The sequence below is a fragment of the Bubalus bubalis genome, chromosome 9, assembly GCF_019923935.1.
Source record: "Bubalus bubalis isolate 160015118507 breed Murrah chromosome 9, NDDB_SH_1, whole genome shotgun sequence".
NCBI classification, from domain to species: domain Eukaryota; kingdom Metazoa; phylum Chordata; class Mammalia; order Artiodactyla; family Bovidae; genus Bubalus; species Bubalus bubalis.
The window spans coordinates 65,662,702-65,784,597 of record NC_059165.1 but is presented as its reverse complement, the minus strand read 5'-3'; the positions used below and the strand labels follow the sequence as shown (position 1 = coordinate 65,784,597).

The 121,896-nt window shown below is 44.2% G+C and overlaps 1 protein-coding gene across 4 annotated transcripts; it reads right to left on the bottom strand.

Annotated features, from left to right (window-relative positions):
• Window positions 1–4,698: 4,698 nt before the first annotated feature.
• LOC123335084 lies at window positions 4,699–94,902 on the bottom strand. 4 transcript variants are annotated; one of them, XR_006553393.2, is made up of 5 exons: window positions 94,622–94,899; window positions 76,600–76,725; window positions 65,248–65,465; window positions 37,701–37,891; window positions 4,699–4,920 (listed from the first exon to the last, which is right to left on the bottom strand). XR_006553393.2 is itself a non-coding variant. In XM_044947661.2 (4 exons), exons 1-4 carry the CDS (start codon window positions 94,666–94,668, stop codon window positions 4,811–4,813), a joined length of 501 nt encoding a protein of 166 aa, XP_044803596.2. In that variant the 5' UTR covers window positions 94,669–94,902; the 3' UTR covers window positions 4,699–4,810. The 4 variants fall into 4 exon arrangements, 2 of the variants coding, with proteins under 2 accessions (XP_044803596.2, XP_044803595.2); XR_006553392.2 differs by lacking the exon at window positions 4,699–4,920 and adding an exon at window positions 35,623–35,771 and having other exon boundaries at window positions 94,622–94,898; XM_044947661.2 differs by lacking the exon at window positions 37,701–37,891 and having other exon boundaries at window positions 94,622–94,902.
• Between the last annotated feature and the right edge of the window lie 26,994 nt (window positions 94,903–121,896).

Sequence of the window (121,896 nt, the reverse complement as noted above, 5' to 3'; positions counted from 1 at the left end):
GTGGCAATAGATCCATCAACATTTGTTGAGTGGATGATTAAATACATATATAGGGATCCTGAGTGTCAGAGAGGGGAGGGTCTATGACCAGTCATCAGGTTTTTCCCAGCCCTAAGTCAACAGAGAAGGTATGTGGGGCTCGTAGGGTGACCCTGGAAAGCGGAGAGATTTCCCAGGCAGATTCCCAACAGCCTCAGCTCCTTCCCCAAGAAAGGCCCTCATCCTGTCCTCAGAGTTTCCTCTGCTTCCAAAGCAGACCCAGAGCTCCAAGTCAAGTCAGGGAGTTCCAAGTAGGGCCAAATCCCTGGAGGAGGAAGGGGCGAGCTCCTCTTCCTGGGGCCATCTGAGGAAGAGGCAGGGAGGGCAGAGAAGAGCAGTGGGCGGCACGGAGCCTGCATGGACCAGAGCCTCCAGCCCTAGCCTGTACTGCATTATCTCTGACCACCCAGGTTCAGAGGGTCCCACAAACTTCCATCTACAACCTCATGTGCTCCTAGTCCAGGGATGAGCCTGGGGAAGAGTCAAAGGTGGCCACCCTACCCACAGTGATCTTTCCCACAGGCACATTCTCCACCCCCAACTTCTTTGCCCAGACTCTTGATGAGCCAGGAGAAAAAGAGTCAGAACTGACTTTTTAGATGGAGAAGGCAATGGCACCCCACTCCAGTACTCTCGCCTGGAAAATCCCACAGATGGAGGAACCTGGTAGGCTATAGTCCATGGGGTTGCAAAGAGTTGGACATGACTGAGCGACTTCACTTTTTCACTTTTTTTGACTTTTTAGAACAGGAAGAAAGAATCTGCACTGGTTCTGATTAACATTAAAAGGCAGGCCCCATTCACATCCACCACAGGTATGTTAAACAAACACAAAAGTGACAACAGGCACAGTGCCGTGACAGAGGAACCTGCGGTTATCACAGTGACGGGGTGCGCCCAGCCCACGTGCCATTCATTAAGGCTTCTCCCTCTGCTGGTGCATGAAATTATCCACCCGGATGGAGCTGCACCTACATTTGTGCCAACTAGCAACATGGCGTCCTCTCATTATCCCCTTGGTCACAGATCCACCTGGAGGGGTGTGATTAATGACAGTCTCATAAAGCCTGGGGGAAGGGGCCATCCCCAGTGCCCTGTAAGAGTGAAATTGCCACTCACAGTCACATAAATCACCACGTGTCAATCCCAGCTTCCTGGCTGTCACACCCTAGTGAGCCACCCCACAGCCTCGAAGATGTGACAGGTTTTCTAGGACAGCAGAATCTGCCGCTCTCAGGGACACCTTGTACCCAACTCCAAAGCAAGGTCAGAGTTTAGCTCTAATTATCCCAGCCCACTCCTGGCTCTGAGACCTCCTAACAGGGTGAAGAAAGAAGCAAGGTGTTTATATCAGGGGAAATACTAAATGTGGAGCGATGGCCTGATTCATTTCACAGCTGTAGTCTTTTTTTATTTGTTCATAATTTTCTACACTACTGCTTCCAATTTGATACTGTCTGGGCCTAGGATGACAATAAGAATGGGGTAACAGATGATGAGCTCAAAACACTGAACACAGTCAGAGTCACCCTGCATGTATGTACAATCAATATGTCACTTGGAAGAAGAAGCCATTGGCCACTGGGCAGAGTAGGGAATGTGAAATGTCACAGAATTCAAGATGCATTTCTAGGTACTTAGAAACTGTCACCATAGCTGCCTCATTGCCCAGGAAAGGAAACGGGCTTAATGTTTCATTATCAGTTGCCTTAGACAAATGAATTCAAAGTCCAAAAGAAATATGGAAAGATTTCCAAGTGACTCCTTTTGCTTTGGTTGGCAGGGGTGCTGGGTACTGTTGTGCTGGTTATCTACTGCACAACTCCAGGGTGCGCATGGGGGTCACAACTTCCATAGACTACATTGTGAAACAGCACCTCCTAAAGTCAGTAAGTCATTTCTGTACAACCATATGTAGCAGCCCTATGGGTGATTGAGCAACCTGGAGTTAACGCTCATCACGAGGACCCAGCTTCAGAGTGCCCATGATAATAGCCTGAAAAATCCATGTACAGACCCACAGATAACTAGTACAGTGAACATTCTGTTATCAGGCTCAGTAGGGCAAGGGTCTATTCCATTTATTCTAGATACTCTGGTTAATAAAGCTGTCCTGTATATACATGTATTGTTAATGATTCATTTTTAATTATTTGAATATTATCAAAACTCTCTAAATTTGATAATGCCTTTAAACATGACCTATCTTTGTTGAGAGGCACTTCAACAAGATTTTATGAAGACAATGTCACGATACATTTCAAATTCTAAGATTTTAAATATCCTGTGACCAGCACTTCTACTCTGAAGAGTTAATCCTACAAAAATAAGTTAGAGTATACAAATATATTTGCATGTTAGTATATACCTGTGGAAAATTCTTCAAGAGATGGGAATACCAGACCACCTGACCTGCCTCTTGAGAAATTTGTATGCAGGTCAGGAAGCAACAGTTAGAACTGGACATGGAACAACAGACTGGTTCCAAATAGGAAAAGGAGTACGTCAAGGCTGTATATTGTCATCCTGCTTATTTAACTTCTATGCAGAGTACATCATGAGAAACGCTGGGCTGGAAGAAACACAAGCTGGAATCAAGATTTCCAGGAGAAATATCAATAACCTCAGATATGCAGATGACACCACCCTTATGGCAGAAAGTGAAGAGGAACTCAAAAGCCTCTTGATGAAAGTGAAAGTGGAGAGTGAAAAAGTTGGCTTAAAGCTCAACATTCAGAAAACGAAGATCATGGCATCCGGTCCTACCACTTCATGGGAAATAGATGGGGAAACAGTGGAAACAGTGTCAGACTTTATTTTTCTGGGCTCCAAAATCACTGCAGATGGTGACTGCAGCCATGAAATTAAAAGACGCTTACTCCTTGGAAGGAAAGTTATGTCCAACCTAGATAGCATATTCAAAAGCAGAGACATTACTTTGCCAACAAAGGTCCGGCTAGTCAAGGCTATGGTTTTTCCTGTGGTCATTTATGGATGTGAGAGTTGGACTGTGAAGAAGGCTGAGCGCTGAAGAATTGATGCTTTTGAACTGCGGTGTTGGAGAAGACTCTTGAGAGTCCCTTGGACTGCAAGGAGATCCAACCAGTCCATTCTGAAGGAGATCAGCCCTGGGATTTCTTTGGAAGGAATGATGCTAAAGCTGAAACTCCAGTACTTTGGCCACCTCATGCGAAGAGTTGACTCATTGGAAAAGACTCTGATGCTGGGAGGGATTGGGGGCAGGAGAAGGGGACAACAGAGGATGAGATGGCTGGATGGCATCACTGACTCGATGGACGTGAGTCTGAGTGAACTCCGGGAGTTGGTGATGGACAGGGAGACCTGGCGTGCTGCGATTCATGGGGTCGCAAAGAGTCAGACACGACTGAGCGACTGATCTGATCTACCTATGTGTATACACACACATATGCAAATATGATTTTTAACAGCAAAAACAAAGGAAATCATTTGAATATATACTAGTAAAGTATTTGCTAGATGCATTATATGCATAAAGTGCAATATTACACAGACTTTAAAATAATCTACTATAGCTTTTGGTTGGGCTTCCCTGGTGGCCCAGACAGTAAAGAATCTTCCTGCAATGCGGGAGACCCAGGTTCAATTCCTGGGTAGGGAAGATCCCCTGGAAAAGGAAATGGCAACCCACTCCAGTATTCTTGTCTGGGAAATCCCATAGACAGAAAAGTCTGGTGGACTACAATCCAATGAGGTTGCAAAGAGTCAGACACGACTGAGTGAATAACATAGCTATTTGTACTTGTACAGTTCTTATCCTTCTTCTCTCCTTCTTCCTCTTTTCTGTAGTCCCAGCAAATTTGAACATTCTTTTCATGTTTGGGGAATCAGCTGTCTTGTAACATTGGGTTGGCCAAAAAGTTCATTTGGGTCTTTCCGTTAAGATCAGAAAACCCAGAATTAACTCTTTGGCCGAGCCAATACCTTTTCCCCATGGCAGAAGCCAGAAATCCCACTTCCCAGAGTGCTCTGCAGCTAGGACACAGGGTTGCAGTCTGGTTCCACCAGAGGGACACACCACACAGGTCTACGCAAGGAAAATGAGGAGACCGGCTCAGAGAGGGCTAATGTTTTGCTGGTGAGGAGATTGCCTGAGATGGCTTGCTTTAGGACTTGCAAGAATCTGACACAGAGCCCTGTCAGCGCTAGTGGCAAGGGTACTTTCAGCACTAATTCCCAGTGAGTTCCTAGCTATGTGCTGTGAGTTCCTAGTGCAGCATTTGTAGCCCCGAGGGTTTCCTGGCAACATTTTCTTATCAGAGCAGCTCTGTATCATGACCTTGGCCATTGCTCCGCAAAGCAGAGTTCTGGACCTAGTGCTCTGGCCCCCAACACCTTTCTGAGCAGCCCATCTTTTTCAGTAAGTTTGTGTTCTTCCTACAGAGCTAGGTCAGCTTCCACTGCCTGCAAAGATATTCACAATACAGGTATCCTTGACTTCATAATTTCAACTTTGGAATCACCCACACTTATGTACAACACATGTGGAGACTCTCTAAGCCACTACTCAAGTACCAGCTTCAGACCTTCAGAACTCACCAGAAGGATGCATATTTGAGATCTGCAGGGTGGCGCTGTCTGCCAGCCCCCAATCCAGGTTAAGGAGCATGGCCAGGCAGGTTTGTACAATTATCCTTAAATATTTTTATTGCATCATGCCCTCTTGTTTCATTAAAATGAATAATAAGAAGAGAAATTAAAATGTTGATATTAACAACAAGAAGACAAGGTCTCATATGCCTAATAAAATTGAAACAAAGAAATTACTGGGGCACTGCAAGGAGAAAGTCTTCAGTCTTGATTTGCTGCTCATGGACTTAAGCTTGTGGACTTTGTGTTCAACTGCAAAGTATAAGAACAAATTCGAAGAATGAGATGCCAGAATAATTTATATTTCTGAGATTGCAATTACCTTAGAAAATGTATGTCGATTATTTACTTTTGCAAATTTAGCTTCTGAACATCTTTTCAGAAATGCATTATGTGTGGAAAGTAGGACTGCCCATACCTTCTGAAGTATCAATAAAATAGGATAAAGCAAGCAAAGGTTTGACCCCAGCTTTAAAACAATGATATGAATATTAAAAAATCTGGAACTATACCCTGCAAGCTCTCAAAACTTGTTAATTCTGTAGGCTGAATTAACAGGCTACAGAAAGGTAGGAAATTTCACTGGCTTTTGGAAGATCACACAGCCTTGAAATGTTTGAAATGATGCTATGAGCAAGTTTTACTTACTAGTAGAATCTATGGGGTTGCACAGAGTTGGACACAACTGAAGTGACTTAGCAGCAGCAGCAGCAGCAGAATCATCAAAACCCCAAAAGGAATTTCCATTGTGAAAAAACAATATGATGGCTTAACAGAGCTTCCTAAGACCTGGGGCTCTTATGAACAGATGAGTCCCAGACCCTGGGCTTTGGGAGACTTCTGTCCTCTCCCGGGCCCTTCTGCAGCCTGATGTGTGGCTCATTTCTATCATGCCACCTCCTCTGGGCCTTACATCTTGATTCCTAAAATTAGGGGGTAGGCACACACTCCCATGGTGGCCCTCTGGAGTTTTTCACAATGAACAGAGGGTTTACCACCACTGAAGGCAAAGCAGGTCCCCCACCAGACAGGTAACCCTCCCATACAACTGTCAATAGACACAAGAACTAAGCCTTTTCTTAAGAGAAACTGCCCAACAATGTTGTTCAGGGTGAATACAGCTAATTGATTGTTCTGTTTAATAAAGTGAGATCCTGCCCCCAAGGCAGCATGGGCCAATAGAGCTCACAAGGATCAGATAGAAAACAGTGAAGCCGGCATCCCCCTGCTTACAAGGAGGGGAAGGAGAGCCTGGCAGCAGCTCAGAAAGAGATACAACAGCAATGCAGAGAAGACCCAAGGACAGAGCGGAGCTATTCTTGTCTGACTGCTTCCCAGGAAGGCAGCTTATCCTTCTACCATTTCTAATACTTCCATTATTCTTTCAGTAAATAATATGGGGGAAAAAAGACCTAAATTCAAGCAGCTATCAAAATAAAACGGTGAGAAAAAGGTAAAGGTGTTGGGCTTGGTAAATGTGTCCTTCCCAGGGCCACAGGAGTGTGCTTTGCTAGGGAAAGAGAGGATTCGCCCAGGTTGGATGTCCAGGTGTCCAGCAGAGATGTGGAATCTGCCGTCAGCTGGACCAGCCCTTCTGGTCACTGGAGTTCAACTTGTAGCTGTGCTGAGAAAGACCAGTCCAGTTCTCATACTTTCCTTGGCTCCAGCCTGCAAGTCAGAGGTTAAAGTTCCCTTTTTTTTTTCTAGGCCTGTGGCAGGACAGGGCAGGGACTGATCTGTGAACCCCATGGGAGAATTAAAGATTCTGCTAAGATCCTCTCCCTGCCTGCTCTCAAGTCTTGCTGGGCTTCAGCCCCTGCTCTCCACAAGCATCTTCACCCTCCAGTTGTTTGGTTGCTCAGTGTCTGACTCTTTGTGACCCCACTGACTGCAGCACACCAGGCTTCCCTGTCCTTCACCATCTCCTGGAGTGTGCTCAAACTCACGTCCATTGAGTCACTGATGCCATCTAACCATCTCGTCCTTTGTCATCCCCATCTCCTTCTGCCTTCAATCTTCCCCAGCATCAGAGTCTTTTCTAATGAGTCAGCTCTTCACATCAGGTGGCCAAATATTGGTGCTTCAGCTTCACCATCAGTCGTTCCAGTGAATATTCAGCTTGATTTCCTTTAGGACAGACTATTTTAATCTCCTTGCAGTCCAAGGGACTCTCAAGAGTCTTCTCCAGCATCACGGTGAAAAAGCATCAATTCTTTGGCACTCAACTTTCTTTATGGTCCAATTCTCACATCTCTACTTGACTACTGGAAAAATCATAGCCTTGACTAGATGGACCTTTGTTGGCAAAGTAATGTCTCTGCTTTTTAATACACGGTCTGGGTCTGTCATAACCTTTCTTCCAAGGAGCAAGTGTCTTTTAATTTCATGGCTGCACTCACCATCTGCAGTGATTTTGGAGCCCAAGAAAATAAAGTCTGTCAATGTTGCCATTGTTTCCCCATCTGTTTGCCATGAAGTGATGTGACTGGATGCCATGATCTTAGTGTTTTGAATGTTGAAATTTAACACCTTCCAGAGCCTTTGGCAAAGGCGGTTCTGTGGCTGGGCTCTTCCTGTCCCAGCCTTCAGGGGGACAACAGTGTCACAAGTGTTGGAACAACTGAGGTAGTCTCCCTGCCTCCGTGGAGGGTAGAGATAGCAGGGAGGATGGCGGGGGAGCAAGGGAAGTTTCTTACTTGTTGTTCCCTTATTTAGACCAAGAGACCACTTCCTTCTGCCTCCTGCCTCTCTGACCCTTCAAATGAAGTCATTGCTTGCAATCTTCCCTGCTGGTCATTTTCCCTTTGCGTCTCCTCCAGACCTACGCCCTGTCTTCTTCCTGGCTCTGTACCCCAAGGGATGACCACTATGGACTATGGGCAGCACCTAGAAGTCCCCTTTCCTCTGGTTCCTATTCAGTTCTGCCCATTGAGAACACCAGCAGTCAGAAAATGGAGAGAGACATGTTGTATATTTCTCTCCCTGCTCCCTCCTTATGACTATAGCTCCTGCCAGGAAGCTCCATAGCTTAGCTCTCATAGGACTCTGTTGGCATTATTTCCCCGCTCCCCCATCCCTTTGGTCCTCAGGGTGGTAAGACCTTGCCCTGAGGACCTCATTATCCTTTGTTTGTTTCTTTTCCCATTCCCACACTAATTTAAGTAGTCTTCTCATTAAACCTCTTCAATTGACCTATCTGGGTAGATACTGTTTCAAGATCTTAAATGATACATATGCCATCCTTTTGTCCTTGAGAGTCTGCTTTTTCATCCCTCCTGGGTGATGTAGATGGTTCCTGAACAAAAGGAAGCCCTGAGAGATAGCCATGGTGGATGATGGTACAGGTACCTACCTCAGGTACAGGTAAGCGCTAATGCGGCCAGCCCAGCAGTCACTTGGAAAAGATACCTGAAGGTAAACATTTCTAATCAAGGATGAGGGTCAGTGAGACAAGCTGGCTAGTTTTTCTGATCACAGCATCTCTTGTTGTTATGATTCATTCATCCACTCAACACATGTTTTTGAGCACCTACTGGCTACCAGGAACTTCGTTAGGTATAGTGGGCTGACGAGTGGCCCCTGAAATATGTCCATGTCCTGATCCCCAGGACCCATGGATATGACCTTATATGGGAAAAGTTGTGACCAAGGATTTTGAGAGGAGTTTATCCTGAATGATCTGGTTGGGCCCTAAATCCAATGATAACTGCCCTTACAAGAGTGAAGGACAAGGAAATGTGACAGAAGAGGAGGAGGCAGAGTGACCATGGAGGAAGAGACTGAAGCAATGCAGCCACAAGCCAAGGGGCATCAGAAACCACCAGAAACTTGGAGAGCCAGAGGAGCACCCTCTACTAGAGGCTTTGGAGGGAGCGCAGCCCTGCCAGCATCTTGATTTGCGACTTCTGATCTCTAGAACTCTGAGAATAAATTTCTCTTGTTTTAAGCCACCCAGTTTGTGATACTTTATAACTGCAACCCCAGGAAACTAATACACTAGTTTCTGAGAATAGAATACTGATCAAAACATACACGGTCCCTACCCTCTTAGAATATACAGTCTAGGGGAGCAAACAGACAATGAATGAGTGATCAAAGGTAAGTGATTACCGACTATGACGAAACAACAATATACTTGGATAGAGAAGAGTGCAGAGGAGTGCTTTATTTATTGGATTTATTGGAGTTTAGGGTCAGCATCTTTGAGGAGGTGATCTTTGAGCTAAGTTTTGAAAGGTGAGAAAGAACCAGCCATAGGAAGCTCTCAGGAAAGAGCTCTCCAGGCAGAGGAGACAACAAGCGGAAGACTTTGTGATTGGAAACAGATTCTAGAAACATGAAGTAGTCCAGTATAGGTAGAATGACGTCAGAGAGGTGGGGAGGGCTAGGACACACAAGGCTCATGGGCCATGATAAGCTCTTGGTATTTCATTGGTATAAAGGCATCTGATGGTTGAGCGCTGGATACCGTGGGGCTACTTCTAGGTTTTATGTCAATTCCTCTGGTTATTGTGGGAAATAGCTTTGGACGGGGGATCAGGGAGAGTGTGGAGACCAGTTAGTAGACTCTTAAAGTCTTCTATTTGAGCTCTGAAGATGGACTATGTGATCCCTTAGAGATGGAGAAAAGGAGGTGAATTGAAGACATATTTTGGAGCTAGAACTGTCAAGAATTGATGGATACTGGGAAGGCAAGAAAGACATGAGTTAAGGGTGAAAACAAGATTTTAGCTTTGAGCAACTGGGTATATTTTGGTGCCATTTATTCAGATGAGACAATGAGGAGCACAGTGGGAAAGGAATGAAACCAGGAAATATGCTCCCACTCCCATCACAGTGTCAATAAAGTCTTCTGAGATAAAGAAAGTTAGCCCAGTTTCTGTTGTTTTAGGGACCCAGCGAAAAGTGTCCTGGCTCCTGCAAAAGGGGCACTATGACCATTGGCCACCTAGATCTAAGCCCCTAATACCATTCACCACAACACAGAGAGAAAACCAGGAGTAGGGTCTTCCAGAGAGATACCTGTCCTGTCTCCCATGCGGCATCCACAGTCTGCTCTAATTAAGGGTTCCAATGATCAGGATCTAATTTAATAAACCCTCGCCCCATCCAATTGACTCTACTAATCATTCACCATGTTTCTGACCCTGTTGGAGGCACCATGAGATGATCTGGGAGAAACAATGATTGAAAGATATCTGCTGAATACCTGAACACACCACTACTTACCAAACACTCCACTAAAACATTTTATGTTCTAGGTCAATGTCACCTCAGTTTCTTGAATTCTAAAAATTGACTACCCTTCCCCAATCTTCCCTACAAACATATATTTTAAGAAATTTACTCTATAAAAAGATAACATGTCCACAAGGTCTAAACCTGCCTTCAAGGCAACAGAGACAAGGACTATGATGATGATGGAGCCTGCTCAGGGTCTGCCGGACAGCTGAAATCTTGTGTTAAAATATTAGATGATGCTCTTTCTGGAGAAGGTGTCTGAAGAATCACCCCCAAATCCATTATGTGGGTCATTTTTCTTCATTCCTCTCTAACATACACCATACTTCTCAGATCCAGGAAGAAGGCAAAATACACATATGGCCTCATGCCATTTGCCAAAAGTTTATGCATATTTCTTATCAGAAATCCATTCACTCTAGCTTCACTCTGCCCTCCTTAGCATTTATTTAATCTCTTATTTTAAGGCCATGTCTGATACTAACATTCTTGATCATTTGATTTCCTACTCACAAGAAACTAAAAACAGTAACTATGACTGGCTAGCTAAAAGCTTGAGAAGAAAGGAGGAGACAGACATTAAAAAGCAGAAATAAGAATAGGAAAAGTTTGGGGCCAGATAGTACCAGGGCAAACAATCCCACTCAATTCAGTAACCCTAGGGGGCAGCACTGCATGGTTTAATCCCTGGTAGTTCAGTTGGTAAAGAATCTGCCTGCAATTCAGGAGACCCCAGTTCAATTCCTGGGTCTGGAAGATTCCCCTGGAGAAGGGATAGACTACCCATTCCAGTATTCTTGGGCTTCCCTGGTGGCTCAGACAATAAAGAATCTGCCCGCAATATAGGAGACCTGGGTTCGATCCCTGGGTTGGGAAGATCCCTGAAGAAGGGAACAGCTACCTACTCCAGTATTCTGGCCTGGAGAATTCCATGGATAAAGAAGCCTGGCAGTCTAAGGGGTTGCAAAGAGTCGAACACAACTGAGCGACTTTCACTTACTAATTAGTGGTGCCAGGACAGCTACTGGGCAAAGACGAGTCTCCTCTGACTAAGGTTGTCAGGACCAATCTTTTCCAAGATGAACTCTCTAGGCTGACCTCCAGAAAGAGCAGTCAATATCAACTCAATGCAGTAGGCATGTGTCATGTACCTATAGCATACTCAGCACAGTTCCAAGCCTGGAAGCAGCCAATCACAGCTGCATGCTGAGTCATGGGGCATTCCTCAGCCTCAGTTCTCCTGGCCTCAAGGCGTCTGCTGGGCACTGATGCTACAGGCATAGAAAGGAACTCAGCGCTGACATTTTAAAATTAAAAACAAAGATCTGTACTTACTTTGATGAACATTGATATCCAGACAATATTCCAATAGCTGTATTAAGTAAACATAAATGTGAGAATGGCTAGTTAGGAGAAGCATCCATGGTCATTGTGGTGCCAGTGGGCACCTTGCTCACATCCCATCAATTAGATGTTTCACTTTGATTATAAAATGATCCACTGTGCCAGGAGTGAGTTCATATACCCACAAATTACCACGTACGTAATGCTCATTCCCTGTGAGTGTTGTGTAATGCTGCTTTAGGCCTCAGACAAAACAAGTCATATATCACTCACACATGTTCATAGCCCAGAACACACATGTGCTGAGTCGAGATGTAAGTTGTTTGTGCAAGAAGGGCCTTTAGGGATGAAATGGCTCAGTCTCTTCCTTCTGTGAGTGGGAAACTCAGGTGAAGAGAAAAGGAGGAATCCTAAAATCCCCTCCAGGCCAAACACCATCAACTCAACTCACAGGCCTTTGTGGTTCACACAGCATTTTGTCCCTGAGGCCTTGAATCCTCAGCAGACAAACGTACTGATGTAAAGCGCACCCCACTAGGCACCCATGTCGAGTAGCTGGAGGCCTCTACAGAACCCCAAACTCTTTGAGTCACAAGGAGGCAGCCTGGAAATCTCTTCCTCAGGAGAGTATCCCCTCCCTGCTCCATCGCAAGCTCCTGTCTAGAATCTTCTCTCCTGCTGAGGATTAACTATGCTGCATCTTGGGCAGGAAATGAGTTCTTTGCTGTTTATTGTGGTCAAATCCTAAAATGAAGTCAATCTAGCAGTGAAGGCTGGATAAACTGATGTCTCTTTATTAATTCATGAGGCACTTTGCAGTCCACCACTTTCCATGCTGAGATTGATGGAAACCGAAAAAGAAGTGCACGTGAAATTACGTCTTTGATAACTTCTGCTTAACTGGCCTGTCAGAGGCCGAGAAGATTAAACATGTGTGATTTATTCCTGTGTTAACACACACATGTACGCACGCTCACACCACACACATACACAGGTCATCTAATTAGACATCGCACCAGACTGCATCTCAAACGAGAGTCCAGCGATTCGCAGTATGAAATCAGAGAAAGGTCAGCGCTGAAAGGCCGTAACAGAAGGCTCATTATTCCTTTATTTATTCCTTTATCCCTCCATTCTTTCATTTATTTGTTCATTCAACCTTTCCTCATCCGCTCTGGACTTTCTAAAAAGGTCTTGCAGTAAGCAGGAAGAAGATTCCCGGGGGGCTAAATTTTCCTTATTTCTAGGCTAACAGTCTGGATATAATTAATCTGAGTGTGTATTTGTAGCAAGTTCTAACATTTCCAGCTCTGCCTCTCACAGGTCAAGTGGCCTCATGTAAACCTGTTCTCTTTCTCTAGCCTGGTGTGCTTGGAATCATAGCAGCCCCCATGTACTAAGACTTGCTATGTACCAGGTACTTAGACTGGGTCCATTGCGTGAATTCCCTGATTTAGTCCTCACCACAACCCTCTGAAGTGAATACAATTCATGTGCCCTTTCATGTAGTAGAAGTCTGAGACTCAGAGAAGTTACAGAACCTGCCCAAGCTGCAAAATAGGGATGCAGAGCCTGGACAGTCAGACTTCAGAGCCCGTGTTCGTCCTCACTCCCCAAACCCTGGGGACAGCCTTTACTTCACAGACTGCACTGGGTCACAGGCGGTCACTGCCTGCATTCCCCACCATTGGTTTGCTAGTGCCTCTGGGTAAAGTCTTCTTTTTGTCTTTCCTCCTGCTGATGGTACCCGTCATGTGGAAGGGATTTCTCTCAACCTGGACTCAGTCTTCCCAGGGCTGGGTGCAGAACCACAGATGCCAGGCAAGGGAGAGCAAGGAGGGGAAGAAAGGCCAACATCCTTGATGGAGAGCTGCTGGTACACATGCCAAAGGGATCCATAGCGAGGCAGGGGTCCATGCCCTTCCCAGTGGGAAAACGATCCCCAGGGCTGCCCTGGCCCATCCAGATCTTCAGAGCCCTCTGGGACTGCTTGGGATTCTCTTTGGACAGCAGTTGGCGACCATATTCCCTTCTATAACTCCAACCTTCGCCATGAAACAATAAAGCCACAAATTTTTGTCATCAAGCCTTACCTTGGTCCTCAATGCAGAACATTATATCTAACTGGGCACCACCAATTGTCCACACCAGGAGACCTCTATTTTTCAAACGCGACACAGTTCAAACTAGATTCATCATCTTTTACCCACGCCCATTTCCTCCTGTTTCTTTTCTCTCTTTCACTCTCTGTAGTCAGTCTAGAACCAGGCTCCAGGCATCAGACTCTGCCTTCTGCCCTCCCTCACCTGCCAGGCCCTCCTCTTCTTCCCCACAATTGCTCCTGTATCCAGGATCTCATCTCCTCACCTCACATCTGCCTTAGGCTAAGCCAGAGCCTCTCACAGGACCCCCATCTCCAGCCTGGAGCTACCATGGTCCATCCTCATCTACTGCCAGAGTGAGCTTCTGGAAGCTCACCACTGAATCAGGTTTCTCCCCTGCTTCAAACCCAGCAAGGCCCTCTCCCTCCCCCAACACACACAGCGCTTCCAGTGGCAGTTGTCAAACTGTGCTATCTTGTTGTCCAGTGGGAGGTACACAGCGGGGAAATTTTTCAAGGGCTTTACAAGATAAGTGTTGACTAAGAGTCATTTACTAAAACAAATGTGCCTGTGAGCCAGGTCACATGCCAGGAGCTTGGTGTGCAGTGGGGAGCTACACAGTGGGTCCTTGTGCTCAGGGACCAAGGATCCTACTGAGGGAGACAGAAAGCAAGAATGAGCAAACAGGATGGACTCTAATATCAGACAGTGATATGTTGCCATGGGGACTAAATGCATTAATAAATATGGTGCACTTGGAACACAGCCTGGTGTGTAGTAAGCATTCAATAAATGTTACCTTGTGATCCCTGAATACCTCAGCGAAAATTGCTCTTGGCCTCATTACTGTTTTTGCTTCTCATCTTACAGATGAGGAAATTAAGCACAAAAGCCCAAGTCCACAAACTGAGCAGTGGGGCCAAGCTTCCCCCCAGCAACCTGACCTCAGAATCCACTCTCCTAACCACTGTGCTCCACCACTTCTCCAGAGGGTGGTACTTCAGTTGAAATGGTTGGGATCGGCAGTCTCTTATTCTGAATTCTTTCAGGAGCAGAACTGAGACAAAGATTCACAGGATTGCAGTTATTTAAGAGGTGACCCAAGGAAGCCCTGGTAGAGGAAAAGTAAAAGAGAGAATGGGCAGCAGCTTCTAAAGGGTATGTCATCAAGACAGTTACCAATGTGGGCAGTTGGAGCCTAGTCCTACAGGAGGAACTCTGGGATCCAGTGTAAAGCCCATGCCTCTAAATCTCCTTCCCACCCAAGGGCTGTGGGAGCTGGGGTATTGATCCACTAATTCCCATCTCATAGGTAGAGTGCTGCTTTCAGGGGCAAGACTTCTCTAGCCCTTCTGACTGGCCATTTGCAGAGGCAGAGAGGGTTCTCACCAGAGAGAGTACCCAGAAGAGGAGGAGCAGCTGCTGGCAGGTAGAATTCTAGCTGTGTGCACAGAGATGTGGGGGCCCAAAAGGATATAGCATTCCATACTCCATGGAATAGTCATGGAGTATGAAAGAGTCATTTGTTGAGATGGAGATGTTAGGGGGAGACACCAATTCAGAGCAGTGGATGGGGAAATCCTGAAGTGTTTTGGACATTTAATCAGTTTGAAATGTCTGTTATCAGACTGTTGAATACATGAGGCTGGAGCTTGAGGAAGAATTTGATTAAATTTGCTCTGCTATGCTGTGACCATACCCACCTCCCCTTGCCTCTCCATTGCTCTAAACTTTCTGGAGAGCCCTCCAGAGGCAGTACCTAGCCTGGGGTGCAGAGTGCTCACACAGCTTGGAAGAGGGACGGTGGACTCAGAAACACAGTGGAGAGCTGGAATGCAGCAAGACTGGTAGCCCTGAGCCTGAGAAAGCCAGGAGAAAAGTTAGCCCCAGGAGACAGTGGGGCTTATCCAAGCTACCTCATTACTCAAGATAGGTGAGAGCTTTTCAGCTGAGTGGCTCATGTTGCTCAGTTCAATGCAAAGTCTTCCCTGGTTCACACAGGGTTTGTCTCTGGCTTTGTATTTTATTATTTCCCCTAATCCTCTGTTTGCTTATCTCTTCTTCCCTGCCCATAGGTACTCTCTCTAACATATTTGTCAATGCCACTAGATATCTAGGTATTCATGAAAAACATGTATTGTTTTATATATGTTTGATTTTACAACTCAAAAATTATAAATTTCATTATTTTTAATAAATCCTATATTAATATCTATTTGCATTACTATATGTAAACCTAGTTTATTTTGATCAGTTACTGTGTCGTGGTTTTGGAGGGTTTTGTTTTCTTAGAAAACAGATGTATAGGCTACATTTTCTTATCCATTCTCTTAAAGGAGGGCACTTGGTCTTCCTCAAACTCCTCCTTTATAAATGATACTATAAGAAAGCACATTTTAAAAAATAAACTTTTTTGCCAATCATGTATCTGTGAAAGGACTTGTATCCAGAATACCTAAACAGTTCTTACAACTAATAAAAAGGTAACCAATGGAAAAAAAAATAAAAAAAATAAAAATAAAAAATAAACTTTTAGTAGATAAACTTTGTTAAAATTGGAAATTTTTCTTTTATTCTGGTTTTCTCAGATTATTTTTTTAATGATGAATATATGATCACCTTTATTGACTGCTTCATTTGCATATACCAAAACAATCATGGGGGCTTCCCTTGTACCTCAAATGGTAAAGACTCTGCCTGCAATGCAAGAGACCTGGGTTCCATCCCTGGGTTTGGAAGATCCCCTGGAGAAGGGAATGGCAACTCACTCCAATATTCTTGCCTGCAGAAAAGCCTGACAGGCTACAGTCCATGGGGTTGCAAAGAGTCAGACACAACTGAGTGACTAACACACAAAAGCAATCATGAGATTTTCCCCCTTTATTCTATTACTATATTGAATCACAATGATAGACGTTTTTAAGTGTTTAAACTTTCTTCAATTCCTTGGATAAATTCAATTTGATTGCATGTATTTTGAAAAAAACCATTAGATTTGATAAACTAATATCATATTTAGAATTTTCACATCTATGTTCATAGAGAAATTGGGCTCTAATTTTTTTTCCTGACTTGTTTTCATCTAGTTTTGGAATCAAGCTTATACTAACCTGATTAAAAAAAATGTGAACAATTTTCTCTCTATTTCTATTTTTCTATAACAACTTTACAAGGTTGGAATTATCTCTTCCTTGAAAGTATTATAGAACACAGCTATAAAACTCTCTGGACCTGAGGCTTTTTTTGAAAGGGTGATGATGATTCCATTTCAGTTTCTTTAAGGGTTATAGTTTTACAATCTTGTAAAAATGTAGCATTTTTACATTTTTTTTTCAGAACTTTACCTAGTTTATCTAAATATCCAGTTTATTAGTATATAGTTACGTTACCTCACTCATATTTTTATTTACATTTCCTCCCTCCTTTCCCTCTCCCATGATTCTTGCGAGAGGCTCATGTATTTTGTTAGTCTTTCTAAAGACCATTATCAGTTTTGTTAATTTTCTCTTTGATTTTGTTACCTACCTTCATTAATTTCTGCCCATATTCTTATTTATGTCCTTCCTTCTTTTTTATTTGGGTTTACTCTATTTGTCTCTTTCAAACTTTATAAGTGGAAAGCTTAACTCTCTTGTTTGCATTCTTCTTAATTTCTTCTATATTTAAAGCTGTAAGTTTACCTCTGAGTACTGCTTTGAATGTGATCCACAAATTTTGACCTGTACTTTGATTGCCATTCACCTGGAAGTATTTAATAATTTATCTTTGATTTCTTTTATAGCCAAATGATACATGGTAGTATTTTTTAAATTTCTAGACATAGGATTTTAAATTTAGTTCAACTGCATCATAGACAGTAACATTGTGCTGTATGCTGCTGCTGCTACTAAGTCGCTTCAGTCATGTCCGACTCTGTGCGACCCCATAGACGGCAGCCCACCAGGCTCCCCGTCCCTGGGATTCTCCAGGCAAGAACACTGGAGTGGGTTGCCATTTCCTTCTCCAATGCATGAAAGTGAAAAGTGAAAGTGAAGTCGCACAGTCGTGTCCGACTCTTAGCGACCCCATGGACTGCAGCCCACCAGGCTCCTCCATCCATATATGATGCTTAAATTTACTAAAGTTTCTTCTGTGGCCTAGCACATTTTTTGTGTATACAAAAAGAAAATATTCGGTTTTTGGTGAAATATAGGGACTGTTATATCAGTATAGTTTTTTATATCTTTGCTTATTTTTATATGCTCCAACTACTAGTTTTTAAGAGGGTATCTTAAAGTCGTCAACCATGATTTTTGATTTATTATTTCTATCCTAGATCTATCAGATGTTGCTTTATGTATTTTGACATCATATTGTCAGCTGCATACATGTTAATGATTATTATATTTCTTGATGCTTTGTTTTACTAATATATGATATCTTTGTTTTCCTCTTTTAATATTTTATGCCTTAAATTAGGGGAACAAGATAGCAGAGGAGTAGGACGTGGAGTACATCTCTCTCCACGGATACATCAGGAATAAACCTTCAGACACAGAAGTGCATGCAGAACAGCAGCTCAGAGTGGACAGGAGTACCTGACCAGCGGAAAAGAATACATAGAACCACACAAAACTTGGTAGGATGAAGGAACTAGGGGAAAAACAGGAGTGTTAGCAGGACTGGACCTGCCCTCGGTGGGTGGGGGAACTGAAGCAGGGGTCCCATCCCCACATCAGGGCAACTGTCTGAGTCAGAGGAGAAACATTTAAGAGAGTGAAACAGCTGATTTGTGGCAGCCTAAATGGAATGAGAATCAGACAGTCCTTGCTGCAGCCATACAAACCCTGGACAGGAATGCTGGTCCCCTGGAAGGTGCAGTGGTGGGGAGCTGGAGTTTAGCGATTGTGGGGCAATCCCAGGGTGAGGGCTGCTGTTGACTGTGGAGAGATGGATCAGGGGATGTGAGGGAGGAGACTGTGGTGGGAAATGCTGGTGGAGGAAAGCCAGGCAGCCATGGAAGCAAGGTGATACTGCTGAGTCACGCTTAGGGGGTGGAGCCATCACCATAGCCTCTCTTTCCCCACACACCAGCATCAGCAGCTGAGCAATAGAGAGGATGGCCCATCAAACACCTGACCTACTGAACTACAGAGTAGAACCCCACCTAGGGTGCCCCTTTAAGTGCCTGACGCACTGATCTACAGAGTAGGACCCCAGCCAGGGGGCCCCACTATGTGCCTGACGCGCTGAACAACAGGCAAGGGAGCCCTCTAAGTGCCTGAATGGGTGGAGCTATGGAGAAAGACTGGCCAAAGAGGCCTTCTGATCACCAGCTAAAAGAGGCTTGAAAAAGGACTGATGAGGCCATAACTCCTGTAGTGGAAGCAGTCCCTGTCCGTGCACACTAGGCGCCGCCAGGGTCCCCAGAAGCCAAGCAGGCGTGCCACCTTCACGCTCAACTCTCACTGGAGCAGAGCTGCCACAGGCAAAAAAAAGTCTTGCATCTATGCATGCAGGGTCGCTTTGGTCTTGCAACCCTGTACACTATGGCCTGCCAGGCTTCTCTGTCAGGGAGGGGGATGGGGGTCTCCTGGCAAGAATACTGGAGGCTTTTGGCCAATACTGGTTATCGTACCCTTCTAGAGCATATTGCCTGCTGCCCTAGCCACCAACTCCCCTGAGTATCTGGTGCTGTCAGAACCCCTGCGACCCAAACAGCTGCACCACCTCCATACCTGGCCCTCACTGGGGCAAACCCAAGTCCTCCAGGGCAGCCTCGGGAGCAAACCCCAGTGGACGACCCACATGCAGAGGTGGAAATAAAACCACAATTGAAACCAAGGGGCAGTGTGGCTAAGGAAGAAGACCCAAAACCTTCCACCAGCTGTACAAGATGCAGATTAAATCCACATGATCAACTAGGCAGACTCTGTGTCTATGGAATATATAAAAGGTCATTGAGAGCTCCCACAAAAGAAAACGCACTAGTTCTGATAGCTGTGGACATTGGAGGCAAGAACACACAGGAGTAGGATCAGATTAGAATCTGAGATGGCCCTACAACAGGTCCAGAGATCAGCACACAGTTGGAGGGCATCCTAGGGAGGTAAGGTGGACTGTGACTCCCACGAGGGAAAGGACTCTGACAGCAGTGAGTCAAGAAAAATGTTTTGACTTGTTCTGTAGATTCTTTTGGACTTTTTTTCTTCCTTTTTCCCCCCTCTGTTGTAGTTGTTGATTTTATTGGCACTATGAAATACAATTAAGCTTTTGAGCTTTTTTTTTTCTCAGTCACACTTTTTATTGTTGTTATAAACCTCTGCCTCTATGTTGGGTTTTTGCAGTTCTGTGGAGTTTTCCTTTTTTTTTTTCCCTCTCTCTTTTTTTAAGTTTTAATTTTTTAAACCTATTATTTTTTCTACATTTATTCCTTTGTTTGCTTTACCTACTGTTCTTTTCCGCTTGCAGTTAACCTTTAATGTATATAAATATTCTTTATCTACCTGTATTTAACTTTGCATGTCTGTTCTTTCTTTCTTTTCTTTCCTTTTAACATATCTGTTAGTTTTATTTTCATTGCTTTATTCCCCACTTGGCACTTTGCTTTAGTTTTGTTTTCCAGTTTGTGCTTTAGTTAGTTTTGTTCTGGTAGGTATAGTTTTTGGTTTCCTTTGTTTGCCAGGTCAATCTATTGTACTTTATTTTTGCTGGATTGTTTTGATTTTGCTTGTGGGTGTATATGTATATATGTATATTCAGTCACACTTTTTATTGTTGTTATAAACCTCTGCCTCTACATTGGGCTTTTCCAATTCTGTGGAGTTTTGTTTTTTCTTTTTTTCTTTCTTCTTCCACTTTTTCTTTTCTCTTTTTTATAATTTTAATTTTTAACTTTAAACCTATTATATTTTTTCTACATTTACTCCTTTGTTTGCCTTTCCTACTGTTCTTTTTCCCTTGCAGTTAATCTTTAATGTATATAAATCTTCTTCATCTACCTCTATTTAACTTTGCATATCTATTCTTTCTTACTTTTCTTTCTTTCCTTTCCTCTCAACATATTTGTTAGTTTTGTTTTCATTGCTTTATTCCCCATTTGGCACCTTGCTTTAGTTTTGTTTTCCAGTTTGTGCTTTAATTAGTTTTGTTCTTAACTGGTAAATATAATTTTTTATTTCCTTCATTTGCCGGGTCAGTCTACTGTACTCTATTTTTGTTGGACTGTTTTTACTTTGCTCATGGGTGTATATGAATATTCCATGATTTTAGTTATTATTTGCCTGATTTTGTAATTTCCATTTGTTTGGGGTTCATCATTGGTTTCTCGTTTCAGATATTTGTTTTAATCTCACTTAATGCCACAACAAACCACTTGTGGAATTTTCGTTCCTGGCCAGAGATCAAGCCCTGAGCCTTTGGAGTGGGAGCACTGACTCCAAGACCCTAGACTACCAGAGAACTAACCCTGCTGCTGCTGCTAAGTCGCTTCAGTCGTGTCCGACTCTGTGCGACCCCAGAGACGGAAGCCCACCAGGCTCCCCCATCCTTGGGATTCTCCAGGCAAGAACACTGGAGTGGGTTGCCATTTCCTTCTCCAAGGCATGAAAGTGAAAAGTGAAAGTGAAGTCGCTCAGTCGTGTCCGACTCTTAGCGACCCCATGGACTGCAGCCTACCAGGCTCCTCCATCCATGGGATTTTCCAGGCAAGAGTACTGGAGTGGGGTGCCATTGTCTTCTCCGAGAACTAACTCTAGGGAGTATCAAATAGTGAGAACTCACATAAACGAAACCACTTGAATACAAGACTCAGCATCAACCAACCACCAGTAGCACCCTGTGCAGGATGCCTCATCTAAATAATAAATAAAACAAAAATACAAACCCAATCATCAGCAGACAGGATTACCACCTCAGTCAGACTTGCCCATCAGAGGAAAAACAAACAAATAAAAATTCAACATGAATCTCACCCTATGTGAAGCTTACACAAACCACTGGACCAATCTTAGGAGGGCAGAAACCAAAAGAAAGAAAGAATTCAACCTTCTTCAAGGAAAGAATTCAACTTTCCTTGAAGCCTGGGAAAAGGAGACCTCAAACATAATAAGTTAAAATAGAAATAATGAAAAGGCAGAGAAATACTACACAAATGAAGGAACAAACTAGAAACACATAAGTCCAAATAAATGAAGAGGAAATAGGCAAATTACCCAAAAAAGAATTCAGAATAATGATAGTAAAGATGATCAAAATCCTTTAAAACAGAATGGAGAAATGCAAGAACCAATTAACAAAGACCTAGAAAAATTAAAGAATAAACATACAGAGACAAACAACACAATTACTGAAATTAAAAATACTCTAGAAGGAATCAATAGCAGAATATCTGAAGCAGGAGAATGAATCGGTAAGCTGGAAGATAAAATGGTGGAAATAACTTCTGAAGATCAGAATAAAGTAAAAAGAATGAGAAGAACTGAGGATAGTCTCAGAGACCTCAATAATTCAAATGCATCAACATTTGAGGTCCTAGAAGAAGAGAAAAAGAAAGGGTATGAGAAATTTTTTGAAGAGATTATAGTTGAAAATTTCTCCAACATGGGAAAGGAAATAGTCAATCAAGTCCAAGAGGTGCAGAGAGCCCCATACAGGATAAATCCAAGGAGAAACACGCCAAGACTCACACTAATCAAACTAACAAAGACTAAACACAAAGAAAGAATATTAAAAAGCAGCAGGAAGAAGCAACAAGTAACATATAAAGGAAACTCCATTTGCTTAACAGCTGATCTTTCAGCAAAAACTCTGCAGGCCAGAAGGGAATGGCAAGATATATTTAAAGTACTGAGAGGGAAAAATGTACAACCAAGATTACAGTACCTGGCAAGGATCTCCAAAGTTGATGGAGAAATAAAAAGCTTTTCAGACAAGGAAAAGTTTAGAGAATTCAGTACCACCAAACCAGCTTTACAACAAATGTTAAAGGGACTTATATAGTCAAGAAATGTAAGAGAAGAAAAAACATCTACAGAATCAACCCCAAACAATTAATAAAATGGCAATAGGAACATAATATCAATAATTACTTTAAATGTAAATGGATTAAATGTTCCAACCAAGAGGCACAGACTGGCTGAATGATACAAAAACAAGACCCATAAATAAGCTGTCTACAAGAAGCCCATTTCAGACCTAAAGACATATATAGACTGAAAATGAGAGGATGGAAAAATATATTCCATGCAAATGGCAAGCTAAAGAAAGTTGGAGTAGCAATCCTCATATCAGACAAAACAGACCTTAAAATAAAGATTACAAGAGATAAGGAAGGACACTACATAATGATCAAGGGATCAATTCAAGAGGAAGACATAACAATTATAAATATCTAGGCACCCAAGATAGGAGCACCTCAATACATAAGACAAACACTAACAGGTATAAAAGGAGAAATTGACAGTAACACAATAATAGTAGGAGACTTTAACTCCTCACTCACACCAATGGACCGTCATAAAAACAGAAAATTAACAAGAAAACACAAGTCTTAAATGATACTTTAGATGAGATGGATCTCATTGATATCTTCAGGACATTCCATCCAAATGCAGAATACACCTTCTTCTCAAGTGCACATGGAACATTCTCCAGGATAGACCACATTTTGGGTCACAAGCCAAGCCTCAGTAAATTTAAGAAAATTGAAATCATATCAAGCATCTTCTCTGACCATAATGCTATGAGACGAGGTATCAATTACAGTGTAAAAAAAAAAAACTGTAAGAAACACAAACACATGGAGATTAAACACATTTCTAAATAACCAACAGGTTACTGAAGAAATCAAAATGGAAATAAAAAATTTCTAGAAACAAATGACAATGAAAACATGACAACTCAAAACCTATGGGATGCAGCAAAAGCAGGTCTAAGAGGGAAGTTTAGAGCAATACAATCCTACCTCAAGAAACAAAATAAATATCAAATAGACAACTTAACTTTACACCTAAAACAACTGGAAAAAGAAGAACAAAAAGCCCTCAAAATTAGTAGAAGGAAAGAAATCATAAAGATCTGAGCAGAAACAAATGAAAAAGAAATGAAAGAACAATAGTAAAGATTAATAAAACTAAAAGCTGGTTCTTTGAGAAGCTAAACAAAATGGACAAACCTTTAGCCAGACTTATCAAGGAAAAAAGAGAAAAGTATCACATCAACAAAATTAGAAATAAAAAAGGAGAGGTTACAACAGATAATGCAGAAATACAAAGGATTATAAGAGACTATTATGAACAACTATATGGCAATAAAATAGATAACCTGGATGAAATGGACAGATTTTTTAGAAAAGTTCAATCTTCCAAGACTGAATCAGGAAGAAATAGAAACTATGAACAACCCAATCACAAGCACTGAAATTGAAGCTGTGATCAAAAATCTCCCAAAAAACAAAAGCCCAGGATCAGATAGCTTCACAGGAGAATTCTATCAAACATTTAGAGAAGAGCTAATGCCTATCCTTCTAAAACTCTTTCAAAAAACTGCACAGGAAGGAACACTTCCAAACTCATTCTATGAGGCCACCAACACCCTGATACCAAAACCAGACAAAGACAACACAAAAAAAGAAAACTACAGGCCAATATCATTGATGAAGATAGATGCAAAAATCCTCAACAAAATTTTAGCAAACAGAATTCAGCAACACATCAAAAGCTCATACACCATGATCAAGTTGGGTTTATTCCAGGAATGCAAGGATTCTTCAATATATGCAAATTAATCAATGTGATACACCATATTAACAAATTGAAAGATAAAAACCATAAGATAATCTCAATAGATGCAGAAAAAGCCTTTGACAAAATTCAGCACACATTTATGATAAAAACTCTTCCAAAAATGGGCATAGAAGGAACCTACCTCAACATAGTAAAGGCCATAAATGATAAGCCTACAGCAAACATTATTCTCAATGGTGAAAAACTGAAAGCATTCCCCTTAAGATCAGGAACAACACCAGGGTGTCCACTTTCACCACTATTACTCCACATAGTTCTCAAAGTCCTAGCTACAGCAATCAGAGAAGGAAAAGAAATAAAAGGAATCCAAATCAGAAAAGAAGAAGTAAAGCTCTCACTGTTTGCAGATGACATGATCCTGTACATAGAAAACCCTAAAGATAGTATCAGAATATTACTAGAGCTAATCAGTGAATTTAGCAAAGTTTCAGGATACAAAATCAATACACAGAAATCACTTGCATTTCTGTATACTAACAATGAAAAATCAGAAAGAGAAATTAAGGAATCAATCCCATTCACCATTGCAACAAAAAGAATATCTAGGAATAAACCTATGTATGGATACAAAAGAACTATACACAGAAAAATTATAAGACACTGATGAAAGAAATCAAAGATGACATAAACAGATGGAGAGATATTCCATGTTCCTGGGTAGGAAGAATCAATATTGTGAAAATGACTATACTACCAAATGCAATCTACAGATTCAATGCAATCCTGTCAAATTACCAATGGCATCTTTCACAGAACTAGAACAAAAAATTTCACAATTCATATGGAAACACAAAAGACCCCAAAGAGCCAAAGCAGTCTTAAGAAAGAAGAATGGAGCTGGAAGAATCAACCTTCCTGACTTCAGATCATATTACAAAGCTACAGTCATCAAGACAGTATGGTACTGGCACAAAAACAGAAATATAGATCAATGGAACAAGATAGAAAGCCCAGAAATAAACCCATGCACCTTTGGGTACTTTATTTTTGACAAAGGAGGCAAGAATATATAATGGGGCAAAGACAGCCTCTTCAATAAATAGTGCTGGGAAAAGTGGACAGCTACATGCAAAAGAATGAAATTAGAACACTTCCTAACACCACACACAAAGATAAACTCAAAATGGATTAAAGACCTACATGTAAGACCAAAAACTGTAAAACTCTTAGAGGAAACATAGGCAGAACACTTGATGATATAAATCAAAGCAAGATCCTCTATGACCCACCTCCTACAGTAACAGAAATAAAAACAAAAGTAAACAAGTGGGACCTGATTAAATTTAAAAGCTTTTGCACAGCAAAGGAAACTATAAGCAAGGTGAAAAGACAGCCCTCAGAATGGGAGAAAATAATAGCAAATGAAACAACTGACAAATAATTTCCAAAATATACAAGCAGCTCATACAATTCAATACCAGAAAAACAGACAACCCAATCAAAAAATGGGAAAAAGACCTAAATAGAATTTCTCCAAAGAAGACATACAGATGGCTAACAAACACATGAAAAGATGCTCAACATCGCTCATTATTAGAGAAATGCAAATCAAAACTACAATAAGATATCACCTCACACCAGTCAGAATGGCCATCATCAAAAAGTCTACAAACAATAAGTGCTGGAGAGGGTGTGAAGAGAAGGGAATGCTCTTGCACTGTTGGTGGGAATGTAAATCGATACAGCCACTATGGAAGATGGTATGAAGATTCCTTAAAAAATCAGGAATAAAACCACTATATGACCCAGCAATCCCACTCCTAGGCTTATACCCTGAGGAAACAAAAATTGAAAAAGATACATATATCCCATTGTTCATTGCAGCACTATTTACAATAACGAGAACATGGAAGCAACCTAGATGTCCATCGACAGATGAATGGATAAAGAAATTGCGATACATACATACAATGGAATATTACTCAGCCATTTGAGTCAGTTCTAATGAAGTGGATGAATGAACCTAGAACCTATTATACAAAGTGAAGTAAGTCAGAAAGAGAAAGATAAATATTGCATTCTAATGCATATATACAGAATCTAGAAAAATGGTACTGGAGAATTTATTTACAGGGCAACAATGGAGAAACAGACATAGAGAGTAGACTTACGGACATGGGGAGAGGGGAAAAGAGGAAGCTGTATGGAAAAAGTAACATGGAAACATATTAGCATATGAAAAATAGATAGCCAATGGGAATTTGCTGTAGGGCTCAGGAAACTCAAACAGGGGCTCTGTATCAACCTAGAGGGGTGGGATGGGAGGGAGATGGGAGGGAGGTTCAAAAGGGAGGGGATATATGCATACCTATGGCTGATTCATGTTGAAGTTTGACAGAAAACAACAAAATTCTGTAAAGCAATTATCCTTCAATAAAAAATAAATTAATTTTAAATATATATATTTTATGCCTTAAATTAATATTTCTTCATATTACAATTTCTAACCTGGCTTATTTTGATAAACCTTTTCCTATCTTTTACATACCTTTTTGTTTTTAATAGGTATCTTATAGGCAATATATAGCTTGATTTTATATTTAATTCTATTAGAGAGTCTTTACACTTTGAAGAGTTTTAACTATTTACATTTATCATAATTTCTCATATCAATATTTATTTCTGGCTTTCTTATGTTTCAAATTGTCCATGCCTTATTTTTAACCCTTTTCTTCTTTTCCTATTCTGTTGAGTAAATGGGATTTTCTTCTCCTGGTGTAAAAGTTATGCAGTCTATTTTTATTTTTCAAGTAACTGTCCCTAAGTTATTAAGAACACTACTTTTTCCCCCTATTACTGTCTTAAGCTATCAGTATGTAATTTTTTCCTTCAGAAAAAGAATTTTGGAGAAATAGACAAAACCAAGCAAAGTAACACAGAAAAGGTAAAACAAAGAAAGTAAATTAGGGAGCAAAAGGTCAACAAAGAAGAGAGAAAAAGGGAAAAAAAACCATAAATCAACAAAAAGAGTTGGAGTATGAGGGAATACAGCAAGGAGCCTTGCACATCCAGCATGATCAAAATTCCAAGAGTGAGAAAAAATCTAGGCTTCATTCATCCCTGTCATGTAATATCTTCAGATCATTTCTTTCTTCCCTTTCTTGGAAAAGCATTACAAAATATTTCATAAATATTTACTAAGTAGCCGCTGTGTTCCAGGTCCTCCGTCCAGCCTGGGGACAAAGCAGTGAACTAGTAGACCCTCTCCTTGCCTTCCCAGGACTCATAGTCAAAGTAAATCATTTTTAAAAACAATTACAGGAAGAATTACTATTGTTAAAATGACCATACTACCCAAACAATATACAGATTTAATGCAATCCCTATCAAATTACCCATGACATTTTTTATAGAGCTAGAATAATCCTAAAATTTATATGAAACAATAAAAGACACAGAATTGCCAAAGCTACCCTGAAGAAAGACATCAAAGCAGGAAGCATAGCCCTCTCAGACTTCAGACAATACTACAAATCTACAGTAATCAAAACAGCCTGGTATTGGTATAAAAACAGACATATGAATCAGTTAAACAGAATAAAGGGCCTAGAAATAAGCCCATACACCTATGGTCAATTAATCTTCGACAAAGGAGATGAGAATATACAATGGTGAAAAGACAGTCTCTTCAGCAAGTAGTGTTGTGACAACCAGATACAAATCAGTGAAGTTAGAACCTACCCTGTCACCACCATGAAAATAAACTCAAAATGGCTTCAAGACTTAAATATAAGACATGACACTGTAAAACTCCTAGAGGAGAACAGAAGCAAAATATTCTCTGATATAAATTGTACTAATGTTTTCTTAGGTAAGTCTCCCAAGGCAATAGACATTTAAACAAAAATAAACAAATGGATCAAACTTATACGCTTTTGTATAGCAAAGAAAACCATACACAAAACAAAAGACAACCTACAGACTGGGAGAAAATATTTGCAAATGATGTGACCAACAAAAGCTTCATTTTCAAACTATACAAACAGTTTATACAACTCAATAAAAAGAAAACAAACAACCAATCCAAAAACGAGCAGAAGACCTAAATAGACATTTCTCCAAAGAAGAAATACAGATAGCCAAGAGGCACAATGAAAAGATGCTCTTCACAACTATCAGAGAAATATAAATCAAAACTACAAGGAGGTACCGTCTCACACTAGTCACAAACGCTACGCTAAGTCATTTCAGTCGTGTCCGACTCTGTGCGACCCCATAGACAGCAGCTCACCAGGCTCCCCCGTCCCTGGGATTCTCCAGGCAAGAACACTGGAGTGGGTTGCCATTTCCTTCTCCAATGCATGGAAGTGAAAAGTGAAAGTGAAGTCGCTCAGTCGTGTCCGACTCTTAGCGACCCGATGGACTGCAGCCTACCAGGCTCCTCCGTCCATGGGATTTTCCAGGCAAGAGTACTGGAGTGGGGTGCCATTGCCTTCTCCCTGGTCACAAAAGACATCATTAAAAAGTCTATAAATAGCAAACACTGAAGAGAGTGTGAGGAAAAGGGAACCCTCTTACATTGTTGATGGGAATGTAAATTAATGCAGCCACTATGGAAAACAGTGTGGAGATTCCTCAAAAAACTAGAGTTGCCTCATTATCCAGTAATGCCATTCCTGGGCATATACCCAGACAGAACTATAATTCAAAAAGATACATGAACCGCAATGGTCACAACAGCACTATTCACAATAGCCAAGACAAGGAAAGAACCGAAATGTCCATTGACAGATGAATGGATGAAGAAGATGGGATATATACTTATATATATATATATATATATATATGCACACACACACATGTATAGGCATGAACTTGGGCAAACCCCAGGAGATGGTGAGGGACAGGGAGGCCTGGCGTTCTGTAGTCCATGGGGTCACAAAGAGTTGGACACAACTGGGTGACTGAAAAACAACATCAATATTATACAATGGAATTATTACTCAGCCATTAAAAAAGAATGAAATAATGCCATTGGCAGCAATATGGGTGGACCTGGAGATTATCATACTAAGAGAAGCAAGTCAAAAACAGATAAATACCCTTTGATATCACTTGTATGTGAAATCTAAAAATGACACAAATGAGCATATCTATAAAACAGTAACAGACTCACAGATACAGAGAAGAGACTTGGAAATGCCAAGGTGGGGAGGAGGGGGATGGGGAGGGGAAGGACTGGAAGTCTGAGATTATTAGATACAAGTTATTATATGTAAGTTGGACAAACAATAAGGTCCTACTGTATAGCACAGGGAACTATATTCAGTATCTTGTAACGAACCATAATGGAAATAATATGTAAACTAATATGTATAACTGAATTACTTTATTATACAGCAGAAATTAACACACTGTAAATTAACTGTCCTTCAAAAATTTTTTTTCTAAAAGCAGTTGCATCAGAATAGGAGGAGTACAGTCACCTTGGAAGTATCCAGCAAGGGAAAACCAGCCTGGTCTGTGGGGATCAGGAAAACCCCCCCATATGCAGTGACACCTGTAAAGCTGGAGGCCATCACTCCCCCACCAGTGGCCATCAAAAGCAGAGCTGGCCTGAACTGCCGCCCTGCTGCTGGCCACTGCTCTTCTGCATCCCATGCGACTGTGAGGAGGACACATCCATGTGGCCAAGGCTATGGTACTTACACTTGCCATGAAGCCATGTGTCTATAAACAGCCCAGGTCCTCTCAATACATATGCTCAGAATTCACAAGGCCCCTACCCTGTCCCATTTCCTCAGGGGGTGTCAGTATGTAAGTAGAAACTGGTGTCAACGTGACCACTGGTTCCTGAGACCAAACCCTTCTCTGTGTAGCTTACCTGCATATCTGCTCCATGCCTTAATTTTCTTTTATGCACAATCAGACTCATTTAGATGGATCAAGGAAGGAGTCTGAGTTAGGAAATATTTGAAGGAAAAGAGCAACTTTTATTGCTTCTAAGGAGCTAAAATGAATTCAGTGAGGCCCATTTCAAATGCCATCCACATTGGCCTTCATGAATAGAAAGAGAAAAGAGCATGGAAAAGAGCAGAAGAGATTATGAGCTCCCACTTTGGGAACAATTACCTAGGTTCAAACCCTGATTTTACCACTATTGCCACTGTGACCTTGGAAATAAGGCTGAAGTGCTCTGAGTCTCAGATTACTTATTTGCAAAGAGACTAGTTATAGCTTCATACGGTGGTGAAGATTTTTTTTTTCCCTGATTTTATTTTTTATTTTTTTTTAATTTTATTTTATTTTTAAACTTTACATAATTGTATTAGTTTTGCCAAATGAAGATTAATCAGGACCTGCTTGTGACTTAGCCCTGAGCCTGGTACTTAAGAAGAGCTCAAAAATGGAGTTGCTTACTACTGCTGTTATCATCAGCATTCAGATCAGATCAGATCAGATCAGTCGCTCAGTCGTGTCTGACTCTCTGCGACCCCATGAATTGCAGCACGCCAGGCCTCCCTGTCCATCACCAACTCCCGGAGTTCACCCAGACTCACGTCCATCGAGTCAGTGATGCCATCCAGCCATCTCATCCTCTGTCGTCCCCTTCTCCTCCTGCCCCCAATCCCTCCCAGAGTCTTTTCCAATGAGTCAACTCTTCGCATGAGGTGGCCAAAGTACTGGAGTTTCAGCTTTAGCATCATTCCTTCCAAAGAAATCCCAGGGCTGATCTCCTTCAGAATGGACTGGTTGGATCTCCTTGCAGTCCAAGGGACTCTCAAGAGTCTTCTCCAACACCACAGTTCAAAAGCATCAATTCTTCGGTGCTCAGCCTTCTTCACAGCCCAACTCTCACATCCATACATGACCACTGGAAAAACCATAGCCTTGACTAGACGAACCTTTGTTGGCAAAGTAATGTCTCTGCTTTTGAATATGCTATCTAGGTTGGTCATAACTTTCCTTCCAAGGAGTAAGCGTCTTTTAATTTCATGGCTGCAGTCACCATCTGCAGTGATTTTGGAGCCCAGAAAAATCAAGTCTGACACTGTTTCCCCATCTATTTCCCATGAAGTGGTGGGACCGGATGCCATGATCTTCATTTTCTGAATGTTGAGCTTTAAGCCAACTTTTTCACTCTCCTCTTTCACTTTCATCAAGAGGCTCTTTAGTTCCTCTTCACTTTCTGCCATAAGGGTGGTGTCATCTGCATATCTGAGGTTATTGATATTTCTGCTGGCAATCTTGATTCCAGCTTGAGCTTCTTCCAGTCCAGCATTTCTCATGATGTACTCTGCATATAAGTTAAATAAGCAGGATGACAATATACAGCCTTGACGTACTCCTTTTCCTATTTGGAACCAGTCTGTTGTTCCATGTCCAGTTCTAACTGTTGCTTCCTGACCTGCATACAAGTTTCTCAAGAGGCAGATCAGGGGGTCTGGTATTCCCATCTCTTTCAGAATTTCCCACAGTTTATTGTGATCCACACAGTCAAAGGCTTTGGCATAGTCAATAAAGCAGAAATAGATGTTTTTCTGGAACTCTCTTGCTTTTTCCATGATCCAGCGGATGTTGGCAATTTGATCTCTGGTTCCTCTGCCTTTTCTAAAATCAGCTTGAACATCTGGAAGTTCACCATTCACATATTGCTGAAGACTGGCTTGGAGAATTTTGAGCATTACTTTACTAGCGTGTGAGATGAGTGCAATTGTGCGGTAGTTTGAGCATTCTTTGGCATTGCCTTTCTTTGGGATTGGAATGAAAACTGACCTTTTCCAGTCCTGTGATCACTGCTGAGTTTTCCAAATTTGCTGGCATATTGAGTGCAGCACTTTCACAGCATCATCTTTCAGGATTTGGAATAGCTCAACTGGAATTCCATCACCTCCACTAGCTTTGTTTGTAGTGATGCTTTCTAAGGCCCACTGGACTTCACATTCCAGGATGTCTGGCTCTAGGTCAGTGATCACACCATCGTGATTATCTGGGTCGTGAAGATCTTTTTTGTACAGTTCTTCTGTGTATTCTTGTCATCTCTTCTTAATATCTTCTGCTTTTGTTAGGTCTATACCATTTCTGTCCTTTATCGAGCCCATCTTTGCATGAAATGTTCCTTTGGTATCTCTGATTTTCTTGAAGAGATCCCTAGTCTTTCCCATTCTGTTGTTTTCCTCTATTTCTTTGCATTGATCGCTGAGGAAGGCTTTCTTATCTCTTCTTGCTATTCTTTGGAACTCTGCATTCAGATGTTTATATCTTTCCTTTTCTCCTTTGCTTTTCGCTTCTCTTCTTTTCACAGCTATTTGTAAGGCCTCCCCAGACAGCCATTTTGCTTTTTTGCATTTCTTTTCTATGGGAATGGTCTTGATCCCTGTCTCCTGTACAATGTCACGAACCTCATTCCATAGTTCATCAGGCACTCTATCTATCAGATCTAGGCCCTTAAATCTATTTCTCACTTCCACTGTATAATCATAAGGGATTTGATTTAGGTCATAGCTGAATGGTCTAGTGGTTTTCACTACTTTCTTCAATTTAAGTCTGAATTTGGCAATAAGGAGTTCATGGTCTGAGCCACAGTCAGCTCCTGGTCTTGTTTTTGCTGACTGTATAGAGCTTCTCCATCTTTGGCTGCAAAGAATATAATCAATCTGATTTCGGTGTTGACCATCTGGTGATGTCCATGTATAGAGTCTTCTCTTGTGTTGTTGGAAGAGGGTGTTTGTTATGACCAGTGCATTCTCTTGGCAAAACTCTATTAGTCTTTGCCCTGCTTCATTCCATATTCCAAGGCCAAATTAGCCTGTTACTCCAGGTGTTTCTTAACTTCCTACTTTTGCATTCCAGTCCCCTATAATGAAAAGGACATCTTTTTTGGGTGTTAGTTCTAAAATGTCTCGTAGGTCTTCATAGAACCGTTCAACTTCAGCTTCTTCAGCGTTACTGGTTGGGGCATAGACTTGGATTACTGTGATATTGAATGGTTTGCCTTGGAAACGAATAGAGATCATTCTGTCGTTTTTGAGATTGCATCCAAGTACTGCATTTTGGACTCTTTTGTTGACCATGATGGCCACTCCATTTCTTCTGAGGGATTCCTGCCCGCAGTAGTAGATACAATGGTCATCTGAGTTAAATTCACCCATTCGAGTCCGTTTCAGTTCTCTGCTTCCTAGAATGTCGACATTCACTCTTGCCATCTCTTGTTTGACCACTTCCCATTTGCCTTGATTCATGGACCTGATTCCAGGTTCCTATGCAATATTGCTCTTTACAGCATTGGACCTTGCTTCTATCACCAGTCACATCCACAGCAGGGTATTCTTTTTGCTTTGGCTCCATCCCTTCATTCTTTCTGGAGTTATTCCTCCACTGATCTCCAGTAGCATCTGGAGATCAGTGGAGATCTGATCTCCTACTGACCTGGGGAGTTTCTCTTTCAGTATCCTATCATTTTGCCTTTTCATACTGTTCATTAGCATGAGAATTACTACATTACAGCCTGAACTGGGAGAATTATTGAAGGACATAGTATCATTATTTTTTATGGCAAGAAAATATGGAAAGTGGTTTCAAATTGGTTTAAGCAAAATACAAAGCTCTAGTTCATAAAAATAACTTGATAATTAAGCAAAGGGATTCAAATATTTTCCTTATGAACTTCTGTCCTGAAGTTTGCATTATTTGCTCATTTAAGGATTCAGGGTATCTGGTCACACCCTTATTAAATTGTCCTTGTTCATTCATTTATCATTTAGTCAACAAATATTTGTTGGATGCCTATTGGAGAGGCATTTACACAAAGTAGGCACCAGCCAATGTCTGTTGAATTAAAAAAAAAGAAATGTATTACCAGCATCCAACCATACACATGAACACTTGCACACGCATGCACACATGTGCACACACACACACACACACACACTCTGCATGTTTAATTACATTCATCAAATTCTTGAGTTTTACTTTGCTTGACCTCTGAAACAAATTATCTAATCTAAATCAAATAATTTTTTACTTCTTGAGAATGCTTTAGAAATTTTTCATTCCGTTAAACCTCCCAGATTTCTCAAAGGTGGGGAAAAAAACCCAAATTTCTTGTTTAGTACAATGCTATACATACATAAGCTCACTAAATAATCATTTTCATTCCTAAAACATGAGCAACTCTCTTTTCCATCTAATCCTCAATTTTTATTCACTTTACTTTTTCATTTACAGTTGACATACTCAGCAACAGTATTACTATTTGCCAAATCACTGTGGATATTTTCACTCTTTGCCTGATCACTTTCAAATTTAACAAAGTCAGATTGGAATCTGAATTCGTACAACCTTCCTCCAGATCAGACAATCATAGAGTACACATACCCTTTGAAGGCATATACCATGAAGGGAGTTAATAATATGAGAGCCATCAGTTCAGTTCAGTTGCTCAGTCATGTCCGACTCTTTGCGACCCCAGTGAACCACAGCACGCCAGGCCTCCCTGTCCATCACCAACTCCCAGAGACCACCCAAACCCATGTCCTTCGAGTCAGTGATGCCATCCAACCATCTCATCCTCTGTCGTCCCCTTCTCCTCCTGCCCTCAATCTTTCCCAGCATCAGGGTCTTTTCAAATGAGTCAGCTCTTCGCATCAGGTGGCCAAAGTATTGGAGTTTCAGCTTCAACATCAGTCCTTCCAAAGAACACCCAGGACTGATCTCCTTTAGAATGGACTGGTTGGATCTCCTTGCAGTCCAAGGGACTCTCAAGAGTCTTATCCAACACCATAGTTCAAAGGCATCAATTCTTCGGTGCTCAGCTTTCTTTATAGTCCAACTCTCACGTCCATACATGACCACAGGAAAAACCATAGCCTTGACTAGATGGACCTTTGTTGGCAAAGTAATGTCTCTGCTTTTGAATATGCTATCTAGGTTGGTCATAACTTTCCTTCCAAGGAGTAAGCGTCTTTTGATTTCATGGCTGCAATCACCATCTGCAGTGATTTTGGAGCCCAGAAAAATAAAGTCAGCCATTGTTTCCACTGTTTCCCCATCTATTTGCCATGAAGTGATAGGACTGGATGTCATGATCTTAGGTTTTCTGAATGTTGAGCTTTAAGCCAAATTTTTCACTCTCTTTCACTTTCATCAAGAAGCTCTTTAGTTCCTCTGCACTTTCTGCCATAAGGGTGGTGTCATCTGCATATCTGAGGTTATTGATATTTCTCCCAGCAATCTTGATTCCAGCTTGTGCTTCCTCCAGCCCAGTGTTTCTCATGATGTATTCTGCATATAAGTTAAATAAGCAGGGATGACAATATACAGCCTTGACGTACTCCTTTTCCTATTTGGAACCAGTCTGTTGTTCCATGTCCAGTTCTAACTGTTGCTTCCTGACCTGCATACAGGTTTCTCAAGAGGCAGGTCAGGTGGTCTGGTATTCCCATCTCTTTCAGAATTTCCCACAGTTTATTGTGATCCACACAGTCAAAGGCTTTGGCATAGTCAATAAAGCAGAAATAGATGCTTTTCTGGAACTCTCTTGCTTTTTCATGATCCAGCGGATGTTGGCAATTTGATCTCTGGTTCCTCTGCCTTTTCTAAAATCAGCTTGAACATCTGGAAGTTCACCATTCACATATTGCTGAAGCCTGGCTTGGAGAATGTTAAGCATAGTCCCTGCTAAAATGCTTCCCTGAGAAAAAAAAAAACAACTAAAGGTTGACAAGTTTCATCACTCTTGATTTTTAGCCCATTATTTGAAAGTGCTGAAATCTTTAGGCAATGAAAAATGTTGGTGTTTCACAGCACAAAGATAGAAGAGGAAGGCAAAAACTCGAAGGTATCACATCCAAAGTTCCAGAGCCCCAGGGAACTCTGCAAAGATGTGTTGCACCAGCAGAGCCTTCTGGGGTCACCCAGCTCATACAGCCAATGCTCCATGTACCGCCATGGCAGCATGAGCCACTGTACACATTGAGGAGACCTTGTCGCATTGTCCAGAATAAAAATATAAAACCACATAATGATTTAGGACCATAAACACGTGTAGGGGCTTCTCAGGTGACGCAGTGGTAAAGAATCTGCCTGCCGGAAGATTCCCCGGAGTAGGAAATGGCAACCCACTCCACAATATTCTTGCCTGGAAAGTCCCATGGACAGACTGGTGGGCTACAGTCCAGGGGATTGCAAAGAATCAGACACAACTGAGCACAGGTGCACAAACATATATAAACACACACACACACACACAGTACATGTAAGCAGAAGATATCCATGGGAATTATGCAGAGTGGAAAAAGCCAATGCCAAAGATTTACATACTGTGCAATTCCATTGATACAGTATTCTCAGAGTGACAAAACCTTAGTGATAGAAAGCAGATCAGAGGTTGCCAAGGTTGGAGGAAGGAAGTGACTTAGAGGGAATATTAGAGAGTCACACCCTGAGGCATCTCAGCAGCCAGGGCCAACACAGACAGTCAGGCTCTCACTAGGGTGTTTAACTGAAGCAAGCCAGGGAGGCCATCTAGGAGAGTCTGGAAGCCACACTGTACTTCTGAATCAAGCTGGATGCTCAGGCGGATGAGAGGTGTGAGCCTTGTCTATATGTGGGGAGGTACAGCCTGGCTGCTGTAAGCAAATATCTACAGGGCTGTTGTGTGGGAGATAGATTAGATCTGCCCTATATTAACTCTGAGGGCAGGTCTTATATCTGCAGGGAGAAGCTAGATGAAAGCAGGTTTCAATTCAATATAAAGAACTTTCCAAGAGACCTTCTTTGACAGGTAATAAGTTCCCAGACACTGGAAATATTTGAACATAGATCAAATGACCACCTGCCGAGCATGATATAAGGGGTCCCCATGAAGGGCCTCTATCCCATTCTAAGGAGATGACACCAACAATAAAGACACTGGAGGTAGGGCACTCTGATCTGAAGGTAAGATTCAGTGCCACTCTTCCCTTTTAATTTTGCAAACTCCATTAGTATGAGTCCTAAATCCATTAACCCCTTGGTGGTTCATCCTGTCCCAAAATTAATCTTACCTCCCCATCCGATCTCCAGGCCTCCTGATAAGAGGGACACTGCCTGCCCTGCCCCTGCCTCCCCCACTGAGCCTGGCACAAGGTGGGCAGAAGAGAAGCTCCGTAAATGTGTGAAGCCAGGTGAATGATAGCTTGGGCATGTCCAAGGCAAGAAGCCAGCCGGGCTCCAGCTGAAGTCCTCACGCACTGAGAGTCCATATATTTTATGACCTCAGAGTGCTTCCTGGCACAGACTCCCTCCAATGGTGATTCATTTCTCTGTTGCAGCTTTGTCAGTATCAGGGTTTTCTACTTAGTTCTCAATGAACTAGCTATCATAGTTATAGCTCCCTAGGAAATGCCATACAGTAACTCTGTCAGGGTTTTTATTTGCTTGGACAAATCGTTTTATTTCAGCAAGGTGTTTTATTAGCTTAGAGAGTCATAAATCACTTCAAAGGTAGATGAAAGATGACCCAAGACACACAATTTTATATGAGATGTTGTTCTTTCTGCTGAAGATCATGTCTCCTTGATTATGATTGAGATCAATTTAGTTTCACGCAAATTATGAAAAGCGAATAACATCAACATACCTGTTTAGTCACCTGGCCAGAGCTAAGAAGCTGATTCCAACACCCATCTGGTTACCATCACTCAGGAAATCTGTCATCAACATGCAGGGTTATAACAGTCCCAAAAAAGGCAGTTTGAAGTTCCTTCTCCAAAACATAAGTCCTCCTGGGCCCAAATCACACCAACGATGAAGACACTGGTGTGAGAATAGCTATGAGAAAGGAGTTGTATTAGCCAGCATAGGCTCTGCTATGATGCAGTAACACCTAAACCCTTAAATCTCCATTACTTAACCCAACATACGGTTATTTCTCATTCTCACCAGGTTTCCAATAAGATTTGGTCACACCGTACCGCAGGGTGACTCAGCAACTGATCCTGTCCTCTTTCATCTTGTTGCAGCAGGAAGAGGAGAGGGAGTAAAAAACTCCACCCACTTCCTTCCCTTCCCTTCCTTCCTTCCCTCCTTCCTTTCTTTCATGTTAAGATTTTTTTTTTTTTTTAAGAAGTTTCAGGTTCACAGGAAAATTGGAAGGTGCAGAGATTTCCCATATACTTCCCCCATATACATGCATAATCTCCCCCTTATTAACATTGCCCACCATCTGTCTGTATTAGTCACTTCAGTCATGTCTGTCTCTCTGTGACCCCGTGGACTCTAGCCCTCCAGGCTCCTCTGTCCATGGTATTTTCCAGGCAAGAATACTGGAGTGGGTTGCCATTTCCTCCTCTGGGGGATCTTCCTGACCCAGGGACTGAACCCCGGTCTCCTGCATTGTAGGCAGATTCTTTACTATCTGAGCCACCAAGGAAGACCACCAGAGTGGTATCTTTGATACAACTGATGAATCTATATTGATACATCATAATTACTCAAAGTCTATAGTTAACATTCTCTCAATATTGACTATCCTGTGGGTTTGGACCATTGTATATTGATATGTATCCACTGTTATAGTATCATACATGGTATTTTCACTGCCCTAAAAATCCTATGTACTCTACCTATTCATTTCTCCTCCCCAATCCCTGGCAAACACTGGTATTATTTTTTCTCCATGGTTTTGCCATTTCCAGAATGTCATATAGCTGAGACCATATAATATGTACCCTTTTCAGATTTTAGTACTATGCATTTAAAGTTCCTCCTGATCTTTTCATGCATCGTTTGACACCTCACTTCTTTTTAGCACTGATTAATATTCTATTGTCTGGATGTACCACCGTTCAGTTATCCTTTCACCTACTGAAGGACATCTTGGTTTCTTCCAACTTTTGGCAATTATGGATAAACTTTCTATGAACACATGCATGCAGATTTCTGTGTAGACACAGGTTTTCAAATCCTTTGGGTAAGTACCAAGGAGTGTGATTGCTGGATTGTATGGTATGAGTACGTATGTTTATTCTTGTAAGAAACTGCCAAACTATCTTCCAAAGTGGCTGTACCATTTTGCGTTCCTACAAGCAGTGAAAGAGAACTCAGCATTTGGTGTTGTCAGTGTTCTAAATTTTGGCCATTCTAACAGGTATGGAGGTATCTCACTGCATATAGTCTTAATTTCCTGATGACATTTGCCCACTTTTAAATGCCTGGGCCTGGAGTGACACTCACTGCTTTTAACTCACAGCCCACTGGCCAGAACTAGACATAGCCCGGAACCTGACAGCAGGTCTGAGAAACACTAGGGAGTGCCTGGGTGCTGAGGAATAACAAAGGTCTCTGCTACAGGGCTTAAACGCCTGGGAATGGTTTTCTTAGCAACTGTATCCCAACTTTATCTCTTGCCATGGATCCAGGTTTATTCTGGTGTGCAAGTTGGACTGGAAAAGCAGTCTCGCTTCTGTGATTGAGAAAGAACTGGGACTTGGAGCCCAGAAACCTCTTTGGAAGCAAAGTCAGGAGTTAGATATGCTAGACCACCAGGAACATCTGGCTGACTTGGGGCACACATCGGAGGACACTGCAAGAATTTCTCCCTCCTCCTCTATATTCAGATCTGAAAGCACCCAACCATCAAGGAAATGCAGAGCAAGTGAGCACAGCCATGCTTCTGCACAGCTCTTTGTTTCCAGTGCCCAGGGAGGCAGCTCTACTTAAAGCCAGCAGTCAGACTGCCGCAGAATCCAAGGGCACTGCACAAGTGGCGACTTGGGACCGTGGCTGCTCAGGTGTGGTGTTCTCTCTAGACCCTGACGTCACTGGCTTTACACTGGCCAAAGTCCCCCATAGAAAAGTTGGGCATCGGAGTATCCTAAATATCATATCTCTTGTGCCAATTAAAAAAAAAATAAAGATAATCACTCAAGAAATAGCTTGTAAGTTGTAGCAGCATCTTATCTGAAAGTGAACCAGCCATGCTGTTCAGATATTATATTATACTATTATGAAATTCACTTTGTAGTCTCTTCAATGTAAAGAATCATTTTAGTGAACAAAGTATCTTTTTTTCTTCCAATTCCTGTTTTAATTAGAAAAGTGATGGAAAATCTAGAAGTACCTCCCTATAGCTAGTTTTAAAAAATCTATTTGGAAACCTTGAAAATATTGGTAAATTATAAAAGAAATTGAACTCTGATACTTTTCTCTTATTTTATTGTTCCCTATTCTCTGAAAAGCCTTCAACATTGTATTTCTATCTCAGAATAAGGATGCATTTTCCTCTCAGAACCTGAAGGTATTCTAATTATATGTAAATCAGCTCACAGAAATAAATATCCATGGTTAAAGGACATTTAAAATGTTAAAAGGTTTTTCTCAACCGTTCACTGTTTAAAATAAAAAAGTCTATTTCCAGAACCCTGGTAGCTCTAACCCCCTTTCACGACTGCACAGAAGCACATGCAAAGCCATTTTTCCTGGGCTCTTCTCTTCCCTGAAAGACCTCAAGTGGGGAATCACAGTTTGATTCTGATTTTGAGGCAATTCTATGTTAATCAACTTTTTTTTAACAGTGAAAACTTTTTTCCCTTTTATTCAGAATCAAAACAGACAATTGGACAGAGAAACTAAATAGAAATCAAGAAAGTTGCTATCATATTGGAAAGGGTATCCTAAGTATTATCCTTCAAGTCCTGAAAACACTGCCACATATGTATGTTTAAAGTATCATGATTGCCTTGATGCCTATATTTTGCTCTAATTCCCTGGCCATAAACACCAACAAAATGCTGATGATTCCTCTCTCTGTCTCCACCCCTGAATCCTCAGCTCACAGAGCTGAATGCCTATTTAATATCTGCACTTGGTTATCTCACAGGTATTTTAAGCTGAGCATGTTCAAAACGTAATCCTTGATCTGCAAATCTACCCACCCCCCCACTTTCTCCCTCTAAACAACAGGCAGTGCTGTGCTTCAGGTCTCTCAGGACAAAAGCACAGCAGTTATCCTTCATTCTGCTTTTTCTCTCAGTCCACTTTCAACCCATCAGCTAAGTTCTATTGGCCCCATCCTCAAAATTTGTCCAGAATGTGACTATGTGTTATCAACTCCATGATCATTACTCTGGTCCAAGCCACTATCATGGTTTGCCTACATTTTTTGTACTGGTCTTCTCCCTAATTGTGACCTAGCCCTCCTAGAGGCTACTTTGAGCACCATAGTTAGCTAGAATGATCTTTCGAAAACATAGAGAGAGTCATGTTACTTCAGTGCTCTAAACTCTCCATGACCTCCCAGTGTCAAAGCAAAGTCCTGTTCATGCAGATGGCCATCAGGAACAAGAAAATATGCTCAACATCACTAATTATTAGAGAAATGCAAATCAAAACTACAGTGAGGTACCACTTCACACCAGTCAGAATGGCCATGAGGGAGACTTTCCTGTGTCCAAAGGTTAAGACTTTAGCTTGCAGTGCAAAGGGTGCAGGTTCAATCCCTGGTCAGGGAACTAAAATCCTACATGCCTCGAGGCCAAAATACATCAAATAGAAGCAATATTGTAACAAATTCAACAAAGTCTTTAAAAATGGTCCACATCAGAAAAAAAATTTAAAAACTGGCCATAATTAAAAATCTACAAATAATAAATGTTGGAGAGGGTTTGGAGAAAAAGGAAACTTCCTACACTGTTGGTGGGAATGTTAATTAGTGCAGCCACTATGGAGAACAGTATGCAGGTTCCTCAAAACACTAAAAACAGAGGTGCCATATGATCCAACAATTTCACTCCTGGGCATACACCCAGACAAAACTGTAATTCAGAAAGATTCATAGGATAATTATTCACAGCAGCCAAGACATGGAAACAACTTAAAGGCACATCAATGGATGAAGGCATAAAGAAGATGAGGTACGTATATACAATGGAATACTCCTCGGCCATAAAAAAGAATGAAATGCCTTTTGCAGCAACATGGATGGACCTAGAGATGATCATACTGAGTAGAGTAAGTCAGAAGGATAAAGACAAATGCTATATGATATCACTTATATGTGACTCTAAAATATGACATGAATGAATTTATCTACAAAAGAGACTCACGGATAGAACAAAGTTGTGGTTACCAAGGGGGAAGTGGCTGGGGGTGGAATGGACTGGGAGTTTGGGATCAGCAAATGCGAACTGGCATATATAGAATGGATAGACTACAAGGTCCTACTGTATAGCATGGGGAACTATAGTTAATATCCTGTGGCAAACCATAATGGAAAAAATATGAAAAGAATGTATATGTGGATATGTATAACTGAATCACTTTGCTGTGAATAAATACTTGAATAAACTAGAAAAAATTTTAAAAACAACATGCTATTAAAATGGCCCATAAAACTCCCTTTGATCTCATTTCCTACATTTCTCTTCTGATTCACTCAGTTCAAGTTCAGGACATTTGTTTCTCAAACTCACCGGATGTGTTTCCACCACAGGACCTTTGCACTGACGGTTCCTTTGCCAAGGATGCTTTTCCCCAGACATTTGCAAGATTCTTGCTCCTTCATCAAACTGATGACCACAGATGTAGCATCCTCACTGCTATCCTGCCCTCCCTTCCCTACTGCATCTTCCTTCATACTTATCATCTAACGTACTTTATACTATACTTTATCATTTCCTTCTTCTAGTATATAAACTCCACAAGCACAGAGATTTTTATGTTTTGTTCACAGCTGTGTCTATTCACTTAGGAATGATACCTGGCACACAGTAGACACTTAACAAATAATGTTGAATAAATAAGATTCAATGCATTTGGACAAATTAGGGACTGATTCCCACCTTTCATGCCTTCTAACACTTCTCACTTGCATATTTGTGATACCTGAACCTATGACAGACCAAGGGGCTCCTTGTTGCCGGATCATCAGGGGCTAAGCTTATAATCAAACCTTGAGGATGTGATGTGCAACATCTGAAGGTACCCATAGGCTGCACACTGGATCTTATGTCTGAGCTGGACTGGCTGCACCAGGTCAGTCACTGCAGATACCTTTATGGAATGAGGTGAGGTTGTGTACAAATCTGCCACACCAGGGACTGTGATACCCCCAGATCACTCATCTTACAAGACAGAGTTGCAGGGGTCAGAGGGCAGGAGTGATTCTGAAGATAGCTATATGGATATGGGTGAATCAGGCTGCTTCTAACCCCTTTCTGGTCAGGAGAGGGTTGTAAGTAAAAATTTGGATTTCACCAAGTGCTAGTAGACCTGTGGACAGGTGTTCAAACAATTGAGAAGCAACTTCCGTCCTCTACCACAGACACTACCCAGCTCTGTCTCCTCCAAGCTCAGTGAGCTACAGGCATGAACTAGGCTGTGAGCCAAGAGATACTCCCAGAGTCCTTCCAAAACATTCAGCAAGGACTGAGGGCTCAAGCGGCTGGGGGCACCGAAGACCTTCTGACATTTGGATTATGCTGCTAACAGGACTTCATCAGTAGCCAAGGACTGGCTGGACCTGGGGAAACTTGGGCGCCACTTGGGTGACATCACCAGCTGTGCCAAGTCCTGGATGCTCTGCCTTGTAGTCTCATCAAGCCAGAGGTGATACTTAGGGATAGGATCAGTTGTCACTGATATAAATGAGCTGGGTCCACTGGGTGAGCTGCTTTTAACATATCCTGAAAAATTCTAAGATGTGATGAGATCTAAACATGTCACAAGCAGAAAGGGCAAGAAATGTTTCCAAGTCTCATTTGCTCTTATGAAGTGACATCTAGAAAGAAAATGAATTTGATGAAGAGGAAAAGGCGAATTATGATATTAAAAATTCATTTCCATTTAGCAAATTTGCTATTAGCATCACAATTCAGGATACTTTAATAATTAGAGCCTCACATAGGTGGCATAATTGGCTGCCTCACTGATAGGATTTAAGGAACATCAGAAAAATCCCTTTTCCTAAATCACTTCTTCAACAGCCTGAGTCACCCACCAGGGCTGGACACAGCTGACCCTTCCTGGGTTCCTCTTCTAAATACACAGTCTCAGGGTGGGAAGTGACAGCCACTCAGGCCTAGCCCTCCCCGCAAGTGGGTGGAGCAGATGAGAGCCCCGAAGGAAAGACTGAGCATGGGAAGGGAGGCTCCTGGAGACCACTGTGCACCCCAGGAGGCTTCTCCTCCTTGAATCGTCTTCACAGTGACCCATTCCTGCTGAAGACCTTTTGTCTTCAGGAGAGCACTTTTTGCTCAAGAGGTAAATGTTTTCTGCAAAGTCACAGGAGAAATGGCAGGAACTGTGTAGTGGGACATCCTTCAGACAGGGAAGAGTTCTGCCATGGTCTGGGGTCAGCACGAATAGGGGTGCGCCCTGCACTCAGAGCAGCTCCAACTGACAGTACCAGCCGGGGCACCTCTGAGGACCCACTAGGTCCCGTGCCTGCCTTCAGCCAGGTTCCTGCTGAGCCTCTGGAACAAGTAAAGGATCCTGTTGTGACATGAGCATAGATACCCACGCTCATGCTTTGAAAACAAGGCAAGTCCAGAGCAGACAGGCCCCAGATCAAACAATCATGCTGAGGCTCCCAGTGCCTCTGCCTCTGCTTTCAACAGTGACCCCTCACGGAAAGTGAGTTTCTTCCCTGGACTTCGGCCCTACCCGCTCCCAAGTCCACGCTCATTTCCCCCAAGCAACTAGAGGGGCTTCTGAAGTGCTAGGCTGAACTGCTGTTTTCTCAGTTTAAAAGTCATCAAAAACTTCCCAGTAACCCTGTGTTCGCAAGGTCCCCTGGAGGAGGGCATGGCAACCCATTCCAGTAATCTTGCCTGGAGAATTCCCATGGACAAAGGAGCCTGATGGGCTACAGTCCATAGGGTCGCAAAGAATCAGACACGACTGAGTGACTAAGCATATACACACAGCCTCAAGAAAAAGGCCCACACCCTGGCCCAGTATTAGTGGTAAAGAATCCACCTGCCAATGCAAGAGACATAAGAGACCCAGGTTCGATCCCTGGGTTAGGAAGATCCCCTGGAGAAGGAAATGGTAACCCACTCCAGTATTCTTGCCTGTAGAATTCATGGACAGAGGAACCTGGCAGGCTACAGTCCATAGGGTCACACAGAGTTGGACACAACTGAAGTGACTTAGCATGCATGCACTGGCCCAGTATATCTAGTTGCACAAGATCTGGGTGCTGTCCATTCTCAGGCCTCCTCCCACCACCTTCCCGCATGACCCCTGCATTCAGCTACAAGCACAGCTCCCAAGATGCCCATACACTGAGGCCTGGTGTGCTCGCCTCTGCCAACCAAGGCCTGCTCCAACTCATGCTCCCGAGGGTCAGCCTTGGTCCTGCTCTGGAAAGATGGGATGGTAAAAGAGGGCAAGATAGAGTAAGTTAGAATGCAAGAAAATCTGATTTTTACTGAGATTCAGTTGTTTTTCTTAACAAGCACTCCTCATATTGTTGCGAGCCTCTGGTTAATCTCCAAAGTTCTGCAAAAGTTAATCTTGATAGTTTGTGTGTGTTTGTGTGTTTACCAGTATTGTCATGGCTTTTTATGAAGGAGTAGGCTTCCAGAGAAGGCAATGGCAACCCACTCCAGTACTCTTGCCTGGGAAATCCCATGGACGGAGGAGCCTGGTAGGCTACAGTCCATGGGGTCGCGAAGAGTCGGACTTGACTGAGCGACTTCACTTTCACTTTTCACTTTCATGCACTGGAGAAGAAAATGGCAACACACTCCAGTATTGTTGCCTGGAGAATCCCAGGGACGGGAGCCTGGTGGGCTGCCATCTATGGGGTCGCACAGAGTCCAACACGACTGACGTGACTTAGCAGCAGCAGCAGGCTTCCAGAGGTCCTTACTCTGCCAGTCCAGAAGTATTCTTGCCAGTGGACTGATTTTTTACAAAGGTGTGAAGGCAATTCACTGGGTAAAGGACAGTCTTTCTACAAATGGGCTGAAACAATTAAATATTTATATGCAATCAATTAATACATAAAAATGAAAGGAACTTTGATCCACACCATGCACCATACAAGAAAATAAGCCAAAAGGTTCAAAGACCCTAAAGTAAAACCTAAAGCTACAAAATTTCTAGAAGAAAACCTAACAGAAAATCTCCATGGCTTTAGATAGGCAAAGATCCTAGATAGAATGTTAAATGTATGATCCTTAAAAGAAAAAAATGACCCTGTGAATTTAAGCAATTTCCCTAAAACGACTGAAACTTAGTTCTATTTTGAAGGTCGGAAGAAAGACTTTCTCTCAGTACACTATTTCTCCCCATCCTCTCTCTGTGATTTTTTAAAAAGTAATGAATGGCTGCTATCAAAAAGTCTACAAACAATAAATGCTGGAGAGGGTGCGGAAAAAAGGAACCCTCTTACACTGTTGGTGGGAATGCAAACTAGTACAGCCACTATGGAGAACAGTGTGGAGATTCCTTAAAAAACTGGAAATAGAACTGCCATAGGACCCAGCAATCCCACTGCTGGGCATACACACCGAGGAAACCAGAATTGAAAGAGACACGTATACCCCAATGTTCATCACAACACTGTTTACAATAGCCAGGACATGGAAGCAACCTAGATGTCCATTGGCAGATGAATGGATAAGAAAGCCATGGTACATATACACAATGGAATATTACTCAGCTGTTAAAAAGAATGCATTTGAATCAGTTCTAATGAGGTGGATGAAACTGGAGCCTATTATACAGAGCGAGGTAAGTCAGAAAGAAAAACACCAATAGAGTATATTAATGCATATATATATGGAATTTAGAAAGATGGTAACGATGACCCTATATGCGACACAGAAAAAGAGACACAGATGTAAAGAACAGACTTTTGGACTCTGTGGGAGAAGGCAAGGGTGGGATGATTTGAGAGAATAGCATTGAAAACATGTATATCATGTGTGAAATAGATGGCCAGTCCAGGTTCGATGCATGAGACAGGGTGCTCAGGGCTGGTGCACTGGGATGACACTGAGGGATGGGATGTGGAAGGAGGTGGGAGGGAGAGTCAGGATGGGGAACACATGTACACCCATGGCTGATTCATGTGAATGTATGGCAAAAACCACAACACTGTAAAGTAATTAGCCTCCAATTAAAATAAATTAAAAAAAAGAAAAATAAATAAAAGTAACGACACATCAGTGCTATACTATAAGAGGTTATTAGTATAGTACTCTCTGTTTGTTTCCAAGGCAAACCATTCAATATCACAGTAATCCAAGCCTATGCCCCAACCAGTAACGCTGAAGAAGCTGAAGTTGAACAGTTCTATGAAGACCTACAAGACATTTTAGAACTAGCACCCAAAAAGATGTCCTTTTCATTATAGGGGACTGGAATGCAAAAGTAGGAAGTCAAGAAACACCTGGAGTAACAGGCTAATTTGGCCTTGGAATACGGAATGAAGCAGGGCAAAGGCTAATAGAGTTTTCCCAAGAGAATGCACTGGTCATAACAAACACCCTCTTCTGACAACACAAGAGAAGACTCTACACATGGACATCACCAGATGGTCAACACCGAAATCAGATTGATTATATTATTTGCAGCCAAAGATGGAGAAGCTCTATACAGTCAGCAAAAGCAAGACCGGGAGCTGACTGTGGGTCAGATCATGAACTCCTTATTGCCAAATTCAGACTTAAATTGAAGAAAGTAGGAGAAACCACTAGACCATTCAGCTATGACCTAAATCAAATCCCTTATGATTATACAGTGGAAGTGAGAAATATATTTAAAGGACTAGATCTGATAGACAGAGTACCTGATGAACTATGGACGGAGGTTTGTGACATTGTACAGGAGACAGGAAACAAGACCATCCCCAAGAAAAAGAAATGCAAAAAAGCAAAATGGCTGTCTGGGGAGGCCTTACAAATAGCTGTGAAAAGAAGATAAGTGAAAAGCATAGAAGAAAAGGAAAGATATAAGCATATGAATGCAGAGTTCCAAAGAATAGCAAAGAGAGATAAGAAAGCCTTCCTCAGCGATCAATGCAAAGAAATAGACGAAAACAATAGAATGGGAAAGACTAGAGATCTCTTCAAGAATATTAAAGATACAAAAGGAACATTTCATCCAAAGATGGGCTCGATGAAGGACAGAAATGGTATAGACCTAACAGAAGCAGAAGATATTAAGAAGAGGTGGCAAAAATACACAGAAGAACGGTACAAAAAAGATCTTCATGACCCAGATAATCACAATGGTGTGATCACTCACCAAGAGCCAGACATCCTGGAATGTGAAGTCCAGTGGGCCTTAGAAAGCATCACTACAAACAAAGCTAGTGGAGGTGATGGAATTTCAGTTGAGCTATTTCAAATCCTGAAAGATGATGCTGTGAAAGTGCTATTTGGAAAACTCAGCAGTGGCCACAGGACTGGAAAAAGTCAGTTTTCATTCCAATCCCAAAGAAAGGCAATGCCAAAGAATGCTCAAACTACCACACAATTGCACTCATCTCACACGCTAGTAAAGTAATGCTCAAAATTCTTCAAGCCAGGCTTCAACAATATGTGAATCGTGAACTTCCTGATGTTCAAGCTGGTTTTAGAAAAGGCAGAGGAACCAGAGATCAAATTGCCAACATCTGCTGGATCATCGAAAAAGCAAGAGAGTTCCAGAAAAACATCTATTTTGCTTTATTGACTATGCCAAAGCCTTTGACTGTGTGGACTACAATAAACTGTGGAAAATTCTGAAAGAGATGGGAATACCAGACCACCTGACCTGCCTCTTGAGAAACCTATATGCAGGTCAGGAAGCAACAGTTAGAACTGGACATGGAACAACAGACTGGTTCCAAATAGGAAAAGGAGTACGTCAAGGCTGTATATTGTCACCCTGCTTATTGAACTTCTATGCAGAGTACATCATGAGAAATGCTGGACTAGAAGAAGCACAAGCTGGAATCGAGATTGCTGGGTGAAATATCAATAACCTTAGATATGCAGATGACACCACCCTTATGGCAGAAAGTGAAGAGGAACTAAAGAGCCTCTTGATGAAAGTGAAAGACGAGAGTGAAAAAGTTGGCTTAAAGCTCAACATTCAGAAAACGAAGATCATGGCATCCAGTCCTATCACTTCATGGCAAATAGATGGGGAAACAGTGGCTGACTTTATTTTTGGGGGCTCCAAAATCACTGCAGATGGTGATTACAGCCATGAAATTAAAAGATACTTACTCCTCGGAAGGAAAGTTTTGACCAACCTAGATAGCATATTAAAAAGCAGAGACATTACTTTGCCAACAAAGGTCCATCTAGTCAAGGCTATGGTTTTTCCAGTGGTCATGTATGGATGTGAGAGTTGGACTGTGAAGAAAGCTGAGCACCGAAGAATTGATGCTTTTGAACTGTGGTATTGGAGAAGACCTTGAGAGTCCCTTGGACTGCAAGGAGATCCAACCAGTCCATTCTAAAGGAGATCAGTCCTGGGTGTTCATTGGAAGGACTGATGCTAAAGCTGAAACTCCAATACTTTGGCCACCTCATGTGAAGAGTTGACTCATTGGAAAAGACCCTGATGCTGGGAGGGATTGGGGACAGGAGGAGAAGGGGACGACAGAGGATGAGAGGGCTGGATGGCATCACCGACTTAATGGACATGAGTTTGAGTGAACTCTGGGAGTTGGTGATGGACAGGGAGACCTGGCGTGCTGTGATTCATGGGGTTGCAAAGAGTCGGACATGACTGAGCAACTGAACTGACTGAGAGAGTTTCATTCATATTGTTGGTGATCCAGTTTAAAGAAGTGAGAGGATCCAGGTTAAAACTGACCAGGCATCCTGAAATCAGGTGGTAGTGGTAAGATGTTTAGGGATCCTGGGGAATAAAATCTTAAATACAATGGTGAATATATGATCTTTAAAAGGAAAAAGTGAATTTCATCAAAATTAAGAAACTTCTGTTCTTCTAAATCATTGTTAAAGGAATAGAAAGACAAGCCACAGACTAGGAGAAAATATTTGGAAATCATGTATCTGATAGAAGACTTGTATCCACAATATAGAAAGTATTCTTAATACAAGCTCTCAAACAAACAACTCAATCTTAAAATGGTCAAAATATTTGACCAGACATATGTGAAACAAGAAACATGGATGATAATTAAGCACTTGAAAAAGTATTCAAGATCTTTAGTTATTGGGGAAATACAAATCAAAATCACAATGAGATACCACGTCACAGTCATAAAATGGCTAAATTTAAAGAGACTCTTTTATACCAAATGTGAGTGAAGATGCAGAGCCACTGAAACTCTTAACCACTGGTTTTAGCTGTTGTTCAGTCGCTAAGTCATGTCTGACTCTTTGCAACCCTGTGGGCTATAAAATTATACAACTATTTTGGGAAACCATGTGGCAATTTCTTAAAAAATATATACCAATATACTCCTATCATATGCCCCAGTCACTCCACTCCTAGGTATTTAACCAGGAGAAATGAAAGCATGTGTCTACTTATAGACTTGAACTTCGATAGTCATTGCAGCTTTACATGTAAGAGCCAGAATCTAGAACCAACAAAATATTTATCAAGAGATGAAGGGGTAAACAAATTTTACCACAGTCATATAATGAAATACTGTTCACCAAAAACGAGGAATGAAGTATTGATAAATCAGCCATGTGGATGATTTCAAAATAAATACGCTAAGCAAAATATAAATAAATCTAAACAAAATATGCTAATCAAAAATAGATCTAAACAAAAAAATTATACATACTATGCCATTCTCATTTATCTCAAGTTCTAGGAAATGTGACCATATTCCATTTGTTCAATACAAACTAACACACAGAGGCAGAGAGCAGAAAGCGTTTGCAGTGATGGGGAGGGGCTAGCCTAGGTGGGAGGGAAGGAATACAAAGGCTCCCAAAAAGTTTCTGGACAGATGGATATGTGATGGTGTCACCAGTATACACATATGTCAAAACTTGGATTTAAGACATGTGCATTTTATTGTATGTCAATTATTCCCATAATGCTGTTAAAAATAATAAAACCCAGGACCATCAATCAAATCAGTGTGTGGCTGTAAGATATTTTGTTAAGACATGTAAAAAAATTAACCCAGGGACTTCCTGGTGGTCTAGGGCTAAGCAACTCTGTGCTCCCAACGCATGGGGCCCAGGTTTGATCCCTGTTTGGGGAGCTAGATCCCACATGCTGTAACTAACAGCTTGCATGCTGCGACTAAAGATCCTAGTATACATGATGCAACCAAAGATCACTCCTACTACAACTAAGGCCTGGCACTTTTTAAAAAGAATTAACCAAGTAGAACTTCCCAGATATACAAATGGGCTTTAGGAACTTAAAGGCAAGATCCCACAGTCTTCAGAAACGATGAGTACATTTTGCATGGGGAAAGAAAGTGGATCATTCTGACAGAGGACACACTGAAGAAGATCTATGAAAGGAAAATCAAAATTAAGTTGGTATTGCTAAGAGAGCTCTCTAAAATGGAACCAGCAACATTGGTAATTATTAGAGAAATTCAAATTAAAATTGCAATGACGTTCCACCTACACCAGTCAGAATGACCATCATTAAAACATGTACCAATGCTAGAGAGAGTGTGGAGAGAAAGGAACTCTCCTACACTGTTGATGGAAATGTAAATTGGTGCATCCACTATAGAAAAGAGTATGGAGGTTTCTCAAAAAAACTAAAAATAGAACTATTGTATAATCCTGCAACCCCACTCCTGGGCATATATCTGGGGGAAAAAAACCATAACTCAAAGAGATACTTGCATCTCAATGTTCGTAGCAACACTATTTACAATAGCCAAGACATAGAAGCAACGTACATGTCCACTGACAGATGAATAGATAAAGAAGATGCAGTACATATATAGAATGGAATATTACTCAGCCATAAAACGAATGAAATAATGCCATTTGCAGCAACATGGATGGACCTAGAGATTATCAAACTAAGTGAAGTAAGTCAGAAAGAAACAAGAGATATACCCTCAGATATCACTTATACGTGGAATCTAAAATATGACACAAATGACCTCATCTATGAAACAGAAACAGGTTCACAGACATAGATAAGAGACTTGAGGTTGATGGGAAGGTGGCAGGGGGAGGTTCAGAGTTTGGGATTAGCAGATGCAAACTATTATATACAGTATGGATAAACAACAGAGGGAACTGTATTCAATATCCTGTAATAAACCATACGGAAAAGAATAGGAAAAGAATGTGCATATATACATACAAATATATATGGATACACACACACACATATATAAATGAATCACTTTACTGTACAGCAGAAATTAACACAACATTGTAAATCAACTATACATCAACAAAATAAATTAAAAAATAATAATAATAAAATAGAGCCAGGAGGCCATTAAGGAAGTGTGACTTATGCACATCTCAGCCTGGATGGAATCTGACCTACTGACCTGCCAGAAACTCAAGATACTTATTGGACCTCTGCCCTAAAACAATTTGTGATTCCTTAAGGACAAATGTTTTCTGACTCGTGTCAAAGTCCATCACAATTCTCACCAGGTAACTTTTAACAACCTTGTACCTTTTTGTCTTTACAAGTTCCTAATGCTTTCTCTTCCTTGGAACACTCTTTTGGGGTTACCTGAATCTGTATCTCCCAAATTGCAGTTCCTAAGACCTCAAATAAATTCTTTTCTATTTTCAGTCTCCTGCAATGTCTATTTTGAGTTAACAGATCAATTTTACAAATGGCCCAATTCTGTGTCCACAGCCTCTCCAATATAGCTTGGCATCTCTCTAGCCATCAAGATGTGGAATCTCTCTTCAGACCCTCTGACTTTGGGCTGACTTGAGAACATTCTTTAGCTGATAGGATGCAGAGAAATTGATGGTGTGTTAGTTCCAAGCCCAGGCTTCAAGGCTCCTTCTATTCTCCAGCTCTCTTCCTTGGTTGCCTGCCTGCATTCTGAGAATAAGCCTGGGTTAGCCTGCTGCAGGATGAAGGAACTCATGAAAGTCAGCTGATGACCAGACTGCCTCCAGAAGCAGAGCCTCCTGGATGACTTATAGCTGATCACATATCATGATGGAGCCCAGCTAAGACCAGAAAAACTGTCCAGATGAGCCCCACGTAAATTGCCAAACTGCACACTGTGAGCTTGCTGTTTAAGCCACTGAAGTTTGTTACACAGCAGTAGATAACTGATACACATGCATCATCTCTTATAATTCACACAACAGCCAGAGAGACAGGACACATTATCCCTATTTTAGGCAGACCTAAGGCTCAGAGCAAGTCTCACAACTGTCTAGGGTCATACAGCTAGCAAGTGGCTTTGTAGTCATCAGAGCCATGTACCAATATTCTGGCTCTCCTCCCAGGCACTTGGTGAGGCTGATGTGGAGCAGAGTATCAGGACTTGTTTTGGACAAAAGCTTAAGTGAAAGCGATGTGTGTCACTTCCAGGAGAAGGACTCTAAAAGAAACGCATGATTTGCCACCTTCCCTTCCTCTTGCTGCCACACACAGAGATGCACCATGTGGTGACCGTCCCTTCTGTCCACGTCTCTGAATGTGATCTGGAGGACAGCCCCCAGCCAACCCATGATGGACATCACACATGATAGTGAAATAAACCCTTTTTAGTGTAAGTCTTTGAGAGTAGAGATTATCACTGCAGCCCAGCCTAGCCCATCCTAATTGATACAGCAGCTGGGCCAGGATTAACCTTCATATCTGTGTCATTCCAAAACCCACACTTTCACTCACAAATGAATGGGTAAATAAATGATTTCTATCCAAAGGACAAGCAAGACCAACAGCATTAACTGAAATGAGAGAAAAAAGATGAAAGACAACAAATGAATGCAATCGAGACAGCAGAGGTCAGAGGAACACATTTTCCATCCAGAGGTCAAAGAGAAGGCAAAGCAAGCATCTAGGGAGCATAGGAATGAGGTCCCTCCTGCCACAGCCCTTCAGAGCTGTGCACAGGGCTGAAGAGAGAGCCAGCTACTGCTTTTCATCAGAAAGTCTCTGAAGAATAGACGCAAAGCAGGCACAATAGGGCAGCCACGAGCATGGGTGGCGACTCCAGTCCTTCTCTCTCTGTGTTCAGTTCAGTCACTCAGTCGTGTCCGACTCTTTGTGACCCCATGGACTGCAGCACACCAGGCCTCCCTCTCCATCATCAACTCCCAGAGTTTACCCAAACTCATGTCCATTGAGTCGGTAATGCCGTCCAACCATCTCATCCTCTGTCGTCCTCTTCTCCTCCTGCCTTCAATTTTTCCCAGCATCATCTTATAAGTGATCCTGCCTCAGGGAACCCCAGACTGAGACATCCAGGGTCCCTCCTGTGGTTGGGGTGTCTCCTCCTGGCTTGACCATCCTGGTTGCTGCTCACTGCTGGATTTTCTTCCCCTCAAATTAGGATGGCTTCTCAGCATCCTCTTACCCAAACCTCTTCAAAAAAACTAACCAAGATCTTCTGATTAATCAACTCACGTCCTGAATCTGACATCTCCTGTTGCCCACCAGCAACTGTGGATTCAAATTCAACTCATCTGCTTCCACTTTGAACTCTCCAATTTAGGTGACTTTTCCAATACCAAACTTTAATTCTATGCAAATAAACAAATGCTTATCTGTAGGCTATTGTATGCACAGAGCTACGGCCAGGAAATAAATAAAACATCCTCTTTCCCTGGAGGGCTCACAGTCCAGTAAGGGAGACAGATGTCAGTAAAGAGGGCCTTAATTCAAGGCCACGTTTGAGAAGGGCTGCATTAGAGGGCCGAAGACAACCAGAAAACAGGGTGAGTCAGTGCGATTCAAGCCCTCCAAGTTCCCCTCAGGGCCTGGACTTACTTGTCTGTGTGTTTTTATCATAATTTGCTACAAGGCAATTTTATTGATTTTGCCTCAATAATGAGCAGTCTTGGGAATATGATTAAATATTTGCAATCAATGTAACGGGCTTCCCTGGTGGCTCAGTGGCAAAGAATCCGCCTGTCAATGCAGGAGACGCAGGTTCAATCCCTGGGTCGGGAAAATCCCCCGGAGAAGGAAATGGCAACCCACTCCAGTATTCTTGCCTGGGAAATCCCATGGACAGAGAAGCCTGGCGGGCTACAGCCCTGGGGTTGCAAAGAATAGGACACAATTGAGCAGCTAGACAGCAACAACAATCACTAACAATAATTATAGTGTAAGGCAGGGATGCAGTAACAACAGAGGTCCACACTGTAGGAAGGGTGGTGGCCTCCAGAGGCTCCAGGTGGCTCTGTCATCTGAGGGGACCGCTGTCTCCCTCTGTGAGCAAAGCACTCACACACTGATGTCTGTGAATCGCAGTTCCTATTCTGCTCACTTCTGCCACACACAAGTTGTGGGGTTGTTTTGCCTTTCCACTAAGTAAAATGCATCAGCTAGATGACAATAACACACCCCTCCACGAGGTATTTTCCCTTACCCACTTCAGAGCTTTCAGCTGTCTTCTTAATGGTGGAGGTCACTGCAATTCTGACCTCCAGGTACTGGGCGGCTGGAGTGTTATTGTTGATAATACTACTTGTCACCCATCCTTTGAACAAAGTAACCAGAAGATGAAAAAGTTATATGCCTACTATAATAATAATAAAAAAAAGGAAGCCAAGCTTATTGATTCAGATTGCATTAAGACAAGAAACCTCGACAAATCATAGAGAATGAAGCAGGAAAGACCAAAGAGGCTTCTGACCATGTGTGGATGTAAGTTAATAGAAGCCAGATATGAATTAGCAGAGACTTTTCCTGTTCTGCTACTGGAAGATCACAGATGGTGAGCCTTAGAACGCCATGCCTGGCACACAGTAGGTACTCAGTAAATACAATAGAGCAATCTCATGAGCTGTGTGGGTAGAGAAAAGAGAAACTGTTCATAGGTATCAGGGTCAAAAATTAAATATTCTTCTCAACATAAGCTGGCAGATTTCTCATTATAATCACATATTCATTATTTGGCCAAGAAATCTATTTACTACACATTTACTGAATTCATGCTATGTTTCAGGCGCTCGTCGAGGTATTGGGCTCACTGCAGGGAACAAGTCCCCCCTCTGGTGACTGCAGTCTAGTGATGATGCAGACAGTGAAGCTGCAAACTGAAAAATCAGGCTGTGATTTGTCCTATGGAGAAAATCAAACAGTGATATGATAGTGCCTGGCCGGCATGGGCGGGTGGGGCCAAGAAGGCCTCTCAGAGGAATGACATTTAAGCAGAAACCTGAAAAATCACTAGTTTCTTTCTGTGACTTCTAAAGGAAAAGCATGGGTACAGAAGGAACAGCTTGCATAAGAAACCTAATGTGCGAAAGAGCTTGGAATGGAAATGGGAACATGGGATAATTTAAAATGTGGGAATGATGTTTTAAAATTGACACTTAAAAAAATAGTAGTACTTGTTGCCAATGATATTTGTCTACCAATCTTAACATGATGGCGTGAACAGACACCACTAATTCTGAAACCACTCCATTCATGGCAACCCTAGGTGGTGGTGGAAAGGTATGGGATAGTCAGGCATCCTGCTCACCGTGAACCTCAGGCAAGCCACTCACCACTCAGGCCCGTTTCCAACTGAAAAAGGCCAAGGCCACTGACCCACAGTAGTGTTTCTGAGAATCAGATGAGACCATTTGCTATATTTACACCAGGGCTTGTTGTCAATGCCTCACACTGTGCAGTCTGTTGGCAGAAAGGAGAGGGTTGCAAACACCTACTGGAATGGCCCGAGCAAAGGTCCTTGGCGAGGTCTGTCCTCAGCACCTGTGATTTGACCCTTAGGGGCTGGTTTGTAAAGTAAGCCCATCACTGGCACCCTCAACTGGCTGGGGCTGAGAATACACAAAAATGAGGAATCAACAAAAATTCAGGGAGTCAGTGAGCACAGCTCCCTTACCTCACCAGTGTGGATCTTTGGGAACATCACAGTGAGGGGCAGGAGGAGCCGCCCTCACTCCTGACCGCCTCGGCTGTGCGGAACCCTGTTGTCTGACCTCCAGGCCCGGACTGTCTCCAAGATTGCAGTCAGCCCTGGGGAACAGGCTCGGGGACCAGAGGGATGCTCCTGAGCTCTGCCCTTGGTAAGTTCCCCACCAGGACAACCTCTTTTCACTCCAGTCTCCTTGGCCAGGTGCCAGGGGACTGGGGGACCCTTGAATGTATAAATAGATTAAAAAGAATGTTTAATTTATACTGGGCTAGAGGATACAGTGGAGAAGGCAATGGCACCCCACTCCAGTACTCTTGCCTGGAAAATCCCATGGATAGAGGAGCCTGGTAGGCTGTAGTCCATGGGGTCGCTAAGAGTTGGACACGACTGAGTGACTTCCCTTTCACTTTTCACTTTCATGCACTGGAGAAGGAAATGGCAACCCACTCCAGTGTTCTTGCCTGGAGAATCCCAGGGACGGGGGAGCCTGGTGGGCTGCCGTCTATGGGGTCGCACAGAGTTGGACACGACTGAAGTGACTTACCAGCAGCAGAGGATACAGAGGCGTTATAGAGACGACAGCAAAATAGAACAGTTGGTGAGGGGACTGGTATCTGCTCATCGTATTCGTTTTCTAAGAAATATCTTATCCCAAAGATTTCTCTTAAAAAAAAAATTGTAACACTAACAGTAGTTTGAAGAAATGAGGTTTACTTTGGGGAGGGAGGCTATCTTGTAACCCCATGGACTAACACTATTCCTGGGATTTTTCTTGTTGCTCTTCAACTACTTTCAGACAGAAAAAAAAAAAAACAAAAAAAAAAACTTGTAACAATACCTTTTGTTAAGAACACTTTACATTCCATGTATTCTTAGCTCTCTGAAAGTAATTCTGCTTTTAACTAGACTTTTCATTAATTAGTTTCTTCTTTCAAGATTCCAATTCTTCAGAAATGCTTTGACATATAGCTGTTCTTCATGCATTTTCTTTGGCTTAGAAAAGCCTTTTCCTCGGGCTTAGAAAGAGCTGGGTAATAACCAGTTTGGAGCTAAACAGCAAAACACATTAGTGTTAATACTGCCAATTTTCTATCACATGAAGATGTATGAACACCACGAGGTTTTGATTTTGACTAAATCTACAGGCTCAGATGTTTAAAAGATAGATTATTCTTCTGGGCTTCTAAGGATAAAATTGAGTCAAGTTTGTGTCAGCCTGAAAATTAAATTGTGAATATTGTCATAATGGAAATTTCTTACATTTGCAAGCCAGTCCCTTATCAGAAAGTGGAAGGGAGAAAAGTGTGTATCCCCTATACTTCTCTCGTCTAATTCTGTATTCTGTTTAGTCCTTTGATGTTAATAGTTTAAATTACTCTGAGTACTTTTCCACCACGAGGGCTTTAGCTCTGCTTTCAAACATCTATAGATATAATAATGTGCCTCCCCAAATGCCATGAGAAGTTTTATGAACTCTTTTAGAACCCTTCCCCAGAGAAGGTGCATTTAATAGAGGAAAATGTCATGTTTCATTAGTATATTCGTGCTCACACAAATTTAGTCTTCAGAAAAGATAGTGCTTGTAAAACTGAAACCAAAACTGACAAATTGTGCCTCTGTTTAAAAGCTGAAATCCTCAAATAGAGAATCATTCTCACATACATCAGCATAAATCTATAAAACATTTACTTTCCCCTCGAATAAAAATTCTTCTAAGATTCTGTTCCTAGCATGCGAATCTAGAGACCCATGTTCTGAGTCCTGGAGGTCATTTAGCAGAATTCCATGGAATCTGGGCAGCTTTATCTATGATTTGTCCGCTGCATGAGCATAGATGGGTTTGAAATCAGGAATACCTTTTAGCCTCACTTCCCAAAGACTGTACAATAATGACATCTGGGGTCTCTACTGCATTATGACTTCAGAGGGAGGGGACCGCGTAGAAACCAGAAATTCTAGAGTGGAGAGATTCAATTAAGACACAGAGTGGATCACATCCACTAGAGACAATGACCGAAGGCTTGGGAATAAAGTAGTTTCATAAATAGAGATTTAGATCTTTCATTTCTGATCCTAGGAAAATATTCTCTTCAGGGCTGAGCAGCCTAGGAGGTAGACACAAATATGGGAGAGTCTAGCAGAGTGTTGGATGTGTAACTTTGGACTCGAAAGAGAATTCAAATCCCAAATCTCCTACTTAATAGCTTCATGACTTCAGTCAAGTTACTTAATTGCTCTGAGTTTTAATGTCTTCAAACAAAGGGTTATTGTGAGGATTAAACAAGTTGTTGTGTTTACTGATGTATTTCTTCAACAAATAACCACCAAAACCAAGCGCCTATTCTAAATGCTGAGACAGAATTGAACAAACCAATAAATTTGTGACTCTCATGAGGCTTATATTTTAACACAAGGAGACAGATAAAATAAACAAATGAACAAAGATTCTGTTGAGTTGTGACATCATTGCTATGAAGATACTTTTTAAAAGGATCACCCTGGCTATCGTGTTGAAAACACACTCAAGGCAGGCAAAGTTAGAAGATGTGTTAACAAATAATCCAAACAGAGCCCTAATAAGCAAAATTATAAATGAAAGAGAAACACCACAGAAATAGAATCATAAGGCAATGCTATAAACACATATGCCATCTAATTTGACAACTTAGAAGAAATGGATAAATTCCTAGAAACATAGAATCTTTCAAGACTGAATCAGGAAGAAACAGAAAACATGAGCAGACAAATGACTAGGATTGAAACTGAATTAGCAATCAAAAAAACTCCCAATGAACAGAAGTCTAGGACTGAATGACGTACAGGGGAATTCTACCAAACATTTAAAGAGGAGTTAATACCTATTCTCAAACTATTCCAAAAATTTGAAGAGAATGGAATACTTCCAAACTCATTCTATGAGGCCAATATTAGACAAAGGCACTCCAAAAAAAGAAAATTACAGGCTAATATTCTCAATGAATGTAGTCACAAAAATGAAAGACTTGTACTCTGAAAACTATAAGACACTGAAGAAGGAAACTGAAGATGACACATATAAAAGGAAAGATATCCCGTGTTTATAGACTGGAATAATTAATGTTGTTAACATGTCCACACCACTCAAAGCAATCTATATATTTATTGCAATCCCTATCAAAATACCCATGATTTAAGAACTAGAACAAATCTTAAAATTTGTATAGAGCTAAAAAAAGACCCTAAATAGCCTAATTAATTTGGGGGAAGGAACAAAGCTGGGGATGTCACACTCCCTGACTTTAGACTATACTACAAAGTCACAGTAATCAAAATAGTATGGTACTGGCACAGAAACAGACACAAAGCTCAATAGAAAAGAATCGAGTGCTCAGAAATAAACCCATGTATATGGTTAATTATTCTATGACAAATGAGGGAAGATACAATGGAAAAAAGACAGTCTCTTCAATAAGTGGTGTTGGGAAAACTGAGCAAGTATATATAAAATAATTAAATCAAAACATTTTCTCATACCATATGCAAAAATAAAGTCAAAATGGATTAAAGTCATAAATTTAAGACCTAAAGCCATAAAACTCATTAAAAAAAAAAAAAGGCAATATGCTGTTTGGCATTGGTCTTAGCAATACTTTTTTGGATCTGTCTTCTCAGGGAAGGAATACAAAAGCAAAACTAAACTAATTGGACCAAATTAAACTAAAAAGCTTACGCACAGTGAAGGAAACTATCGATGAAATGAAAAGACAGCCTACTGAATGGAGGAAGATATTTGCAAATCACATGACCAATAAGGTGTTAATATCCAAAATATAGAAAGCACTGTTACAACTCAATGTAAGAGAACAGTAGGGAGGTTTCTCAAAAAATTAAAAATAGAGCTATCATATGATTAGCAATTCCACTCCTAAGTATATATCCAAAGAAAATGAGGACACTTCTTTGAAAAGATATAGCACCCCAATATTCATAGCAGCATTATTTACAATGGCCAAGATATGGAAGCAAATTATATGTACAATGACAGATGAATGGATAAAGAAGATGCGATAAATAAAGAAGATGTGTGTGTGATCTATTCCACACATACAATGGAATATTACTCAGCCAAAAAAGGAATAAATTTTTGCCCTTTGCAGTATCATGGATGGACCTTGAGGGTATTAGGCTAAGTGAAATAGTACACAGAGAAAGACAAATATTGTATGATATCACTTATATGTGGAATCTAAAACAAATTTTTAAATGAATATAACCAAACAGATTCAGAGATACATAGGACACACTGGTGGGAGAGGGGTGTGGGAGGGGCAAAACAGGTGAGGGAGATTAAGAGATAGAGACCACTAGGTATGAAATAGTTAGATAAGTTACAAGGATGTCGTGTATACCACAGGGATACAGTTAGTTATTTTATAGTAACTTTATATGGGGTATAATCTATAAATATATCAAATTACTATGCTGTACACCTGAAACTAGTATAAAGTTGTAAGTCAACCAGACTTCATTTTAAAAAGAAGAAAACCAATCAATCAAAGATAATGACAGCTTTGAGGGCTGGCAGTAGATCAAGAACTAGTCATATTTTAGATTTATTTTGAAAGTGAAGATGATAGCCTTTGCTGAGGGTTTGGAGATGGAGTATAACAAAACAAAGAAAGCAAAGAGAATCCCAATATCATAGATCTGATCAGCAACCACATAAGTGTCAAGACAAGTAACTGGCATGGGGAAGCCTGGGGAAGGGGTAGATCTGTGTATGAGTATGTGGCAGGCCAGTGTGTGTGTCCAGAAGAGGAAATCGAGAGTTCAGTTTTGGACATGTTCATTTCAAGATGCCTATTTGGTATACAATTGGAGCTATCGAGCAGATGGTTGCAGGAGGTAAGACCAGACAGGCACAATGCCTGGGATGCTTTCTGTTTTTGTAATCCCTGTAGCATCTGAGTGCTAGATGCTGGTCTTGAGGTGTTTCTCAGCAACCTGGGTACCCAAACTCTTGTAAAGTCCCAGAAGATGAAACTATCACTTGGGCAGCCAAGAGGTGACCTGCTGGACACAGGTTCAGAGAGCTAGAAAGCTGGACGGATTAATTCCAGGCCTCACTTCCTGAAAGTAAACTCCCTGACAGCGCCCACAAAAAAGTACATCAGTCACTCATCAACAGAGCAGATGTTGCTCTGGTCCTCAGTGGATGGTAGCTGCCCTTCTTTGCAGGGTCTCTCTGTTCACAGCCCCCAACCTGCCCCTTAGTTTCACTAAAACCCATAGGCCCCAGCCCACCCAGATCTTAGCTCTCACTTCTCTGGACTATGGCGACAGCCTGGGCACTAGCCTCCCTCTCCCTCCAGCCAGGCAGTTTCCTGTCTTCACCCTCCGAAGCAGTCTGCCCTAGGGTGATCCCAGTAGTTAAGATACCTGCAAAATCAGGGGTAAGGCTCTAATAGAACTCGGCAAAGTCAAGATGATGAGATGAGCTGGGATGTCAGAGTGGCAGGTAGCTGCCTTCTTTGATTTGGATTCATAAATCATAAGTCTGATCATTTCCAAAAACCTTTGCTGGTGCCCTAAAGCCTATATAATAAATCCCAAATTGCATTCCACAAAATGGCACAATTTTTCATGCCTTCTCATTCATTCGCTCACTCACTCACATTCATTTCTTCATTACTGAGACCTGCTATGAGGCCTTGTGCTGGACTCTGGAGATACACAAGCAGCACACCGTCCTCTCCTCACCCCACCTTACCCCAAGAACCGTGCAGCTGAGGGAAGAGGCAACCTGTGAAATGAAGCTTTCCACCAGATGTGCAACACCTTTGCTTGGGGGTCATAAGTATATCTCCAAACACAGGATCCTCCTTAAAGAGGTGGCCCTCTCCCTTTCAGCCACACCTCATGCCACCTCCTCCAGGCAGACTTCTGTGGGCTCCTCTCAACCTAAAGCAAAACTCCTCGTTCAGCGTTCCCATAGCACGGGGCTCACTTCTTAGAGGACTACCAAATTTCGCCCTCTAGTGTTCTCTTCTCCTCCAGGATGTCACTAAGGACAAGAAACAACCCATGATTACCGGTAAGCTTGACAACCAGCAAGTCCTCAGCACACAGCCGTCCAATGACAACCTGTCACCAGCCCACAGGAGAAAGCCCCTCTTTACAGGCACCCCATCACAAATCTGCCTGCAATGCAGGAAAACCCGGTTAGATTCCTGGGTCGGGAAGATCCCCCGGAGAAGGGAAAGGATACCCACTCCAGTATTCTGGCCTGGAGAACTCCACGGACTGTATAGTCCATGGGTTCGCGTAGAGTTGGACATGACTGAGCAACTCACTTCACATCCCACCTTCTGGCGGAGAATAAGCTTGGACACAAAGTGATGTGGTAATCTGGTTATAGCAGACTAAATACTGATACCCCAACAGCCAGCATTTGCAAAGATTTACAGCGTTCTGGGTTCTGTGCTGATAAAATCACATGCATGAGCTCCTCTCACTCTCACATAGATACTATTCATCACCGCCCTTTTACAGATGAGGACACTGAAGCTCAACGGGGCAATGACTAACTTGAGGTAATACAGCCGGTCACCAGCAGAGTCAGGACTGAACCCAGATCTTTGAGAGTCTAGAGCCAGAGTCCTTCCCACTGGGTGCTGTGGCTTCTCTATGGAGGACTGAATGTCTGAACGAAGCAGGGGTAGTGGTGCAGGCAGAGGAGAATGTGACACGGCATGCCCAAGTGGGAGTGATGGGCTCTGTCCTTCAAGTAATTCTCCTGTCCCGCTTTTGCTGCTACAGCACCAGCCACTCGGAGGGGGCGCTAATGTGGGAGGAGAGACAGCAGGTGGGGGGGCTGGCACCATCCCAACCTTGGCCTCCCTCTGGCTTTGTTTCCAGCTGTGTGACTGTGCAAACAGACCATGGCAAGTGGTCACCCCACTGTCTGCTTTCCTGAGCAGCTGCAAAACGATGTGAGGTTTGTGCCAGGAGTAGTAAGTGAAGCAGGGCAAACCTCCACCCCACAGGCATATGTTCTCCAACCTCAGGGAAATAAAAGGTGATTGTTATGGCCCTTCCTGATTCCAACAGCCCTGGGTCAGACGCTTCCCATAAACAGCTACCAGAAGAACTCAGCTGTGGCCCCATCAAGTCGGTGATCCCTTCCTGGAAATGTTAAGATATTCTGAAGCCAAATGTAAGAGTGATGTACTCTTTGAAAGGGGAGACTCTCTGATCATCCTGTTACTGACGGAAAAGAAAAAGACCTTGACATGACTATTGTCATTGATGATGTGATATACTTGACTAGCATGTTCCTAGAGCTGATTATTACAAATTGTGATTTTTAGAAATGCTGCTAATCAGATGAAGGGATGGGGAGGGGCAAGGCCAGAGGAAATTCCAGCTGCTGGAAGCTCCTGTTTCACCCCTAGCAGGGTGGGCCCACTCTCTGAAAGATACAGCATTCCCGACTCAGCCTCCTATAGAAATGGTTGGGAGTGGCCCCTTGGCCCCAGCAGAGGCCACTGAAAAGACTGCCCTTGCACCTGCCCTGTAATCAGACCCAGAGGACGAAACCAGCAAGCCGTGCTCAGGAAATGAACTCCAAGCATGGAGAATGTGCCCTCTTGCTAACAGGTTCATGGTGGCATGAGCCAATGGAAGAAAGGCTTTAGCCCTGCTTTCAGGGAGGATACAGACTCAGACTCTCTGCATCTTGTGGTACAGCAAAAGGACCTCACCCATAAGCGGCATAGTTCCTTCTGACCAGTCGTCATCCTTACACCAAGACAGCTCTGCCCAGGGATCTGGGCACATCAGTCCCTATAGAGACCTGACAACCATCAGAGTGAAACTAAAGGACTCTTGAGGCAGTGAAAACTCCTCAGAGGCAGAAGTGTAAGTTCAGCCACCCAGTCAGCCAGCAGCCTCCCAAGTAGAGGCAGGAGTCCTCCCAGTTCTCACTCTCAACTCCCTTGGTCTGGCCCTAACCATGGCACCCAATACACTGCATCATCACTGCCTAATTTGCTCCCTCAGGGTCAGGACTGATTCAGACTAATGGCTAAAAATGGTTTAAACCTCATGTACTACCCACTCGGTACAAAGTACTTACACATTAACACCAGTGCTGGCAATGAGTATACCCAAAGAAGGCCTTTATAGTAAATTTGCTGTCTGTTCTACATACCTTGGTGATAACAAACAGCATCTGACTGCCCTGGGGTAGAGCTCCTGAGTACAGCACACTTGGAGCCCCATTTTGTCACTGCAGCTGTGTGACTGAAGCCCTGAGTCGTGTACATCCTCAGAAGTAGTGTGTCTTCATGGGCCATGACCACCCTGCAGCCTGCAGTCCTCAACACATGCAGTCCAGCTGAAGAAAGGTGGGCTCTTGGGGGTGACCTCCTGCAGAGAAAGAATGGGGGATGCAAAGTCCTAAGTGTAACCAGAGGTCCTGGTGCTCGGGTAAGAGACTAGGCAGCCTCCCCACTTTGATCCAGGTATTGATGTTGAAGGCACCAACTCCTCCACCCAAGTGGCTAACGTCAAGATATCCTTTGAAGAAATGTTTGTTGAGCCTTTTAGATATGGTTGAAGCCTTTGCACATCATAGAGAAGCAGAGAAAAGAGATTTGACACGGTCCATATTTTTCCAAGTATTTTCTAGGCAAGTCTGCAGAGGGTGGTTAGAAGCACAAGGTACAGAAAGATAGCCCAGGCTTGCATGTCTTGAGACCAGGCACAGGAAAAACTTAATGAGAAAAGATGAATGTTATGTTTGTTATGCAGGAGGGCACCAGCGGACAGTTACATCTGCCATTCCCTAAATTAGAGCTATTTGTTCTCATAGAATTAATTGCAGAAATAAATAAAATTTATCTTCAATATTTGGCATGTGATCTTAGAAATTAGAATTCATGAGCTCACATTTTCGATAACTCACATATAAATATAGACAAACGGATGTTTTAATGCAAATTTAATATACAGTAGTTAAATTAATGATTTTTCTCAGTTTGTTTTTAATTGGGGGGAAAAAACCTCCCAGCCACACTGTATAAATCAAACTCGCCCAGCGTGTTTGCATGATAGAGAAGTCAGCACGTTCATGGCCATGTATCAAGATCTGATTTGCTTAAAATAAATGACTCCTGCTTCCAGCTCCAAACGCAGCATCATGTTAATGCATATTCATAACTGGCCACTTCTTTCCTTTTTTCCTCCTTTGTGTTTTATATATTCTGTATTGAAAACATAACCAAGGACATTTGTTCCCAGGGGCCAGCTGGGTCAGGAATGCTATAGTCAATTGGATTAAAGATGTGATGAAGCATCTTTTACTGCTCTGAAAGCAGACAGGAAAGGAAAAGCCCCTTCTGCAGAACTGGACTTTGGCTGCAGGACTGCAGGGTGGGTGGGTGGGTGGGAGCCCTCCCTGCTGGGGCTGAGGCGGTGGGTGCCCACACAAGGAGATGGTGAAGGACGAGACCCGGAATGTGGGCTCCGCTAATTGCTCCTGCGCATAGCTCATCTCGCCTCATCCGCAGTGATTGCCTCTTGATTTCATGCTAGATGGCTATACTGCTACCAGGAGCCTCTTGGTGAGTTTGTGGACCATACGAAAAAGGCATTTTTATCACCGGTTTAATGCCCCATGGCTGACAGGGAACAGGCGCGCGAGAGAAGCGATGCTATGGCTTGGGCATTAAAAGGATCATTAAGCTCCGCGTTAAGGAAAGGTCTTGTTTTCAGTTACATGCCAAGTGCAGAGCCAAAAGTGACGGGTAAGCAAAAGGCAGAGGGGTATGCTCACCTTGCCTGGCCAGTCGCTGCCCTGCGTCTCCACCTCCTCTATCCTCCCCACCCACCCTCCTGGTCAGCTCTGGATGGTTACAGAAGGAGAGCATCGACCAGAAGCAGAGGGTTGCACCCCAACTCTACTCACTGGTTGTGCTCCTCTGAGAGATGGTGTGACCCACCACCATGCCCTCACTTGTTTCTCAGCCCCCTTGAGCTTCCCCAGGGGAAGCCGAGGTCCCCTTAAAGAGGCAACCACTGGCATTGACCCTCTCCTTCACCCCAGGCAACTGCTGTTTCCCAAGTACCCTTGAAGCCTTCCTTTAATGCCCAGCAGAGAGAGGCTCGCTCTCTCTCTATCAAGCCTAATCCCAGGTCTTTCTGCCTCCAAGTATCCAGGGACTACATCACTGAGACACAGAGTTTGTGAAACATGAGCATTCACCCAGGGGACTCGAAGCATTTCAAGAAATGGGAAACTGCCCTCCTGGTACAATTAGCTGGTGCATGGATCTCACCCACGCTGATGGCGGTCTGGAGAGACGGCCCAGTGGAAAGAAGAAATCAAGTGGAGCTGAGGGCTGCATAATTTACAGATGACCTGGGGCAGCTGTAAATAATGAACATCCCCAAATTATGATTCATTGTTTTATCAGGCATCTTGCTTCTTCCCAAAGAGAAGCTCCAGGGATGGAGATATATTTGTGACAAGATTTATATGGCAGTCACGTTGCTTTAGTCTATACCCAGAGGACATGTTCCTAAGTTCCTGTGAATTCTTCTCTAACAAATTGTTAAATGGCAGCACTGAACTCTTGACCAAGTGCCTAGGGTCAGTCCAGCCCTAGCAAGGTCAACCAACCAGTAGTGACAGAAACACACAGTCCTAATCTTCAAAGGGCCAGGGCAACAGCTCTCCTGATGTCAATAACCTGTCCCCAAGACTCAGCAACTCTTCTGAGATTGGGCCGTCACTCTCCAGGATACTATACTGTTTCTTCTGCTAGAAATCCAGTTTGAAGGTGACAAGCCCTATCTCCTCTCCATTCAATTCAAAGTTTGTGGGTTTTCAATATGGCACCTCAGACAGAACACAGTTACACTGGGGCAAGGTCCTTGGGTGGCTGAGTTGGATAGAGGAAGCTGAAATGGCCCCGAAAATAAAATTTCTGACAATAGTCACCCAAGGTCCAGTATACGCTCTGTCTACACAAAGAAAGGGCTTCCCTGGTGGCTTAGACAGTAAAGAATCTGCCTGCAATGAGGGATACCTGGGTTTGATCCCTGGGTTGGGAAGATCCCCTGGAGAAGGGCATGGCAACCCACTCCAGTATTCTTGCCTGGAGAATCCACATGGACAGAGGAGCCTGGCGGGCTACAGTCCATGGGATCGCAGAGTCGGACACTACTGAGTGGCTAAGCACAGCACACAAAGGGGGAAAAAAAACCCCAAAGTACAGAATGTGACAGATTAAACAAGGGACACACGTGTATTCAGAAATGGTGAGATGCTGTGTTAGTATCAGGGACAGTTACTCCTTGCAGCTGCATCTGTGACAAAGTTGTAACGCTCGTGTTGCTTTCTGGTGCTGCCACAAGCCCTGCCTAAGATGGAACTACCTCTGCCCTCTTTCACCCGCAGATGATTCCATGGGATTATCTGAGTCCTATTAGGCAGCTACTCTGTGCCAGTCATAACAGTAATGAAAGTCTGGAACCACTAGCCAGGTATGAGCCAGAGGATGTGGGCTCAGCACCAGCGCGGGCAAGAGGCAGGCTGGCCACGATCCCCCAGTGACAGATGGATGTGAAACCCAGCCCAATGGCTCTGCCAGCCACTGCTTTTAAAAAGCCCGACCTTGCTGTGTTTTAGTCGTGTCCCTGAGGCTTATCAGCTCTGACATACTCCCGACTCATTTGTTTTTCTTATTGTCCCCACAACCACTTCTAGAGGGGCATCATTTCCCTGGCAAATGGTGCAGTTGTCAGATCACCTGATTAAGAGGTCTGCATGTATTGCTGTGAAATCACGGGCCTGTGTCTGAACAGAGCCCACCAGACAGACTCTTTGTGGGGGTGGAGTCTATTTTCTCCTCTGATGCCAAATAAAAATCACAATTATGACCACCCTACACATTTGGCATAACAGACTTACCATCTTAGGCAGGGCTCATGGCAGTACCAGGAAGCAGCAGGAGTGTTACAACTCTGTCACATAGACACAGCAACAAGGAGTAACTGTCCCTGATATTAACACAGCATTTCACTGTTTCTGAGTACATGCACATCCCTTGTTTAATCTGTCACATTCTGTACTTTGGGTTTTGTGTTTTGTGTTTTTTTTTTGTTTGTTTTTTTTTTCCTTTGTGAATACATAGCATATATTGGATTCCTGGTGACCACTGTCAGAAGTTTTATTCTTTGGGCCATTTCAGCTTCCCCTTCCCAACTCATCCAACCCATCTGGCCCTTGCTGGCTTTGGAAAGCTGGTCAGTGCTAAGGTGGACAGACTGGACTGCAGAGCCTGACTGCTTGCCTTCAGACCTCAGTTCCTCCACTCACCACCTCTGCCCTCGAGCAGTGTTTTCAACTGTTTCTCAGTTCCCATCTGTGAAATGGGGATGAGAGAGCTACTCATTTCAGGGAGTGGCAGCTGGGATTAAATGTGATGATGCTGTATAACCAGTGTCTGGCACAGAGTAAGTGCTTTGTAAGTATTTGTACAAATAAGTGAGCCCCATCCTCTGGGCAGTTCTGCTGGTTCAGTGTCAGAGTTGGCCAATTTGCTGGATGTGGCTCAAAAGCCATTCCAACATCATGCGTTGGAGGACTGATGTGTACATCCATGCCAGGCAGAGGTAGCCATTCCCTTCTCCAGGGGTCTTCCCAATCCAGTGATCGAACTCAGGTCTCCTGCATTCCAGGCAGGTTCTTTACTGTCTGAGCTAAGCCCCACCTCTCTATGCATATTGCCTCAATACTTAAAAAGGCCAGATGAGATGGGCAGAAGGACTGTTATTACTCCTGTTTTACACACAAAGGGACTGAGGCCAGAAGGATAAGAGAAATGACTTATTGGGGGTTATAAGGACAGGGCAAATCAGAGTCGCTTAATTCATTTATTACTTTCAGATATCTACTCTGATCTGGCGGCCAGGAACTAAGCTGGAAGTAACCTGGGCTCTGCCTTCAGGAAGCCATGGTGACAGATGGGCAAACTCCAGAGAACTGACATCAATGGAAGAACATTTTGCAGGGGAAGTGTGACTGTGTCATAGGGCAGCAGGGTGGGAAAGCCCAGCTCTGCAGGACAATGGTAGGAAGAGGCCGACCAGTATGGGCTGGGTCTTAGAGAATGAGAAGCTTACCGGGTGAAGGACTGGGAATGACATTGCAAGTAGAGGTGGCAAAACCAGCATGGCATGGATGCAGGCAACGGCACCTTGACCTGGGAGCTGGAAGATGTACCAAGGACTGAGCCTGTGGCCCAGGGGCACATGTAGGAGAAACTGGGACCCTGTGTGTTGTAATTCAAGGAGTATAGATGCTATCCTGCAGGGATCTGATGGCAGGCTGGGGCGAGGGGTGAACTGAGTGGTAAGATGGGTGTGGTAGCAGGACTTCCCTGGCGGTCCAGTGGCTGAGACTCAGTGCTCCCAATGCAGGGGCCCGGTTTCAATCACGAGTCAGGGAACTAGATCCCACAGGCTGCAGTTAGTATACTGTATTGTTGTTTTTCTTTCTGGCTTGCTTCACTCTGTATAGTAGGCTCCAGTTTCATCCACCTCATTAGAACTGATTCAAATGTATTCTTTTTAATGGCTGAGTAATACTTATATAATATATATATATATATATATATACACAACTCCAATTATATATTGCAAGTTAGGTATATATGTGTATATATATCTAGTATATATCTATATTTATGTCTATTCACTCATTTACATGGACATATACATATATATCCAAAAAAAAAAATAAAATAAAAGCCTCCCACAACATGGCGCAACTGAAGATCCCATGTGCTGCAACCAAGACCCAGTGTAAATGAATATAAATATTCGGGTTTTTTTAAAAGAAGATGTGTATGTTAGCCAGAGAAGGCAATGGCACCCCGCTCCAGTACTCTTGCCTGGAAAATCCCATGGATGGAGAAGCCTGGAAGGCTGCAGTCCATGGGGTCGCTGAGGGTCGGACACGACTGAGCGACTTCACTTTCACTTTTCACTTTCATGCATTGGAGAAGGAAATGGCAACCCACTCCAGTGTTCTTGCCTGGAGAATCCCAGGGACGGGGGAGCCTGGTGGGCTGCCGTCTATGGGATTGCACAGAGTTGGACACAACTGAAGAAGCGACTTAGCAGCAGCAGCAGCAGCCGCAGTATATGTTAGCAACATTAAGAAAATGATTGTGTAGACTACCCTAGGGTAAGGGAGCCGTGAGCCCAGAAGCCAGGAGAGTTTGAGTTCTACATATACTAATCCAGCCAGCAAGGATGGAGCATCTATTATCTTCAAGGTACATTTTGTGGTGTTAGGATAAGCAGTGAATCAAAAATCTCTGTTCTCCTGGAGTTTACATTTCAATATAGTATGAGATGATGAACTTCGCAGCCAGGGTGGTGATAATTGGAATGAGACTGGAGAATAACCAAAGGAGCTTCCCAGGATGGTAAATTTTCAAAGTTCATTGCCAACTGGTACGTCTTTTGGAATGCCCCAAGACAGCAGAGCCAAACACTTTTTGAGTTGCCAAAACCTTAAAGGGGTTTGTTTATACATATTCCTTATTTTCCAACTGTATGCATTCAACTTTCAAGTGAAAAAATTATAAATAAGGATCTAGATGGAACTGCTATGAAGAGAGATGCAAAAGAACAGTGGCTCAATACAGGAGACACCAATTTCTCTCAGGCATGATGATTTGAGCATCATCAGTCCAGGCTGGCGTGGACCCCACAGTGCCTAGGGTCCAGACCCTTTCTATCTGATCACTCCATCCACCCCAGGAGTGGAGCTCACCTCACTGTGTCTGCATCTAGACAAAATGGGAAGGGAAAAAAGAGGAAAAGCAAGGCACACAGTTTCAGGGCACATCTGGGAAGTGGCTCACACTGCTGCGCTCACCTCCCACAGGCCAGCACTTAGGAAGCAGCCAGAGCGAGCGGGCAAGTGCCGCCATGGGCCAACCGAAAAGTGATGGTTCTAGAGAAGACAGAATGGATGTTGGGAGCCAACTTGTCTCTCTACAAGAAAAAAATAAAGAGATTTCCGTGCTTTGTCAGTAGCTTGAAAATGCTTTCTGACAGCCTCCAAACCGCCGCTGCTCTCCACTGTTCTTGTCCCAGTCAATTCTTGGGACAGAACAGAGACTCTGTAGATACTGCTCACACAAGAGCCAGACACCTGGATTTAACCTTCAAGGGGGATAAATGGGCCTGACTTGGGATTCGGTTTTTTCTGAATTCAATCACTCAGACTTCTTCGGTAAATATGTAACTTTGATAGAAAACATTAAGGGCCCACGGTTTTGACAGTCTGCAGGGTAGAAGTCAGGTGCTTAGCTGCTGACTTCCCTTGGCTTTCTGTTTTGTCCCCCAAGAGGCTTCTCAAGCCATCAGCTGTACCCCCAAGCAAGGGGTACCCCAGCACTCTTCTGAGGTGGCTGCTGCTAAGTCGCTTCAGTCATGTCTGACTCTGTGCAACCCCATAGACGGCAGCCCACCAGGGTTCCCTGTCCCTGGGATTCTCCAGGCAAGAACACTGGAGTGGGTTGCCATTTCTTTCTCCAATGCATGAAAGTGAAAAGTGAAAATGAAGTCGCTCAGTCGTGTCCGACTCTAGCGACCCCATGGACTATAGCCCACCAGGCTCTTCTGTCCATGGGATTTTCCAGGCAAAAGTACTGGAGTGGGGTGCCATTGCCTTCTCCATCTGAGGTGGCTGGGGGGAATCAAATTTCACAGCCTAGAAAACAAAACCCTGTAGGCCCCTCTTACTTCTTGGTCCCCTAGCTCCTGGGGTGGGTAGCAGCTGCTGACTCAGGGTGATAGGGGTCCTAACCAGAGGTGACACCACTCGGGAATAGAAGCAACGCTAGTGTCCTTGCCCGCCCCTCTGAGCAGGGCACTGCACCAGCACCCTTGCTGCTTGCCCCTCCCCACGGTCCTCAGGGTTTTCCCCTGCTCTACACCCCATTTCCAAGCCCCTTGCACCCCATTCTCTCCCTAGCATCCCCACTCTCTCCCTAGCATCCCCACTGGCCAACTGGTCTCCTCTCTCTGACCTCTCCAATCTGCCCTTGACTCAGCTCCAGAACCATCTCCTCAGAATCCGCCTTGGACCAGCACCCTCTCTGTCCAAACCAGCTGGGGCAGTGGCATCTTGTCTCTTAGGCAGGAGGTTCCGAACAGCAAGATGAACTTCTAAACCTGAGAGTAGTTATCTAAGTTCAGAAAACATTACTCCAGACAACTATAGCGCCAAGCAGTTGCTTCAAATTCAGCCAATCTTTTCAATAAAATCGCATTCTTCTCATACCAGCCTCAATGTAATAAAATACAGTTGCAGGAACCCTTGTAAGAATAGTTGTTTATTCCTTCTACAGACAGTGCTGTGCTGGGCTCACTGGAAACCTCAGCCCCTGAGTAAAGAGAAAACTCTTCCCTCAGAGTTCAGGGCCCTGGCCAACTGGTCCCCACACACACACTCACCTAGTCAAGCTTAATGTTGCTTGTTCCCCCAAACCCACAGTCTCAAGCAAGTGAGTGGTCTCAGTGCTCTAACTACCCATCCACACTCCCCTTCCTCCATCAACTCATCCTCCCCTTCACTCATCTGCCCTGCTGTGAACATGCCCATCTTCTTTCCCTAACATAAAGGGGCTTCCCTGGTGTCTCAGACAGAAAAAAATCTGCCTGCAGTGCAGGAGACCTGGGTTTGACCCCTGGGTTGGGAAGATCCCATGAAGAAGGAAAGAGCTACCCACTCCAGTATTCGTGCCTGGAGAATTCCATGGACAGTCCATGGGGTCACAAAGAGTCGGACATGACTGAGCAACTAACATACAACATAAAGGGACCCTCCTCCCACTCGTTATCTTAAATTCCATGCATAAGGTCAGAATGGATCTAGTCCTCCTCCTCCAAGAAGCCTTCCTGGCTGCCCAACCTTCTCTGGTTCCTATCATACACGCAGGAAGCGCGTCATGGTTAGAACAAAAGAGAGAATCAAGGGTGACATGTGCCATGTTTGTTGATTCTTTCTCTCAAACAAGATGCCACTTTCCTTACATGAAGGATATGACATGTGTCTCCTACCCTGCATCTGCCTAGTATAAGAGATCAATAAATATCTGATCATTGATTACAGTTATTAAAAACCTGACAGCTGATTATAGTTATCACAGAAAGAACACATCACGTTCAATTCCTGCTCATGTGTGTACAGCTGGCCCCATGCAAGGAATATCAAGCATGAGGGTGGGTAACAAATTCCAATGATAACCCAGATTTTCCAAATATAAAGACACAGGGCAAACATTGACCCTGAATTTTTTATTTTTTATATGAACTGAATTTTTAACTTTTCATACAAATGTTTTGGAGCCAGGCATGGACAGCTTAAAATCCTTTTTGCAAAGCTTTGCCCACAGAGAAAGTAATTTGCACGTTCTCTTCTCCAGCAGTTTCCAAACTCTACACCTCATATCTGTTCCTTCTAATAATTTTCCTCTGAACACCTGCCTGCTGCTCCATTACCGTGGGATGACTAAAGAACAAGCCATCCTTCGCTATCACGTTTCTTCTACCTGACAGGGCCATCTCAGGATTTATGCCACCTCCCAGAGAGTTCTGTGTAAGACAAGCTGACTAGCTAGGAGTGCACTGGGAATCAGAGAAGCCCTGAGCCCAGATATCCTGAGCTCACCAATAATAGCCATGCTGTGCTTAGGATCAAAGACCTCTGCTTTAGACCTTTCTTCCTCTTCACCACATTGGTTTTCACAATTTCTCTGAAAAAATCAATTTGGAAAAGGCATTTTGGGGGAAAAGCAAATAAAATTTTGTTACTGAATTTTATTTAGAGGAAAAATGTAGTACTTTCCATAAAAAGGCAATTTGATTATATTACAATTTCATTCCTAATCTGTATTTCCTATGTCAAAGCATTCTTTAATGGATCAGAAATAGATAATTGCAGGCCATATACTGTGTTGCAGCCTCCGGAAACAATGTGTCTCTAATGTCTTCTCCCAGAGGCCCGCATTGCTAGCAACACAGGGCCAACTCCTGCCAGACGGATGGCCCGCCCAGCTGGCGTGTCTTGCCACCGAGATATCTGGCTGTGATCATGGAGGTGGCTCTGATTGAGCTGCCCAGAGCTGAACACTTGAGGGAATGGACTCCCCACATCATTTCCCTACAGATTCCTGAATTCCTCACTTTTGCCCCAGAAAAGGTTTGACACAGAGCTCCCACTGAACTCCCTGTAGGTCCAATTTTCCCACTGACACCTGCTCACATCCATCCCCGAGTGGTTGAACTCTCAAGGCTGGGGCAAATACAGGAAAGGCTGTCTGTCCCCTAGACAGACTCCCTCCACAAGCTGAGAAATGGCACCCAGGGTCACTCCACAATCGACATCAACAGGAAGCCAGAGCCCGTGAAGGGATAAGGGGCTGCGGTGCAGATCCCAGTGGGAGGGCAGAGGAAGGACACAGCCACCGAGCTGCAACCTCAGCGCTCATTCACTTGCTGACTGTGCACACTGCGTGTCTGTACTGTAGAGACCCTGAAGACACGCGACGCTGTGAATCAGACAGACGTGTGCCCGGTGTCAGGAAATGTACCTTCCAGAAGGGGAACACCAATACTAAACAAGCATCTGGAGAAAAGTGGGGTGGAAGACTAGATCCAGGAGCTGGAATGGGCCTGCAGCAGGAGTCATGGGAGGCCTCCCAGAAGAGGTGACTTTTAAGCTCAGAAGAGAAGGAAGGGAAGGAATTTGTCAAATAGATAAGGGTAAACGAGTACTTAAAAGCAGAGACATCACCTTGCAACAAAGGTCCACACAGCCAAAGCTATGGCTTTTCCAGGAGTCATGTATGGATATGAGAGTGGGAGAAGACACTTAAGAGTCCCTTGGAGGGCAAGGAGATCAAACCAGTCAATCCTATAGGACATCAGCCCTGAATATTCATTGGAAGGACTGATGCTGAAGCTCCAACACTTCGGCCATCTGATGTGAAGAGCCAACTCATTGGAAAAGTCCCTTATGGGGGAAAAGACTGAGGGCAAATGAGAAGGGAACGACACAGGATGAGACGGTTGGATGACATCACTGACTCAGTGGATGTGAGTTTGACCAAACTCTGGGAGATAGTGAAGGACACAGGAACCTGGTGTGCTGCAGTCCATGGGGTCACAAAGAGTCGAACACAACTTAGTGATTGAACAACAGCAGGGTCAGGTTGGGGCTGGAAGATTAAATGGCACATGCGAAGACACTAGGAGAGACTCCCCTGATGGTTCAGTGGTTAAGACCGCACTCCCAACGCAGTGGGGGCCTGAGTTCAAGCCCTGGACAGTGAACTAAGATCCCACACGCCACAGCGAAGACCCTGCATGCCCCAAGAAAGATCTCGTGTCGCAACTAAGATCTGGTGCAGCCACATAAATACATAAATATTAGAAAACAAAGATGTTGAAGACAGGGAGAGCCAGGTACACTCACCAGCCTGAGACAAGTTGAGTGTCTGGAGTGTGCAGACCAGAGTTTGAGTGTAGATTCTGTCCACTGATGGTAGGACTTCGCTGAAGGGTTTGAGCAGGCTGTGATGTGGTCAGCTCTGTCCTCTGGCTGTGAGGGGTGATGAGGAGGCTGTTGTCAAGCCAGGTGGGCTGCGGTAAGGGATGGCGGTGGCCTGCACTTGTGAAGCACAGCTGGATTCTGGCCCCAGAGCTGTGACTGTGTGCCAAGTAGACACGCTTGCCGAAAAGAAACCCTCCTGGAGGACGTTGATGAGAGAGGCTGACTCCCATTGATGGGAAGAGGCTCTGGCCTCTCCAGCAGGGACATGAGCTCCAGGTGGTCCAGGATGAGATCTTTACTGCTCTGGCCACAGGAGGGGGGTGGGAAGAGCTGGTGTCCCTTCCAGTGTGAGAACAGATCAGACTCCCTCCCACCTAAGGCTGCTTCCTTAGTTTGGAGTGTTCCCCTCACCCTTTATCCAGGTAACCCCCACTTGTCCTTCATGTCCTAACTCAAAAGTCACTTCCTCGGGGGCCTCTGTGGCCTCTCTGATTCGGTCAGGCCCACCATCGTCTGCTGTGGCTGCCCTGGGCACCTCATATCACAGCTCATGTCACAGCCGCAGTGTCACGTTCTTTAGAGTGATTGTTTGACTCATGTCTCTCCCACCTATATGTGGGTAGACCCTACATAACGGTAGACCTACAACAGTGCCTGGCATACAGTAGGTGCTCAGTTAGTGTTTGTTTAATGGATGTGGCAGAAAGTCAACCACATACTTTGTTAAAGGTAGCTAAATGTTAAAGGTGATAACATTTCCGGCAGACATGGAAAGATCTCCATTTGCAAGAAAAGTCTCTCCTTCCTGGTCATCCTCCTGGAAGATGAGGCCAAGGACTGGACAGAGCCATTGTCTCTGTTCTGTTCAGGAGATTTAGACCCACTGAAAAGCATATAGCCAACACTGACTCTCATTTAAAAAAAAAAAATTAAAAATAAAACTTTTTAAAGTTGGACCCTTCTGGAGCCCAGGAAACATCCTTTCATAATTAGAAGATTAGGGAGCCTGTTATGAGAACAGAGATATCATTATCACACTTTATTACCAAAAAATTATATACAAATTACACAATTACAAAAAATAGGTTGCATCTTCCCAAATTGCAATACCCTACGTATCTCTGGAGGAAAATTTCACTTCTATTTGCACCTAGAAGGAAGGAGGAGTTCTGATTTGAGAGCTTGAGGGGGATCTGACAGGTCAGTGTCAGCAACCTGTTTTATTGATAAATTGATTGACTCGGTTGCCCTTGCTCTGTCCTCCCAAGGGTTCCGATGGCCACCTTGCTACAGACAAACACTGCCTGCACCAGGCCAACAAGCACTAGCCAGTTCTGTGTGGAGACACAGACTACTGAGCCCTCTGACCCCTGGCAAAGCCATGAACACCATCCAGTGCTATATTATGTGCCTGTGATGGGGCAGAACCTGGGAGAGCACACAGAGCCTCTCCCTCCCTCCAAAGGTATCACGTCTGAATCACTCTCCCCGGACCCAGGGCAGGCCTCATCTGTGAGTGCTACATGGGCCCAGGTCCCCCTAGGGCTGCCCTTGCCTCGATGATCCACAGTTTTCTCTGCACCCCATGGAAATTCCCTGGCCTCCACTCACTCAACAACATTCATTCACCAGGTATTAACTGAGCATGTACTGTGGGCAGGCACTGTGTGAGGTACAGGGACACAATGGGGAGAAAAATTAAACTTGGTCCTTGCCCTCTTGGTCCCCAGAGCCCAGTAGGGGTGAGAAGCACTGCTCAGAGTTCTTGCAAGTACAAACATGGCCATAGGCCCCACACAGGGCCGTTGCCTGGTGTCTCTGAGTCATCCATGTTGTGGCACCAGATGACAACTCAGACCCCCGGGTTTATCCCGTCAGCCGTGGGGATGAACACGTGGCCCTGCCAGGCCTGCCGTGATACTGTACTTGACAGCACCCCTCTATATTCTGTCTCTTCTTCCTCATGAGGATCCCCGCTAATGTTCTGGAGGCTACCAGCTCCTGAGCACCCACCAGCAAAGTCACTCTGCTCGCATATTCTCATCTTCCCCTCTGGTTCCAAACTGTTCCACCATGGTTCAGAGCAAGCTGGGGCTCATAGCGGTGGTCGGGGGCCCTGGCTCCCAGAACAACCCATAGCACCCTCACTCCGTACGGCAAGGTCAGAGGACAGGGAGGCCCTATGGCAGAGGAAAAGGCAGGCTTTCCCAAGGCAGAACAGGCAGGACTTTTCCTTAAGCCATTACTTTTTTCCAGAGGCTTATACATAAACATAGCTCCCTCCAAGCAATCCTATCTCCTAAGACCAAAGACACCAGAGACCTAGAGGCCTCATGCCAATGACCCTGGATGTACAGGGCAGTGGCCAGAAGAGGGAGAGTGCTAGGGGCCACCAAACTCAAGTCCTGCACCTGCCTCAGCCACACCTTCTAAACTTGACATTGGTAGGAGCCTGGCACAGCTCAGAGCCAGACAGCAGTCCTGAACTCAGAGACCCTGGCCAGAGCCAGGAGAGCCCAAAACCAAAGGTGTCTCCTGCCTGCAAACCAGGAGGAAGCAGAGAATGGGGGCAGTGGGGGAGAGACAAGGTGGGAGTCAGGACTCAGGGCAGCCTTCTCCAAGCTCAGCCTTGGGTAGGCTTATCCTGCCCACAAAATAAAGCCCAGACCCCAGTGTTTGCTTCTGAAGGATCCTTGCATGACTCAGGCCAGAAGCACCTCTCTCTCCCATCTCTTCTTGTAGGAAAGAAAACCACATCCCCATTTAATTATGGTGGCAGAGTCTATGTCCTGAGCTCTCTCTATATTATCAAACTTCATCTTTGTTCACACATGGCCCTCATCCTGAGGATACAGAATTCAGAAGCTATGAGGCAGGCCCTGATTGCCCAGCTAGTTCACGGGGAACGGTCCCTGGGTCCATCTGTTTCCAGAGGCCCCTGACTTCCCCACTGTGCTTCCTGCCCTTCCCACATTCCTGCTCACTGCTGGGTTTGGGGATGCAGGCCAGGGGCAAGGAGGGACAGGGGAGTGACATCTTTGACCTTTGGCTGTCCTGACTCTGTCTGAGGCTGCTGAGGGCAGAACTGGTGCTGGCTCCCAGCTTCCCCTTAGAGTCCTGCTGACGTTCTGATGGCTGTCTTTCTGGGGGTCTACACCACACACTGGCCTCATTGCAAGCCCCCAGAACCCTTCACAAACCTAGACAGCATTTTAAAAAGCAGAGACATCACTTTGCAGACAAAGATCTATATAGTCAAAGCTATGGTTTTTCCAGTAGTCCTGTACAGATGTGAGAGTAGGACTATAAAGAAGGCTGAGCACCGAAGAATTGATGCTTTTGAACTGTGGTGTTAGAGAAGACTCTTGAGAGTCCCTTGGACACCAAGGAGATCAAACCTGTCAATTCTGAAGGAAATCAACCCAGAATATTAAATGAAAGGACTGATGTTGAAACTGAAGCTCCAAAACTTTGGCCACCTGATGAGAACTGACTCACTGGAAACGATCCTGATGCCAGGAAAAGTTAAGGGCAGGAGAGGTGGGGTGACAAAGGATGACATGATTAGATAGCATCACAGACATGGTGGACAGGAATCTGAGCAAACCCTAGGAGATAGTGAAGGACAGGGAAGCCTGACACGTGCAGTTCATGGAGTCAGAGAGTCAGACACAACTTAACGACTGAACAACAACAACGGAACCCTTCACTGGGCCCTAAATAGAGCCAGACCACCAACACCAGTCACAGGATGGTGTGATCACTTACCTAGAGCCAGACATCCTGGAATGCGAAGTCAAGTGGGTCTTAGGAAACATCACTACGAACAAAGCTAGTGGAGGTGATGGAATTCCACTGAGTTATTTCAAATCCTGAAAGATGATGCTGTGAAAGTGTTGCACTCAATATGTCAGCAAATTTGGAAAACTCAGCAGTGGCCATAGGACTGGAAAATGTCAGTTTTCATTCCAATCCCAAATAAGGGCAATGCCAAAGAATGCTCAAACTACCATATAATTGCACTCATTTCACTTGCTAGCAAGGTAATGCCAAAATCCTTCAAACTAGGCTTCAGCAATGTATGAACTGAGAACTTCCAGATGTACAAGCTTAGATTTAGAAAAAGCAGAGGAACCAGAGATCAAATTGCCAACATCTAGTGGATCATAGAAAAAGCAAGAGACTTCCAGAAAAACATCTACTTCTGCTTCACTGACTATGCTAAAGCCTTAATTGTGTGGATCACAAAAAACTGTGGAAAATTCTTCAAGAGTTGGGAATACCAGATCACCCGACCTGCCTCCTGAGAAACCTGTATGCAGGTCAAGAAGCAAACAGAATTGAATGTGGAACAACAGACTGGTTCAAACTTGGAAAAGGAGTACATCAAGGCTTGTTTATTTAACTTATATGCAGAGTATATCATGTGAAATGCCAGGCTAGATGAAGCACAAGATGGAATCAAGATTTCCAGTAGAAATATCTATAACCTCAGATATGCAGATGACACTACCTTTATGGCATAAAATGAAGAAAAACTAAAGAGCCTCTTGATGAAGGGGAAAGAGGAGAGTGAAAAAGCTGGCTTAAAACTCAAGATTCAGAAAACGAGATCAGAAGATCATGGCATCTAGTCTCATCACTTCATGGCAAATAGATGGGGAAATGATGAAACAGTGACAGACTTTATTTTCTTGGGCTCCAAAATCACTGCAGATGGTGACTGCAGCCATGAAATTAAAAGACATTTGCTCCTTGGGAGAAAAGGTATGACCAACCTAGACAGCATATTAAAAAGCAGAGATATTACTTTGCTGACAAAGGTCCATATGGTCCAAAGGTCAAAGCTACGGTTTTTCCAGTAGTCATGTAGAGATGTGAGAGTTGGACCATAAAGAAGACTGAGCACCAAAGAATTGATGCTTTTGAACTGTGGTGTTGGAGAAGAGTCTTTAGAGTCCCTTGGACTGTAAGGAGATCCAACCAGTCCATCCTAAAGGAAATCAGTCCTGAATATTCATTGGAAAGACTGATGCTGAAGTTCCAATACTTTGGCCACCGGATGAGAAGACCCGACTCATTGGAAAAGACCGTGATGCTGGGAAAGACTGAAGACGAGGAGAAGGGGACGGCAGAGGATGAGATGGTTGGATGGCATCACCGACTCAATGAACATGAGTTTGAGCAAGCTCTGGGAGGTGGTGAAGGACAGGGAAGCCTGGCCTGCTGCAGTCTCTGGGGTCGCAAAGAGTAGGACAGGACTGAGCAAATGTACAAGAACCTGACACCGTGCCTCTGCTCACGCTGACCCCTCTGCTGACTTCCTGGCCCACCTGGGTGCCTCTGAAGCATCTTAGAAGCCTGAGGCTCCCTCTCCTCTAGGGCCCCATGTCCCCTGTTTTCCCCTTTTAGACTGTGTATTCCTCGTTTCAATTACTCATGTCCACCTCCTCTGTCAATGGGCCCACTCTAACCAGCTCTGTGTTGTACACTACCTGGGCATGTGGCCAGCCCTCTAAAAGGTGTCTGTTGATCGAATACCTGTACACATGGATGGGCAAGCAGATGGACAAATGGACAGATTCCTCTTGGGTCTCTGGGTAGGGCAAGAAGGGTGGTGGGGAGGGAGGGGTAAGGCCCAGCTGGCAGCCCCCTTGGGGATAAGTACTTCCCCAACCCTACTGTCTCTGCATTGTGGGGGGGGGGGGCGGTGGTGCAGGTGGTGTGCATGTACATGCATGCATGTGGAGATAGGGGTTCTGGAACTCTAGTGTGAAATTACCAAGATGTGAAGCTGAGAGGCAGCCCATGGGTGACCCATGGTGCAGGGCCCCTGAAGCTTAACTGGACCTGCACTTGCCTCAGAGGCCATCTGTGGGAGAGAAACTCTAACACCCAGTGTGAGATCCTGGGCCAGACAGCATGGCCACCTCAGCTGCAGTCCCTGAAACACAGGACACAGATTAGGTGGAATTAGCAGGGGGTGGAGGAGGGGCTTGGAAACTGTCATGGCAACTGCGAGCACATCCTTTGTGCGGCTCTGCTCTTTGTCCCTGCCAGTGAATACCAGAGGCATTACATAAGCAGCAAATGCACTCACTGTGGGGACTGGGCCCTCGCCACTGGCGGGCTGTGGGCCAGGAGGCACCACACAGGATGTTCGCCCATCCACCACCAGGAGGAAGGGCCAGGCAGCCTGGCCAAGGTCCATCGAGGCCACCCCAGGTGAAACCCACAGCCCAATTCAGCCCAGGGCAGCCTCCACCAGCCATGCTGAGTAGCCAGAGTGGAGAATCAGTGAGTGCCTAGCTCTTGGCCCCAGACTGTGCTGACATCACCCCTCCTCCCCCATTAAAATGCACTTTCACCCTCAAAAGCAATGGAAAAAAGACAGTCTCCACCACCACCTCCCCCATTCATGTGAATTTACCAGGAAAAGTCAAGGCACATCAGCAGCTAATGAGGAGTGAAAATTGAAGCCCCACTTGTTGCATCTCTTCCTCTTTAAGAGGCTGAATTTATAAAACTCAGTCTGAAATGGGTCTGTCTGGCATGACACAGTGATCGTCTCCACAGCACCAGCATGCTGGGTCCTCAGACATAGGGGAAGTGAAGGCTAGTTGCCCGTGGCCCCGCCTTCTGACCAGGCTGTGAGACCACCCACCAGCAGAGCTTGCAAAGCCACCAAGGTGCCAGGACACGCTGAGATTTCTGACGGCTACTTCCCTGCTCACGAACGCCTGCTTTAGCCTCTGTCCCTGTCACCTGGGGAAGAGAAGTTTTCACAAAAAGACAGCTCATATAGTTGAGGCTCCTGTCCAAGCCTAACACTCAATATAACAGTTTTACTTCCAATAGTGTTCTAGAACTTGCTTGAGGCCAGTCTCTTTTCTTTCCTTTTGACTTCAGTCAATGGGGATTGATCAAACACCCACCCTGTGAAAAGAAATTCATGGAAGAAATCAAACAGGGGGGACAATCTCTGAGTCCAGACTGTCAAAGTCAAAGCCACACAGAAAAAAAAATAACCTCACAACCTTAAACTCACACCCTGCTGGCTCCCAGAATATATACAGATAGCATCAAGGAGGGTCCACAGGGAAATAGAAGGAGCAATGTTCCAGAAGCTTCCAGAGAAGAGCATCCATACTGAAGGGCTGGACCTTCACTGCCAGATTCCAGGGAAAGAAAGAGGGATAGACACAGCAGGACAGAGACCATCATTGTGAGAAAAATGAGCACAGAGTGAAGTCACAGACCAGGCTCCATATACCAGCTCCACCACTTGTCAGTGGAGTGATCCCAGGTGGCTCAGACAGTAAAGAATCCACCTGCCAATGCAGGAGACCTGGGTTCAATCTCTGAGTCAGGAAGAGCCCCTGGAGAAGGGAAAAGCTACCTACTCCAGTATTCTTCCCTGGGAAATCCCATGGACAGAGGAGCCTGGCAGGATACAGCCCACGGGGTCAAACACAACTTAGTGACTAAACAACAGTGATGGCTTTGGGTGGGGCTCTCCACCTCCCTTGTCTCCATTTCTTCTTCTATAAAACAGCAGCAGAAATAGTGCCCTGTGACAGAGTTATGAGGATTCCAGGCACGTGTGGACAGAGCACACTCAGCACAACACTTGCAGAGCCAGCACCAGGGCGTAGGAAGTGCTTCCACTCCCAGGACAGGGAGGCGGTCCCAGGTCTGTCCTAAAAAGCTCCTCAAAAACAGATAAAGAAGATGTGCTACATTTATACAATGGAATATTACTCAGCCATTAAAAAGAATGAAATTATGCCCTTTGCAGCAATATGGGTGAACCTAGAGAGTGTCATACTGAGCGAAGTAAGTCAGAAAGAGAAGGAGAAATATTATATGACATCCCTTATATGTATAATCTTTTTTTTAATCTTTCTATTGGAGGATAATTGCTTTACAATATTGTGCTGGTTTCTGCCATACATCAACATGAATCAGCCACAGGTATACATAGGTTCCCTCCCTTGCATGTCCCACCCCTCTAAGCTGTCACAGGGCATAGTGTTGAGCTCCCTGTGTTGCACAGCAAATCCCCACTGGCTGTCTATTTTGCATATGGTAATGTGTATGTTCCCAGGCTACGCTCTCCATTCATCCCACCCTCTCCTTCCCCCACTGTGTCCACAGTCTGTTCTCTATGTCTGTCTCCCCGTTGCTCTTGCTGCCCTACAAATATGTTCATAAATACCATCAAGAAATGATACAAATAAACTTACTTACAGAACAGAAACAGACTCACAGACTTCAAGAACAAACTTACCATTGCCAGGTTGGGGGCAGGGAGGGGATGGAGAATGGGGAAAAGGGATAGTCAGGGAGTTTGGGATGGACATGTACACATTGCTACATTTAAAATGAATAACCAACAAAGACCTACTGTACAGCACAGGGAACTCTGCTGGATGCTGTGTGGCAGCCTGGATGGGAGGGGAGTTTGGAGGGAGATGGATACATGTATAGGTATGCCTGAGTTCCTTTGCTGTTCACCTGAAACTATCACCACATTCTTTGTTAACTGGTTATACTCTGCTGCTGCTGCTGCTGCTGCTAAGTTGCTTCAGTCGTGTCTGACTCTGTGTGACCCCGTAGACGGCAGGCCACCAGGCTCCCCCGTCCCTGAGATTCTCCAGGCAAGAACACTGGAGTGGGTTGCCATTTCCTTCTCCAATGCATGGACGTGAAAAGTGAAAGCGAAGTCGCTCAGTTGTGTCCAACTCCTAGCAACCCCATGGACTGCATCCTACCAGGCTCCTCCGCCCATGGGATTCTCCAGGCAAGAGTACTGGAGTGGGTTGCCATTGACTATACTCTAACAGAAAATATCAATAACCTCAGATATGCAGATGATACCACCCTTATGCAGAAAGTGAAGACGAACTAAAAAGCCTCTTGAGGAAAGTGAAAGTGGAGAGTGAAAAAGTTAGCTTAGAGCTCAACATTCAGAAAACGAAGATCATGGCATCTGGTTCCATCACTTCATGGGAAATAGATGGGGAAACAGTGGAAACAGTGTCAGACTTTACTTTGGGGGGCTCCAAAATCACTGCAGATGGTGACTGCAGCCATGAAATTAAAAGACGCTTACTCCTTGGAAGGAAAGTTATGTCCAACCTAGATAGCATATTCAAAAGCAGAGACATTACTTTGCCAACAAAGGTTCGTCTAGTCAAGGCTATGGTTTTTCCTGTGGTCATGTATGGATGTGAGAGTTGGACTGTGAAGAAGGCTGAGTGCCGAAGAATTGATGCTTTTGAACTGTGGTGTTGGAGAAGACTCTTGAGAGTCCCTTGGACTGCAAGGAGATTCAACCAGTCCATTCTGAAGGAGATCAGCCCTGGGATTTCTTTGGAAGGAATGATGTTAAAGCTGAAACTCCGGTACTTTGGCCACCTCATGTGAAGAGTTGACTCATTGGAAAAGACTCTGATGCTGGGAGGGATTGGGGGCAGGAGGAGAAGACGACAGAGGATGAGATGGCTGGATGGCATCACTGACTCGATGGACGTGAGTCTGAGTGAACTCCGGAAGTTGGTGATGGACAGGGAGGCCTGGCGTGCTGCGATTCATGGGGTCGCAAAGAGTTGGACATGACTGAGCGATTCAACTGAACTGAACTGAACAGAAAATAAAAAGTTTTAAAAGCTCCTGGAGAAGCCTGAGCTTTGGATCCACTCGTAGTGACAGCCAGAGTTCCCTCCTGGGCTAGAAGGACTAATGACCAGAGGTAGAACAAGCCCTAGAGAGCCTGGGTTTGAGACCTGGCCATCTCCTCAAAGGAAAGTAACCCAGAGCATGCAGACACAGAACTCTGCCTTCTCTTCAGAGAGAGATTTGTTCTTGAAACCGAGGCATCGCTGCTCTGACTTCTCCATCCCAGGATGATGGTGACAAGGTCTGTGCCTCATAGGACAGAATCTTGATGTAGCCAGAAGGAACAGCAGCCAGTGGGGTAGGGTCATGAAGGTCTCGGACCAACTGGGATCCAAGCTCCCAAACCCTGGCCCTTTGCCAGCCTTCAACTCCGCAATGGGAAAGGCATGACATTTACAGCAACTAAGAGGAATGAAAATGTATCCATGGTGAGCCTTTCCAGTCGTCACTCAGGCTAAGCAGAGTCCCAGCTGGGGCCTAAGGAACCCATGCTATGTTTTAATTGCTTCAGCCAGTCAGGCCCACTGGGACACCAAGAGGAACAAACCCTGCTGCAATCAGCCTCTACCCCAAAGGCAAGGATTCTCCCTCTGCAACAATTGCATTAGCATCAAAATCCACCCTAAGAAAACAAAACAAAACCCTGAGCACTTACTATGTGCCAGTAACAGTGCTTATCGCATCTCAGCTCTAGGCTGGCACTGGTGTTTCTATTTTATTCATAAGGCAATGGAGGCTCCAAAGAGGGAGTTAGTTGCCCAAGGACATTGGGCTAGTCGGGTTTTTGTTGCATAACAAAAAGGTTATACATCTCTGTGCCTTCTTCACGTATCTTTTGCCAGTTCTGCTGATCAGCTATGATTTGGCTCATCTAGTCTGGGCTTGGCCACAGCAGCAGACTTGACTCCAGACTTCATGTCAGATTCATGTCTGCCTCTGGGTCTTCATTCTGTGGTCCATGCTGAAGGATCTGCAGCGCCCAAATGATAGATCAGGTGGCACAGGAGAGAGAGAGCAAGCCAAACCAAAGAAGCACACTGAAAGCCTCTGCTTACATCACGTCCACTAATGTCCCCACAGCCAAGTCAAGCATCCATGATGTGTGCAGGCAAGCATGTGCTCTGCCCATGCCAAGGACCTAAATACCTAGTTATATTCCAGGATGGAGTCCAGACTCACAACAGTATGCCAACCTACCACCATCACACAGCTCCCAAGTAGCAGAGCCAAGAGCTAAGTCCAGAAAGCCTCTTCTTTTCACTGCTCTGCGATCCCAGCTACTGTGCAACCTCTGTTAGGTCACTTCATTCTCTCAGCCTCAGTTTTCTCACCTACACACACTCGGTACAGCATGACCTACATTGTTGGGCTTTCTAAGGATCAAATGAGGTGCTGTGTAAAGACTCTTTCAAGAAACCCAGGGGTGGATTAGGACAAAGTATCTCCCAGCCCTCATTTGGAAATTGTCTTCCAGACAGAGATGAGGTGAGAATGGCAAAAAGGCAGAGATGCCCTGCAACCTTGAGAATAACGGACCTCTCTATACGGTTCAGACACAGATTGATCCTGAAACACATCCACTTGAATGCGAAATGTCACTGTCTCATTCATAATTAGGACCTCCCCAGTGGCTCGGACAGTAAAGAATCTGCCTGCAATACAGGAGACCCAGGTTCAACCCCTGGTTTGGGAAGATCCTCTGGAGGAGGAAATAGTTACCCACTCCAGTATTCTTGCCTGGAGAATTCCACAGACAGAGGAGCCTGGCAGGCTACAGTCCATGGAATTGCAAAGAATCGGGCATGGCTGAGTAACCAACAGTTTCCAATTTCAGTCATAATTATGACAACCATCAAGCCTTGGCCAGGCTGACTGTCTTAGAGAGGATATTCCATGCCAAACCAGGTGAGGACGTGGTCAGAGAAACACACACAGTTAAAGAGGCAACCTGGGCTCCCCGAAGGCACAGTGACACCTCTGGGCAGCATGGTCCCTCATGGCTGCCGGACACAGCTCAGTACTGCACAGGCATCTCTTACTCTTCATCACCAATCATTCATTCCCTGCACACATCTTCTGATGCTCATTTGAGCATTGTATTTTCAGACCAAAATGACAGCAGGGATCAAACTTCTTAATAGATATGATAGCAAAAAGCATAAGGTCAGTCACAATGAGTGTGCACTGCAGCACGCTTGCATGTTTTCCCAACAGGATGCCCAACAACTCAGTTCCAGACAACAGCTCAAATTCTATACCTCTGCTGCATGAGTTCAAGCCCTGCCTCCCTCTTTTAATAGTTTAACCACCTGAGACTCAGTTTTCTCATCTGTTAAAGGGGAACAGTAGTAGTATCTACATCACAGATAGGATGTTTCCACAAGGAAAGCTATGCAAATCCCTTAGCACATGGCCTGGCACCAGGAAGTGCTCAGCAAGCTACCATTGTCATCAATACCCCTCAGCCCCTCGACAGTCATCCCCCAAACCATTTCCCACCCCCTCAGAAACTTCTCTCTAGCTCTTGCAGAGATTCTGGGAAGCAGAGAGCCACACGTCCCCGAGGATCCCATTTTAGTACTGAGCACACATCACTGCAATCTGATGTTCGGCATCGCTGTGTAAATATATGACCCTTTAATTCTATTTCACTTCAATTATGCAAATCTCATCATATATTCAGCATCAAGCCATTTTTCTTTCCTCTCAAAATCCGTCTACTACTGGCCAGCTGAGCCTACTACTACCAATTCGAGGCCCAAGGCAAGCGGAGTCCCAGTATCTTAAGTTTGGAAAATGTGTCACTCCTCAGCCCGGGCACAGAGCCAGGCCAGCAATGGGTACTGGTCACCCCAGAGCCTGAGAGAGTCAGGGCAGAAGACAGGACGAAGATTATCCCACCAGGCACCTTCGTCCCAAACTCCACAGGACCCCAGGAAGCCAGGAGGTACCCAGGGCCCTCTCTGTGTGGGGACACAAGAGAAGTCAGTGGAAAGAGGCAGGAAAACAGGACACATTCTCCACTAATTCCCCAATATAGTTCACACTTCCTGTTCTATAGGCTGAGGTTCCATGGAAATCTGAGTTTGGAAAAAAGGATGCTACTGCTTTTATATTTAAAAAAGCAAAAGACAAAGAAGAACTAGTTAATTAACTGTATCCTAGAATCGTTATTCTCGAGTGGGAGAAAAGAGGCAAAATCTTTGAGAGACTGGGAGTCAGAGCCAAGAGCAGAACCCAGATCAGGGCTGTTTCCACTTACATGAGAAGTCCAGCTCCTGTTTAAGGAGACCAGAGGTACCAGAGCTTCCTCCAAAGACCAGAACAGGGCTAGGCCATGCCACACCTCCATCATGCCTCTACACCAGGGCAGGAGCAGGAGGGCCAGTAGACAGAGCCCTGACATGGAGCCAGGCCACAGCCCCATCACGCCCCATCTGCTCCCACAGCAGAGAGGCCCTGTGGGCAGGAGAGTGGGCTGAGGGTGAGCACAGGAGGCCTGCAAAATCTTAATACGGCCTGTCTTAGCTTATTAACAGGAGATGGATAATATCTGACAAATGACAGGAGATAAATTGTTAAGCAATATGCAAATATGCCTGCAGCAAAAATGGAAAATTACTCTACAGTAAAAGCTTTTATGGCTGCAAGAAAATTCAGAGGTAATTTGTCTCTGCGTCTCCTCAAATTCCAATCTTGCTGTTAGCTGTGGCAGAATGCTACATCCGTTACCACTCCAATTAGATCATTATAAAGGGGCTCCCGCGTCGACATCAACTTTAAGGGACCACGGAGGAAAAGGCATTTACAAAGCCAGGGGCAGTCTCAGCCACAGTTGCCCAGGGCTCTGTCCCTCTGTTCGTGGACTGTCACTTAGGCAAGAGCCAGGATTTATACTTCAGGACCGTTTGCACCAATATGTTCATCCATTTCCCATCAGCTGACTGTTCCTCACCAGACGCTTCTGCAGGACACTAGACAAACTATGTAAATGACCACAGTCTGCCCTTGGCAAAGAGAGGGGCCAGGAGAATGGAAAAGGGCTCTGTACCTGGGTAAGCTTCCAGAGAGGAGAAGGAGCCAACTGTGAAAGGAGATCTCAGAGCAGGAACCCCTTGACTCAGACTCAGCCTAACACAGAAAATGAGATAGAAACTCTGTAGGACTGCAGGCAGTTAGAGAAAGCAGGACGCTCACTGAGGGCCCAGATGTAGGCAAATGGACGGCAAGCCCAGTGGACTTCCAGAGAGGAAGGCCCTGGACACGAGGGGAAGCAAGGCGGGACAGGGGAAGCCACCTGGGGTCCAACTTCTGCAGGAAACACAGCTAGCACCCCAACAAGGTTTTCTCATTCAATCCAGGTGCCTTTTTTCCCCATCAAAAAACGATATAGGAAAAGAGAGTCAAGGAAAATGACTGTATTCAAAACTCACTTGTACAGAGCAACAGTTGTGAGCTTCCTGCATCGTACAGCAAATTTCTACTGGCGATCTATTTTACCTAGAGGGGTGGGAGGGAGATTCAGAGGGAGGGGACATACGTATACCTGTGGCTGATTCATGTTGATGTATGGCAGAACCAACACAATATTGTAAAACAATTATCCTCCAATTAAAAATTGGAAAGAGAAAAACAACACACTCGTAACTGGCTGCTACTTACAACACACGTGTGGGCCGATTGTCCTGGGAGTGGAGGCTTGTGAGGTGTGGCGGGTTGGGGGGTGCACAGCAGAGGCCCTCCACCCACACTGAGAGGAACCCTTGGCCCAGGGAGGAAGACATGCCCTTCAGGACACGCCACGCTGGAGCAGGAGGTGGGCCATGGGGAGGAGCTGCAGGTCCACCCCCATTTGGCAGGAAGGGAAACTGACAGGGAGAAAAGCATGCCACCTGAGTGTCACAGAGGCCGCAGGTGAGGATTTTGAATGGGAATTGGAGGAGAGCTCAGGAAAAGGTTCCATCTGTATGATGGGCAGGGAAACCGGAAGTTCAACCCCATAACTGATTTGCTTGAAGGGTTGTTTGCTCATTTTTGTTTATGTTTCCCATCCGATTTTTTTTTTTTTTTTTTTTTTGGCTAATAATTCCAGGAAATTGGTATAACTGACAGCTTCATGAAACTGACTGGCAATTCTGGGATCCTATAGGCATAGCCCTATAGGGGTGAAGTGAAGGATCTAGAGCAGGTAAGCAGAGAACCAGGAGACCAAACTCCTGACTCCTGTGTCTCCCTACAGCTGAAAGCCAGGCCACCAGGCAAGAGGCAGACCCATACCATTAGCTCAGGTTGAACAAGGGGTGCAGAATGCCGGTTCTAAACCCGGGATGCCCATCAAAGGGGCCAAAGGTGCGAGGATGCCCACGTTCTGACACAGCAAGTGCACCTAGGGAGTCTTCAGATGTAGCCAGGGGCCTCTCCTAATCAAACTCACAGGAGCTCAGGGACACCCTCCTCCACAAAGCTCCCATCTCAGCACGATCACTCCCTGTCACCAGTGCCAGAATCACCCTGTGTCAAACGACACGGGGTCAGGCAGGTCAATGCTGGATGCTGACGGCACATCCGCTGCTGTCCCGAGAGGACAGGCAGACAGAATCAGGGCTCAACTGCGATCTGGGGACACAAAAAGGTATTCGCCTTCTTCCTGGGACTTGAAACTTCAGGTGACAATGTATACATTTCTTTGGGGACAAGTTGCACAGGCATCCGGATACCAGCTGAAGGGCCAGAGGGAAGGTGAGGAAAGGTGAAGGTTAATGCACTGTGGGTTTTACAGATCAGCCATGGTCGTAGAAAGGACAAAGACTCTGCCTGCAGCCTCCACACACCTGCTGAAATAGGGACCCCCTTCCTCCGTCTGTCCGCAGCCCTGGCTTCCCCAGGCCTCTGTGAAGGTCTGCCCTGCTCCTGCCTCTGGGGCAGACTCAGATGGACTGTGAGTCCTTCTCAGAGGATCCCTGCCAAGCACTATGGGATCTAGGCCAATCTTGTGTGTTCCTCTGATCCTGCAGGGACCCTGCTGGGGAGCTCATCAAGGGCAAGCCATGGATGTGTTGTTGCACCCACAGAGACCCAATATTTGTCTGAACAGCATCTTCAATTTTCTCTCTCCCCCTATTATGGGTCCTCTGGCCTCTAGCCAGAGCCCTCACCCATCTCCTCACCACCTTCCTTGCATTATTCAGGATCCAAACAAGTTGCCTCTCTTCCATAGAGCTGGACTTCTGTGTCTGTCGCTCTTCCTCCTTCCCTCCCCTCACTCCCCTCCCCTTTTCCCTTCTCCCAGTGGCTCCAGTACTTCTCAGCAATTGGAATCATTCATATGGCATGAAACTTCCAATAATGGAAAAGTACTTAATAATACCTCTTTTACTAAGCTCCTTTCCTAACTGGTGAGGAAAAGAATGTTCTGGTTAATTAACCATCTAGGTTAAAAGAAAGTTACCAGAGCTGCCATACTAAAACTACCAATTTTTGCAAGGAAGAAAATAGCATATACTTCAACTTAATAATTGATGAATCCAAAGATATTTAAGACTCTCCTAAGGCTTTTTAGTCACCACTGAGAACCCTGACCATTTTGTGCTGGGAAATGTCATAAATGCCATTTCACAGGGTTTTTTGATCGCTGGAAGGAGATTTCACCCAACCTTATAGACCTGCCATATACAAATACTCATGAGCATGTACCTCTAACCAGGCCCCTTCCACATAGCTCTTCTATCTCCAACCAACACAGCAAAAATGGATAGTTTAATCCCATCCCTCCCTCCTGGTATGCCAGAGCTCTCAAGTTTAGAAACCATGGGTACATGACTCAGAAAGGATGACATGGGATAACCTTCAAGCAGTTCTGAGAGGCCCCACCCAAACAACTTCCATGATCCTCTGATAGCCATCAGGTCTACCTTAGGCCCCGGAGAGGCTACAATCCCCACCAGGTGGGCCGAGTTCCCTGACTCAGGGAGAAGGGTGCAGGGAGGCCCGGCAGTGACTGAGCCCAGAAAGGCATGCTCATATTTCATCATCATTCACTCAAAAGCATAATATCACTTCTTTCCACAGAAGCTAAGCAACCATGACAATTCCAGGGCTTAGGTGAGCTCCCCTCTCCTACAAGAAGGAGGGTGTCAGGGGACTAAATTAGTGCCCACTCAGATCTGGGCGACTAGCTGACTCACTCCTTTTTTCTGCCGTTCTCCTGCTCCCTAACCCGATCCTGGTGTATTTAAATAACAGAGACGATTTTGGGCCCCAGCTCCTCCGGGATCCAGCCCATGAGCTGTTGCCAAGCTCCTTGGCCCACGGGAAGCTCCCCCCTCATGGCTGTCTTGCCAATTATAGAAGAGGTTTGCTCACATGGCCCACGAGGCGAGGGCTGATGAAGCCCACAGAATCCCCCAGAGCTGGGGAGCGGCTTCTGACATTTCAAAAGGTCAATCAATCACACTATTTCATGGAATGTAATCATCTCCCAGGACCTAAATGCAACAATAAAACCAAATAGCGCCAGACACTCGGGGAAAATGAATGATGCACGCACGGAAGAAAGACTACAGTTGGCCTAGCAAACACCTCTGCAGCCCGCCCCGAGGCCCAAGCTCTGGGTGTGAATCCTGCGGCCGCTGTTGGCCTTGAGGGAGCCCTTGCCCCACTCAGGCCTCTAGGATGAAGTGAGCTGGCTTAGGGATGCTGTGCTCCAAGCACTCAACAGTAGTTTCTCCAGAAGAGAAAGCGTAAGAGGCCGGAAGGAATTCCACAGAGGTGCCTCTGAAGACAGCCCTCAGGAGGCCACAGCTCATAGGGATGGGGAAGGGGGGTACCCCCTCACCCACAGTGAGGAGCCACGGAGTTCTGAGTTTCATGAGGCTAAAAGCCAGGCAGCTCTGTGTCCCCTGGGTCCAGAGAAGGGGAAAGGCAGCTGTTTGCTTCGCAGAACTCGAAACTCCACCAGGCCTCCTTTCTTAAGGAGACGTGAAATCTGCCCTGTACTTCTCACACAGCCATCCTGGGGAGCTGTATCAGGTTGGGGGCTTACCTGGGGCAAAGGGCTCCTGCAGGTGGGCCTGACACCAATCTGAGCACCTCTGACTGTCTTTTGGGGTCTGGCCACAGCTCACTATGACTTCCAGTGTCTTTCCTCCTGCCACAGCCAACCCTCCCCTTCCTTCCCTTCCACCACACCCTCCCTCCTGACCCTACCGCACCCCGAGGACTCTTTCCATTGTAACCCCCGCCCCCCCATCCACAGCCCCCTCACCTAGCAGTCCCCAGCCTCCTCCTCAGCGGCTGGCTCTCATTTTCCATACCTCGTTCGTTTCTTCAGAAGCCCTGGCCTCCCTCCCTCTTCCCTTGCATTCATGTACCTTCCTTCCAACTCAGACCAGTGGTTCTCACCTGGGCATCTGTTAATCAGAAGCATTAGCATCACCTGAGGGGCTCGTAAACCTCCCAGGACCTAGAACAGAGCCGGCTGTGTGGTATTGTCAGTAAATAGCTATGGGGTAGAAAGAAGAGATGGAGAAAGCGATGGCACCCTACTCCAGTACTCTTGCCTGGAAAATCCAATGGATGGAGGAGCCTGGTGGGCTGCAGTCCATGGGGTCGCTAAGAGTCAGACACGACTGAGCGACTTCACTTTCACTTTTCACTTTCATGCATTGGAGAAGGAAATGGCAACCCACCCCAGTGTTCTTGCCTGGAGAATCCCAGGGACGGCAGAGCCTGGTGGGCTGCCATCTGTGAGGTCACACAGAGTCAGACATGACTGAAGTGACTTAGCAGCAGCAGCAGAAAGAAGAGAGGGAAGTGGAGAGAGGGAGGGAGGAGGAAGGGAGGGGGAAAGATGTAAGGGTGATGCCGGGTTGCCTTCATCCCTGGATGGTTTGCACTTATTTGGACCCTGACTGCAGACCCCTCAAGGGAGGTCTCCTGGCAATGCCCCTTTACCTCCTGGGTGCCCGGCTCTGATCTCCTCCCACCCATGGGTGAATCTCTGCTCTTTTTAGAAGTGGGTAGGACCACAGTGGGGCCACATCCCAGGTGACCTCATCCATTGATATGTGGTCCTGTTACCCACCACCCTCCTCACTGCTAGACCTGAACCAAATCCATGGACCTGACTGCTGTCTCTCCCAGGCCAGGGCACTGCCCTGCTGCATGGCAGCAACATACCTCACTCCACAGGCTGCCCACAACCACCAGCTCATGGTACTCTTACCCCAGAGACTCTGCCGTGTTCTCCCCAAACACACAGCCCAGGGAGTTGCGGCTCTGTGTCCTGACATTATCATGCTCTCTCCTTCTAAAATCTGGGAACTGACCAGTTAGTCTGACCCAAACACAGGGCAGGGGAGAGGTTGCCTTGGTCTAGGTCTCCCTGAGATGGTGTTGGGGGACACCCAAAGCCAGCCTTCATTTCCCTGGGAAGGAAAGCACGAGAAGTCTCTCTCATCCACTAGAATGCCCATTCCACGAGAAAAGGGCCATGCTGGCCTCATCCCCCACTGCTTTGGCCCCCCACAGCCTCTGGCACACAGTAGGCTGGCTGTAAATACTACCTGTCATTACCGATGATAATATCAATCCATAACAAATTTCCCCAGCGCATTAAAAACGGATTTGACTTACAAATCATTTTCTGCGCAACACTTTAGACACGAGGCCAGGCTCAACGTGAAGCACAGCTGTTACCAACGGGCTGAAAGAAATCTTTCCAGATTACAGACCACCGGTGTCAAACCCATTTTGACCACTTTAGAAGGAGCTGAGAAGACAGGGGAGAAAATGAGGGTTTTTACAGTGATCGGACTGAACATTCCCCCAAGTAAGAGCCCATTTATTCACTAGAATCGGCTCCAATCTTGAAACGCCAGCTGGCAGTTTTGTCAGATAAACCACACTCTCTCCCTCATGTACCAGCTCCACAATTCACTTTTGCTTGAGATATGAGCTCGACAAGGCCTGGCTTCACTTTTTCTAAAAACACTGGCACCTTCAGTATATTTTCCTAGGTATATTTTTCCTCCTCGGCAGCAGGAAGGGCACTTTCGGAGATGTTTATTTTCCCTCATGAAATATAGTGATGTGGCCGTCAGACACACTTGGCATGGCTCAGCCTGGGCCCCTCTGGAGCGTTTCAGAGCAGCTTGAAACTCCCACGTCCACCTTCTTAGGCTGGTGACTTGCCCTGATCTTACTGTCCCTTCATTCTGCCCCTCCCTCACTGCCCTGAGACCCTGTCTCAAGCCACTTGAAGGGCCAGAAACCCATGGTGAATAGGGCTCAGACACAGCAGGCTCACACCCCACCCACCAAAAGGAGCCCTCCAAGAGGACAGTTTGTTTAGTTTCTTAGTTGCTCAGTTGTATCCGACTCTTTTGAGACCTCCATGGATGGTAGCCTACCAAACAAGTGGGATTTTCTGTCCATGGGATTCTCCAGGCAAGACAACTGGAGTGGGCTGCCATGCCCTCCTCCAGGGGATCTTCCAACCTAGGGATCAAACCCCCAGCTCTTATGTCTCTTGCACGGGCAGGCTGGTTCTTTACCCACGGAGCCACCTGGCTAGCCAGTCACTTATGTAGGCCATCAATTTTATCTTTACTGTCTGGGAGACAAAGGGGCTTTGACATACCTCCACAAATCTGTGGAAGCGACGTGCTCTCCCCGGCGCACACTTGGCAAAAGGAGCAGAAAGACACGGAGTTTAGGAAACAAGCCTGCAGCACCTGAGCTGTGTCCTTCCCTGCTCTGTGCTCCAGGAAGATCTGCATCTGGGCTAACTGAGGCTTGTGTGGAGGGGCTCAGGAAGCTGCACCCAAGACATGGGGGTCTACGCTGTAGCCAGATGTTCAGGAAGGTGGTGCTCACTGCCACTGTCAGCCATCAGCCCTCCCTGATGCCTAGTCCACAGAAAAAGGGAAAAGCAGACCCCCCAAAGCACCCACTTTTAGGACAGTTGCTTGCACTTGACCAAACCATCCCTTCCTTGGGTGGGGGGGATGGGTGATCTGAATGCCATTTTGTCCCTCGGGCTCTCTTCTGCATCAAGTCTTCCATCACCTCCCAGCCTGACGTGAGAGGAGACCAGATGCCCCAGTCTGCCTGAGCCAGTCCTGGTTTGCACCTCCTGTCTGTTATAATTATTACTAGTGCTTCCTGTCATTTGAATGTCCCCGTTTGGATGATAAGTTGTACAGGCACAATTTCTCTCATTGTCCTTAGCCTGGACCCTCAGGGGTCCCCATCAGATGATCACAGACTTGTGCCCTGCACAGGAGGCACAAGCCCACATTCCTGGGGTGCTGGCCACAGCCTCTCCCTCCTCACCCACTGTCCACTCCACAGCCTTTAGCCCCAGTCTGACCACACACAGCTGCCTCAAAACCAGTTAAAAAGCATGACCCAGACTTAGGTACCTAGCTTGTACAAAAAGTGGTTAAAGCATGAGCAAATAGACAAGCAGCCAAGCATGAAGGACCAGTTTTAGCATCTGTGAGTTTGTTAAGATGAGAGTGGAGAACCATCAAGTTCTCACACCATCAGGATACTACTATGGCACTTTGTCCCCAACCTTCAAATAAATACTGTACAAAACATATATATATATAAACTTGCAAAGTGAATGGCTGAACAACCAAACATGGCTACAAATAAGCAAGTAAAAAGCAGTAGCCTTGGCCTCTATCTGCATTCTGTGGGCAGAGCCGCGCTCATTTCTGAGTTCTGCAGCCTCTCCAAGTCCAGGTAGCATGATATCTGGCTGTTCTCTCAGCCAGAAAGTTTAGCTACCAAAGGGCAGTGCAGCCTCTCTCCATCCCCTGAGCTGACAGGAGAGATGGTGGAAAGGAAGGGACTGCTGACATTTGCAAGGCTTGGGGCTTTAACTCTTCTCAAAACAGTCCACCAAGGTCTTCTCTTCATTTTACAGGTAAGAAAACTGAGGGCAGCTCAGAGAGGTGATGGAACTTACCAGAGGTCACACAGCTACAAAAATAACCATCCCAGTCCTTTGGACATCTCTCCCCAAACCAAGTCTTCCCCAGGAAAAGCAACAACGGAGATGCAAGGGGATATGTGACAACTAGAGATAGTGAGCACTCCAATCCAGAGCCAGCAGTTAAAATGCATCGAGGGCAACCCAAGAGTTGTAACTCTTGTCGCCACTCATGATTTATGCAGACATCTCCCATTAGCTCTAATGGATGTGGGGAGCATAAATCTCGGGGCGCAGCTCCAGACAGGCTCTTGTGATCTAAACGCCACTAAAATCGATGACATTGCCCCAGTATTGATATGGCAATTGTGGCGCTTCATAAATAGGCCTGGCAGGTTGGGAAGAAGGTTGGCCTGCCTGCCACGGCCTGGCCGCAATGCCGCTGCTGGTGGCAGCCGCGTCCCTTGGGAGCTGCTCCAGCAGAGTGGGCCAGAAGCACGGATCCAGAGCCAGCACACTGGGTTCAAATCCCATCTTCCCATCTCATCATCTTTGTGACCTGCCAAGCTACTGACACACCCTGAGGCTCTGTCTCAAGATCTGTAAAATAGGAATTAAGTGAATTATCATACATACAGTCCTTGAACCGTTGTGAAGTAAAGCTTCACTCTGAGAAATACAAAAGGCCTGCATAGACTATTTAAGAGAGAGGAGCAGTTTGTTTGAATTTGTCCTGGAGGCCTTCCTGGCAGAGTGCGACACCAAAGTCCAGCTGGCAAGAGGGCCTGGATTCCCGAGAGGGCCTTTGAAGGTTGATGCCCATGAGTTCATGCAGGCATCTGGAAAGGTGGGTGGGAGGCTGGACCCCACCAGCAGTGCACACCCAGGCTTCTGCCCCAGCAGGCACAGCTGCCCACAGGGCAACACCGCCCGTGAGGACCCCCCCACCCCCCCGGGTTAAACTCAGCGCTCACAGCCGCACCACCTCTTTCTCTGCCCCTGACTGAAGACAAACGAGCACATAAGAAGCTGGGTCTGAAACTCTCTGGAAGGCGGGAATTATGTTCTATTCCTTACATCGATATTTCGATCAGTGTTTTAAAAATAAATCTATGAGGAGGTCTTTGCTCTCCAAAGATAACCGGTAACAGAGACAAAGGCCTCTGTGAGTCCACTCAGTTCACAACGAGAAGTGAAGAAAAGCTCTTATTCAGACTTTGTCTTGAAAATTAAAATGATAAATGATAAAGATATGTTTATTTTTAGCTTATCTTTTTAAACATGATCATTGCAAGTCTGCTAATTATTAGAATGAACAAAAGGTAAGTGATGGGTTGGCAGAATCATTCCAGCCTTTGCTCTGGACAAACCCACAGAAAAGCAAAGCAGGATGCACGGTGTGATGGAAAGGAGAAAGCCCAGCAGCTTCCCCCTTGCCTGGCTTCAGCTGTCCTAAGCCTGCGGGCTGCACTCCCTGCAGGTCCAGAGCTGACTGATGATGCCTCTGCACCATAGGAAACAAGCACAGAACGGGGACACTGAGAACCCGGATGAAAAGAGAGACAACAAAAGCCCGCAGAAGGTAGGCTAGATGCGCTGAATCAAGGAACCGTGAGCTCAACCTGGCTACCAGGCAGCTTTAGGGGATCCTTCCATCTTCTCCCCATTTGGTCCAGGCCAGCCCCCCACCAGAGAGCTTTCATCTGGCTGTATAAACCAAACTGCTGGGTCCTAGATGGGGGCCAGGAGAGAGTGGGTGTGTGGAGTCCTTGATCTTCCTGCCGGATCTGAGGACTTCAGACAAGATGAACCACCAAACAGGGAGCGATGAGACTGCCTATTTCTTTCCAATGCTGAAACCAGGGAAGCAGTATTGGTGAAGCCATTTCAGCCCTGCTCTTCCACTGTGCTGGACAGAGCACGTTTACAGGCATCCCACACACCAGCCCACAGACAGCACCTGGACACCGACCTGCTCTACCAGCTAGAACCCTGGAGCCCCAGACACAGTGGCTGCCAGTTTCTCCATACCAAGGAACTCTGCAGGAGGTCTCCTTCTACAGACTTCTCCCAGGCCCCTGCCCACTTACCCAGAGGTGAGAAGACAGAAACAGCCGGAGGCTGGGCTCCATGCTGGAATCACACAATGAAGATATGGTCAGTGGCAGCTCCACAAGGACCTCCCTCCAGCTCAGCCCTGGTCCAGACACAGGAGAGCTACAAAACTGCCAGCCACAGCTCTTATCCAACATGGGCACTCCTCTCCGGAGCACAGAATAACCATAACTTACCAAGCCCCCTCTGTGCACCAAGTACTGTGCTCCACCATCGCATTTAATCCTGCAACAACTCTACAACTCAGCTACTCATTCTACAAATGGGAGAGCCAAGACACATGCCCAAGAAGTGGTATCAACCAGACTCTAACTCATGCCCGCCGAACCCAGAAGCCCATACTCTTAATAGACCAACCGGACTGCCCTCCAGCAATTTCACTGGGAGCAAGAACTCTGCTTATCTGCTGCCTCAAACAAAATCTGACATGGATAGATGCTCAAAAAATATCTAGTTAGGCTGTGCCTTTGCTTCCCTTGTGGCTCAGCTGATAAAGAATCTGCCTGCAATGAGAGAGACCTGGGTTCGATCCCTGGGTAGGGAATATCTCCTGGGGAAGGGAAAGGCTACCCACTCCAGTATTCTGGTCTGGAGAATTCCATGGACTGCATAGTCTATGGGGTCACAAAGAGTCGGACATGACTGAGTGACTTTCACAGGCTGTGTCTATACTTTACAACAACCTGGAAAAAAAAAAAAAAAATATATATATATATATATATATATAAACCTGGCAGATAATTTAAGCTTCATAAAACTTCTTCCAAGCCATGATTAGGTAAGTAAATCCTGACTGTGAGCTCATGAAGGCAGAACCTCAGTGAGATCCTTGGCTTACTCTCCCAGAGCCCCAATGCTCTCCTGCTTTGCATTTGAACTTGTGAACTTATGATTCACGGAGTAACATCTGTCTCTCCATTAGGGTCTGTGTTACCTCAGCATCATCTCCACGACAGGTACATAGTCACAGTGAATATTCCTTGAAGGAAGACGTAAATGACCAGCAAGGAGGTTGGTATGACTGGACAGTGGCCAGGAATGTAGAGAGTGTAGGGAATGGGGAGGGGCTTCAGAAATGAGACTTCTATACTGACGGGGAGCCCTGGACACCTCCAAGCCTTCCATCAAGCCCTGGAGTTTCCTGTCTCCTTCTGGATCTCCACATGGGGCTGGGGCAGGCATGGCCCCCAATGTTCAATGCCTTCAGGATAGACTTTATTTATCCAGATCCTCAAAATGTTCCTCAGTCATTTTAAATATGGAAATGTTGTCCTGAATAGGAGAAAATGCTCTGAAAAATTATGTTTTGCCTTTCAAATGAGCAAAGATTCCTTGAAATTCTGAAAGTAAACAAATTAGGGTAGAAGATCTCCAAATAATCGCATAAACTCCAATTTCCTATGTTTTAACATAAACATCAAAATAATAAACTCAGGCATATATGAGGGGGAAAAACATCCAGCCTGATGCTGTTGCATTCTTTAGAAGCTGAAACCTAAATGACTAAATTGGCAGTTTATTAACAGGAAAATTATGCTAAGTAGCTTCATGTTGATGTCAAGAATTTTATGCAGCGAGTTATGGTGTGGTACCCTGAGTGCCTCATTTGCATTTTCTCATTTAGACAGAACAATGGCTCCAAATGAGTGCAGCATGTTCACATTACACACCCAAGAACATTTGCACAGATGGAAAGGAATATCTTGATACCAAAGTGATTAAAGCCTTTTGTTCATTATGCTCCAGCCTAGACTTAGGGGAAAGGGGAGATTAACGTCATTTAGGCTGGTAATGAAGGGACCTGGGACCAGAGCTCTTAAATTTCTCAGAGGGCCAGCAGCCATAGCTTATAGGACTCTATTTTTTAGCACTCACCTGGTTTGGTTTTGCTCAATGGGAACTTGACAATGTGAGATGGATAAATCAATACATTCCCCAAAACACATTATAGAAGGCCTTGTGAAATCTGCCTCAACCATTCAGGAAGACTATCAAGGAGACCTGTGCACAGCCCATATCTGCAAAATCTGGGCTACTCAGATCCGCAGAGTGGGTGCTTCCCATTGGTTTGTCCAACCAATGTCTAGCAAAAACACAAATTTACTGAGCATGCACTCTGTGCTTAGTGCTTCACTGGAAGAGGCAGCAAAAGAAAGCAGTGTGTTATCTCTGTAAGAGCTTATGGACCAATTGAGGAGACAATCCTTAGATGCGTGGCATCGTTAGAAACCACGTGATTATACGTAACCAAGTACTGGATCAAGTGCAGGTAAGCATGTAAATGCAGTTGCAATTAATCATGGCCATGGGCCAGGAATGGATCGCTGGAGGAAGTAACTCTTAGAGCATCTAAAAATCGATGCTCAGATGGAAGGGGCTGCACAACATGAAGAACAAAAGCACAGGTGAGAATGACATCTGATAGAGAGACCATCAGGAGGACTTGTATTAACATCACTCAAGGCTCAATTTTCCAAAAAACCTGTGGCTATCGGTAAAGACTTGCCTCAAAATGTAACAAACCTTTTCAAGACTTCATGTGGCAGAAACAATGCTACACGTTGACCAAATCTCACTTCACATTCCTTCCTTTTCTGGGAACATGTAAAACTGTGTTTCCCAGCCCCACTGCCATCAATCGGGACCATATACTTAGCTCCATGCAAAAGATAAACGTTTAGTCACACTGAGCTTTAGAGGGTGTTTGTTACCGCAGCATAGTCTATTGTATCTTGACTAATACATTGAACAAACTTATTCGTTATCTAAAGCCTGACATCATATAGTCATACAATTGTCCAAGGACTTGTCCAAGGAGAGTGCTGGGCACTCCATTAAGCACTGGGAACACATGAGTAAGCAAGAACAACAGAGCCCCTTCCTTCATGGGTACTGTCAAACGGAAATCAATCCCCAATATAAACGTCTATGGACCACAAAGCTCAATTCCATTCTTTTAAAAGGAAGCTTTAGTTTCTTTTTATTTATTTTTAATTGGAGGATAATTGCTTTACAATGTTGTATTAGCTTCTGCTGTACAACAACATGAATAAGCCATAAGTATACATATATCCTCTCCCTCTTGAACCTCCCTCCCGCATTCCCATCCCACTCCTCTAGGTCATCACCGAGCTGAGCTCCCTGTTTTACAGCAGCTTCCCACTAACTATCTGTTTTACACATGGTAGTGTATATATGTCGATGCTATTCTCTTGATTCAGCCCACCCTTTCGTTCCCCCCAGGCCCACATGCCCATTCGTATCTGTGTCTCTATTCCTGCCCTGCAAATAAGTTCATCAGTGCCATTTTTCTAGATTCCACGTATATGCGTTAATATACTATATTTGTTTTTCTCCTTCTGACTTACTTCACTCTGTATAACAGGCTCTAGTGACACATCTACCCCACTGCTCAACACAGCACTGTTTAAAATAGCCAGAATCTGGGAGCAACCTAGGTGTCCATTGACAGATGAACGGATAAAGAAGTTGTGGTACATATACTCAACGGAGCATGACTTAGCCATAAAAATGAATGCATTGGAATCAATTGAAGTGAGGTGGATGAACCCAGAGTGTTTCTTAAGTTCCTGAACTGGCATAAGATCTTCCAACCCAGTTCTTTGAGTGTAAGTACCTGTCTCTAGGCCAATTGGGTTTTTGGCTTGTCTGCTACCTATTCCCTGAAAGTCAGAGTGTCATCAGCCAGAATGGCCCTACAGGCAGCCACTCTCTGGCCTATAAATTGTTTTTTCTGGCTCCCATTTTGAGAGTAAGCCCCTGGAAATTCATTATCACAGATAACACTGGTGAAAGGGCACTAACTTCAGAAGTTCCAAAGAGGCATGTGATAGAAACACCTTTCTTTTTTCTTCAGAACAATACTATTATTTCATTAGAATGAAAGAAACATGCTGAATTTTTTTCAAAATGTCCTTTGAACTTTATTGTTTTTTAAAAATTAACTTTACTGAGGTACAACTTACCAACTATAAAATGTATCCACTTTTAACAATTTTATTGAAGTATAGTTGATTTCTGCTGTACAGCAAAATGATTCAGTTAAATTCAGTTCTTTTCCATTATGGTTTATCACAGGATATGGAATATAGTTCCCTCTGTTGTATAGTAGGACCTTGCTGCTTATCCATCCTTTATTTAATAGTTTGTATCTGCTAATTCCAACCCCCCAGTCCTTCCCTTTTCCACTTCATCTCCCCCTTGGCAACCACAAGTCAGTTCTCTATGTCAGTGTACCTGTTTCAGTTTCATAGATAACTTTTAGACACCATATATACAGGATATTATATGATATTTGTCTTGCTCTTTCTGACTTACTTCACTTAGTAGGATAATCTCTAGGTCCATCCATGTTACTGCAAATGGCATTCTTTTTATGGCTCAGTAAAATTCCACTGTATATATGTACTACACCTTCTTTATTCATTTATTTAGCAATAGACATATAGCTGGTTTCCAAATCTCGGCTATTGTAAATAGTGCTGCTATGAACACAGGGGTAAAGTGTACCCATTTTAAACATGTTTTCTGCATTCTGACGAACTTGTGCACTCATGTAACCACCAACCTCAATCAAAATATAGAAAGCTTCCATCAATGTGAAAAGCTCCCTGGTGTCCCATCCCAGTCAAGCCCACCAACCCCAGGCAAACACTGATTTGCTTTCTGTGCTCAAGATTAGACTTTTCTAGATCTTCAATCAGCTAAAACCATACAATATTTATTCTTCTGTGTCTTAACTTCTTTCACATAGCATAACATTTCTGAGCATCATTCATGTCTTTACATGTATCGTAATCCATTCCTTTTAATTGCTGAGTAGTACTCCATTGTGTGGATATACCATAATATGTACACCTGTCGATGTACATTTGGATTGTTTCCAGCATTTAACTATTATGAATAAAGCTGCTATAAATACCCATGTACAAGTTTTAGCATGAACTTGCTTTCATTTCATGTGGGTAAATACTTAGGAGTGGAACTGATGGGTCTTATCAATTAAGAAGTATACTTTTAACTTTATAAGAAACTGACAAAGTATTACAAAGTGGTTGTATCATTGTACAGTCTCACCAACAAAGTATAAAGATTCCAGTTGCTCCATATCCTCTCTAACAAGGTATTCTTTTAATTGTAGCCATTCTAATGTATGTGTGGTGGTAGCTTCTTGCAGCTTTAATTTGCATTTTTCTAGTGACAAATAATGTGGAATTAGTTTTATTAGCCACTCATATATTTTTGCATGTATGAAGAATCTTTTCAAATCCTTTGCTGTTTAAAAAATTAGCTAATTTGTCTTTGTATTATTGATTTGTATGAGTTCTTTATACCTTCTGAATAAAAGATCCTTGTAAGAAATACATACTGAAAGTATTTTCTCTCAATCTGTGGCTTGACTTTTCATCTCATTAACAGTGTCTTTAACACACAGGTGGCCAAAAAGCACATAAAAAGATATACAACATCACTAATTATTAGAGAAATGCAAATCAAAACTATAATCAGATCACCTCATATTCATCAGAATAGCCATCATCAAAAAGTCTACAAACAATACATGCTGAAAAGGGTGTGGAGAAACGGGAGCCTTCCTAGGCTGTTGGTGGGAATGTAAATTGGTACAACCACTATGGAGAACAGTATAGAGATTCCTTATAAAACTAAAAACAGAGCTACCATTTGATGCAACAATCCCACTCCTGGGCATATATCTGAAGAAAACCATAATTTGAAAACATACATGCACCCCAATGTTCATTGCAGCACTATTCATAATAGTCAAGATGTGGGAACAGCCTAAATGTCCATCAACAGATGAATGCATAAAGAAGATGTGGTGCACACAAACAATGGAACATTACTCAGCCATAAAAAGAATGAGATAATGCTATTTGCAGCAACTTGGATGGACCTAGAGATTATTATACTGAGTGAAGTCAGACAGAGAAAGACAAATACCATATGACATCACTTACACGTGAAATCTAAAAAAATGATAAAAATTTGTACTAATGAAACAGAACCAGACTCAGACTTAGAAAACAAACTTAAGGTTACCAAAGAGAAAAGGTGGGGTAGGGGGATAAACTAGGAGCTAGGGATTAATATATATACACAATTGAAAGTGAAAATTGCTCAGTTGTGTCCGACTCTTTGCAACCTCATGGACTGTACAGCCCTGGAATTCTCCAGGCCAGAATACTGGAGTGGGTAGCCTTTCCCTTCTCTAGAGGATCTTCCCAACCCAGGGATCGAACCCACGTCTCCAGCATTGCAGGCTGATTCTTTACCAGCTGTACTATAAGAGAAGCCCAAGAATACTAGAGTGGGTAACCTATCCCTTCTCCCGCAGATCTTCCCAACCCAGGAATCAAACTGGGATCTCCTGCATTGCAGGCAGATTCTTTACCAACTGAGCTATCAAGGAAGCCCAGTATTATATATAAACTAATCAACAAGGACCTACTGTATAGCACAGATTCTTTTCCCATATAGCTTATTACAGAGTACAGTCAATACTTTGTAATAAGCTATATGGGAAAAGAATCTGAAAAAGAATAAGTATATGAATATATATATATATACAGGAAATTACTTTCCTGTACACTACACCTGAAACTAATACAACATTGTAAATCAAATACATTCCAATATAAAATTTAAAAAGAACTGTCTTTAAAAGAGCAAATTATTTTAGTTTTGATGAAATCAAATTTATCCATTTTATCCGGTTTATGCTTTTTGTGTATTACAAATCTTTGCATATTCCAAAGTCATGAAGAGTTCCTTTTTTTTTATCCTGGAGGTTTTATAGCTTTAGCATTTACATTTAGGTTTATGATCCATTTTGAGTTAATTTTTGTGTACAACCTGAAGTAAAAGTTGAGGATCATTTTATTCCATATGAGTATCCAGCTGTTTCAGCACCATTTGTCCATCGAATTAATTTGGCATCTTTGTTGAAAATCAATTGACCACATCTGCCTGGGTCTGTTTCTGGCCTCTATTCTGTTTCATTGATCTCTGTCTACATTTCGCCAATATCACACCACCTCGATGACTATAGTCTTACGATCTTACAACCAGGTGGTGTATGTCCTCTAACAGCATTCTCTTTTCAGATTGTTTTAGCCATTCTAGGTCCTTTCCATTTTCATATAAAATTTAGAACTTCATCTTTAGAGGGTATTTCAAAGTATGATGTTTCACTGCATTGACCTGCCAGAAAAAAGCTCAAACTAGATCCAGAGATGGATCCTCCACAATGTGGAGGTTGGTTAGTTCTGGGCAGTGATGGGGAAATGGTCTGTGACTGAGTTATGGCGTTGGTCTGTCTGTAAATGACTGGCCCATTGGAGACGTGCTCTCCATGAGCCACTCACTCCTCAGATCTGTGATGTGTTTTGTTTAGGAGATGAATGTCTCTCAGACATGCATGTGATTCTTTTACATTGTTAATCATAGAGACAATCAACCTTCAAAGTCCTGCCTCTGCCTCACTCCTTCCTTTCACCAAATCCTGGCTCTCAGCCAGGGGTTACTAGTAGGAGTCTTGTCATCTCTGGGTGAGTTGGCCTGGATCACACACTGGAACCCACACGAGTGCAAAGAGTAGTAATAAAGCACTATGAGAACTGTGGAGATTTGGAAAAGGATGAAGTTCTACACCTCAGTAAGGGGTTGTTATTAATAGCGACCTTCCTAATATTTGAAAGAGAGTATCTGGGCATGTGGGACTGAGGTTGTCTTCATGACTCCACAGTTACAGTCAATCACATGAAAAGGGCAGTTTTTCCCTTTTGCTGGGCATCAGTTGTACCTCCATTTGTGAACACAGGGTAGATGCATGTGGGAAAATGAAGAGGAAACAGTCTGGATCAGAAATTTCACCAGTATCTGGGTTATTCATGAGATAAAATTTTATTTTTTTTATTTTTTTAATATAAATTTATTTATTTTAATTGGAGGCTAATTATTTTACAATATTGTATTGGTTTTGCCATACATTGACATGCGTCTGCCACGGGTGTATATGTGCTCCCCACCCTGAACCCCCCTCCCATCTCCCTCCCCATCCCATCCCTCTGGGTCATCCCAGTGCACAAGCCCCAAGCATCCTGTATCATGCATGGAACCTGGACTAGCTATTCGTCTCACATATGATGATATACATGTTTCAATGCCATTCTCCCAAATCATCCCACTCTCGCCCTCTCCCACAGAGTCCAAAAGACTGTTCTGTACATCTGTGTCTCTTTTGCTGTCTCGCATACAGGGTTATCGTTACCATCTTTCTAAATTCCATATATATGCGTTAGTATACTGTATTGGTGTTTTTCTTTCTGGCTTACTTCACTCTGTATAATAGGCTCCAGTTTCATCCACCTCATTAGAACTGATTCAAATGTATTCTTTTTAATGGCTGTGTAAAGGGCAATGACCACCTCCCCATCCTCTCTCTCCCTAGGTCTCTGTTCTGAGGTCAGAGCCCAGATTAAGCCAGCTAAGTACAATATTATCATCAGACCAGCCTTCTGACTTTCACCTTCTCCAAAATGCTGAGATGTCCAGGTGGCTAATGTCATCTTCCCCATGCAGAACTGATACCCACAGAAGCTAGTCTTTATCCCTATGCCTGACCCCTGGGCTTGAGCCCTCCTCACTCATACCTACAAGAGAGAAGCCAGGCCAAAAAGAGACTGCACGACCCAACTTGTCCATGCCATTCATCTAGACATTACTGAGTACCCTGCAGTACTCAGCCTTGCTAGCCATGGGGATACTTGCTATCAAGAGACAGACCTAGAGATTATCATACAGTATGAAGTAAGTCAGAAAGAGAAAAACAATACTGTATATTAACGCATATATGTAGAATCTAGAAAAATGGTATAGATGATCTTATCAGCCAAGCAGAAATAGAGACACAGATGTAAAGTTCAAATATATGGAAACCAAGGGGAAAAAGTGGGGAGTGGGGAGGAGAAATTGGGATATTGGGATTGACACATACATACTATTGATACTGCGTATAAAATAGATAACTAATAAGAACATACTGTATAGCACTGAGAACTCTACTTAATATACTGTGGCGACCTGAATGGGAAGGAAATCCAAAAGGGAGGGGATATATGATTCATTTTTCTGTACAGTCGAAACTAACACAACATTGTAAAGCAACTAAACTCCAATAAAAATTAATTAAAAAAAAAAAAGAGAGAGAGAGAGATGGCATCCACCCCTGAGCACAACACAGCTGACAGTGCCTGAAAACACCCTTTCAGAAAAGGGAGTCCTTCACCTAACCAGCTTTACAGCAAATGCTAAAGGAACTTCTCTAAGCAGCAAACACAAGAGAAGGAAAAGACCTACACAAAATAAACCCAAAACAATTAAGAAAACGGTAGGAGGTTCACACATATAGACAATTACCTTAAATGTAAATGGACTAAATGCACAAACCAAAAGACATAGACTAAGCAGATAAAAACATGTTGGTGTACACACTTTCACTTACCACATCACTCTGCGTAACCCCCCAAACTGTATGTAATCATTTTATACTGTTAGGTTAATCATGTTTCCATTATGGCTTGCAATTGTAATGATCTTTTAGTTTTTGTCTGGCTATTGATGGTGAAACTGTAGTAAGTCTTTTAGTATTGTGATTTTTGCTTAATAAAGAAAAAAAAAAAAAAAGGAAAGGTGGTCCTGAAGCTGGTGTGTCCTCCATCGGTAAGGGGATGGGGCAGCTGAAGGGCAGCTTTTCATCCATGTTCTTTACTGGGTGCTTCACTTCACCACATCATAGCCATTCTTGCTCTCCTCCAGGAAATGCTGCTATGGAAATTATAATAATTTCCTTTATCCCCATGGATGAGCCAAAGGAAGCAGCAAAAGGTTTTTCTGTGGCTCAAGGGGCATTTCTTATAGTCACGAGGTTTAACATAGTTTAGTATTGTGTGCACTGAAAATAATAAAGGGCTAGATTTAAGACAGGCAGGGCAGTTGGCTGTGAATAGAGAAAGAGGATCCCAGTTGAATAATATACCTTCAACTTCAAAAAAACTATGAAGGGATTCAATTTGTAAAACCAATCAGTCTTCAAATATTGAAAATAAAGTCAGTTTGAACAATTCTTTCCTTTATTCCCATCCTTTGCTGAATGAAATTAAGAAAGGCATATCACCACTCCACATGCAAGATAAAACACCATTTCACACAAAAAGCAGTCTCATTTTTTTTCAAAGTCTGGAGCCTCCTATGTTACTGTTGGAATTATTATCGAGCTGCAAATTGGAGCCAGTGGCATGTCAGTGTGCTAACTGCAAACTCTGAAAGCGGGGTGGCAGGTGGGGATCCATCACTTTATTTTCAATCATGTCTTCACATTATACAAACCACATCCTCCATCCACAGCTAACTATGTCCCAGACAAACAGAAGATGCAGGGACCCAGAGAGCCATCAACTTTCAGAAGTAGTGGGACAGAAAATGAAATGGAAAAGCCCCAATAGGCAGCAAACCTGGCAACAACAAAAGGCATTTCAATGACTAGAAGGAGATTTAGCTTGACCCTCGTAGAAGCTGAAATAGAGATGGCTACTTCCTGGGGGAGCTCAGAAATTGTAATAGACAGATCAGAACATTAGCTTCAACTTTTTGTTTAAAAAGCCACCACAACCTCTTCTCCCACTGCCAAAGTGGTCACCTTGCCAGGGTTATATCTGTGCAGTAAATGTACCCCCACCGTCTGCAGGAGGCATCAATGTTTTACCCAGTTGGCATGGGTAACAGTCACCAAGGGCTGTGGGATAAGGCTAGCTTGGAAAAGACAATCTGCCAGACACTCTCTTCAAGAACCCAGGACCAGCGGAGGCTGCCCTGCAAGGCAGAAGTAGGATAAGGAGGTCTTGTTAGGGACAGAGAGGTGAAGATGCAGCCAATATCTCAGCTTCCAAGGCCAGGAAGAAGATCACAAAACAAGACATAAACTCGTTCCACAAAGGTACTCTAGAACCATTCTACACTAATTTTAAAAGGGCAGTTCTGGCCATCCCACTGAAATAAACCCTTGACACCATTACATAGTGAGAAGGCCAGGAACGGGCAGAAGCAGAAAAACGCAGAGGATTCCAGGACTGCATTAGGGTGACTGAGAGGACAGGGGCAGTCACTTGCCTGGGGGAGCCCATGGCCACCCCTTCAAACCCCATCAGGAACTATGGGTCTGGCAGGGAAGGGACAGGAAGAGAGAAGGACTGACATCTCACAGACAGCTTTCCTTGGTCCTTTGTGTACATAAAGAAAGAACAGGAAGGTGAAGGGGTCAAGGTGAGGGCAGCACCCAGCTCTGGGATGTTCTGTCCACAGCCTGACCCAGATCAAGGCGAGGGCCTGCAGAAGAGATGGCATTCCAACCTTCCGAAGGGGCTGCACCTTACACCCACCAACAGATTTGCATTGTTCCAAGCCTGGGAGTGGTGCTTCCCAGGTGGCACTAGTGGTAAAGAACCCACCTGCCAATGCAGGAGACCTTAGGGATGTAGGTTTGGTTCCTGCATCAGGAAGATCACCTGGAGGAGGGCATGACAACCACTCCAGTATTCTTGACTGGAGAATCCCACGGACAGAGGAGCCTGGGGCGCTACAGCCCACGGGATCGCAAAGAGTCGGACATGACTGAAATGACTAAGCACGCAAGCTTGGGAGTGGCCAATTGAGATAGAAAATTGAGTAAAAACAGGATACCTCCCTAGCATTTAGCAGATTATGAATATTCTACAAACAATGCCGCAAATGGCCCCCTTGGGTCAGGGATCTGGGGATGAGAGGCTGTGGAAACACAAGTCTCCCAGGTGCTGGTTCAGAGCTCCCAGCTGTCCATGTCAGAGCTTCTGCAGCTACAATCCTGGGAACCTACATACCTTCCATCAGGACAGCAACCCTAGAATCCTGGGAACCTACATACCTTCCATCAGGACAGCAACCCTAGAAAACCTCCCAGAATGGACCACAGGATCTGGAAACATAGTGCTGGCATAAATAAGTTACCCCAACTTTATCACTGGAAGCAGAATTCCATGTTCCCTAAGCCAGATGCCTCCAGACATGGGGCAGTAGGGCTTAGAGAGTATGACTCCTAAGTCCTTGAGGGACAACGCCTTTGTTAAAGAGACTAGACTCAGTCTGCATGCATACAACTGTCCTTTTGGGAATTGCAACATGGTATGAAGTGACTTAGAGACAGAATGGTCTGCAACAAACTGAATTACTGAGAGAGAAAAAAAAATGGAGGTGGGGAGAGTATCAGATAAAGTTCTTTAGTTGTAAGCAATGCATATCAGAAGGAAGCACACAAGGGAAGGAGGGAGGGAAGGGGGAAAGAAAAGAAAGAACAGGAAAAAAAAGAAAAAGGAAAGATCCCAGGAAAAGAAAAGATAAAAAAGAAAGGAATTTATCAGATGGTTAAAGGGACACTCAGAGAATCAAAGGTCTTAGGGAGGACAGGAAGTCAGTCACCCTATGAACTGCCCTGTGTGACACGAGTCATGTACCCTCCTCAGGGCACAGAACTCAGGACAACTCTACTCCAGATTCAAAGTCCAGGAGAGGGTATCTGGAAGGTCCAGCTCAGGCACGTGCCTGCCTCAGGTCTAGCTCTGTGAGCAATGGTCCCTGCAACCTGGTACAGGAAAGTCCTCAAAAGACAAGAAGGAGCCTTACCAGAAAAGGAAGAGAAAAAAAAAGGAAGGGAGGAGCCAAGTTGCTGAAATAAAAGAAGCCCATCATGTACAAACTCTGGACTGCTTGGCACACGCTTGCCTACATATTTAGATTCATGAACATACACACGTGTGCCCATACACACACATACATTTTACACACACATGTCTGTCCAGAAGGCAGTATAACTTAGGGCTTTAGAACCAGACTGTCAAGGTTGGAGTTCTGTCTTGACTTTGAGAGAGCTACTTAAACCTTCCATGTCTATTTTCTTATTTGTGAAACAGGGGTGCTATCCCTATGAAAGCTTGCTGGTAGGATTAAACAAATAATGCCTGTGAAGTTTTAGAACAGCATCTGACAGCCAGTAAGAGACAGGAGGTGTTCACTGTAGAGGTTTCCTCACACACAGTTTTTAAAAAATTCCTCCATCTAATACTGTGTTACGATCTCATCCCTTCTCAAAAGGAAGCAGCCTAAAGTCATTTCTAGTTACTGCATCCAACTTCAAGGCCAGGATTTCTGGGTAATGTTCACTTCTCCCACTCAATATTCTACCACCCACAGACTAACTTGCAAATTTACTCACCACCAACACACTCTACTAACAATGGGAGAAAGGAAGAAGAAAAAGATAATTTCAAGATGATATGATTCAGAAAGCAAGCAAGGAGATATAGAGAGAATACTGTTCTTTGTACCACCCCACTCCCAAACTCAGAGGGGTGAATGTCAGATTCTAAAAATACCTGGCCCTGGGCATTAGAAGGAGTTTCAGGAACAGAGGGCTGAGCTCAGTGGGAGCATTCCTAAGAACATCTAACACTCCTGGCTCCTATTCTGTGCTCACCAACAACCTTTTGATAATCAGAGCTGTTCCAAGGCCTCCAACAGTCTCTAGCAGAACAACATCACCACCTGGTCATCTGGTAGACCTTTGTCCACTTGCAACTAGTAAACTGACTTATAGTATATACATATATGAAGTTAACATGAGGTTAGTCTGACCAGAGCAGTTTTTTAAGGAACTAATTTTCTTTACATAAACAAAGGTCCTGGGACCAGATATTGAAGTGGTATGGAAACATATAATCTTATTTATCTCTTATCCTAAGGCTGGAGAGTTCCAAAGTGGAGAGAGTAAGAGTTCAGGTCTCTCAACTATGTCCACCTCACCAAGACTCTCAATATTCCTCTTAAGACAATCACCCATTCACTCTTTCAGCAACATCTTATAAGCACCTTCTCTGTGATGGGCTCCATAATGTGAAAGAAAGGTAACTAAACCAGGAGTCAAGAGACCTAGCTTTTACTCCCAGCTGTGTGATCCTGGACCACTGCCCTTCAAGACTGCAGGTCCCATAGCCACACAAGGAGGCAGGACAGAATGATTTGGCATGTCTTATTCAGCCTGAATCATGGCCCGATTCTACACAAGTTGTGGGAACTCACAATGCAGCTGGTCATTTCTGGTCAACAGCATCCTTTGCCAAGTCCAGCAAATCTGTTAGATGCCTTCTGGAGGGAGGTATGGCCAGGCCCAGATGGCTTATTAAAAGCAGGAAGTTTTTGTGATGGCAAACTAGACATCAAGGAGAGACATGCAAGTTAACTGAAACATCTGAGCTTCTCATTTACTTTGAGATGATTTTTAAATTTCATTTTGGCTAAAGAAATCAGTCCATCTGTCTGACTTCTGGAGCAATTAGAGAGCATAGTAGAACTTGAAAGGCAGAAAATGAAACACAAACAAATAAGAGTGGGCAATATGACCAAGAAAGAAATGCTAAATGCCTCGGATGTGTCCCAAAGGAGAGATAGGAGGTAGCCCCTGGGAGTGGGCATGCAGACTGGACCTGACTGGGACAGTTTGTGGCCAGAGAGCTGCTCTGACCCTGATCTGCTTTGGGACTTTCAGGCAGTTGGGGTGGTGAGAAGGGAGGACAAAAACCTGACCTGGTTTCCCTCTATATAAGCAGCAGAGAGAAGGGCTGAAGAAACCACAGGCACAATTTAAGGTGAACACGCTTTTCTTGCCTGATACTTTCCAAAGGCCCACACTGCAGCACTCTCGCAGGGAGGTTGAGATCAAATTATCTGTGTCCATGGACCTTCAACAATAGTGCATTCACATTTTGGCCTGGGCTGGACTGGACTGGACAAGCCCTGGCCTGAAGGCAGGAATGGACACAAAGGAAGTCATCCACATCCTTGAGAGGAGTCAAAACGCTGCTTCAATCGGCACTGCTGCGCACAGCGCGGAAAGTAGACTGAAGATGGAAAGGTCACAGGAAACCAGAGAGGCCAGCCAACATCCCCAAGGCCACACAGCAATCTAAAACAGAAACACTCTTAACACCTGGTGCGATCTCTTTGTACAGGGCATCTAGAAAGTGGAAGGGAGGTTTCGCAGAGAGCTGAAAGGCTGGGCATTTACACATCCACAGGAGGAAAAATACAGGGTATTTGGAGCTTGGTTAAGGTAGGGGGCCAAGGGAGTTATGGGGTCACAGTTATTTTTACACTACCTCTTGAGAGTAGCAATAAAGAGGAAAGGAAAAGAGATAAAGCAGTACAAAGGGAGTGCTGGCAGGCAGTGTGATGGCCAATGAGGTGCAGAGCACGCTCGAGGGTGCAGGAAGATGCTGGACCTGAGAGAAAGCACACAGGCACTGCCTGCCAGGTGCCAGCACTCTTAAGTCTGCTCAGAGGTTTTTACACAGAGAAAGAAAAAAATAGCTTTCTAATTAGCTCTAAAATGAGTGCTCCGACTTCCCCCTCATTCTGTGATTCAGCTTCTCTGAAGCATCTCCCAGCCTCTTTGCCAGAGGGCTGGGGAGACCCTACTCAGGGTCTATCTGATAAGCACCACTCACCCCAAGCTGAGAAGCGGTACCCAGTGATTTACGCACAACCAACCCACCTGCTCCCCCTGGGTGCCTAGGGCTGATGGGTCTGACCCATGGATGGAACGCCTTGAATCCAGAGCCAGTTGCCAGAGGAGCAGAAAACCCTCTGACAGGCAGTTTGTGGCCACCTGGGGCCCTCCCGGGTCTGTTTGCCACTGTGAGAAGGAGAGAAAACTGTGGTAGAGACTATCACCAGGGTCTGTGCCCTGACTACCGCTGGGACTGCACTGTGGACCCTGAGGAAGACAGCCCTGCAAAGATGGTACCTCCACTCTCAACCGATCCTAGAACTCCTGACAGAAGAACCATCAGGCAGAACCAGAGGGCCAATGGGATGCCATCTCGATTCCTCCCTCCATATCCCTGGGGTCCATCTGCTCCACAGCCCCCTTAATGTCCCTTTACACCCCTAGCCCAGCCCCAGGAACAGGGCTAGAAACTTCTAGAAAGCCCAACCATCTGCATGTCACCACTCCCTTCTCATGCACAGCCTTCCTCCTGGGCTCCCCTCCTTGCTTTGAATCGGGCACTCACTCCTTGCTGTTTGCCCTGTGTTTTCCCACAAGGAGGTTCTTTCCTTTTCCACATGTCCAGGTCCTCAGACGCCTGGAGTTCAGTCCAGGCCTGACTATTCCCCACCCAGGGGTTCCCCAGCATTCCATTACCATCTTCAATCAAATCCCCCTAGGAGGGGCCCCCTGAGCTGGCTTGGAACAACAGCCCAACCTGGACAGGATAGTCTACAACTAGATTGGACCTGACTTCCTGGACTTCTCATTGTGCATCAGCAGTTCAGGCCTTTCACATCACACATGGCTTCCCTGTGCTTAATTTCATTCATTGAAATGAAATGGATAGTCCAAGTTCCATAAAAGCTGCTACTTTGGGGAAGTGGTAGATTCTTAAATATTTGTTGAATTAACAAATGAGTGCATGAATAAAAAACAGACATTCTCAAAGACATTTCCCCCAAGAAGTATTGTATATGTAGTTGGTATATATCTCTGAACTCTTGTATGTCAGAATCAGTCATTCTATTGTCTTTTCTCTCAAATAAAAACCAGCTTGGTTGGTTATAAAATCTTTGGATTCCAACTGTGTCTCATGGTGGGTAATCTAGTTTCTCTAATTATGTGCTTATGTTGGTTTGGGCAAAAACTTTGCTTTGTTCAGGTTTTTCCGTAGCTGCTTACAAAAAAAATCTTAATGAACCTTTTGACCAACCCAATACACAGGAATTTTTACTTTTGTCCTTGAAGTTCAAAAATGTAGCCAGACCTCCTGAACCCACTGGTCAGTTTTAACACTACTAAACATGATGAAACTAGACACTGGATACCTCTTGATGCTCATCATTTCATGCACAAAGCACCACCTACAAAGTATTCTTGCCAAAAATATTGAGCCAAAATCAAGGTTCTGGAGCTGACTTCCATTTTCAGGAAGCAAAGAAGACAAAACTATGAATTAAATGACACTATCAGGAAGTTAATAGACAAATCTAGATGATAGGGAATTCTATAAAACAACTGATTCCATTTCCATTGTATGAAAAAATAAAAGGGAGTGTGCTCTGGATTAAAATAAGTGTTAAAAAACAAATATTTATTATCTCATAATTTCTATGGATGAAGAATTCAAAAGTGGAATAGCCGGGTAGTGGTACTCAGACTCTCTCATAAGGTTGAAGTCAGGATGTGAGCTGGGCTCTGGACTCATCTGAAAGTTTGCCTGGATCTGAGGAAGTGCTTCCAAGTTTGCTTACTCACATGGCTGGTAAGTTACACTCGCTGCTGGCAGGAGGCCTGAGTGCCTCCCCATGCAGGCCTTTCCACAGGCTGTTGAATGTCCCCATGACATGTCAACCAGCTTCCCTCATAATGAACCCTCCAAGGGAGCACACAGTGGAGCATGACGTCTTTACAACCCAGATCTGGAAGTCACACACTGCTACTTCTGCCACACACCTTATCAAATCAAGCCACTAAATCCAGCCCACATTCAAGAGGAGGGGAACTGGTCTCCATCTTTTGAAGGGGAAAGTGTCAAACAATGTGAAGACATACCTTAAAACCACCATAGCAAACAAATGCAATGTGTGACCTTTGGATCATGATTAAGACAAACCAATTGTAAAGACATTCAGGGAACTGTTCTTGTGGATAGATACTAGACAATGCCAAAGATTATCGTTAATTAAGTATGATAATAGTGTTATAGCTACAAGAGAAAACACATACATTTTAAGAGATAGATCAGATCAGTCGCTCAGTCGTGTCCGGCTCTTTGTGACCCCATGAATCGCAGCACGCCAGGCCTCCCTGTCCATCACCAACTCCCAGAGTTCCTCAGGCTCACGTCCATCGAGTCAGTGATGCCATCCAGCCATCCCATCCTCCGTCGTCCCCTTCTCCTCTTGCCCCCAATCCCTCCCAGCATCAGAGTCTTTTCCAATGAGCTAAACATATAAAGAGGATGATATTATATCTGAGATTGGCTTCAAATTACTTCAGCAAAACTTAAAAGGCAAGAAGCAAAAAGAAAGAAGAAAAAACAGGAAAAGGAATGGAGGAAAGTGAAGAAAATATGGCAACACTCTGACAACTGTTAAAATCTGGGTGATAAGTACAAGGGTAGGGCAGGGGGACGTTGCCATACTCTCTATTTTTATGCTTGAAATTTTCATAATAAAAAAATGTTTTTAATGCTACCAGACTAATAGCTAGATACAGATCTCATACATCTCACCTACAGCATGGCAAGAGCCCTTTCAATTTGCATATACATATCTTCTCTCAGCTCAATATTTTCTTCTGTGACATCTTTATTCTTTCTATTTCATCTGCTCTGCTCTCTTCTCCAAGAGCCCCAGCTATCCTAGCATTCACCCTCTGCTCTCTGTGTCTGTCATCTTTTCCCTCTTTGGACTCCTTTGCATTCAGAGACGGCGTCTTGTATGTCTGCTGATCAGCATCCTGAGTAAACCAGCGAGAGAATATGAGAGTAAGCAGGGGACTGGGTAGTGGAGGACCTCAAAGAGCAAGGCATCCCTGTGGGGCTGTCAGAGGAGGAACCTTAACAGGAAGTGCCTCCTTATGACCTTCCTCTCCTCCTGACAGGCTTCTCAGCATCCAAGAAATATCCCCCTTCACCAACATCCATCAGAAGTGAGTCCCCTAGCAAGGCCCCAGAAACACCTCATGCCTAACTCTTCTCTAAAATCAGCATGAGTTTAGGAAGAAAAGACCATAACATATTCCATGCTGGCTTTCTTTATTTCTTTGTCTTTGCTTTCTTTTCTTTCTTTTTTTTTTTTTGTTTGTTTGTTTTTTCCTTTGACAAAATATGTGTCCATTCTCAAACAACCTTTGCCATTTTTAATCTCTACTGCTCCCTTCCTGCCTCTAAGCCATGGTATATTAACAAGGGTCTGAAGATCTCTTTGCGATAACAGCAACACAAAAACATTTGCCAACCTGCAACTGTAGGTCTATTTTGTCATAAGCAAACTGGGGCCTCTATAAGCTGAAGAGAGGCCCCACATCTTCATAATGGTACATACTTTATTTTTCCTATCCCTCAGTTTGTCAAGATCAAACCAGTCAATCCTAAAAGAAATCAACCCTGAAAATTAATTGGAAGGACTGATGCTGAAACTGAAGCTCCAATACTTTGGCCACTTTATGTGAAGAGCTGACTCATTGGAAAAGACCCTGAGGCTAGGAAAGATTGAGGGCAGGAGAAGAAGGGGGTGACAGAGTATAAGATAGTTAGATGGCATCACCGACTCAGTGGACATGAGTTTGAGCAAACTCTGGGAGATAGTGAAGGACAGGGAAGGCTCGCATGCTGCAGTCCATGGGTTTGCAAAGAGTCTAACCAAACAGCAACTGAACAACAACAGTTTATAAGGATCAAGGAAGCATTTCCTGAAGACACGCCCTAGTGTTACACCTTAGCTGAAAGAAGGAGAGAGAAGCAAAACCAAGTCATGACAGAATCATCAAAGCTAGCATCCACTTCTGTACCACCAACTCTCTGACTCTGTAAGACAGGTCTTCAGTCTCTGGTGCTAGAAATGCAGAGAAAGATAACCAGTGGGGGGAACTGTGTGTAACCCACACTCAACCACCCCTAGCCTTAATACTATCTGAGGACTGTGGCTGGAGGTTAGAGAACTAGCAGCCATCATGCAGGATCTCGTAGGCCACACCAAGGGGGCTTTCAGGGAGTGTGGACTTTGTTCTTTAGGAAAAAGAAACCATGAAGGACAATCTCAGTTGCATTCTAGGAAGATCGTTCTGTCTACAGAAGATGAATTGGAAGAGGAAAGACTGACGGCAAGAAACCTCTTAGGAGGTTGTTGTAAAGTCCAAAGTATCAATTATTACTTTAACTTGAGGAATGTGGACATGCCTCACCCATGCCTGTGGACATTTCCAGACCACAGGCTCTGATGTCAATAAGAGAGGCCCTCAGTCTCATCAACTCCCCAGACTCTGTAATGGTATCTCTCATCGTCCATCAGAGCAACTGCAGAAGGAGATGTAAACAGCAACCTTGACTCCATCAATCTAGAATAAAGTAAATTATTCTGAGACATCAGTGCTTTAGTTATTATCAGCCATTTGTTACGTATGACCCTTCTCATTACTCACCTGGATGCACAATGAATGAACCACAGCATCACAATCAAGACAAGAGATGCCAGGGGTGTATGACCCTGGGGAGTGCCCATGGAGAGGGAAGGAAGGAACTTGAAGTAACCAGACACTATCAAAATACACTCAACCTGTCTCTGGTTCTTTGAGTAGAAGCTTTCCATCAGCCTCCTGCCTAGGCTGCCCTCACCCAGGGCTCCTGCCAACTGAGATGGAAAGAACCACTGGGCTTCTACTTCCCAGTCTCTCCTGCTCTCCTTCACAATACACAGTCCCAGAGCACAGAGACTTATTGGATTAAAGGCTTCCTAATTGCATTTTCTTGGCGTTTTCTCTTGGAAGATTTTAGTACTCTCAACTGTGAACTTGCTGGAGTTTGCTTGCTTGTGTGTGTTTCCTTATAAAGCAAAGAATATTCCATATTGCAGACCCTTGTCTCCATCTGTGAAGCAAGTAGAATGAAAATGTGGTCTCAGCCTCTTCTGTCTCCTCCTGTGACCTAGACAGATCTGAACAAAGTCATGCTTGTGACCCCAACGCCTAAGGACAGAGCACATGAATGAGTCTTTGAAGGTTTGAAAAGCTCCTAATTCCCTCCTCTGCTTGTACCATCCCACTCTGCTCAGTCATCATGGTGGAGGTAGGAGTAGCTGCTCTTCTGACCCAAAGAACTTTTTTTGTTTCTCCAACTTGAAGGTGGGCCCTGACACTATCTTAAAGCTGTCTCTTACCTACAAACTCCTTTCTTCTCAGGGAGGTAATGCACTTCCCCAAGAAAGTTCTCCTCTGGGAGATGAAAAAGGATTTCTGAAGATGGGAACAGATGACCACAACATGGGCAGTCAAAGATATTCCTGAGATGCAAGCATGGTATATGAGTCACAGATGCCACCCCAGCTAAAAATAACTGGACTTTTCCTTCAAAGACCCTGTTGCTGGGAAAGATTGAGGGCAGGAGGAGAAGGGGGTGACAGAGGATGAGATGGTTGAATGGCATCATTGACTCAATGGACATGAGTTTGAGCAAACTCCGGGAGATAATGAGGGACATGGAGGCCTGGCGTACTCCAGTCCATAGGATTGCAAAGAGTAGGACTCAACTTAGCAACTCAACAACAACAACAACTGCAGTGAGGTAATGAAGTCTAGGCTGGGCCCC

What these genes read in the sequence shown, in the direction of transcription:
- LOC123335084 (XM_044947660.2), bottom strand. Translation starts at nt 76,907, where the DNA reads ATGGGAGTCAGCCTCTCTCATCAACGTCCTCCAGGAGGGTTTCTTTTC. An exon ending in ACTCAACTTGTCTCAGGCTG is followed by an intron (nt 65,466 to 76,599) that starts GTGAGTGTACCT and finishes CTTTCTCTGCAG; the next exon opens with GAGGTCACCCCCAAGAGCCC. An exon ending in TGCTGTTTGTTATCACCAAG is followed by an intron (nt 4,921 to 65,247) that starts GTATGTAGAACA and finishes TATACTTTGCAG; the next exon opens with TTGAACACAAAGTCCACAAG.